At 42.7% G+C, this 144,179-nt stretch overlaps 4 protein-coding genes across 5 annotated transcripts in view; 2 read left to right on the top strand and 2 right to left on the bottom strand.

Moving 5' to 3' along the window:
• Positions 1 to 1,836: 1,836 nt before the first annotated feature.
• On the bottom strand, positions 1,837 to 12,431 carry LOC308307552 (ankyrin repeat and SOCS box protein 9-like; the record flags this gene model as incomplete). The annotated part of the gene is made up of 7 exons (XM_080752819.1): positions 1,837 to 1,976; positions 3,754 to 3,945; positions 7,162 to 7,296; positions 7,774 to 7,924; positions 11,367 to 11,474; positions 11,561 to 11,640; positions 12,350 to 12,431. The coding sequence occupies 7 exons, from the start codon at positions 12,429 to 12,431 to the stop codon at positions 1,837 to 1,839; spliced, it is 888 nt and encodes a 295-aa protein (XP_080608945.1).
• A 2,669-nt stretch (positions 12,432 to 15,100) lies between these two features.
• On the top strand, positions 15,101 to 26,625 carry gpr143 (G protein-coupled receptor 143; the record flags this gene model as incomplete). The annotated part of the gene is made up of 9 exons (XM_080753248.1): positions 15,101 to 15,359; positions 16,584 to 16,696; positions 17,739 to 17,833; positions 19,754 to 19,846; positions 20,809 to 20,918; positions 22,563 to 22,671; positions 23,024 to 23,141; positions 24,184 to 24,442; positions 26,497 to 26,625. The coding sequence occupies 9 exons, from the start codon at positions 15,101 to 15,103 to the stop codon at positions 26,598 to 26,600; spliced, it is 1,260 nt and encodes a 419-aa protein (XP_080609374.1). The 3' UTR covers positions 26,601 to 26,625.
• A 3,018-nt stretch (positions 26,626 to 29,643) lies between these two features.
• tbl1x (transducin beta like 1 X-linked) lies at positions 29,644 to 71,845 on the bottom strand. 2 transcript variants are annotated; one of them, XM_080753014.1, is made up of 15 exons: positions 71,697 to 71,845; positions 48,584 to 48,691; positions 45,828 to 45,973; positions 44,526 to 44,745; positions 42,527 to 42,659; positions 41,190 to 41,331; positions 39,969 to 40,032; positions 39,731 to 39,828; positions 38,400 to 38,460; positions 37,813 to 37,934; positions 35,623 to 35,697; positions 35,392 to 35,519; positions 33,006 to 33,171; positions 32,503 to 32,604; positions 29,644 to 32,149 (listed from the first exon to the last, which is right to left on the bottom strand). In XM_080753014.1, exons 2-15 carry the CDS (start codon positions 48,639 to 48,641, stop codon positions 32,123 to 32,125), a joined length of 1,542 nt encoding a protein of 513 aa, XP_080609140.1. In that variant the 5' UTR covers positions 48,642 to 48,691; positions 71,697 to 71,845; the 3' UTR covers positions 29,644 to 32,122. The 2 variants fall into 2 exon arrangements, with proteins under 2 accessions (XP_080609140.1, XP_080609141.1); XM_080753015.1 differs by lacking the exon at positions 71,697 to 71,845 and adding an exon at positions 61,866 to 61,938.
• Positions 71,846 to 95,824: 23,979 nt separating this feature from the next.
• The window catches only part of anos1 (anosmin 1), a gene marked incomplete at both ends in the record, with an annotated part of 66,662 nt that continues 18,307 nt past the window's right edge, over positions 95,825 to 144,179 (top strand). The window contains 6 exons of the mRNA XM_080753295.1: positions 95,825 to 96,022; positions 102,579 to 102,626; positions 129,535 to 129,597; positions 130,384 to 130,606; positions 140,126 to 140,313; positions 141,213 to 141,342. Of these exons, the coding sequence (XP_080609421.1) occupies positions 95,825 to 96,022; positions 102,579 to 102,626; positions 129,535 to 129,597; positions 130,384 to 130,606; positions 140,126 to 140,313; positions 141,213 to 141,342 (850 nt within the window). The remainder of the gene's footprint in view (positions 96,023 to 102,578; positions 102,627 to 129,534; positions 129,598 to 130,383; positions 130,607 to 140,125; positions 140,314 to 141,212; positions 141,343 to 144,179) is intronic.

The raw sequence follows: 144,179 nt of genomic DNA on the forward strand, positions 1-144,179 counted from the left end.
GGATGAGGTGTAATCAGCCAGAGTAACTGAAAACATCTGTATGAGTGTTCAGGGCCATTAAGTCTACAGTGTTCAATCGCCCAGGCTGGTCAAAGTGGCTTATTATTATGTAGTGTACAGGGACGTGCTGGCCACTGGGAAAAGCGGGACAACTCCCGAACGGCCGGTTCATTCCAGGCCAGTCCAGGCCGGCCATTATGAAAAAAATACAAATACATTTTCGGCCTTTGTTCCATTTTGGGGGCTGGGCGGCCAACAAAGTAAATTGTGTTTTTCGCAAAGCAAGGCCCTGCTTCATCATACAAGGCCGTTGAACAAAAGTAGTGAAAACAGCAGATCTACAAGCACACAACGCCTCACACCGCGAGGCGTTGTGTGCTTGTAGATCGGCCGTTTTCACTAGTTTAAATCATTTTTAAAATGATACATTCAAAACGAACGGTTTTGGACATACAAGGTTTCCACCCGACAACGACAAAATATAAGTCATGTAATTGCTAATTGGCCCACTGGCTTGTCACTTGTCATGATCTGAAATGGCAAATCTTTGAGTAGCAGCAGCGCTATAGAGAGAGATCTCTCTGTATAGCGCGCAATGAGGGCCTCTCCAACTCTTTTTCCCGGGCTGAATCAGGGGCCCAGCACGTCCCTGGTAGTGTATCAACGCAACTCATGGGAGATCCCAAGGGCAGCAGCAGCATCGTCACTGTCTTGATTAAACTAGTTTGAAGAATTAAATAAGGCATATTTTAATACAGAATTACTTCATGTGTCTGAGGCCGGCAATTACATTATTTTCAAATGCCATCAAATTCTTCTTTAAACTAATCATTGGTCAGTCATGGTGCATGACTGTACCATCCATCCATCCATCTTCAACTGCTTATCCGGAATACATAAAAAATGTAATATAATTTTCCAAAGGTTATTACAGTAAAAAGAAATTAAAAAGGAAACTAACATCTGCTACGCATTCCATGTCTATAATGTATTATAAACATATATTTGTATAATTCATTGTAATCTGCTTATAACACTGAATAATTATAGTTATAATAACGTCTCGCTTTGCGAGCCTTTGTGAGCTTGTAGATCTACTATTTTCACAATATTTGTCTGTGGCACTGAAAATGTAATGCCTCAACTCCTACATTCCAAGTGCTTGTCAGGGTGGAGGGGTCCCCTGTTCAAATATGATTATTTGAACACAGACTCACGGCCTGAAAAGGTTGAGAACCACGGATTTAACACATCCTGGAGCAGTGGGCACTACGGGGCCAGCGCTTCTGGGAGCAATCTGTTTGTTTGTTTTTTTACTTAAGAAAGAGTCTCAGTATACTGTAGTACTAGCAGATTCATATCGATGTGTTTTCAGATGTGTACCAGAAAATACAAATGTATCACTCACCAACCATCAACAACAGTGCATCATTTGGTGACATCCTCTCCTCTCAAGATGATGCAAGTATGCCCCCTATTGACCTGTTGTTGAAATAATCAAAATACTTTGAATGGAAAGTCTAACAGCTTTGCTTTGTAATGTAAACCAGTGGTTCTCAACCGGTGGGGGGAGTCTTCAGGTGACAGTGAAGTAACAATTTAATAAATAATTAATAATAATAATAATCAACATCATCATCATCAATAAGACCATTACTGCATCAATGTAATCAACACACTATACTATAAAAAAAACTGTGAAAATTGTGAAAAAACGTGTATATATAATATATATAACGTGTAGATCGGCTATTTTCACAATATTACACAATATCACATAGAAAAGGTTGAGAACCATTGCTGTTATAAGCGGCTGAGAAACACCAATGGATCAGTTCACCTCCTACATCTTGACTGGTAGAGAAGATACCGTCTCAGCTCTATGGGTATATCAAGGCCATGAACACCACCAAGTCTTTGTTTGCCTAAATGTTTCCTGATGTAGAGCCGGCACAACTGCATGAGACGGGCCACTCCTGATCAGGCATCGAAAGAAATAAGCAACATCACGTCAAAGGCACGTTTTCCTGATTAGCTAATGTTGACCCGTTTAGGCCTAGAATTATTGAATGCTTTAACCAGTGGAAAAATAGCAGATATACAAGCTCACAGCGCGGCACCGAGTGCCGCGCTGCGAGCTTGTAGATCTGCTATTTTTGAAAAAGTCGTGGAAAAAGTGTGCAAATCTTTGAATGTATGTATTTTTCAAAGCGAACGTGTGTAACTCAAACTTTGCTTCTGGGTGGTCCCTGGAACTAAATATTTTGGAGATACGGGTTCGTGGCCAAATACATATCATTCTAGGGGTCCTTCACATGAAAAGGTTTGAGAACCACTGACAGTAGTCATAGTAGTCTCTCAAGAACAGACTAACTGAGCTCCAGTTAAGTGAAAAGGACCTTTTCTTTGACGATGGCTGGCCAGATTGCTGACATAGAAACATAGGTTTTTCAAAAAATCTTAGAAGGATTCAAAAGATACATAGCCTATAGAATCGGGTCAAAATTCAAATTGTCACGATTTTTCAAAAATAGCAGATCTACAAGCTCGCAGCTTGTATATCTGCTGTTTTTTAATTTTTAAAGCATAACATATTGCGTAATAATTTGTTCAGGCTAATTAATGTGCTCTTTTCACAGTAGCCATTATGACAGGTAAACAGCTGAAGGGGGGAAAAAAACATTAAATGTGTGGCTTTCATTACAGTAGGTGTTTCTGTGTGTCGGCACGAAGTTAAAGGTGTAGTTGACCCAAAACATTACTTGATTGTTTTCCATCAGTTACACACCCAATGACGCCTTGAATTCATAGATAATTTTTTAAAGTTTTTGTGACATTCCTGAGCCAATAATTTGACGAAGGGTCATCATCGGTCAATAGGAGACTGAGTAGGAGATTCCGCAATTCTCCTACCGGAGGAATGTGTAAAAAACAAAGGAATCTGCATGAATTCAAGGCTTCATGGGGTGTGTAATTGGCGTGTTTCCTAAACCCACCAGGCTTGAGCTAAGACCCGCCTCACGGAAAGTCGGAAACGCCTCTCTCAATAATCTTAAGTATGAAAGTGCATATAGTGCTCTTAGTGCAAAGCAATACTATACCTACTACCTACTGATCCATTACAATAATACACACAGCATAATATGCCCAAAGCCATATCCAAACTATAACAATTTAACTGATAATCAGTAAGAGTTTTTATTTTGAGCACAGACTAGTAGTGACAAATAGCTTTCTTAGTATGTTTTTCTCTTGAGCAAAGTTACAAAGTTTTCCCTTTTTTAAGCACAGTACAAAGTAATTTTTTTTAGCACAGTTTATTTTGAGCACTGTAGTGACAAATTAATAGCTGTGCATTGTGCAAATGCAGGCTTTTCTCAGTACAAGATTGTCTTCATGCCTTTATTAGTTCTGACTTCATCCACCCTCCATGTGTCCGGCAAGGATTTCAGCCACTCCTGGAAGTTCTCGCGTTTCCGCGAGGCGGGTCTTAACTCAATCCTGGTGGGTTTAGGAAACACGCGTGTAAGCGATAGAAAATAAGTACTTTTTGGGGGGGTGAACAACTCCTTTAACTGCACAGGATCTGTCCCTGCATGGCACAGCAACATCTAAATGAAACACACCCACCGTTACACCTTACACGCTGTGTCTACCCGTCAAAATGTCTGCTGTGAAAAGAGTCTATTTTACACCAGCCTAATTTAAATGGGCGATGAAACATCTGGAGCCTGTTGTTCTAAGAATGAGTACCTCCTGTGTGCCGCAGCAGCCTCTCTGCCAGGCTGCTGGGAGGGGCAAGATCCACAGGCCGTTGGTGTCTGGAGTTCCTGAGGGAACAGTCTGCCCCGTGTTCCAACAGGAGGGACACCATCTCATGGTTTGACAGACTGGCAGCAATGTGCAGCGGGGAGTCGCCAGCCTCATTGTTATTCACACTGGCACCTGTAGGAAAGACAGATCGGCACAAAAAAGCACGTTAAAGTCCGGGTGCCATGATTTCCCCCCCCTCTAAAACATGATTATCAGGTATTATGATTATACTAGGAGGAAGATTTTTTCCAAAAAAGTGTACAGAAAAAGTTAAAATTATGTTTTTATGTGGCCACACCCCCAGTTCATTAAGCATGCGTGGTTGTCATGGTGGGTGGCGACCCAGCTGAAGTTAGCCACACCCACAGTGTTGGGTGAATGGTAATTAGGGGAGGAGTTGATTGTGTGATGTAATAAGTATGGGTGTTTTTGAAACGGCACATCTGACCCAGCAGGTGGCATCCTCCAGCTAAAAACCCAAATAAAAAGAGAATGCATAATCGCTCATAACAACCACACCAGGGGGTCTAATGAAGTACTGTCAACCTCCTAGACACATGAAAACCAGAAAAAGTACAAAACTATGGCACCACCTCTTTAGGCAAGATCAGGCCATTGCCTATTTGTAAAGGCAAAGGGTATCGTCACTGTCGGGTAGAAACCTCGTTTCTCCAAGTTTTTTGTAAAGTAAAGCCCTGCTTCATCATACAAGACTGTCGCACAAAACTAGTGAAAATAGCTGATCTACAAGCACACACACAGCTTGTAGATCAGCCATTTTCACTAGTTTCAAATCATTTTAAAATAATAAATACAAAACAAGGACAAGGTTTCCACCCGACAACAACGGTATGTACGTGTTTGATCAATCCCTTCATTTTCCCACACTATACAGGTTGGCTGGTTGTGGGCAATGTCAAAAAGTGTGGTGTGAGGTTCTACGTATAGTATGTCATCTTTGAAAAGGGGGGAATGCTCTATTCTCTGCTCCTTGTAGTCGACAATTCAGCTTTTTGGCCTGCTTGACATTGACGTCAACGTTGTTCTCATCACACCCACTGTGAGAGTGATCCATGTGATAATCCTCGTCCCTGTAGGCTGCCATGTCGTGGTTGATGATCATGCCCATCATCACAGTGGTGTTGTCAGTGTACTTGATGATGACTTTGGAGCTGTGCGTAGCCAGCTGCACATGGTCGGATGGATCCCTGAAGGCCCTCGCAATTGAGGTGAGGGCAACAGGTCTTAACAGTGGTGGAATGTAATGTAACTAAGTAAATTTACTTAAAGGGATATTTCACTTCATCATCTAATCAGGCTTTTATGAACACCCTGGACACATTTTAATTTGCTTGATTCAATATTTAGATATTTGATGTTAATGTTACCAGGCCCTCCTCCTCCAGGGTCCCCTCCCCATACACAGTACACACTCATTGTAACTTCAAACTCCATACTTAACCATGATAGATTCATTAAAAACACCCATTATTTCTGGTGACTCATACTACCCTCCTAATATGTGAGCTGGCCGTGTTTTTTTTTTTTTTCATTAACTTTTTTCATTTATTTGTAAAAACACGGCCAGCTCACGTATTAGGAGGGTACTTTAAGTCACCAGAGAAAATAATGGGCTGTTTGTTATTGCACTTTTTAATCTTCATGGTTGATTAAGTACATTTTATGCAGCAACAGCATGGGGAGAAAGGGAAAGGAAGATTTAATTCATACACATTCACCCAGCTTTCTACCGTTACAGTGGATTACAGTATATATTTTTTAAATGTCTAATCTGTTTATGTCTAAGCAACACACACACAAACACACACACACACACACACACACACACACACACACACACACACGTTAAATATATGCATGCATGTTTGCCTGCACAGAAACTGTACAACTTTCCCCAAGTGTACCTACAGTATTACTTCTACACACTCTGCAGTTGGAGAGACATCGTCATCCACCTCATCTACTACCTACCCAACAGTCTGTGGGAAGTGAGTCCAGCCAATTATACAATGCAGTAGCACTTTTCATTACCAAAATGTTGCACTGTATGTCTAGGCAGCACACACAACGGGTATATAACTACAGAACTATATGAGTTGAGTGAGTTCATAAGAAGAGCACTCTACAACAGTTTTCCAAACAGTGAGTCGCGACCCATACTGTAGGTGGGTCATGGAACAATTTTTATGTATCAAGACATACACATTTTCACTAGTTTGGGTCGCGGGCAAAGGTCTCATCTCTCTTTTGGGTCTTGACTGAGCTAAAAGATTTGGGAACCACTGCTTAACACTATCAGATAGAATCTGAATATTTCTTTTCCAAAATGAGAGGATGGGAGAAGTTGGAACCACCGTAACTTTAATAGGAAACTAATAAATGGGGGGAAATGAGAAGCTGGTGCATGTATTCAGAGAAGACCAATGTACTGCTTTAGCTGCAAGCTGTTCTCCCAGAAAGACTAATTAACAAACTAACGACTGGAAGAATTGCTACCAGTTAGCCTATTCAAAATGCACAAGAACTCTCAATATGCACTGACGGAATTACCATGGACTGAATTAGAATTTTGCTTAGAAAAGGGGAAAACAATTGATCAAATAGAAATGGCACTTACGGCGGCTGAAGTGACACACTGCACATAATCTTTTACATTTGCTTTTGTTTGTTAGCTAGTCATCTTCATCCTCCTCAATTTAGTCATTATGTCAATGAGTTCCCTGCACTGCACTGCTGGTTGTTGTACCCAGGTTGTACCCTACTGCTCACTTGCCAGTGACAAACATTCCCACCGACAGGTGCCGCCCCAGCTCACAGGAGTACATTCACAAATATCACCCTCTCCCGAACACAAGCCAATTGTGTTCGGAATTCGTATAGATGCTAAGTCAAGACAGATACACCATGGTGAATTCGAAGGTACTTTACCCCTAGCCTCGCATAGCCAGACTATATCACTGTATGGATATGAGTCTGGTACTTGTGGTACCTTGTATACCCATATATGGAGATTTCTGATGTCATCAATCCCAGGCCCTAACTGGCCCAAGAGCCTGCTTTACTCTGATTTACACCCTACCTTCCCCGAAAACGTTAATATTAAGTCCATATATGTATATGGATATATATTAATAAAGGATCAAATAAATAAAATGTCCATATACAGTATGGGCATTCCCAGATGATGCCCTGTTGTGTGTGGGAGAGAGACAAGGGAGAGAGACAGAGAGCGAGAGAGAGTGTGTGTGTGTGTGTGTGTGTGTGTGTGTGTGTGTGTGTGTGTGTGTGTGCGTGTGCGTGTGCGTGCGCGCAAAGGATAACATATACCTAGTTGAAGCAATGTCTTTGCAGTGAGCAGATGCTGACTGGAGCAGGCAACATGGAGAGGGGAGCCTGATAGGTGGAAATGCTGGTCCACATCTGCACGGTACTCAACAAGCGTCTCAATGCACTCTGCTTGACCTGGACGGACATGACCACAAACAACAGAAAGGGAAGAATATCCACAGAAACACGCATATTTTATTCATCTATAAAAAACACATCTGCTTTTTTTCTTTTTTACATTGTCTGCACTGTGTCTGTACATGGTTCCTTATAACCTGACAAGACTGGTTCAGCAAAGATTAGTGTGTAGGCTTAAGCAATGGTACTCAACATTTTCAGGCCCTGACCGCCCGAAATAATCATTATGTTGTGAACTGGGACACCCGACAAGCACTTGCAATGTAGGTGTTGAGGCATTACATTTAGTTTGACTCATTCATTTGGCCAATGTTTGACCAGTTTTTATAGTAGCTATAGATTGTTGATTACTTTTGATGCAGCAATGGTCTTTCTTTCTCTCTCTTTCTTTTTAAGGTATTGAAATCATTAGATTGTCAATTCACAGTCATCTGGGGACCCCCAAAATCATCTGGGAAGAATGTGACCTGTCACCTGTAGCTGCAGCTCTGTGGATGGGGGAATCGGCGCGACTGGTCCCCAGGGGGGTGGCTCCGTGCTGCAGGAGCAGAGATACGCTGGTCACGTGGCCGTGAGAGCAAGCCTCCGACAGGGGGGTCGTTCCGTCCACTGTTGGAGAGTTCACCTGGCATGTGGATCGGTCGGCAACCGTTGTAAGACACTTAAACTCTCAAATACCTGGAACGCGTGCCGCGTCGCATTAGATTTGAACCACTTTAACCATTATTTTTTGCTTTAACTATTGAAAAATAGCAGATATACAAGCTCACAGCGCGGCACCGAGTGCCGCGCTGCGAGCTTGTAGATCTGCTATTTTTTAAAGATCGTGAAAATGTGTGAATATCTTTGTCCCCATCTTTGACCCAACTTCTAAATCCTCCCTCTAAATCAGCTGTTCTCAAACTTGTTCAAGTCAAGGACCCCCAAAATTACATTTATTCGGCCGCAGACCCCTATCTCAAAATATGTTGTTCCAGGGACTCCCCAGAAGCAGAGATTTGAGTTACAAAAGTCTGCTTTGAAAAATATATATTGAAAAATGTGCACACATTTTCACGATTTTTCAAAAATAGCAGATCTACAAGCTTGCAGCGCGGCACTCGGTGCCGCGCTGTGAGCTTGTATATCTGCTATTTTTCAATAGTTAAAGCATTCAATAATTGTAGGCCTAAATGGGTTAAAGATATCCTCCATGAAATTACACAATTCAAATCTGAATCCATTTGGTGAGCCAATTCCAATGTAATAGCTCAGAGAACATACTGCTGCAGAGAAATGTTAATGCTTTACCCTGACACCTCGCGCAATCTTCAGCAAATTGCTACAGTCGTGGTTGGTTTAACAAAAGGAGTATTGGTGTTGGCAGATTTGTTAATGCGTTACTGAGCGCTCGTGCATGTCTGTTGACTTGTCTGTGCTTGCATATATGTGTCGTTGTTCGTCAAATAATTATGCACCCATACACCATTAAATCCAACAATAAATCATGTCTGCCTTGATTGGTCACCAGCACTTTCGCCTAAAACATATTCGCCTACACGCATTTGGTCCTTTCGCCTGGCATTTTCGCCTTGGAGGAGAGTCTTTTCACCTACCTGTCTGAGCCATTTCGCCTACCCTCAATTCTGCTGTCAGACTGTCCATGTTTGCATATTATCTCTTTGTCATTTAAATATTATAGTGACTGTGACAGTGGTGTCAAGTGAATCTAACAGTTTATTTGACATTTATTATTTACATCACATTTTATTCCTAAAAAATGGCAAAATAGTTTTTTATGCCTGTTGACAGGCAAGGTTGATTCTATAGGCTATTTAGGTGTAGCATATATCTTATATAGACCTATATAGGCTAATAGCCTACATATATATTTTGTATAGCCTAATGTTAAAACAATATAGGCCTACAACACTGTTCATTTTACAATACTGTTCAATACTGCGCCAAAGAATGTATAGTATCGGGACATGGATTAATTAATTATTTGGGCGCACCTGATTCCAATAGCTCTGTATTTATGTGATTACTATGGAGTGCATAGGATAGCCGTGTGTAGGTTTGACATGTAACGCCACTGTCACAGTCACTATCTATCTATAAATGCGAGAAGTCTCTGCGTGTATGTAATCCGCGTATCTCGAGAACCGTTCGTCCCACCGGCTTCAGATTCGGCACGCGCGTTCCCCGCCGCGGCACGGAGTGCAGTGCCGGGTCTCGACCCGACCCGACGCGCGGTTTTCCCGAACCGGCGCGAAACGTTCGGAATCTCCTTATGCGGGCTTGATTGTTGACAACGTTCGGAATCTCCTTATGCGGGGTTGATTGTTGACATCAGGCTGTTCCGGAGGAAATCGGCGAAAGCTCTGACTCATTGTGACATCACTTCATAAAAGGCTCTGACATCACGTACGCCACATGAGTCAACAAAAAATCTCTGTGAGTGTGTGTGTATGTATGTAATCCGCGTATCTCGAGAACCGTTCGTCCCACGGGCACGCGCGTTCTCCATATATGGGTGTTCGTCCCACAGGCACGCGCGTTCTCCATATATGGGCATAAAATGAATGCCCCCATATATGGGCATAAAATGGATTGCAGACAGACAGATATCTCCATATATGGACATAAATGGACAGAGGCAAACAGATGGTCAAAGATCTCCATATATGGGCATAGATGGACACAGGCAAACAGATGTTCAAAACGGGTCCTATGACAACAGGTATAATGAGGTTTGCATTAAAGGGGGAACCGGCACTGTGTCTGCAACACAGTTGGAGGCACAGACAGATACTCCATATATGGGCATAAAATGGACCCAGAACTATAACTGCAGTGATCTCCATATATGGACATAAAATGGACGCCGACAGACAGACAGACAGATACAGATATCTCCATATATGGGCATAAATGGACACAGGCAGACAGATGGTCAAAACGGGTCCTATGAAAACAGGTATAATGGGGTTTGCATTAAAGGGCGGGGCATTCATTCCCTATTTACATTGTTCCGAGTTGGCCAGGTCGCCGACTAGACGCTGGGCCGCCCGAATGAGGTTTGCATTAAAGGGGGAACCGGCACTGTGTCTGCAACACAGTTGGAGGCACAGACAGATACTCCATATATGGGCATAAAATGGACCCAGAACTATAACTGCAGTGATCTCCATATATGGACATAAAATGGACGCCGACAGACAGACAGACAGATACAGATATCTCCATATATGGGCATAAATGGACACAGGCAGACAGATGGTCAAAACGGGTCCTATGAAAACAGGTATAATGGGGTTTGCATTAAAGGGCGGGGCATTCATTCCCTATTTACATTGTTCCGAGTTGGCCAGGTCGCCGACTAGACGCTGGGCCGCCCGAGCAGCTTCTAGTAATTTTTAAATGACAAAGAGATAATATGAAAACATGGACAGTCTGACACCATAATTGAGGGTAGGCGAAATGGCTCAGACAGGTAGGTGAAAAGACTCTCCTCCAAGGCGAAAATGCCAGGCGAAAGGACCAAATGCGTGTAGGCGAATATGTTATAGGCGAATATGCCTGACACCCCTTGATTTTTTAATAAGATAAGATTAATGAGAAAACGTGAGTGTAGGGTGCTGTTTGCCTGATTTGGTTGGTGTTACCTGAAAATCTGTCATATTCAACAAAGGTCTAACCCAGTGTTTCTCAACCACTGTGCCTGGGGACCTTTGGTGTGCCCCTGAGAAGGGTCAAGTGTGCCCCTTGAAACTGCTTGAAAGCCAGTATTGTATTTATCATTTTAAAAATGATTTAAACTGCGGTGCGAGGCGTTGTGTGCTTGTAGATCTGCTGTTTTCACTACTGTTGTGCGACAGCCTTGTATGATGAAGCAGGGCTTTACTTTGCAAAGAAACGTACAAATTTGAAACTTGGGAGATACAAGGTTTCTTCCCGACAGTGACGATATTTACACCCCCATATTATGTCGGTGTGCCCATGGATTCTTGGGACATGAAAAGTGTGCCCATGCAGAAAAAAGGTTGAGAAACACTGGTCTAAACACACTATAATGGCTTACTGACATTGGCCCCATGTTCCAGCAGAAGTTGAGTGCACACTGCATTGCCTTGTATGCATGCTCCATGGAGCGGAGTGACCCGGTCCAGAGTAGCCAGATTCACACAAGATCCCTGTGAAGATTTCACAGTACACCCAGAATCATTTTTATTTTTCTCTTCTATTATATGAGCTCACACACACAAAAATAAATATTTACCTGAGCAATGAGATTCTGCAAAGCGATGACATGTCCATTAAAGGCAGCATCGTGGATTGGAGACCAATCTGATTCAAAATCTTGGTATAGACATTATAGACAAAGATAAATGTCAAAAAATGTAAAATACAACAGAAAATGTTTTAGACACAAGTGATTTACAATAGCAAGCTGAAATGTCAGTGCACAGTATAGTAATTGATACTACATCCATAGCCTAAACCAGGGGTTTTCAAAGTGGGTGACGGGGCACCCTGGGGTGCCGTGACGGCAGTCCAGGGGTGCCGCGAGATAATTTGATAATATTTGGAAGATATTTGGACACAATATATTTAGTATCATTTTAAACTTGAAGAACAAAGTTATTTTCAGTCAGTTCTAACCAAAATGGCTATTATCTCAACGTTTTCCTCGCAACATAATCACTAAACTATCGTCACTGTCGGGCAGAAACCGCGTATCTAATCTCCAAGTTTCAAATGTGTAAGTCTTTTGGTAAAGCAAAGCCCTGCTTCATCATACAAGACTGTCGCACAAAACTAGTGAAAACAACCGATCTACAAGCACAGTGTGCTTGTAGATCTGCTGTTTTCACTAGTACATTTTGGAGATGATAAATACAAAACGAATGGTTTTGGACATACAAGATATGTTATAAATATAAGGTGCTGGGAGTGACAATTATAATGTAGGGGTGCCTCGGATGAAAAAAATATTTATGGGGTGCCCTGAGACAAAAAAGGTTTGGAAACCCCTGGCCTAAACAACAACAAACCAGCTGTTACTTACCACTCATCAAAGAGTTAGAGAAAAACACAGGTCCAGTTTGGTGTGGATTGCCTCGCTGATTCTCTTTGTGCCCTGCAGACATCGTTTACAACAGAGGCCAAAATTACATGCTCTGTGGTCTGGGTGTCTGGCTGCATAGGTTATCTATCAACTGGACTGTGACCAGTGACCACTTTTGTCAAACTCATTTGAAGTCCACCTTGATTACATGAGGCAAGATACCGGTTGGTTCTCAGCCAGCGTAAGTGCAGTGAATGGGGATTGGGGAGGCCTGTCGAGCAGGTCTGTAATTTGACTCTGTGGTCACGGTACCGTTCACTTCACACCCATCCCCTCCAGCTAGAGAGAAATAGGCAGGTATGAGCTGCGGATGAGGCTGGCTCTAGAGAGAAGAGTAACAAACAATATAATGATAACTGCATAGAGAGGCATAGTTTAAAAGTTACAGTTCAGTGTGCAATTTCAAATATTTATGCACATGTGGGATCCATATTGTCAGGAATTATGACATGGAAAGTATGTTTCAAAATTAATTTATGTTTTATTTTTTTGTTTGACAGATTCCTGCACACCCCTACATGGCCACCCTAGAAGGCCCTAGTGGGAGCACCCTCCCCAGATCCTTTGCCTAACTTTAACCACACCAACTCCATGCACATTTGATCAATAACTGAAGTTAATTGCGGTAATTAAACCCATGCCTAATCTTAATCATTAACTGAATTTCATTATAGGCCTACCATAAATTAGGCTTTAGGCAGGCTTGTTGACAGAATACTGGAAGAGAGACATTACCACACCATTTCTGTTTCTAATACAATGTTGGTACAAGTACTCAAAGCGATCAATAGGCAAGTTAAATAATCACATTATCATTATGAATGCAGTGAGACTGTAGTGGCTGAGAAACTAGGATAGGCCTACCAGGTAAACCATGAACCTAGCATCTTTCTCTAAACAATATGATATCTAAACAACAATCTCAATCTGTACATATTGAAACTATATAATGCCACGTATTAAACAATGAACCTGCGAGGACCATGAACGCAAATAACATGCTATATAAATTACATTGTTACCATTTTGTGGATCAAGAAAAACAATACTGAACAGCCTTCTGCCCAGCTGTTGCAATCAAAGGTATTACTTTCATCCACAGGAAGACATCTTCAGGAGTCCAACAACCACCAGGTGGCGCCATGAGAGTGAGAGCAGAGCAGACAGGCGAGGACAGCAGTGGGGGGAATGGAGGTCATAATAGTTAGTTGTTGGCAGTGGTGGAAAAAGTACTCACATTCATAACTTGCGTAAAAGTTTGGAATTCAAAATGATCAAAAAGAAAAAAATGTACACAAGTAGGTCTATTTGTATCCTCAAAATATAATCAACAGTATCAAGTAGATCTAGCTACAAGCAATGTGAGCTTGTAGATTGTCTATTTTCTATTATGTAGTATATTATTATTGTGTAGTAATAATAATCAAAATCTATAAAGTAGATAGTAACTAAAGTTTTTGTCTTTGCCTAGAGGAGTAGAAGTAAAAGTAGGTTACTGAAAATTGGAAATAGGCTACTAAAGAAAGATACCTCAAAATTAAGTAGGCCTAGAGTACAGTAAGTAGCGTAGGCCTACAGAGCAGGGGCGTCAATTGGGTATGGCAGGGGTATGCAGCTACCATAGCTTGGCTACAGGGGGAAATAATAAAAAATGTACTTTTCATCGTGCCTGTTGCTAAGGTATGGCAACATGACTGGTGTCTTGCACGCGCGCGAGGGCGCTTTTTCTGAACTGACGCCGCTGCTACAGAGACAGAGTAAATGTACTTCGGTTACTTTACACCACTGCCTGTGCCACAGTGTGCCAGCGGCTACACGTTTACCATACATGACCTTGTGCCTTATTATTACGCACTGGAAAGAAATGAATGAGTTCTCTGTATGGAAGCCTTTGAAGCTCAAATCTGCTTCTATTGCTTGTAGCCTACATTTTCTAGATCTCAGTCCAAATATCTTAAAGTTATTGTTTATTTATTGCCATACAAACAACAAAGTTGATTGGGATTCTGTTTGTAGGCTACAACAGCTCAAGTTAAATAAACATAGCCTAGTTTGCATATTTTCTGACATGCGCGCTGGCTAACTGCATGTCAGGCTCAGGTAAAATTAGGCATTGATTGATTGATTGATTGATTGATTGATTGATTGATTTAAGTATTTTTTGAAGTTTGCATAGGAAAAGTTAGTCTCATGACAGTATAGCCTACAGTTCACCGGTACAAGGTCACCTAAATCCAATTTATGCACAATCGATGGTGCACTTAACCATTAGGTTGAATGAATTGAACTTTAAATCCTCTTTAGCAGACCTTGTTGTAGTGAACTTGTAGGCATGTTTGTTAGTTTTTTATTTCTGCAAGCTGCTAATAAAGAATCCAATCAATCAAAAGGGCAAAGGGCCAAAGGCCACACTCTTTCTTAAAAAATATAGCTTGGAGGATTGGACTATAATTAAATACCCTACTTTAAAGTAAACCTCATACCCCCATGCACACAAGAGGCTTTGTCGGCCCCTCGTAGTGAGTGAGGCATAGTTTTAGGCCGTGACTGCAAGGATTAAACGAAAGCACATGATGAGTCAACCCGTGATTTCTCTGTAGAGTTTAGGCCATGCACTCCACTTTTTTTTCCTTTCCTTTTCTTTCTCTTCTGTTCTGACACGGTAGCCTACTTCTGTCTGTCCTCCAGTCCATGATGGCATCCCCACGGCTGGAGACGTTCTGCTGCCCGAACCGAGACGCAGCGACAGACTTTGTCATCTCTTTTCAACCCGTCCTGTTCGGCGCGCTATGCATCGGCAGCGCGTGTCTGAGCTTAATATTCACCATAGTGCAGATCTTACCAAAACGCAAGGGTTACAGAAGACTAGGACACTACCCCCTGCCAAAGCCTGCGTCGTCGTCACGGATATTATTCATCATCAGTATATGTGATATATTGGGATGTACAGGTAATGTACACTCATTGGCATGCAGTTCCAAAGTCTGCGTTCATGCGTATTGATGGATTTGCGCACGAAATAGGCCTATCCACAGCAGGCACATTATAGGCTGCCATTCTTCCCATGATTGTTTTAAGATCGAAATAGCAAAAGTGTTATATTGAGTCTTGGGTTGTTTTGGCTAACCTTCCTGCGTGTCTAGACAAAAAAAATCAAAGGAAAAAGAAAATCCCTGTGTTTAGACCGTTTTTCACACGTTTTGTGTCAGACATAAACACTTTTGCCAGATGGTGTTTGTTGTAATATCATGTATAGACTAATTCATTTATTGACCGTTACATATTAGGATAGGCTTTTCCGTTGATGATGGACTTTATGTCACTGCTTTAAGGCTAAAACACAATGCATGTCAGTGTGTATCTAATCCCAATGATGCAAAGACCAGACAGACGGGGCCTTTGTAAAGTCATTAGCCTACTGCTGCTGTGTTGGAGCCTGCTTTGAATAAAACAGTCACATTTCATTATGATATATATCAAACAATTAGCATTATGAATTATGAACTGGAAATTGTTTTCAACAAGATTGTTTCCTTCTAATATGTAGGTATAGACCTGTTGACCTAACCATATATATAGCCTAAAATGACTTACTTTAGCATTTTTAAAGGAACCTGTATAGGCCATTTATTTCATGGTTTTCAAAAACAAGACCCACTTTTGTAGCTACCTGGAAGGAGATGCTGAATGAAGCAGTAACACTAAGACATGTTTTATAGTCCCTGCCCTATTTCCACTTGACACATTTTTACATTGAAATGCACAGCATGTAAACTACATCATGTGAAGTTCCTGAGACATCTCATACTTTCCCAAGTAGAAAGTGCAATGCAGCTGGAACTTGCATGGCGTAGGAAACAGGGGGAAGCATACCTCGGGGGGCTTCGCATTTCCATTACATCCAATATCAATTAAAAGGATTTCCATGACAGAGTCAAGTTAACCGAGCTCTTTATTAACACGGATGACCAAAAACTTTATGTGTTTCAGTGTTTTAATTGTTGCCAGACATGCCTTGGAATACACCCCATCCCCATCCCTCGCCTGCAGGAGTTTCCTCCTTTGTGTTTACATTCCTTCCATCTTTTATATTCACACTCTCGAGTTCGTTGACAAGTGAGTGATTTAAAGCAGAGATTTGTGTGTTTATTGCGTGCTTGTTTTTCCTCTCCAGGTATTATTTTGCGGTCGTCCATCTGGCTGGGTCTCCCGAGCGTCGTTGACAGCATCTCGATGGTCAACAGCACTGATGTGTTGTTCCCACAAGTCTTCTGCGTTGGGAGTTCAGTATGTATGATGAACTTTCACAATGCTTTTCAGGCACGTGCACACATAGACATGAAAGGGGGCTTGAGCCCCTGCCCTTTTATACATCTGTAAAAAAGTGACCTCTCCAGACCAGACCATGAATGCAGTTTTTACTGTGGTGAAAGAAACGCAGATGCCCTCTTTCCATGCCATACCTGAAGGCAGCGTTCAAGAGAATTGCCTTGTCCAAACTCTCCTGAACTTGAATGAATCATCTTATGTTGAAAGAATTGACCTCTCTGTGTAAAAATCCATGCTTTACGCCACATCTCCAGGAGTGCCCTCTTTTATGCTTAGTTCAGTGTGGTATCAACTACTGAAAATAGCAGACCTCCAAGCTCACAACACAAGTTGTGAGCTTGGAGGTCTGCTATTTTCAATATTTTCACCAAAAGGCCCTTTTAGACATTTCAGCCTCTGCCTCTCTAACATTCTCTGCACGTCCCTGATGTTTTTACACTAATGATGTGCAGTTCAACAGCAGCTCAACAACAATGGTGAAGTTTGTGTCTGTGTGATATGCAAATCCACAGTAGTTATTACTATTGCGCTATATATTTACCATATACTTCAATGAATAAAGCTGTCTATTGGTGTCTAATATAATGAATAACTATGTCCTGCTTTCCCTTGTACTGTCACTGTACACGGAAAGCAGGGCGTATTTACTTATTATATTACTTTTCTCCAGTCACGCAGACACCTCAAACATACTGTAAGTTTGACGTGTTTGCGGTATGTCCAAAAGAAGCACCTTTATCTTTGTGAATTCCTGAATCCATAAATAACACCCAACCGGGAGCATTTTAAGAAACTTTATTTATTTATTATGATGATTCATGTTTTACTGTTAAATGAAACAATACTGGCAGAAAAATACAGTACATTTATCAGGTATAACATAACATGAATCAGTTCGTATTACTCCATATAGTGTGTTCCTTCGTGGACTATATGGAGTAGTACAGTGTTGCACTTTAGGTTGACCGACTCTTATCTGACTCTGATCTATTTCGGGCAGATGTGGATCCAGCTGTTCTTCAGTGCGTCCTTCTGGTGGACCTTCTGCTATGCTGTGGATGTCTTCCTAGTGGTGAAAAGATCTGCAGGAATCAGGTGCCCGCCAACGTGTACCCACTTTTTCCACATTTCCCTACGACGACACCACCAGCATCACCAGGAGTGTCCCGGCAAAATCTGGGCCCTGGGTACAAGGATTCACTGCGGGGGCCCCTGTGCTTTAACTATTGAAAAATAGCAGATCTACAAGCTCACAGCGCGGCACCGAGTGCCGCGCTGCGAGCTTGTAGATCTGCTATTTTTGAAAAAATCATGAAAATCTTTGAATATTTCAAATCCTTCTGAGTTTTTTTTTGTAAAACCTATGTTTCTATGTCAGTGGAGCTCAAACCTTTTCATGTGAAGGACCCCCAAAATGGTATGTATTTGGCCACGGAACCCCATCTCAAAATATCGACTTCCTTCCAGGGACCCCCCAGAAGCAAAATTTGAGTTAGAAATGTTTGCTTAAAAAATACATATATTCAAAGATCTTCACACATTTTCACGACTTTTCAAAAATAGCAGATCTACAAGCTCGCAGCGCGGCACTCGGTGCCGCGCTGTGAGCTTGTATATCTGCTATTTTTCAATAGATATAGTTATTAGGGCCCCTCCACCTTGGGCCCCAGTAACTCAGTACTCTATGACCCCTTGTGACGCCCCTGAGCATTACTCCTGTCCTGTTATACGAAGGCACACGTTTGCTCTGATACTGTAGGCATTTAACAGATATTGGTATGAATTATTCATGTAGAGTTAACAACTCACAAAAGGCACCCTAGAGCATTACAGATATGTCTTTGTCTCTCACAAACCTTCTATCTCTCTCTAGACTAAATGTTTTTTTCCTTTCACTGCCCCATTTGCAGCTGCTCTGAAACCCATTTGGGTGTCGACCTTCGGAAAGCAATTTTAAAACCCATTTAGGCCTAGAATTGTTGAATGCTTTAGCTATTGAGAAATAGCAGATCTCCAAGCTCACAGCGCGGCACCGAGTGCCGCGCGGCGAGCTTGTAGATCTGCTATTTTTGAAAAAAGTCGTGGAAATGTGTGCAAATCTTTGAATATATGTATTTTCAAAGCGAATGTTTGTAACTAAAATTTTGCTTCTGGGTGTTCCCTGGAACAAAATATTTTGAGATGGGGTTTCGTGGCCAAATACATATCATTTTGGGGGTCCTTCACATGAAAAGGTTTGAGAACCACTGACATAGTAGTCTCTCAAGAACCACTCTAACCTAACGCGGACCAGTTTGTGTAGGCAGATGGGCGGGCGCGGCGAATCTCTCCACGAGTCTCTGGCCAATAGCATGTGTTCTCCTCCCCCCACCCCCCTCTGCTCCTCTGCTCAGCGCAGAGAACGCTGCTGCGTCATGACGTCAACAACACATTCGGTGTGACGTTCTCTGCACTCTGATTGGTTAGGGAAATTCTACACTTCCTCCAACAGTGATCATAACGCGATCGCCCAGGCTTCTTTTTCTTCCTATCGCCAAAAGAAGCCTGGGTTTCCGAGGCTACTCAAGAACAGACTAACTGAGCTCCATTTAAGTGAAAAACACCTTTTCTTTGACGATGGCTAGCCCGATTGCTGACATATAGAAACATAGGTTTTTCAAAAAATCTTAGAAGGATTCAAAAGACACTTATAGAATCGGGTCAAATTTATAATTTTCACGTTTAAAAAAAAATAGCAGATCTACAAGCTCGCGCTGCGAGCTTGTATATCTGCTATTTTTCAATAGTTAAAGCATTCAATAATGATACACAATAATGTGTACCCGTTCTAAATGGGTTAAATACGCATTATGTAGTTTGGACATGAAATAGGTTCATGATGCAAACTCAACCGTTCAGCGTTTCTTTTTTTGGGGGGGGATTTGTTTCTTTGCCAAGAGAACCAAGCCCTGTGCTTATATTAAGTGTTATAAGAGCTGAGGCAAGTCTCATGACCGGTTTTGTCTCCCCCATCAGCACCATCATCCTCTACCACATGATCACATGGGGTCTGGCCGTATTGCTGTGTGTGGAAGGTGTGGCCATGCTCTACTACCCATCTATCTCAGAGTAAGTGTTCAGCAGCCCGGAGGACTTGCCACTATCACCCATGTTCTCTTTCATAAATACACCACTCGTCTTTAGCCACGTGCAACACTTTGCTCCTTTACGCTGTAAATTCCTCAGCGTTACCATTTGTAACTCCAAGAGTGTACAAATGTAACATACACACAGTATATGCTATACTGTATACTGTATATATATTAATGAGCTCACGTACAGCCCTGAAAATAGCCTTACAATGACATGGAGCGTTGGCGTGGCACATCATGTCTGGCTATATGTATCACTGTGATTATGCAATGTCGGTCAGAAGACTAGAGCGCTTTATGATTAATGGGCTCTTATACAGTAGACCACACAGACATACAAGACTGTGTCCTGACTGTGATCTATGACCTTGTTAAGTCCATGGCGGGGGGTTACAAGTTACAAGAGAAGACATCAACATATTCAAAAATACAAATGAATACATCACATTCACATACAAGGGTACAAACAAACAAAGACCTACTCAGTTATCAATCACAGGAATGGGTTCACATCAGATGAACAGTGTTTGGTCTATTCTATTCCAATAGAGGCCATTGTTGCCCTTTCACAACATATGCAGAAAGGGGAGCGGAGCCCAGTCCATTAAACGGAGTACACACTTATCTATTGTATCCCGGAACATGTTGGACAGCCTCTGAAATGGAAAAAGGGAGCTTCTTTTTTATTACCGTATTATTATATTATCATTTACAGAATATTGTCAAATTGTATCATATTAGTACAATGCTGTGGAAAGGAATTTCCCCTTGAGAGAAAATAAAGTCTAAATATTCATCCAGCCCAGCATATAAAACGGAAAGGCCAGGGGCATATAGCCACATGATCATAGGCAAGAAGAATCGCTTCTATGTTTCTAAGTTCACATGCTAAAGAAATGATGTGTAACATCATCATCATCCACTGTTGCTCTGCTGTAGTTGTGAGAGCGGCCTCCAGCATGCCATCCCCCACTACGTCACCACCTACGGCCCCATGCTGCTGGTCCTCCTGGTCAACCCCGTGCTGTTTGCCCGGACTACCTCCGCAGGTCAGTACCCCACATGCATGAGTGGACCATTTGATTTGATTTGATTGATTTATTAGATCCCCATTAGCTTACTGCAGGGGTCTTCCATGTTTTCAGACCAAGGACCCCTTAGCTGAGAGAGAGATGAAGCAGGAACCCCCTCTACATGTTATATAAATCTGTGATGCAGATTTTCATCGACTTGTTTGACAGCACTGTCATCAGTCTATGTTGGATTCGTGTTAATGTATTTTTTCAGACATTTAGCCACTTCAATTGTCGATACTGTACTTAGTAAACTTGAGCTTTCACTTTGTACTTGGTCTGCTCTTTTTTTTTTTACCTCTACACCAAACCTATTTGGTGTAGAGGCGCTGCGAGGCGTTGAGAGCTTGTAGATAGGCTATTTTTGGCTAAAGTTCTACTCAGAATTGTTAATTTAAAAGAATTATCCTATCACACAAATATTTGGTGGCCCCCCTGTAGTAACTCTGAGGAACCCGTAGGGGTCCCGGACCCCCTGTTGAAGACCCCTGGCTTAATGTACTGTTAAAGCCGCTACTTGGTTCCATTTGTACACTCTCAGAGTTAAGGGGGTCCTTGCAGATAAAACAGTTGAGAACCACTAGTACTAGTTGGACTCCTAATATACCACAGTGTCCTAGTAAATGCAGTGTCATATACAGTACCTATTCTGAAGAAAACCTGGAGACTTGACATTCAGTAATTGGGTACATTATAATGTGCGTGTAAAAAAACACATTTGTCTGTGTACGGACATATCGATGACTCCAGCTCAGGTCGGTTAAGTAGCTCTCTGGAGAGAGCAGGGATCAGACCATAGTTGTACACATAAATAAGAGGGGAGTCTGAGTCGTAGGACAAGGTTGTAAATATCAGGCCTGCATGCCATGGCATCTTGATCCTATAATATTCACTCAGCACAACAGAACAACAAGACTGTAGGGCCTTGTACCTAATAGTGTATAGGTTGTGCCAAATGTAGTTCTAAGAGCGGCCATTTCTTGGGTAAACACAGCCTTACACAGGTGTTCTGATTAGACTATAGCATTAGTTCTATGCAATCAAACAATTGAAACACCTGTGTTTTGACCCAAGAAATGGCCGCTAAGGACTACAATGACGTAGCCGCTGATTAACAATTCCACAAATGTCTAACAACATTATGATAGCTAATTTTGATTTAGTTTTAGTCATAGTCTTTTGAATGAAATCCCATTTAGTTGTAGTCATATTTTAGTCATCTGAAATGTTTTACTTTTAGTCTAGTTTTAGTTGGCTAAATCTACAGTTCATTTAGTCGACTAAAGCTTATTTTCACTGGCTGTGATGATGTTGAAATGCCTGATTTATACTCAGCTGTGTGCTGAAATTAGCAGATCTACAAGCTCATTTAGATCGTCTATTTTCGGAGAGTGACACCTGTACACAGACACCACGCATAAAATTACTTGGCTTTTAGTTGTATTGGATCACTTCACTAGTCCCTCCATAACATTTTAGTCTAGTTTTTTTGATTTGTTGACGAAATATGTGGTATATTTATCATAGTTTTAGTCTGCGAAAATTAACACTGGTAGGCCTACACAAAAATAGCTAAGCATTCACAAGCACAAATAACCAGAACTCATCTTCTCCATTTAGTGACATCTTTGCTAAAAGGTCGGCAAGGAATCTACACAGAGAACGAGAGGCGTCTGGCCACAGAGATAAAGATACGCTTCTTTAAAATCATGCTGGTGTTTTCTATCTGGTAAGTCATGTTCCTTTTGCAGGTCATCATAGCATAAACCCTAATTCATACATTGTAAATAACTGCTCTTTTTTGGCGAGCCACACCGTCATGCAAAGGCATCATAAAATAGGCTTAGTGTAACTTGGTTGGCTCTTCCCTCAATTATTATCTTTAGTGTAGCTGTAGAAATAATAAAGATGTACTGAAATAGTCAATTCAAAGACAATAGTCTTTTTGAAAACTGCTATCACTGGCAATAAAGTGAATACAAAATTGTCAAACAAGAATCATTATCATTATTTCAAGTTTATTTCAGTTAAAGTGTCATTTGAGAAGGAAAAAAAACAACCTCTGAACTGATGTTTTTCAGCTGGGTGCCCAATATTATCAACGAGAGCCTGCTGTTCTTCCTGGAAATGCAGCCAGACATGACTGCCAACAGTCTGAGGAACATAAGGAATGCAGCCCTCATCACGTGGTTCATCATGGTAGGTCACAGCCTGAGCCCGACCCATATATCCGTCTGGTCATTATATCGGACATTATTTGACTTAAGTAATGACATCGGTGTCGGCTGATGGCCGCATAATTGCCTGATTTTATCATCTGGAAATAATTGTCCCGATCTTGAGACACTTTTAGCCTGGCATCGATATTTTGGGATAGGCAAAAATTTTCAAATGTTTTCAAAACATTTAAAAAATAGCAGATCTACAAACTCACAGCCCTGTGACATTACATCATTTTACCAGCCTGCTATGCTACGTCCTGAGGATTTATTTTGTCACTTTTGTCCGAACGTCACCGGTTACGTAGGCGACGTCGTTGCTGATTGGATGTTGTTCCAACGAATCAGAGTAGGGTTAGGGTAGCTAACTAAGTCATCAGCCAGCCAATACACACTGGTGTATTTGTCCCGCCCCGCACCACAGACCAATCGGAAGCCTCAAGTGTTTCCACTCGTTTTCTATGTCCCGCCTCCCTTGGAGATAGAAGCCTGGCCAGACTGAGAAGCGAAGTGACAAAACAAATCCACGGAACGTAGCGTAGCAGGCTGGTACCCAGGCTACGGTTTTATGGTCAGTATCATTGTTAGTCGTGGTCAGTATCATGGTCAGTATCATTGTTAGTCGTGGTCAGTATCATGGTCAGTATCATTGTTAGTCGTGGTCAGTATCATGGTCAGTATCATTGTTAGTCGTGGTCAGTATCATGGTCAGTATCATTGTTAGTCGTGGTCAGTATCATGGTCAGTATCATGTCAGTATCATGTCAGCTTCATGGTCAGTATCATGGCCAGTATCATGGTCAGACTCAGTATCAATTCGATATCATGGTGTGTATGTCAGTATCAGGGTTAGGGTTAGCATTCTGAAAATATTGGTCAAAACATCTGTCCTACACCACTGATCAGTAATCAGTGATGTAGGACTATAAAATCAGGATCAGCTTCAGGCACAAGATTCTTGTTGCTTATTGAATGTTCCACTCCTAGACTGAGGAAGCTTTTCTTGTACTTTGCCGCATCAGGGGATCCTGAACCCAATGCAAGGCTTCCTCAACACCCTGGCCTTCCACGGCTGGACAGGCTTCGACGTGGACTTCAGCCTGCAGAGGCGGAGGGAGCTGGCCTGGGACTCTGCCTCCACGTCGGTGCCCAACACGGGAGGTTACAACCCCGTGGTGGGTTCCACTCTGCTCTATCAGAGCCATGTTCAGGAGGCAAGCAAGAAGGACATGACCGCCAACGGGCAGCCACCCTCTGATGCCATCAGTGTGCTCTCAGAAGGTAATGGGCATGGCAGGGGCGGTGGTGACAGTGTCAGCTCCCCAGTGTATCAGGGCTGGTAAAAAGGTCCAGTCCTGACACACTGACCGGCATCACCATCATCATCGTCAGCATCATCAGCATCATAGTCGTCGCCATCATCATCTACGGCAGTGGTTCTCAAAGTGGGATCCGGGGACCCCCGGGGGTCCTTGAGGGGGTTGCATAGGGTCCCCGGCTAAAGTAGTTACTATAGCGTCACAATCATTTTAGCCACTATGTTTAAATATGTTGGCTATTAAAAAATATCAGATGTACAAGCTCAGCACGTCACTTCGTGCCGCACTGCGAGCTCATATAATCTGCTATTTTTTCATCTGCTATTTTAATTAAAATGTTTGGAAAATGTTGGATACTTTTGATAATTTTAACATAAATATTCTCTTCTGGGGGTCCCTGGCAAAAACCTGTCAGATGGGGGGGAGGGGGGTCTACAGACAAATACATATCAATTTAGGGCCCTTGACTTGAAACTGTTTGAGAACCACTGATCTACAGTACATGGTATCACCCAAAGCTGTTGCTAGATTGCCTCAAGTTATGTGTTTTCTTATAGATGAGACAATAAGGAACTATAATCCTCCAGTGGGAGCTCCAGCCATCTGAAGAAAGATTAGAAATGTTGATTCTTTACTCTGTTAAATTGTGATACTGTAGGTGTGATGGTAAAGATTAGGAGAGACTTAAGCCTCTATCAGAGTCCAGGGTGAAGAGCTATTCACTTCACCACGGTGTAGTTTTCTAGCTATCACCTAAAAATACATAACAAAGCCTAGGTGATGGCTAGGAAACTACAACAAGGTGAAGTGAATAGCTCTTCACCCTGGACTCTGTTAGAGCCTTTACAGTAAAGGAGTAGTTCGCCCCAAAATATATTTATTTTCTGTCAATTACACATCCCATCAATCTTTTTGTTTTTGTCGCAATCCTAAGACAATTATTGGGTCATTGGTCAATAGGAGTCTCCTACTGACTTTTGAGTTTCCTACCAGAGACTCCATCCGTCATAAAAATATTTGCTTAGGAATGCAAACAAAAACAAAAAATACCATGAATTCAAGGCTTCATGTGGTGTGTAATTAATAGAAAGTCGTTTTTAGGGTGAACTAATGCTTCAACCGTGGTACTGTATATTGTATGCAAAGTAATAGTGTAAGTATTAATTTGCTAATGTTATTTTAGTTGACCGAGATTTTGTATGATGCTGCTAAGCTAATATGCAGAGAGCCATGGATTGGGAAGGTTTTTACTTCCAATGTGAGATTCACTATCAGCATATTAATGTTTATACTCATCCTGGAGAAAGAGGGCAAACTATGAAATGTATTTTGGGATAACTTTGTATGGTTTTGTACCATTTCTGCCCTAGTGGTATTTGTCTGTTCCTTTGCACCGTGTACAAAAACAATTCAATGTTCTGTTTACAATATTCAGGTTTACACCTTGCATTGATAAATCACTCCGAAATAAAGAGCTTTTAAGGCATTTATGTTTCCTGTTTATCAATGTAGCCCTGAATATGTTTCTCATGAACTCAACTGAAATTGAGATCATATTATTTAGTGTGGTGGCAAAAAGAAAATCATTTAAACGAATTAGAATTCTTCTACTAAAAGAACAACTAACTGTATAGTCATTATGTGCTTTTCACAATGCAAATTCCCAAAATACATTTGGTTTGAATGTCAGCGAAGAAGAGTAGCCTAATGCCTCATTCACACTACAGATATATAGTTGAACGTTTTGCTTGGTAATTCAATGTAATCTCAATGGAAACCAGCTTTAAAGGCTGGATTCCAAGGACAGCCGACACGCCCAGCCTTTAAAGCTGGTTTCCATTGAGATTACATTAAATTACCAAGCAAAACGTTCAACTATATATCTGTAGTGTGAATGAGGCATAAGTCTTCAACAGTAGCAGTTAATCAAGCAAGGCGTTTCATATGACCACGAAGCGATAGAATCCGAGAGGCTTCAATCCAGTAATCTCCTCCCATTTTGTTTTGCTACTGTAGGTTCAGAGTCTAGTACAATTGAAATCCACATTTCCAGTGAGCTACGAGACTATGAAGATGTAGACGCAGATGGAGAATCCATGGAGAACTCTGTGAGACAATAGCGGGGACAAAATCTGCGTCAACTACCGGCCTCCAAATGTCTCTGTTGTATGTCCCGGATCTCTCACCCGATACACTGTTTTAGACCCGCTTAGCTGCTGCTAAATAATAATAGCCCGAAATCGTAGTCTACAAATCCCTGGGCCATTTTGTAAAGTAGCCTAGTTTTTCCGTTTTCCAGTTTTCGGGCAGTCAAATGGCTTTGATATCGCATTAGTCAACATTAAGCAATAAGATTGCTCAATGATTCCAAGTAGGCTTGCCCTTTTCACCGTTCTTTCCGATCCGATCTTTCTCTTGCAATTTTAATCAATACAAAACAGCAATCAACTGTACAGTAATTGAAAAGGCCCCAGGCTACAGTGTCTCATGTTGAAGTCAGGTAGTCGGTTGTAAAAATCGGACCTTTCCTCATTCACAAATAACTGTGATGTAATTAAAGGACTCTTTCAACCCAATGCATTCAATAAAATGAACATTGGTTTTCTGTTATACATTCAATAAAATTAACATTGGTTTTTGAGTTATGCCTTCAATACACTGTACACTGGGATTGTGTTGTGCCTTCAATAGTTTTGTTACGCCTTCAATACAATGCACATTGGTTTTGTTTTATGTATTCACAGTTAAGTAGTAGTCCTTCAGAATGCAACAGGGTCACAATGTTTAAATAATTTAGGGTTGAATTACAAATGTCCAGCTTTCTACCATGTATTTTTACTGCATAAATCTATTTTATATAATATTAAAAATAAAGAACATTTCTTTAAGAGTTTTGTTGGTGACGTTTTACCTTGATCCCTGCTTGGATTATGCTCTCAGAGGCCAAGATTGGATTTATAGCCAGGTTCATATGCATCAGTTTCCTCCTATGTACATTTGACACCTTACGGTTCATGATTACACTAATCATTACATGGTTGAATTATAATTCCCCATTAGGATACATTGATGTTCTCAGTTGTCATCATAATAATCCGCTGCTTAGCAATAATACACTCAAAGCTGTAATATAGCTGTCATATACTATGACAGCGCGGCACCAAGTGCCGGGCTGCGAGCTTGTAGATCTGCTATTTTTGAAAAAGTCATGAAAATGTGTGCAAATCTTTGAAAATATGTATTTTCAAAGCGAGCGTTTGTAACTCAAATTTTGCTTCTGGGGGGGTCCCTGGAACTAAATATTTTGAGATGGGGGTCCGTGGCCAAATAAAAACCATTTAGGGGTCCTTCACATAAAAAGGTTTGAGAACCACTGACATAGTAGTCTCTCAAGAACAGACTAACTGAGCTCCAGTTAAGTGAAAAGGACCTTTTATTTGACGATGGCTAAGCCAGATTGCTGACATAGGTTCCTTAGAAGGATTCAAAAGACACTTATAGAATCGGGTCAAAATTCTAATGTTCACGTTTTTTTCAAAAATAGCAGATCTACAAGCTCGCAGCGCGGCACTCGGTGCCGCGCTGTGAGCTTGTATATCTGCTATTTTTCAATAGTTAAAGCATAAAATAATTGTGTACCCGTTCTGAATGTTAAGGCACTGTGCCAACCACACTCACACAACACCAAAGCCACTCGTGTATCCTTTCATTGCTTAGCTATCCCAGCAAGCACGGTCAGGACCTGGACCAATCAGTGACATCTCGATTGGGGCCAGATCACAGCCCATATGGGGATGATCTTGACGTCATTACCAGGACGTCATATGGACTTTTTTTAGTTTGACAGGATTTATGTTGGTTGAAATCAGTTAGATATGTTCTAGAATATAACCTCATATGCTCATATTTCAACTAACATTACAAACAATAACAATAATCCTGTCAAACTAAAAAAGTCCATATGACGTCAAGATCATCCCCATATGGGCTGTGATCTGGCCCCAATCGAGATGTCACTGATTGGTCCTGACTTGCTTGCTTGCTGGGATGAGAAATAAGTAACAATAATACAAACACAAGACACAGTCATTTGTTTTCTAATATCAAAATAGAGTGATTTATTTCAGACATGGACTTCATTGTTTTTTCTTGGAAATAGGTGACCACACCCTAGACCAGGGCAGGAGAGAGACAGCAGTGCCGTCACAGCACTTATTCCACACTGGGCTTCTGAGCATGCCAAGATGGCTACCAACCACAGCCCAATTCTCAGTCTGACACAGACAATAATGGCTCTCAGCAAACAAAAGGAGTCAGACAATGGCAAGCATCCATCAACGTCCGATTATGACGTAAAAAAAAAGGAAACCAAAAACAAAACACAAGAATAAGCCTGGACTTTCAATTTTTAGCAAAATCTTATAAGCTGAACCCAACATATGAAAAAGTGCACTTCACATTTTTTTTTCTAAGACTTGACTGAAAGAGAAAGGCATATCAAAGTGGTGGCATGTTAGTTTTGAAGATGCTGCTTTTACATTAGACCCCGATAAGCACATGTACTGCACACTATTAAAGCTCAGCCCACAATATAGGCATTTTCAAATAGGAAATTAAAATCTGATCAACTGGCAGCATTAGGTCAGGTGGCACCCTGACCCTAACTAAACCAAACGTAGACTTTTTAAGAACAGCAGGACTATCTCTTTTTTTTTTTTTTTTGCTTGACCATCTCCTGGTCATAATGTGCGCTGGATTTTCAGTAGACTGATCCAGGGAGGGAGCCACAATGATAAATAAACATCCTTGTCAGGGTTGGGATCCGGAACCGAAGGAACCGGATCCAACCAGGGACATGCTGGGCCCCTGATTCAGCCCGGGAAAAAGAGTTGGAGAGGCCCTCATTGCGCGCTATAGAGAGAGATCTCTACTTTGCCATTTCAGATCATGACAAGTGACAAGCTAGGGGGCCAATTACATGAGTTATATTTCTGTCCAAAACCGTTTGTTTTGTATTTATCATTTTAAAAATGATTTAAACTAGTGAAAACAGCCGATCTACAAGCCCACAACGCCAAGCTCCGCGAGGCGTTGTGTGCTTGTAGATCGGCTGTTTTCACTACTTTTGTGCAACAGCCTTGTATGATGAAGCAGGGCTTTGCTTTGCGAAAAAAATGACACATTTGAAACTTGGAGGTTTCTGCCCGACAGTGACGATTTACTTTGTTGGCCACCCAGCCCCCAAAATGGAACGAAGGCCGACATTTTATTTAATCTTTTTTCCTAATGGCTGGCCTGGACCGGCCGGGAATGAACAGGCCGTTCGGGAGTTGTCCCGCTTTTCCCAATGGCCAGCACGTCCCTGTATCCAACATTGCGGAACCCGAATCGGTTCAATCACATTTGGAACCGTTTTTATCACACTGTCAGAGAGCTGGTGGGTGCACTTCACGTCTGCTATGCAATTACAATACCCAGTGGTTCTCAAGCGTTTTAATTTCAACGACCAGGGTCCATTTGGTTCCATTTGCACACTCTCAGCAGAACTGTAAGGGTCCATTTGGAACCCCCCTATAGCAAGCGTTAAAGGGAACCGTTAAGGAATAGGACCGTTAAAGAGGTTATCGCCAAGGAACCGGAATCGTTAAAAGCGGTGTGTTACCGTCATGTCGTTCAATCGTTTGCAGAATGAGGTCAACACTGTCAAGTTGGGACGCACAGCGGGTTCTACTTGCCTCTAGAGATGGGACGATATGAAAATGTCATATCATGATTATTGTGACAAAAGAAATCGCGATTAACGATATTATCGCGATAATCAAAATCCATTATCCTGGGGCGGAACATTTGCCAAAAAAATAGCAGATCTACAAGCTCACAACGCGTTGTGAGCTTGTAGATCGGCAATTTTTTGGCAAATACATTTGATAAGAGTGAAAAAAGGCTGTATCAAGTACGTATACTATAAGTACCTTTTACCAATTATAGAGGGTTTAAGTGGTACCGGATATGCAGCTCGGCAAATAAAAGGTGAATTGCTCCAGTGCATGACGGAGGACGATATCACGATAATTTAAATCTCCACGACACGATTATCATGAGTGTTTTTATCACGATAAACGATAATATCTCTTATCGTTCCATCCCTACTTTCCTCCTGCTCAGACATGTCCCACAGACCATCCTGCCTTGATTCCTTCACAGGTACACGGTATTCTTTTAACTCTGTTGTGTAAAAAACTGACTTCTCTGTGCGTGGTTTTAAAAGAACTGTGCCATCATCTTCAACAATACGTTGTAAAAATTAAAGCAATGGGCAAAAGCAGAAACCTGGGATGACTATTGATAATAATAATAATATTTAGCAAGTTCAGCAGGTAATTCCACAATATGCAGATATTAACAAGGCCCAGGTCTCCCCCATGGTGGTCGACGGAACTCTGATCGATGCAGAAAAAAACTAATGTACCTCATCTCTGTCACAACGCCAACCACCTGCAACTGATACAGGTGGTTGGATACTGATTTACGAAGTTTTAACATTATTGTGACAAATGATACCGCCCTGACATACACTTAATTATAAACGTTTTTTGTAATGGCATTATCAGCAAAGAAAAGAGTCGAGAGCTCTAGCCAGTATAGAGCCCCTACAGAATGACATAAAAGTGTAATGTATATAAACATATATACACAGTATATAAGTCTGTGTATTTATCTAATTTACATATCTTTACATTCATTAAATTTACATCCATAAAGGGAGAAATTTCTCTTATAAACCACACGTTTCACATCCGGCTGACATGTCAGCAACATGACCTTTTCTGCGTTACCGAGTGAATTTTACACTTTTAAGAAGCTAGTTCTTGGCAGTTTTTTCTCCCGCTGACCGTTGCCGTTTACAAATGTGAGCTAAGAACCACCTCATAGCAGCACAATATACTTTGACTTTCAAAAGTCCTTTTGTGAAAAACAAACAGAAATCGGCAAGAAGTACTCTTGAAACAAACTATTCTCCATTGAGAAGTTAAGCATCCCGTCAACAGATGCCAGTGTATCACTAATAAATGTTACTTTCATCATGTCTTTTTTTTTCCTTCCTTTTCAACATGAGGTAACATTTTCTCAGAGAAATTCTTAAAAAATGCAACCTTTCTTTAATATTGTGTAGCCTAAACATCACCAAACACTGCTGTGCTTCTCTCACACCTTAGATACACTTTGTGCCGGCAGCCAGGCAACAGCAGGACCGGCCAGTGGCGTGGAGGGATTGTGGGCACCTCCTAATTAGAAAACCTAAGAAAACCTGGCTGAGCCAAGGGAGTAGGACTTTTAGTCCGATCCTGTGGATATTCCGAGCCGATCTTGCTTACTGACCTCAAAACGGGAGTGTGCACAATATTAGACCACACATATACAAATGCTCATCGCCACTCGATGAACCAGCTGCCAAATAGCTGGTTTTGGTTTCTTGGGAGGCTGCTGCTGGCTTGTCATGTGGTTCCTGTCCTGTGAGGGTCATCTTACACCCCCCACGTTATTGCCCTCCTCGAGCAATGAAAAGTGTCTGCTGATGTCAAAAGGCAATTCTTTTGCTGCACATTCCAGAATTCGTGTTCCAAGGGTTCAATCATGTGTGCTATTTTCTGAGATCGAGAACACATACCTAGAGGGCAAAGATAACAGAATAAACAATTTAATTGACATAATATGGAATCAACGTATTCACTTTCAGTTCTGAATACACTTGTTGTACTTGACTGTCACAATCTATGAATATTCCTTCATGAGAAAAGAGCATAAGCACACTGATCAGATCTGTGCAGAAGCTGTTTAATACATGGAGGCTTTGGGAAAGACACCTTCAACAATTCATAATGCCTGCGGCGTCGGCCTGAAAGCTTTCATCACCTCAGCTGAGCCTCAAACTGAGTGAGTGATGTTTTTATTGTATTTCTTTTATTATCGTTTCATCACAGCAAATGAAATAAGCAGCATGTGAAAAGAGCCGTGACTTACAGAGCCATCTGAAGCACTAGCGCCGACTTTGTCCCCGGTGCTGTTCCAGCACACCTCGAAGATCCCACCGGTTCCCCTGTAGCTGTGCACCAACGCTCCAGTCTGAAACAACAGCACAATGCATTAACGCTGGTTCAAACACTGGGTCGGGACCCATTTTTGTAGGTCCCTTATTTTTTTGGGTTTCCTACATTTAGTTTTTTCATTATTATTGTTCAAAACATTTTCAAAAAACATTCCCAAAAAAGCTTTTTTTTTTCATGACAAAGCTATACTATGGAAGTTGCTCAACTACTGGTCAGTAGCGGTATTGCTTTTTTCGGCCACAACGTGCTCGTGAGCATGTAGATCGGCTATTTTCACAATAGAACCGTGTTATACAAAATGTACTTCCTCAACTCTTGGGTCCCCAGCTAAAATATGATTATTTTGGGGGTCACGGCCTGAACAGGTTGAGAACCACTGGGTTAAGGGACCCACAAAATCCCACTGGAGGCGCTCACCGTGGTGTTCCAGATGTGGACACACTTGTCGAAGGAGCCACTGGCCAGGTGCTTGCCGTCAGGACTGAAGGCCACGCTGTAGACGGGCTCCTGGTGCTTGGTGAGCGTGTGGATGCACACGCCCCGCTCCACGTCCCAGAGGCGGACGGTCGAGTCGAAAGAGGCGCTGTCCATTTAAGAAATACACGAGACAAGATATATTACTGTTGTCCTGGTTTAGTTTTATCACACACACACACACACACACACACACACACACACACACACACACACACACACACACACACACACACACACACACACACACACACACACACACACACACACACACACACACACACACACACACACACACACACACACACAAACAAACAAACAGAAATTAAGCATCCCGTCAACAGATGCCAGTGTATCACTAATAAATGTTACTTTCATCATGTTTTTTTTCCTTTTCAACATGAGGTAACATTTTCTCAGAGAAATTCTAAAAAATGCAACCTTTCTTTCATATTGTGTAGCCTAAACATGAGGTAACATTTTCTCAGAGAAATTCTTTCATATTGTGTGTAGCATCATAGCAAATGAAGGTTTTCGCGGGAGGGTTCCTAATTAAATGGTGATACATTTTAGAAGTCATTTTAGGGGCTACTGTTTTAATCTTTCTATAAAAAAAATCTAATAAAAATTTCCCCTTCACCTCCATTCTGAATCAAGCAAATCAACCCTGAACACAAAACCAAATCGTTAACCTTTGCCCAAGTCATTGGTTTCAGGACCCCTGGCCTCAACTGGTCTCTCTTCCTATAGTTCTGGGGAAACTTTATTGTGGGCTCGCCTGAAAGGCGAGAACACTATGTTATCCTCATTATTTATATAGTGAGTTCCGTCGCAGACAGTACAAAGGCAGGGCCCTTAGCCAATGAGGTGCAATTGAGGTGTGGAAAATTTGGGAGTGGTCTTAGCACAGTTAGCAGTGCACACTGCAGAATATAGTCACGAGCGATCCCACACTGTTTCGTAGGAACAGTATTTCTAGTTGACAAATACTATCACAACACAGACACACCATAAGCAGATGTTTATTTTTATTTTTTTTAATAAACATAAAATGATGAGTCTATATTTATAAAAGTAATTCTGTGTGCTCTGTATTTGTGCCTTCATTGGTTATTGTTGCCTCTGTTTTATATGCAGAGCGACTTCACTTATTTAACTGATAAGTGAACATCTGTCGCCATGAATACTGACACCGTTGAAAGCAGGTGATAATGAGAAGAGAAAAAAAAGAATAGTCAGAACTTGCCGCATTAACACATGTAACATTATCGCAAAGATATTAATAGACAAGTCGAAAGGTCTTGGAGATAATTAAAGGTTTATGGCTTATACTGGCATTTACTTAAGATTACCAAATGCCTTGCGAGTCGTGCCAATAATGGCAGTTTTAATATCCACAGTGATATGCATTGGCACATGCTGGGATGTCAGCGAGGGCTGGAAACTGGATATACATTTATACCCACGTGCACGCCCGGGTCAGAGGTTTATGGCTGTGGGCCACTGAGATTTACTAGCGCTGCGTAAGCTGCCTGGGACCTGACTTCCTTTGAATGTCGGGGCCCGGACAAGAATCTCTTTCAGCGATACACAAATGGGCTGCCGCGCACATACATACACACACACACACACACACACACACACACACTCGCTCTCGGGCGCACAAACCATAACACTGTCTCAAAGTTTTAAGACACTTGGGTGGGCCTTGTATGACTCTGAATGGGGGTGTAGAGCAGTGGTTCTCAACCTGGGGGTTGGGACCCTCAGGGGGGGGGGGGGCCACGTTGTTTGGGGGGGTCCCCAGATCATTAGCTTAATGTGCCAAGATTGTTTTCTCACTCAACGGTAAACAAACCAACATACAGTATAAGTGTATACAGCGTACCTGCACATTCCTAAAGTGACAATTTGGCAAAATAACGCAAGAAAGAGGCAAACAAATGGCGGGTCTACAAGCTCACAGCGCCTCGCATTGTGAGGCGTTGTGAGCTTGTAGTTCGGCTATTTTCGCAGTCTTTATATGTTGAGTCAAACTAAATGTAATGCCTACAATTCCAAGTGCTTGTCAGGATGGGGGGTCCCGATTCAAATATGATTATTTTGGGGGGTCGTTGGCGGAAAAGGTTGAGAACCACTAGCGTAGAGCAGTGTTTCTCAGGGGCTCTGTGGGTTCCTTTAGGGGGGGGGGGGGGGGTCTAAATTGACCCATACACGTCTGTAACTCTGGCAGTGTACAAATGGAACCAAATGAACCCGTGCCAGAGTTAAGGGTAGACCTTGAAATGTGAAAGGATGAGAAGCACTGGTGTAGAGTGATATATCCCACCTGGCGAGCATGATGTTGGCGTTGGGGTTGTTGGTTGAAGGGCCGGTAGGGCTCCACTTAATGGTGTAGATCTCTTTGCTGTGAGCTTGGAGGTCGTGGACACTGGAGTCCTGCTTCATACTCCAGATCTGTACAAAGACACCGAAGAGAGCAAAATAATGACATGAAAAAACGCAAATCATCACCTGCGTTGGTTGGTTGCCCATTGCTACTCAATCCGTTTGGTCTTACCTTTAAGGTCATGTCATCTGAGCAGGAGGCGAGTAGCATCCCCGATGGGTCCCACTTAATAGCATTGACCTCATTCTGCAAAACACAATTAACCCATTTAGAACGGGTACACATTATTGTGTATCATTATTTTATGCTTTAACTATTGAAAAATAGCAGATATACAAGCTCACAGCTTGTAGATCTGCTATTTTTGAAAAATCGTGAAAATTTGAATTTTGACCCGATTCTATAAGTGTCTTTTGAATCCTTCTAAGGTTTCTATGTCAGCAATCTGGCCAGCCATCATCAAAGAAAAGGTCCTTTTCACTTAACTGGAGCTCAGTTAGTCTGTTCTTGAGAGACTACTATGTCAGTGGTTCATGTGAAGGACCCCCAAAATTATATGTACTTGGCCACGGACCCGCATCTCAAAATATTTAGTTCCAGGGACCACCCAGAAGCAAAATTTGAGTTACAAATGTTCGCTTTGAAAAAACATATATTCAAAGATTTGCACACATTTTCACAACTTTTTCAAAAATAGCAGATCTATAAGCTTGCAGCGCGGCACTCGGTGCCGCGCTGTGAGCTTGTCTATCTGCTATCTTTCACTGATTAAAGCATTCAATAATTCTAGGCCTAAATTTAAATACCCTCGATTATCTGCTTTTCTTTTCATGGCACTTTAGGTTGGATGTAGCTAGAATCACTGATGATTCACTTGACTACCTAAGGTAGTTAAGTGGACCGTAACCCCCTTGGCACATATCCAGGGGGACAAAGCTCAGAGTCTACGATGCCTCTGTCATCTCCGTCCTCCTGGACAGCCCGGAAACATGGCCGCTGAATGACACTCTGGCTGGCCAGGCTCGATGGCTTTGACACCAGAGCCCTCAGGAGGATTGAAGGCATCACGTGGAGCCGGCATGTCACAAACGGGGCCTTAAGAGAGCAAACCCAACAGCTCCCAGCATCTCGTCTTGCAGCAACGCGGCGAGATGCGCGCCGCTGGTATGGCCACATTAATTCGCCTGGAACATCCAACAATCACCATCCTGGCCTTCAATGCCCAGCATTGTTTTTGGTGACTTTGTTGGAGTTGCTCTTTTAACTGGTGTTATATAAACATGGTATTTCTCTGTTCAAAACTCTGCCATTGTTTGGTTGTTTCCCAGAGACCGCTGTGCACGCTCCAATTGGTTCAACGTTTGATAGATTCTGAAACTTTTTTTACTTGCGATTGAACAAGTAGAGTCACCTCTGCGGCTGCGCCAACCTAGAACAGGGTTGCAGCAGGTAATTCAGACAACTGCAACAGTCTCTGCAAAGTCGTGCAACGGCTGTCGTTGTGTTACAAATGGTCTGGACCATTTAGACCTGGAACGCAACTGTGTCACTCTAGATTTTAACCACTTTAACCATTATTTCATGCTCTAACTATTAAAAAATAGCAGATATACACGGTCACAGCGTGGCACCGAGTGCTGCGAGCTTGTAGATTTGCTATTTTAGAAAAATCATGAAAATGTGTGAAAATCTTTGAACGTATGTATTTTTAAAGCAAACATTAACACAAATCTTTCATTTTCTTGGTCCATGAAACAAAGTATTTTGAGATGGGGGTCTGCAGTCACATACATATAATTCTAGGGGTCCTTGACATCAATAGGCCTAGAATTATTGAATTCTTTAACTGCTATTTTTGAAAAATTGTGAAAATTAGAATTTTGACCCGATTCTATAAGTGTCTTTTGAATCCTTCTAAGGTTTTTTGAAAACCCCAATGTTTCTATGTCAGCAATCTGGCCAGCCATCGTCAAAGAAAAGGTCCTTTTCACTTAAATGGAGCTCAGTTAGTCTGTTCTTGAGAGACTACTATGTCAGTGGTTCTCAAATCTTTTCATGTCAAGGACCCCCAAAATGATATTTATTAGGCCACGGTCCCCCATCTCAAAATATTTAGTTCCAGGGACCACCCAGAAGCAAAATTTGAGTTACAAACGTTCGCTTTGAAAATACATACGTTCAAAGATTTGCACACATTTTCACAACTTTTTCCAAAAATAGCAGATCTACAAGCTCGCAGCGCGGCACTCGGTGCCGCGCTGTGAGCTTGTATATCTGCTATTTTTCACTGGTTAAAGCATTCAATAATTCTAGGCCTAGATTTAAAGAACCACAGTTCAAGTGAGACGCGGTGCCGCTTACCGTGTGTCCCTGGAAAGTCTTGAGAGGCCGGTCGCTGCCCAGCCGACACACATGGATGCACATGTCTGTGCTGCACGAGGCAAAGGTAGTATTGTTCTGCCAGTCCACATCCAGTGCTGGGGCTGTGGATCATTTAATAATTCATTCATTCAAGCTTTGGTCAGTTCACGGCCACAGTTCACTGGACACTCCTCCCATGTTTAGCAGTATGATGATGGAAGAGAAATATGGCGGCCGCGTGTGAATGTGGGTCAATGAGGGTTACAAGGAAAAGTCAGGATTGTACTTGAATAAAAGTATTGGTATCAAAATGTACTTAAGGTACCAAAAGTACTCATTATGCAGAATGTCCCTTTTCAAGTTCTCAAATGGATACTAATCTTTTGAAAATAGCAGATCTACAAGCTCACTTGTAGATCGGCTATTTTCAAATGGTTGAAATGTATACACGGCTGAAGTGGTTAATGTATGTTTTATAATTATAATCAATCTACAAATTAAATAGTATTGGAAATTTGAAATACTCAAGTAAAGTAGAAATACCTCAAAAGTGTACTTAATTATGTCAATGAACATAGCAGTCTTACCTGAATGAAAGGGGAACTGCTGCTTGGCCTCTCCCGTGTGCGCATCCCAAATGATTGTCGTCTGAAAAATGTAAATGTTCATGATGAAGATGTGCACATATGGATGTACTGTATACCAGTGTTTCTCAAACACTGTGCCTGGGGACCTTTGGTGTGCCCCTGAGAAGGGTCAAGGGTGCCCCTTGAAACTGCTTGAAAGCCAGTATTGTATTTATCATTTTAAAAATGATTTAAACTAGTGAAAACAGCCGATCTACAAGCACACAACGCCTCGCGGTGCGAGGCGTTGTGTGCTTGTAGATCGGCTGTTTTCACTACTGCTGTGCGACGGCCTTGTATGATGAAGCAGGGCTTTACTTTGCGAAGAAACGTACAAATTTGAAACTTGGGAGATACAAGGTTTCTTCCCGACAGTGACGATATTTACACCCCCGTATTATGTTGGTGTGCCCATGGATTCTTGGGACATGAAAAGTGTGCCCATGCAGAAAAAAGGTTGAGAAACACTGCTGCACACACACACACACACACACACACACACACACACACACACACACACACACACACACACACACACACACACACACACACACACACACACACACACACACACACACACACACACACACACACACACACACACACACACACACACACACTATGAGCGTTCCACAAGGACATTGCTTTCCTTTTAAATTTAGAATGAGTTTACCTTTCATAGAATTTAGGTACTTTGCTGGGTGTTTTATTTGTGGTATATATTTATGCATTTTGTCTTGTCTTGAAGGTATGCATTGACCGGAGCAAAATTATTTTCCCTTGTGGATAATAAAGACACCTAATCTAATATGTTGTGGAGCAACCACAAAGTGCACTGCGAGGCGTTGTGATCTTGTAAATCAGCTATTTTCGGCAAAGAGGTTTGGTGTAGAGGGAAATGAGGGTTTAAGTGGTTAATCCGTCCCTGCTTCATCTCTCTCTCTCAGCTAGGGGGTCCCTGGCCTGAAAATCGTTCAAGACCCCTGATTTAAGTTATATATGTGCACACACATACACACAAATACATACTGTACAGTATATGATGTTGTATGTTTTATCTTTGCAGTCTTGTGTAGATTACTGTCTGGCTGCATCATGTTATGCAATGTCATGCTCTATTAATCAGTGTTTTTTTGTTTTTGTTTCCAGTCATGCATTAAGTGTCAGTTGTCTGATTTTAGATTGTCAATTCATCTCAAAACTCTTTTCCCCTTGAAAGCATATCAAAAGACTACAAAGTCACAAAAACACAAAGCTCATGTTCTACTGGAAAGCGTAAGGTTATGAAGTACCTTGTCTACACCGGCACTGAGAATAGAGTTCCCCTTCTTGTTCCACTTCAGTGCAAATATGGGCCCTTTGTGCTGCCCCAAGGTACTTGCCAGGTTCCCTGATGGTTAGGGAGATGGATACATTTAGCTTGGAGAGGAAACCATCAAGGAATTACCACAGAGGTGGCATTATTCACAACAACAACATAAAATGGTGATGACTCATGTAATGATACGCCACAGTAAAAGGAAAACATACCGTCTTTTGTCCATATTCTGGCAAATCCATCATACGAGCCTGTTGCTAAGAGAGTCCCATCGCTCTGTTGAATGGAAAGATAATATAACCGTTACATAACATCCCTCAATGATAGCACGACCTTTCTGCACGTGGTACACATTCAATCTGTTTTTCTACCAAGTCAATTCTGATCTTAATCAAATTTGTGTCTTTTGCAGCGTGGCCAAAAGCTAAGCCACCTAGAAAAGGGTTTGTCTACTCTGTGTGCATGTCTGTTAATTACAGTCTGTCTGTCTGTCCCCGCAAAAGTAGACCAATCACAGCTACATCCATGACGGTAGAGTTGAAAATCTATGCACGTAATTTTCTTTCTTTTTCAGTTAACCAGCATTGTTCTTGTGAAGCACCTTTTTACTCGTAGCTTAAAGGGCCATTTTCACCCGATCTTATTTTATTGCTGTTTGGGACACGATCAACACAATCCTGAGTTATTTTTTGTGTTCAATCTGTGTTTTGAGATATTTTAGTATTTCAGCATGTACTAGTGATGCGTTTTGCATGATGCAAAATGCAGGGTTGTCCCAGAGGTGAAATGGCCCTTTAAAGGGGAAGACCACCCATTTTCAATATTGAACTTTGTCATTAATATACCTTAGAGGAGTTGTGTGGAAATAAAAAAAAAGGTTCCCCCTCTTCTGTGTTGCCTAGAACTGGAGGATTGATTTTGGGGTTTGTATTGTAAAGTACAATGTGTGATGTCATCAAGTTGTGATTTGCAATACAAACCCCAAAATCAATCCTCCAGTTCTAGGCAACACAGAAGAGGAGGAACTTTTTTTTTAATTTCCACACAACTCCTCTAAGGTATATTAATTACATAGTTCAATATTGAAAATGGGTGGTCTTCCCCTTTAAGTATTTATAAAGATCACATTATAAAGATTTAAACCACGACCACACAAGCGGCCAGCATGGATAGTGTGGCTTCCCCACTGAACATCATATTGTGATTTATATGGCTTCGTTCACAAACTCTATACATACAGTATAGTAGCTTACTATCGATAATTCAAGATTGGACCGTCATTATTACTATTATACTCCATGTCTTGTACTGTACAGTATGTACAGTTCTTCTCATATCCAGTGTCAAACGACAAGCAGGAATTAACAATAGCTGATGTCAGATGTTCAGAGAAGGACAGAGGAGGAGGAAGGGATGGATGACTGGGAACCTACATTCCAGTCCAGTGAGGTGACATCTTTGTTGCTGGGGACGTCCTGGCCGCCTTCTCGGATACAGTGGCGCAGCACCAGCTGGGTGGAGCTGGAGTTGCTGTTCTCAGTCAGGTTCCAGATCCTGGCTGTGGAGTCCCCTGAGCTGAACACAGCACCAACACACCCAGAGAAAGGAGTCATTCATTGCCTCACTGGCCTATGAGTCAGTGTGTTAACCACTTAAAACGTTTAGGCCTAGAATTATTGAATGCTTTAGCTACATAGGTTTTTCAAAAAGTCTTAGAAGGATTCAAAAGACACTTATAGAATCGGGACAAAAAAACGATAAAAAAAAAAAATAGCAGATCTACAAGCTCGCAGCGCGGCACTCGGTGCCGCGCTGTGAGCTTGTATATCTGCGATTTTTCAATAGTTAAAGCATAAAATAATGATACACAATATGTGTATCCGTTCTAATAGGGTTAAACCCTATATACACTACATTAACTGGAGCCCATCAGGGCTCTACATTATGCCCCCCTCTTTCCCCTCTACGCCAAATATCTATGGCGACTGTTCGCCCCCAGGAGAATAGTATGGCTGTCACAATTATGACATAATCACCAAAGAGCAATTATTTGAGATAATCGCAATTACTTTAGCACAATCGTCATAATCGTTTCCATGTTGGGAGAGGTTCATGCATTTTTAAACATGGAAAAAAAAGTGGAAATAGCAGATCCCGAAGCTCACAACGTGCATCGTGAGCTTGTAGCTCAGCTATTTCCACATTTAGTAAAAAGAAAAAAAAAATGTTGACGGTAATACATTATTATTTATTTAGATTATTGGTATCGGCCATTGTCAGGGATTTCTTTTTTTTTTTTTTTTTTAAGATTTGTTTTTGGGCTTTTTATGCCTTTATTTGATAGGATAGTAGACTGACAGGAAATGGGGGGAGAGATGGGGAATGACATGTGGCAAAGGTCGTCCGGATCGGGAATCGAACCGGCGACGCCAGCAGGCATCATAGCCTAATATGTGGTATGCGCCTTGACCACTAGCCCAGCGGGCGCCCCATTGTCAGGGATTTCTTTGTGTATTTAAGTTTTTGTCATGTCTGCCTGTGCAACTTTCTTTTGCAAGGCCTAAAAGCCACACAATTAAATTGTTAATCGCACTTAATCGTCAAGTAAAATGTCATGATCACGACAGCCTTATAGGGTTTGTGTGGTTAAACAAGTGAATATTGCATGATTCAAGGAAACACATTTCACCTCCCATACAGTTCATACATTACATTTGGAGGTCTCTCTGAATAAAGGAGAGCCTTCCTGGAACCTGGCTGACAGACCTACCCTGAGGCTAGCAGGTCGCTGACAGGGTTCCAGGCGCAGATGAACACCTCAGACTCGTGGCCTCGGAGCACCGTGGCCTTGCTGGCGGGTATCTCCACGTCCACGTCCACATCCATGGACTCACTGTGGTTATCTGGCCAGTGTCCACACATGAGAAGGCAGGCACACACACACACACACACACAGAGAAAAGACATGCGCAAGAGAGCGATAGCAAGAGAGAGAGAGAGAGAGAGAGAGAGAGAGAGAGAGATGCACAAACAACCAAACACACAGACACACAGGTCAGAGCAGACAGAGAAAGGCAAATAATGCTAATTGCCAATTGTTAATTCCCGATTTATAGTTTGACGTACAGCGGTGTCATGCAAAGAAAACAGCCGATCTACTGTACCAGCTTGTGAGCTTGTAGATCTGCTCCTATATGAATGTGAGTGTGTATAATCCATTTCACTGAGAATGAGCGCAGACACATTTTTTCACTTAAGAGTACCGAAGTACTGTCGATATTGTCATGGAGGTGGGCTCTGTATCATTTATGATAGTCAGTCACTCATATTTCACACAGTCCGTTTCGGCAGTAACATTAGCGTTTTCTCACCATCAGTTGATTCTTCATATCCACTTCATAACTATTTTTTAGAACACAGTTCTCATTTGACGCAATGTAAAAAAAAAGAAAAAAAAAACAGGTCTATGGGAATTCAGAATGAGAGGAATAAATGCTTGGGACGAGTTGGAATATCAACCCACTCAGGTACTCCAAGGCAAACACAGCGTAGAACAAGGCTAGTCACTGTGGGGACTGGGCAGAATAACCAACTATCCTGGGTGGGTGGATAGGGCTGTCACAATTATTACATAATCGTCTAATCGCGATTATTTGAAATAATTGCGATTATTTGAAATAATTGCGATTATTTTTTGTAATCGTCATAATCGTTTCCATGTTGAAAAATGTTCATATATATATAAAAAAAAAAGTCAAACATAGTGGAAATAGCAGATCTACAAGCTCACAACGTGTTGCATCGCGACGCGTTGTGAGCTTGTAGATCGGCTATTTCCACTATCAATGTTCTTTTTTAAGTATAAAGTTGTAAAAAATGTCAGTAATTTCTTTGTATATTTAGGTTACGTGTCATATCTGCCATGTGCAACTTCAAAGCCTACAAGCCAAACAGAAATGTAAGTGTCAACGACAAAAACACAATTAAATCATTAATCGCAATTATTTGAGTGACAACTAATCGTCATGTGAAATGTCATAAACGTGACAGCCCTTGAAGTGGATGCATGCTCGGTCACTGAAGCAGAACTCGTACGGAGCGGATCCCGTTGCCACTGACACTTTCAAACTGACATGTGATCTGCTGACACAGACATCCGCTCGGTTTCCCCTGCTCGTCTAAGGGTTCACCTGATCCACACCTCTACGGTTTCAGCCATTGAACTTAAGAAGAAGAAGCTTAAGCGTTGCTAATGCCTTCGCATACGGTACTGTGAAAACCACACCGCCAGGGTGTATCGCAACCAACCTAACACCCAACTAGGGCTGTCAAAAAGCATTGCCTGTGATGCTTTTTAGATACCATGTTTTTTTAATGATACGATTATTTTAATCAATATCTATCCACCTGTTTCCGCGAGAATTTACTGTAGCGTTATCTTTGGGACACTTCCGGAGAACAGCAGACATACAAGCTCACGTCGCGTCGCAGATGCAACCGTTGTGAGCTTGTAGATCATTCTCGGCTGCGACGCCGGAAACTGCCGCACAACCTCTGCGCAATGCACGACGGGATGTGGGAAAGTTGTGTGGATAGTAGCGAAGCTGTTTAAAAGAAAACACACACACATCTTATCTACAATCAGATTGTCAACCCTAGGCTACACAGACGATTTTTTCAAAAAGAGATTTGGTGTGGATGGGAAAATGGAGCAGACCAAATATTGACCCCTGTAGTTCCCATGGTTTAAGAAGTATTATTGAACTTACTCATGTTATAAGTGCCATTCTCCTCCCCGTTGACAGTGGCTTCTCCATTCTTTGGTGTGTTGGGCTGGAGGCCGGAGGCAGACGATGCCATGGCACACGCAGCCTGTTGCTGTGCCAGCTTGTCGCGGAAGGCCTGCTGCCGCGTCTGCACCACGTCTGGCATCACCGCGTCGATGAGGGACAGCGACTCGATCGGCCGGCCATCAAACACCGTGCCGTCCTGTTGAGCAATCGATAAAGAACCATGAACTCTCTTCATTGCACTGCATGTGACTTTTAAATCAGCTGCTCGTCTGGAATCAAACTCCATTGATCTGGAGTCCATTCAAGCGAAGCCTCCCATGTGATTATTATTATTATATTCAACAATTTGCAAATCATTTACGCCTATTGATTGCAATCGGTGTGAATGCACTGTTTATTGGCAAGAGAGAGTGTGTGAGTGAGGAGAGTGTGTGTGTGTGTGTGTGTGTGTGTGTGTGTGTGTGTGTGTGTGTGTGCGCGCAAAGCCAAGAGGGTCTCAAGGGTCAGCTCAAAATCCTCTAACCTGGAAACAAAGACAATATTTGTGCATTTGAACTGTAGCCAACCTCTTTAAACGTGGAGGATGTTTTGAAATGAGAAATCAATAAGCCTTTCTTTCTTTAGCCTGAATTGGTTATTGTTAAAATGAGACTATCGATTCCCGTGTGGTACATGATGAGATGAGATGGGCGCCCGTGCTGTGTTTTGACAGCAGTTGCCTTCGTGCGCCCAGCAGGCTGCAGGCAACCACAGGGGCAGCATCAAGCACACTCTAGTAGCCAGAGGCTCTGCTCTCACCTCCAGGGGCGTCACAAGGGGGGGGAGTGGGACTGAGTTACTAGGGCCCAAGGATGGTGGAGGGGCCTAATTATTTTATACTTTAGCTATTGACAAATAGCAGATATACAAGCTCACAGCGCGGCACCGAGTGCCGCGCTGTGAGCTTGTGGATCTGCTATTTTTGAAACGTCGTGAAAATGTGTGCAAATCTTTGAATATATGTATTTTTTTAAGCAAACATTTTGCTTCTGGGTGGTCCCTGGAATTAAATATTTTGAGATGGGGGTCTGTGGCCAAATACATATCATTTTGGGGGTCCTTCATATTAAACAGTTTGAGCACCACTGACATAGAAACCTTAGAAGCATAATAGCAGATCTACAAGCTCGCAGCGCGGCACTCGGTGGCGTGCTGTGAGCTTGTATATCTGCTATTGTTAAAGTACCCAGGGCCCAGAATTCAATGTGCGACACCCCTGGCCAGAGGCTCTGCTCTCACCTCGTTGATGCTGATCTCTGCCTCCACATACTGAAGCCCTTTCTGCAGGATGGAGATGAGGGCAGCAGGGGGCACTAGTGTTCCATTGATGTTGGACTGGCTGATGTGGCTCTCGATGCCAAAGGTGAATGCTGAGTGAGAGAAACCTGGAAATCCCATTTGCATTCATTAGCCTGGAGATTGGGCCTGAACCGAGTGTAAACAAAGCACGAAACACAAAACATTCCAAACAGGAGCCTCGTCGACTTCTGATTCACAGAATTGTTCATGTTTGACTGCAAGCAAAAGACGGGAACGGAGGAGAACGTTTGAGCTTTCAATAAAACATGCCGATGTTGGCATCTCGGAGCTCGCTCGCTTTCTGTCAGCTGGTTTCAAAGGCAGTCACAACAAAGAGTAGTGAAATACAGCAGCTACGGTCTCAATAATTCATCTGCACCCTGGCAAATGGGTTAGTGTGAATGGCACGCTGTCACATACGCGGAAGGAAAGCAATATTCCGCGCGCCCACTAGAGATCCACAATGGTCTGTTCATTTCCACATGGCCATAGTATAATGCCTACTGTACATAAAAGCCAACTGTGTGTACAATAAAATGACAAAAGCATTTTTGTGGAGCTGCCTTGTTTTTATGGCCCTTTATTCCAGTGTGGGGGCTGGATCGCAAACGGCTCAGAATGGACATCTATGACCCCCGGATCCAATGCTATGAATGCAACTGTGGCATAATGGGAAGGACATCTGAATCCCACTGTGGCTGGAGACGACTAGAAATAAATACATTAAAACGAATAGAAGCGATATAGATAATATATAGATCAGGGGTCTTCAACAGGGGGGTCCAAATCTTCCAATCCTTTTTATATTAACAACTTGAACCCTAGCGTCCATATTCGGAGAACTTTCGCCGAAAATAGCTGATCTACAAGCTGAGCTTGTAGATCGGCTATTTTCTGCGAAAAGCTTTGATGTAGAGGGGAAAAAGAGCAGACTAAGTACAGAGTGAAAGTTCATTAAATATTGACGGTTCAAGTGGTTTACATGAATAAAATTACATGAATCCAAAATACACTGATGATCGTTACTGTCAAACCATGAAACTATATGGAATCTATGAACAGGTTGTGGGGGTCCCTGCTTCATCTCTCTCTCAACTAAGGGGTCCTCGGCCTGAAAACGTTTAAGACCCCTGATATAGATAATATATTCAAAGTGAGATGCAAAAATCACCAGAGCAGGGGTGTACCAAGGTCTTGACTAATGAACTATTGCCATGCCCTTCCCAATTATTATTAATTATTTGAATAGACCCAAACATGTTTTCACTGATGCCACCAGGAAGCTGATGAGTCACAAATGGAACATGCATGTGTAGGTTTCCCATACTTACTGGGAGAAATGCAACAATGTGTGAACACAGCAGCAAGATGTGTGAACTGTGATAAAAGAAGGCTAGAGAATGGAACACAACCACCCTAAGGACTACAAACCATGGATTGACATCTATACCTGCTGCACATACAGTATGAAACAGAGCTGCTACTTCTAAATGCATTTTACATCCGAGTCTTTATTTTTTTGTTATTCTATCTAAATTGTATTGAGGAAAGACAATGCTGCTATTTGTTTCAAAAGCTTTATACCCTGTAGGGCTATATCTATAAAATGACAATGCGACATAGCTCTGTTTACACAATGCTGTACCCCCTCCAACTGTATACATGTTCCCCCTTTTCAACAGTTTTATTTTATTTTTGACACTTGCTTTGGCAATGTAAACCGTATGTTTTCTCATGCCAATAAAGCCCCTTTGAATTGAAAAATGGAATTGTGTAGGACCTCTGATTTGTCACAAGATGGGGCACTTTCCTAACATTCCATGTGGTCGGGACAGGGGTTCCGCTGGGAACTGGCCCTTACATCGCACACAATGTTGTGTGCCTGATGCGCATTCTTGTCAGCTCGTCAAGCCAAACTAAGCTACCTTCGGCAGAGTTTTGAAACCATTTCAATATACCAATTCCAACCCTATTGTTTTGCAACCAGAATGGCACATGAGACCATCGGCGTGGGCACTCAACACTCCCAGCGGCTCGCTTCGGTGTGCCTCACGATCGAGCTCCAAGTCAACAAGGCGCCTGCATTGTCGTCAAGAGAAACTCACGCATTTCATATAGATCACTCAATCTTATGCTAACTAACATTAGCATAATGTAAACACTAGCCCACCAAGCAAGAGCACGCTTGCCTTGCTGTTTCGGAAGCACACACACTGCTGTGTCTTACAGAGTGTAACCAAAAGTGGCAAACAGATGCAGATAAAAGCATTAAGACCTGAAGTCGCTTCTACAAATGCCTTCTAAAATCAGTATCAAGAACACTGTCAAGATTTTTTTTAAATGTGTCGGGCTTTTAAGCCGTGACATCATTTTGTAGGCAGAGGAGAATCTGCCCCCAGAGCATTTTCTGTCCCTCGCTATTTCAAAAAACGACTAAAAAATAACGACTAAAGTATAATTCTAACACTTTCCTTTCAACAACAAAGAGAAGAAAAATGTGTAAATAGTAAAAATAGTAAAAAGATTCACGGAAACTGGGCGCAGAAATTCTCCTCTGCCTACAAAATGATGTCATACTTAACAGCCCCTATAACGCAAAAAATCTAAAATGACACAGACGCGTTCCCGGTTGTAATGGGTGGGTTGTTCCCGGGTGATTTAAGGCTTTAAAAACACTTTGGTAGTGCAACACATACCTGATTCTTGGAGATATCTGTACACCAGAAAGTTGACTTCATCACTGGTTATACTCATCTTAGCCCACCTAAAAGGAGGAGGTGGTCTGTAGGAAGGCTGGGCTCACTCTGGAGAAGACAGAAAAAAACAACAACATAGTAGGGAGTTTTAAATATCAGTATTCCCTACACGATGATGTCGCAATCACCTTATTCTTTTCCATCACGCACACACACACACACACACACACACACACACACACACACACACACACACACACACACACACACACACACACACACACACACACACACACACACACACACACACACACACACACACACACACACACACAGTTGAAATAATGACATGCTATAAGCCTACTCCAATTAAACAATAATACTTAACCACTTGTTTTACTGACGAATTAGGCAATACCACTATACAGTAGCTTCTTCTACAGTATGCGTTGATTCATGGTCACCATTCACTTGACACACAGGATCGTGCTGTCTCCATTAGTATATCTAACTAACTATTAAATCCCCAGATGATATAGACTGCCTTGACTCCATATTTGGGCATCCCTGACACAGAAAGGGACACAGACAGACGGTTACAACGGGTATTGCATAACTGGGTGGGGCATTCATTTCCCACTTCATTCCCAAGTAGGCCAGTGCCCAATGGGCACCGCTCTAGTCCTATGTTAAAATTGGCAGCTAAAGGTAGGACTTAATTCTGACTCAGCCATAGACAAACCACAGCCACCAACATAAACAAACCACAGCCACATCACTAGGACATAAACAAACCACGAGTCAGCTCCATATAGGGGCACAAAAGGTGTATGGGCATATAGTATACTGATTACATCAGGAATCTCCACAAAGGACTGACAGATGCAGATATCTCCATATATGGGTATAAAAGGGAGGTGACTAGCACCTGAGCAACTTGGATGACAACGCTCACCCCCACAGTGATAGGATCATCACAGAGTACCTCCAGAATTTGGGAGTGGAGAGGATGGAATGGCCAGAACTCAATCCAATCAATTGAACACTTGTGGGATCAGCTTTGGCGCGCCTGTGCCGTACGTACTAGAGCAGGGGTCTTCAGCGTTTTCCGGCCAAGGACCCCTTAGTTGAGAGAGAGAGATAAAGCAGGGACCCCCACAACCTTTTCATAGATTCCATATAGTTTCATTGTTTGGCAGCACAATCGTCAGTGTATTTTGGATTCATGTCAATTTGTGTTTTCAGATATTTAACCACTCGAACTGTCAATACTTAAAAAAGCTGACCTTTCACTATGTACTTAGTCTGCTCTTTTATCCCTCCCATCTACACCAAACCTCTTTGCCAAAACAGCCGATCTACAAGCTTACAACGCCATGCAGCGCGAGGTGTTGTGAGCTTGTAGATCTGCTATTTTTGACTAAAGTTCTCAGAATAAGGACACTAGGGTTCACGTACGTGGTTGATATAAAAAAGGAGAAAAGGGTTTCTATCACACAAAGATTTGCACGACCCCCTATGGTAACTCTGGGGACCCCCTCGGGGTCCCGGACCCCCTGTTGAAGACCCCTGACCAACAGAACCACGTTGGCTGATCTGCCACCAATCCAGGTTGGGAAAGGGGATGCCATCCCACCGCAAAGTGTGGCTGCTAGGTTGGTGACCAGCATGAGGAGGTGGTGCCACTGCCAAGATGTTGTGGCCGCGTATGGATCTAATATGTTTTTTTAATGCTTATTTATTGAAATGGTGAAAACACTCAAATTAGTGCTCTCTGGGGGGATAGCAGATCTACATGCTCACAACGTCTCGCGTTGTGAGCTCCACACACTTAAACTTTATGTTGGTTTGTTTACTGATGAGTGAGAAAACAATGTTGCACATTAAGGTAATTATCTGGGGACCCCCCAAAATAATTTGGGGTCCCGACCCACAGGTTGAGAACCACTGGGCTAAGCTACATACAGCACGTAACGTGGTGTGACGTTTCAAACTGTTTTCAGAGAGACCATGTGACTTATCATGCAAGAGATCATTTGATTTCGGGCCGTGTCATAGGGACTTTAAAGGCCTAGAATTATTGAATACTTTAACCAGTGAAAAATAGCAGATATACAAGCTCACAGTGCAGCACCGAGTGCCGCGCTGCGAGCTTGTAGATCTGCTATTTTTGAAAAAGTTGTGAAAATGTGTGCAAATCTTTGAATATATGTATTTTCAAAGCAAACGTTTGTAACTCAAATATTGCTTCTGGGTGGTCCCTGGAACTAAATATATTGAGATGGGGGTCCGTGGCCAAATACATATCATTTTGGGGGTCCTTCACATGAAAAAGTTTGAGAACCACTGACATAGTAGTCTCTCAAGAACAGACTAACTGAGCTCCAGTTAAGTGAAAAGGACCTTTTCTTTGACTATGGCTAGCTAGATTGCTGACATAGAAACATAGGGTTTTTCAAAAAACCTTAGAAGGATTCAAAAGACACTTATAGAATCGGGTCAAAATTCGAATTTTCATGATTTAAAAAAAATAGCAGATCTACAAGCTCACAGCGCGGCACTCGGTGCCGCGCTGTGAGCTTGTAGATCTGCTATTTTTCAATCGTTAAGGCATAAAATCATGATACACAATAATGTGTACCTATTCTAAATGGGTTAAGTAAAAAATGGGAGTATTTTTCCACCACTGAAGGTGACTAATCAGGCATTCCAAGTCCAACGATATGAAATGCAATAGTTTTTTTTCTTCTCCTTTTTTTAAGAGTTTAAATTGCTCACTCTTGTCCTGCCCATCGTTGCATGATTCCTTCCTCTGACGAGGTCAATGACGTGGTCACTACGTGTAACCAGAGAATCCATCTGTTGTGCTGCAGCCACGTACGCTATTTCTAATCTCCAGTGTTAATTTCGTAGACTAAAACTATGACAAAAAATGTTCGTCGACCACCTATTTTCCCTGACGAAAACGAAATAAAAACAAAGCTTTGATGACTAAAACTAAGACTAAATATATTGACAATTTCGTCAACAAAGGGGGGGACAAGTGAAGATGAAATCCAGTAGAACTAAGACCAGTGCATTTATGTTAGTTATGCGCTCGGGTGTTGGGATCTACTATCAAAAGCCCCGTTTTCATAGAGCAAAACTTCTGGAAGTTTTTTCCAAAATTACGGCAATTTTGAAATTCACGCCATGTGAAAACGGCCACCTATTTTGTGTGCCGGAAGTTTTGGTGCCCCAAACGTGACGTGAAAATACCTAGTAATTTTCGCTGAAAGTACCGTGACAATACACATTTCCCTCCAGTGAAAACGCATGCTGCGAATTTGCCGTTTTTTTTACAACCAGGTGCATGAAAGGAGCCAGTTAACAGTTTAAAACATTGTATCTGGGATTGAAAACGACCTGAATGTAAAGGAATATATAGAAATAAAGTAGGTCTACAGCTTCACCTTGTATAGGGGATTAATTATTTAGGCTAGAATCGCATTGACAAACACAGCAGAAGTCTCTTTCTTTCTCTGGTCATCCATCGTTTATGGTGACGCGTGAAGAAAAAAAAAACACAGCTAATAATCTACAAGCCCACAAGTGCAACACGTTGCATCATGCAGCGATCCTTTCTGAACCTTATGTGTTTTTGCATGAAGAATATGTCTTGTAGCAAGCTCCCCTTAGATTGCACCCCTTCCATGAGTTTATCTGTGATGGTAACAGAACAAGAGGTTTGGTTTCCACCCTCTATGGTTTTTTATTAGACTGTAGTTATGGGCCCCTATCTGTTGATACTGTTTGGAGGAATGATGTACCAAATTTGGACCCTGACTTTTGTTGGGACACAGTGTGGTCTAACATTAGGCTATCTTCTAGAAATCCAGACCATCAACAAATTCATTTAAATTTTGTTCATCGGACTTATTTAACTCCCCGCAGACTATGTGCTATGAGGATTTTGAATAATCCCAACTGCACTCTCTGCGCCTCAAATAGTATTGGTACCTTCCTTCACATGGTTTGGGAATGCCCAAATGTGTCGTCATTCTGGAATATGGTTGCCTCAAAACTTTCAACTATTTTTAGTATTAATATCATATCTTCTCCTTCTTTATTTTTATTAAATGACGTCTCACAGTTGCAACTAAACAATATACGCAAGCGCATCTTCTTTGCTGGATTAACGGCGGCGAAGAAGATGGTAGCTACGCGGTGGAAACCTCCTCATACGTTAACGTTTCGCCAGTGGGCCTTAACCTTTCTAGATATAGTATATTTAGAGCAGTCGATAGCAAGGTTACACGGAGCAAAAGAAGAAAACATTAATATGTGGTCGGACATTGCAGATAAGCTTAAGGCTATGATTCAAGAAATCACTATATAGTGGTAACAGCCTAGCACAGGCATGCACTATTGTACATTCCGTGTTGGTCCGGGGAAAAGGGGTGGGTGGGTTTTCTTTTCCTTTTCTTGTTTTGCTATTGTTTGTGTTTGTCTGTTAATTGCATTTTTCTTTTGATTAATGTTTTACTTTTTCTTGTTCTATTCATATGTATGTCTCTAATTTCATGTTATGGAAAATAAAAATAATTGATAACAAAAAAAAAAGAATATGTCTTGTAACTTGTTAAATCCATTTGAAGGGTTCAGGAACCGTTCAGGCCGGGTGAGAGAGAAAAAGAAAGACAGAAGCAAAGACTCGAAGCACCCGTTACGGCTGCTCAACAAGCAGTGAGACTGTATGGCGTGTTGCCATGCCTGCTACTTATAAGCGACTATGGGCTTGATTTCCGTAAAGTTGCTTATATATAATTTGATAGTTTCTGGTTGCGTTTTATTTGTTGTAAGCTTCTAGATCACTTTTCAAGTAGCTGATGCGGCGATGCGTTTAGTTTTAAAGTGCTCTTGTGGCCTAGATAATATCACTTTTTGGGCTTATTTTCGTACACCTGGTTGCTTATTTCTCTCGCAAAGTCTGGCAACACGGACTTATACCGTGACAATGGTTTTAGTGAAAACGATGTATTTTATGGCAATGCCTGCATTTTTGCTCATGTGGAAACACCCAAAAAACAAAACTCCCGGCAGGTTGAAAATTATTATGCTAATTATTTTGCAGGAAAAATTCCGGAACTGTAGTGAAAACATGCCTCTACTAAGCGTTTCACTGTGACATTGTGAGCTTGTAGATGGGTAATCTTCAGCATACAACCAAGTGTAAAATCTGGCAGGTTTTAAAGGTTTTCAAAAACCATCGCAAACAAGTTGGGCTCGCCCTCAAGTTGTCTGTTGCAATGAATCCAATATTAGAGAGGTCAGTATAAGGTTGAAAGCCCAAATAATTGATTGATTTTTCAATGGATTCTGTTATCATTATAATTGTAAATTGGCATGATTTTTGCATTGCTTATGAGCATACTGCCTGATATATCTATATGAGAGAGAGAAAGAAGAGAGATCATTTTTCAATCACAATGTCAATTAAAAGCTAGACTTACTCGACCCAAATAAATGGGCACATACTGTACCTCAACCACTGCCTGCCATACCTATGGATATTAATGGATGGACATTTTGTCCAGACTAGACAGAGAAAGGAGAAGGGGGGGTAGAAATGAAGAATGCATGCTTGTCTAACCTCCATTCCAAACACTTTCCGGGCCCACTCAAGTTCCCCTTTGGTAGCATAGCAACAAGCAGGATCCAGTGCAAAATAGACAGAGAACAGTGTTGTCCCAATTACCAGTTGGCACACTGCCAGAGGGGTTGAACATGTTACTCAACATGAATTATTCACTTCTTCACCTTGGGATATTCTTTCAGATGGACTCTAGCCTTACTGTACGCCAGACATGCTATGGGCTTGAAATGCCGAGTGTGGCGTGTGAAACGTCATCGTATAGGCCAGGGGTCTTCAACATTTTCAGGCCAAGGACCCCTTAGCTGAGAGGGAGATAACGCAGGGACCCCCATTACATATTGTATAACATTATTTGTGTTGCAGATTTTCAGTGACTTAGTTTGACAGCGCTGTCATCAGTATGTTGGATTCATGTTGATGTGTTTGTTTGTTTTTTCAGACATTTAACCACTTATTTTTTTTCACCTCTACACCAAACCAATTTGCCAAAAATAGTCAATCTACAAGCTCTCAACGCCTCGCAGAGCTTGTAGATCGGCTATTTTTGGCTAAAGTTCTCCTCAGAATAGGGATGTGAGGGTCCAAGTTGTTCATTTAAAAGAATGATCCTATCACACAAAGATTTGGCGGCCCCCCTGAAATAACTCTGAGGACCCCCTAGGGGTCCCGGACCCCCTGTAGAAGACCCCTGGTATAGTCTACGTTTTCCAACAGAAATAGACTTTAAATCAAGGTAGGTGGTAGGGTAGATATCACAAACTAAAAAATGCCTATGATTGATTCAATCTCCCAAGAAATACCATAAAAACGAAATAAAAATAAATAAATACGTGTTTTTTAGAGTTTCTTTCAATCAAAAGATCACTGGACACTATAGCAGCACATATCAGAAAGCATGCACTAAAAAAAACAAATAAAATAAACAACACCACACACTATAAACCAAAGGGCTATTTATTCCCAGAAGCCACTCTCGGCCCAGCCATGGCTAGTTGAGAGTGTTTCCCTCCGGAGCCGGTTGCTACCCTGCTCCTCTTCGGCTAATTAGATAACATGGAGGGGGCCTGGAAGGGCTATCTGCATCAAAGCCAGTAGCCGCTGCTCCAACGGCCGCCGCTACACAGACCAAAACAACTGGAAACATAATTAACAGGGCAGGCCTGGAGGGCTTTGAGGCTCGGCGGAGAAAAAGGCAGCATGCACTAATCCATGTATCAGATGGGCTCCGCGGTGCCACCATCCATTTACACCGCTCCCTGGGCACCCAGGGCTTCCCGTGACAAAACTAACGACTCTTCGGGGGGGGGATCAGACAGAAACGCTTTACATTGGCACTGGCTGTTGAGGCTTATCCACCGTGAGGTGATAAGTGGAGGTAGCAGAGTTTGAAGACACGATCCATTTCAAATGAGAATGAATGACTCCACACGGGCAAAACAGAAAACAAGGTATACTAGCAAGTGCTGCAGCACTCCTTCAACAACAGACAATCCACTAGGCCACTATCAAAATAAGAGAATATCACAAGAATGAGAGAAAATCACCTGTAAAACATAAAATGTGTTAAAATGGTGATATCCATTCATGATTAGATTTGTATCTATATTTGAAGAGGCAAACTTTCTTTGCGTCTAAAACTATAGTCTAAAACTATAGTCTACACATTATGAATGTAGACATGATTTATAACAACGAGACTAGACTTCTGTCTGGCGCAATGTCATTGCAATAATGAATTTTATCCAACGCAGTTGTTATTCTTACATCCAGTTGCCTAATCGCCAAATCGTGCGCCTATTTAGCTGGCTGGTATTAAAACTAAGTATGATCTGGAGCAAACAGGACATCGCATTTCATGGGTTTTTAAACAGACAAGATGCCAGTGCAGCGAGCAAAGAACTCCGAAAATGCACAATTTGCCGGTGACAGTGATATTATGCACACTGACAGTTGACATTTACCAATTCCAAGTGGGAAAAAATAAAACATTAAATCCTCCAAAATTGTCCGACCTGCGTCCCGGGGAGGATTTCTGTTTGCCTCAAGCCTTTTTGCCTGGTCTTGCATGCTGTAGACCCGTGGTGGAAAAAGTACTACTACTCACATGTTTTACTTAAAGTCAAAGTATCAATACTGCAATATAGAAATACTCTGTTAGGGTGCCCACACACCAAAATACCTAGAGTGGAATCCGCCAATGCATTTCAATGAGAATGGAGCGTTTTTTTTTTGTTTTTTTTTGCAGAAATCCTCTACTGGCAAAAAAACGCTCCATCCTTATTGAAATGCATTGGCGGATTCCACTCTAGGTATTTTGGTGTGAGGGCACCCTTACAAGTAAAAGTCTGGAATTCAAAATGTACTCGAGTAAAAGTACAAAAGTTTTGGCATCAAAATATACTTAAAGTACCAAAAGTAAAAGTACAAACTGTTTGAAAGCTGAGCTTGTAGATCGGCTATTTTCAAATAGCCTAGGTATAAAATAGGGCTAAAGTGGATTAATGTATCTTTTATAATATAATCATTTATATCTGCAAAGTAACTAGTAACTAAAGTTTTCAAATAATTGTAGTGGAGTAAAAGTACAACATGGATCCCAGATGTAGTGGAGTAGAAGTATAGGAAATTGGAAATACTCAAATAAAGTACAAATGCTTAAACATTGTACTTAAATACAGTACTTAAGTAAAAGTACTTAAGTTACTTTACACCAGTGGTTCTCAACCGTTTCAGGCCGCGACCCCCAAAATAATCATATTTTAACTGGGGACCCCCCACCCTGACGAGCAATAATACGGTTGGTTCTATTTTGCGAGGCGTTGTGAACATGTAGATCGGCTATTTTCACAATTTCTGCCTCTAATATTTGACAATTTGGCCAATGTTTAATTTTTCATTTTAGAGGTATTAAAAAGTCCTTAAATTGTCACTTTAGAAATGTGCATATACCCCATACACTTAAACTCTATGTTGGTTTATTAACTTGTTGAGTGAGAAAACAATGTTGCACATTAAGTTAATCATCTGGGGACCCCCCCAAATAATTTGGGCACCCCCCTGGGGGTCCCGACCCACAGGTTGAGAACCACTGCTTTACACCACCGCTGTAGACACCTCTCGTGTGAGCATTAGGTACTATAGCGGTATCTGTGCCAGTCATCTCATGTGGGAGCAGACACCATAGCATAGGGATTAGGAAACTTCTCCATAAAAATGGTCAATATGTGAGTGACTATAGTATCCACTGCCTTCGCTGGATGGTTTTTTATCCAGCAGTGTAATGGATTCCATGTGGGAAACAGGATAATCTGATGATCTTGTGTGTAAAACTGTCATTTTACACTGCAGATGGTACTAGGGTTAAGGTCATGAGGTCATTCAAATGGAAAGGCTTCATCCTTCAGGGAGCGTGAATGTGCTAAGCAATTTCCATGGCAATCTGCCCATTAGACTTTTGAGGTATTGTGCGTGCCGTGAAGTAGAAATTCTGGCTCAAGGGTGGGGACTGGTCACCAAATTCAGTAAATGTCATCATCCATGGAGCATTAAGGTACACTGCAAATACCACTATATTCCAGCCAGTAAGTTACTATGAAAAGCTCCACCGGCTGTCCCTCTGTCCGTCCGTCCGTCCGTCAGTCTGTCCGCCACGTCGCGCCACGTCACACTTTTGGCCCTACTCGTATCTCCGGAACCGTTGCCCCTATCGATGCCAAACTTTGCGCACACACTCCTTGGATGGCAACTCACAACCTCCAGCCTGATTTCTCACATGGCCCTCTTCTAGCGCCACCATGAGGCCGATTTTTGCATAACACATTTTTGGACACTGCTCCTACAGATTTTGGCCTTAAATCTCGCAAAGCGGTACACACTATCTCTAAAGTCATGTCATCAACATGGATTTGTCCCATTTCCCATATTCCCTCCTGATTGGCTACGATTGCCTTCTAAAGTTTGTTTATGCGACCTGATGGTCGCTTATCTCCTGATTAGGGAGTCTTACTGGTTTAATTCATTGAATTAGCCAGACTCAAGTCAGTCTATACTGAACATGATGTGCTCAACTAGACTAGAGACTAATGGTAATCTCGCAGCTTTCATTGCCAACTCTGAGTGGAAAATCAAAGTGTTGTCTAACGCCGTCGTTCTCAAACTTTTGGAGCTTCAGTACCCCCTTTTCCTTTTCTCTCAAGTACCCCCTGTTAGTACCTCTGCGTACCCCTAGGGGTAAACGTAACCCCATTCGAGAAACACTGATCTAACGTCTTTATGGCAGCCCATATTGGGGAAATGACAGGATTAGTTTCCAAAGCAGACGCATTGGTAGGTAGGTGGAGATCTCTGATCGTCTGGCAACACAAAGATAAGGAATCAGCCTACCCTTCACAGCCAATCGTCATCACAAATGTATGTGAAGCGGTTCAACGTAGGGATGGGACGATAAGCAATATTATCGTTTATCGTGATAAAAAACACTCAATGATTGTATCGTGGATATTTAATTTATCGTGATATCGTCCTCCGTCATGCACTGGGATCAACAATCACCTTTTATTTGCTGAGCTGCATATCCGGTACCATTTAAACCCTCCATAATTGGTAAAAGGTACTTAGACTATAATGTACATACTTGATACAGTCTTTTTTTTTCACTCATCAAATGTCTTTGCCAAAAAATAGCCGATCTACAAGCGCACAACGAGCTTGTAGATCTGCTATTTTTTGGCAAATGTTCCGCCCCAGGATAATGGATTTTGATTATCGCGATAATATATCGTAAATCGCAATTTCTTTTGTCACAATAATCGTGATATGACATTTTCATATCGTCTCATCCCTTAGTTCATCCCTAGTATGTGGTAGAAACAATGCAGGACACCCTGCTGTGCAATGATGGGCTTCCCTGCCGTGGAGCACAGGCTCATTAGGGTCATCTTTAGCGTGTTTACTACGTACTAACAGCAATTACTTAACAGTGTAAACTACACCACTAGCTTCACGGCCCTTCACCAGGCATTGCACCTGAGTGCAACATTGCCTGTTCACACTAGGGATGGGACGATATGCGATATCATCGTTTATCGCGATAAAAAAACACTCACAATAATCGTATCGTGGAGATTTTATTTATCGTGATATCGTCCTCCGTCATGCGCTGGGATCAATTCGCCGAATTTGCCGAGCTGCAAATCCGGTACCACTTAAACGCTCTATAATTGATAAAAGGTACTTACTATACGTACTCGATAGTCTTTTTTTCACTCTAACAAATGGGTGTCTTAGCCAAAAAATAGCCGATCTACAAGCTCACAACGCGTCGCAACGCATTGTAAGCTTGTAGATCGGCTATTTTTTGGGAAATATATTCCGTCCCAGGATAATGGATTTTGATTATCGCGATAATATCGCAAATCGTGATTTCTTTTGTCACAATAATCGCGATATGACATTTTCATATCGTCCCATCCCTAGTTCACGCTGGCCTTGTATTGTACAGGGACCTTGTGGAGCTGAGAGTACTATCTGAACTTATTCGCTCACACTAGATAGAAATTCTATCAAGGTCTTCTGACATTAAACTTGGCATGGCACCAGGCCTACCCATCATTTTGTATCCCATGTTGGTGCAAAAACTGATATCAACCCAATGTAATTCACAGGAGGACACCACAAGACATGCAGTGCTAATCACTGCATGTCTAATCACAAGTATGCCAAGACATCGACTATGGTAAGACAAAAATAATAACCAGTAAGACTCCCTATATCGGGAGATAAGCGACCACCAGGTCGCATACAGAAACTTTAGAAGGCAATCAGGAGGGGCTATGGGAAATGGGATCAGACAGGACAGATCCATTGATGACATGACTTTAGATATACTGGGTACCGCTTTGCATGATTTTAGGCCAAAATCTTAGGAGCAGTGTCCAAAAATGTCTTTTGCAAATATCTGCCTCATGGTGGCGCTAGAAGAGGGCCATGTCAGAAATCAGGGCTGGAGGTTGTGAGTTGCCATCCAAGGAGTGTGTGTGCAATGTTTGGCATCGATAGGGGCAACGGTTCCGGAGATAAAAGTAGGGCCAAAAGTGTGACGTGACGTGACGTGACGTGACGTGACGGACAGACGGAGGGACAGACAGACAGACAGCCGGTGTAGGTTTTCATAGTAACTGGCGGTCGCAATAATCACACCCAGTGTGAAGTGAGCGATGCCTTTGATGAGTCAATTTCATTAAGCTATATGAACTAGACTAGAGGAACAATGTTAAATCTATAAGTTACGAACATTACCCCGGTTTTGTAAATAGCGAACGAGTCGTTCACATATGCAACGAGAGAGCAATGCAACAAAACCCTGTCCCTGTCCATACACTTCAAGGCTGCTCAACCGCGCCACTTGAAGGCAGGTCACCCAGCGGTATTGCAGCTGTTGAGGCTGTGCTCATATTGACATACCGACATACATACAGACATACACACACATTCAGTCACTTGTTGGAGCGACTGGCACCACTCAAATATGTGCTTACATGATCTGTATTTTTTAGTTTGTTTCGCTTGTCACAGTCAGCACAGGAACTTTGATGTGAAAAAAAACATAATAAAAGATGAACCAAAATTACTCCCTTGCAACAATAAGCAACCCATCCAAATGCTACCCAGGGGCATAACAAAATAATGACAATAGCAGCTGATATGCTGAGGGGATCTTGTTCAAACAGGATACATACAGAAATGGTTCCAGCGAAACCTTCTTGTATTTAAGCTCATTAATCGTGGATAATCTACCCATAAGAGCATAGCATTCATTGACCAATTTAATATTTAATATCCTAATTAAAATAACCTATGTATTAGGGCTATGGTGGTTAGACACACCACTGCAAACCTTTGAACAAAGGCACCCAGCCTGCAGAAAAAGCAGGAAGGTCTCCTAAGCTTATTGTGTTCAGTTACAAATGTATGTAATAAGAGTAAATCTCCTCCACACCGATTGCTTTTTGCTGGCTTATCTGTCCTAATAATAGAACAGGAATTGTCATTTTAGTGTGGAATCTCAAGGACACAGCATTTGAAATGCCTATTATACACAAACTGCAAAAAAAATAAAAAAAAAAAAAAATAAAAAATATATATATATATATATATATATTATAGATCGAATAAAGAAAGCACAATCATTATCTAAGATGGTTTCAAACCAATTTAGTAATTAATGTCAAAAGTCCTTCTGGCCAAACTGAGGTCCTTGAGGGGGTTCCAGGGGGAACGACTTAAATCCTATATACATCAGCAATTTGAAAATAGCTGGTCTACAAAGCCAGGCTTGCAGCGCTACTACGCGTTGTGAGCAGGTGTTCTATTTTCAAAAAACAAACATGCATCTTTTATGGGGGTCCCTGGAACAAGATATTTTCAACTAGGGGTCTGTGGCCGAATACCACTGCTTGACTTGGGCATCTTGCCTCGTAGAGGGAAAGATACAATTTGGAATCCAAACATTCAACCACAAAAACAGTGCAACCGCAGTCTCCTGTATAGTAGGTTTTGAAAGAATGGTGAAGAAAAACAGGACACTTGGGGAGGGGGAAAAAAAAGAGTTGAGAAAGGAGAAGAAGGCAGAGCCACAGTCTATATTACCAGCATGCCGGGGACCCCATTTTCTCCTGAACAGTCACCTTCTGACAGATGTGCAAACAAGACCTGGAAACAGCAGCCATTTTCTCTTGAACTGCTCTGCTGAGTAAAACCCGCCTTTGAAGCTTTTGGTTGGGCAGGCTGCAGTATTTTTCTTTTTTTCCTTTCTCTCTTTTTTGGGGGGGTGGGGAGTGGGGGTGGCGGTGGCTGCGAGATGTTCAATAATGATCCCACACACACAGGTAGTCACAACAACTATCTGCGCATTATGCTTTGCCTTTTCATAATGAGTCACTTAGCGACAGACAATGTAGGTCGAGGGAAACGGCGGGGGGATGGTAGACCGGTCTCGGGGGAAACACTTCTCCCACGGCTGGCCCGGGGCAACAACACCTCAGCATTAGGCGTAGTCTACTGGCTCTTTCGACATTTTAAACAGTCAAAAGGGTCACCAAGGTTACAAATTCCACACCCCGGTGTAGAATAAAAGGTGGGTGGCGTATTTTGGCACTACTACAACCACTGATACCACAATCCTGCCCAGATCCTTTGATCCTGACAGGGATTACAATGAGCCAAATCCATGATGTACTGGCTGTGCATAAATCACACTTTGAAGTCATTGCATCATCTATAGTAGGCTTATGTGAATAATGGGTATTAATTTTTTTCTTTTTTTTCTAGGCCTAATCTAAAATTTCGACCCGTTATCGGGTAGAAACCTTGTATGTCCAAAACCGTCCCATTTATTATTGTTATAAATTGTTATAAGATAGTGAAAATAGTGGCGTTGTGTGGTTGTACATCTGGTATTTTCACTACTTTTGTGCGAAACTTTTGTATGATGAAGTAGGGCTTTAATTTACAAAAAAAAACATACAAATGTGAAGCTTTGAGATACAAGGTTTCTGCCTGACAGTGATATATATATATTGATAGATAGATGAATCTTTCCTCAAGGAATAATAATAGATATTCACATGCTCCACCTTGCCTGTGGTTTATTTTTCTCCCAAGTGAACGGGGGGATGGTGAGAGATACTAGGGGATCATGGAAACGATTTATCATGACAACTTTCATGAGGGGTATCAGGACCTATGATTCACCTTACATGCTGAAACCATTAGCATCTAATAAAAAAGAACAACTCCCATAATCATATCAACGTCACTTAAGAGTTCTTTATAACGACCGAGGGACATCCTGTCCACAGGCAACGCGTCCGGACACTTCACGTCCAGATGCAGACAAGCCCCAGGGGCAGTTCAATTTTACGTGTGTTGTGATTTATAAGTGTGCCCCCCTGTCACCCCAATATATCTACAGTAAGACGCAAGAGTTTAAGAAGAAATAACATCACTTTGTCTAAAAAGCTAAATACTCATCATGATCATCACCCCATTTCCCTTGTTTAGAATATGCCTCTCCACCACCTCACCGCAGTCATTTGTTGCCGCAATTGAAAACTATTAAAACATACAGTAAGTAGTGGTTTTATGAGTATTTTCAGAAAATGTTGCAGAAGTATTTCAGAAATGTCCCAATTTGTGATGTACCCAATAGTCTAGAATAGTGTTCTCAAACTTTTTTTTCTGCAGTACCCCCTTATACTGATTTCTGAAGCCAGGTGCCCCCTTCCCCTGAATACAGCATTTTGCTTAGGAAAAAGTCCATAAAAAGTCCAGTTCCCATGCCAATATGTTCAAAATAAAATGGCATAAAGGCAAATAAATATTGCTTTCTATTCAGAAAGGTATTGATGTAATTTGTTTAACAGTTTACAGATGAGCAGGTTCACACAAAGTCTGTCAATGTTTTATTATTAACTCATTGACTGCCAAGGCACGAGTTTCACGAGTTATTACAGTACTCCCAGGCTGCCACAGCCCGAGTTTCCCGAGTTGGAAGCCATTTTGAAAAAAAAAAAAAAAAAAAAAAATTTTTTTTTTTTCAAAATTTTTTTTTATAAAAAAATTTCTAAAAATGCCTCAAATGTATTAGGCATGATCGCAATTGCGAAATTGCATGTTTAGCCCCATAACAAACACATCTTTCAAAATGTCAAAAATGGCTGTTTTGTCTGACTTTGAAGGCTTGTATCTCATGAATGCCTGAACGGATTTCCAAGCGGATTTTTTTGTTTGAAAGCTGTTAAAAAGTACTACACATATGGTGCATGATCTAGGCATGGGCGTGCACGATCCGTGCACTAAAAATTGATCCGTGCACTAGAAATTTGGAAGGTGGCAGTGTTTGTTTTGTCTGACTTTGAAGGCTTCTATCTCATGAATGCCTGAACGGATTTCCAAGCGGATTTTTTTGTTTGAAAGCTGTTAAAAAGTACTACACATATGATGCATATATGGTGCATGGGCGTGCACGATCCGTGCACTAAAAATTGATCCGTGCACTAGAAATCTAGGATAGTGGCAGTCTGGTACTTGGGGGCCATCTTGAAATGGCATTCAATGAGTTAAACATAAATAAAATATATATATGAAATATTCCCATCTTTTTTTTTTCACGTACCCCCATTTGAGAAACACTGAAATACAATTGAGGTGTTAATGAAATGCTTTTTAATATATTATTTTATTCAGAACCATTACATAGAATCCAGTAGCTTGGTTGGCATCTTTGATCTCCCCTGGACATTAAATTCTATGGCCTCGGACACAAATAAAAAGCACGTTACCTATGCTTTACCTGGGGGGAGGCGGGTGGTAAAGTAGCATCCAATTCATTCCCTATGGAGGTCACGTGGTTTTGAATAAGCAACTTGCTTTACGGCTGCTTCATGGGGGAAGGGCAGCATAAAGCATAATGTAACGTGCTTTTTATGTGTGTCCGAGGCCTACTAGAATTGAAACCAGGACAACTGCAGCACAACCTCAAGAAACCTCAAGAGCAAGAGAGAGAGACAGGGGGTCATGTATAGGGATGGGACGATATGACATTTTTATATCACGATTATTGTGACAAAAGATTTACGATATTATCACGATAATCAAAATCCATTATCCTGGGGTGGAACATTTGCCAAAAAATAGCATATTTTTGGCAAAGACATTGATAGAGAATGAAAAAAAGACTGTATCAAGTACGTATATTTTAAGTACCTTTTACCAATTATAGAGGGTTTAAGTGGTACCGGATATGCAGCTCGGAAAATAAAAGGTGAATTGATCCCAGAGCATGACGGAGGACGATATCACCATAAATTAAATCTCCACGATACGATTATCGTGTTTTTTATCACGATAAACGATAATATCACGTATTGTCCCATCCCTAGTCATGTATATGTAACTATATTCCGTGGTGCAGTAGGGACTGTTTGTGTAGAAGAAGTAGTCATCATATTTCTCAATCTGAGAACAGTAACACTTAATGTAACATAATTACTAAGCCCAGCCCTTCCACGTTGCCTAATGCACTCTATAGTGAAACATGGCAGGGAAGCTCCCCTCAATAAGTATCCTGCTAGACAGTAGCTTCCCTCTAGTCGAAGGCATTAGCAAATAACAAACCCGATAATTGTTAATATGGCTGTACATTTGTGTGACCAAATAATATAGATCATCATATCGAATAAAGATCTGTCCACCTACACCTATTAGGCTACCTCCTTTTGACTCACCAAGGCCACTGAACGAACAAATGAAACAATGTTCCTTTAAATAGCCTAATGAATTTGTCATTGCACAGGACACATTTGTTAAATTAATAAAGTGGTCGTAAAAATAAACCAGGCCATCACAAAAAGACTAAAGTCACAGGCTATAACATTCTATGCCATTAAATAGTACAGTATGATACAATGAGCTACAGAAGAGCCCGACTATGGTGCTAGAAGTAATTAGTGTTTCAATTCACACTGAGTATTCTTAATATGTTGTCAGTGTTTACACTGTTGACAACAACATATTATAATAATACTTCTTCTTTGTCTTTTGACTGGTGTGGTGACAGTGACATTAGCATGCTCGAATTAAGATCTTGACAAGCATGAGCAAGGAAGATACACACAGAGACAGTTAAGTTGAAACATGAATCTGAAACATTTGAGGACTCATTTTCCTTAATTATAATTGCACTATAATTTCCCATTTGGCACAGCAAAACGGTAGCCTATCTCTTATCTATGTTAGTGGGGAAGAACTGTCCTTGAGTATGTATTTGTCAACAAGCGCTTTAGCCAGACATTTGTTTTCAGTAAGCTGCCTGGCTTATTGAGGACTGCACAAATAAGCTGTAAACACTGTGATACACCAGCGACGTGGGCAATAAAAGTGTTGCTATGGTGACCAGAAGATTCCCGCTTCTCAGTCAACAGCTGCCCATGCCATCCCTTAACTCGTTTCTTTCTCTCTTTTTTGCAAGGCACATACACAGTAACATGACACTAGTACTACACACAAAAGATTGCTGTTCGATGCACGAACGCGCGTGTGTGTGCGTCCATCCATCCATCCGTGCGTGTGTGCATGGAATAGTGCTCAAGCAGCTGACTGAATGCAGGGAGTGTGTGTGTGTGTACCTCAGTCAGGACTATGGCAATGCTCTAGTGTAGGCCAACACATTCTCAAGGATAAGGTATTGACCCGTACGTACTAGCAGTTTTAAACTGACCATTTCAAAATGTCACACTGCACACAAGCCTAATTCATGCTTCATCATCGTCACTCAACGGAGATAAACTGATTTCTGTGAAGCAGCGCGCTCCTGCAGAAAGTATAATATTAGCTGGAAGCACTTAAGCCCTACTTTATATAAAAAAATGTTGTTTCTGAAATTGTGAGAATAGCTGACCTACAAGCGCAGAATGCTTACACACCCCTACACACATACACACCGTGTATGTAATATATATATTTTTTCCCTAGAAATGAATTGTCTGGCTTAAAGGGGCTATACACCATGAATTTGACTTTTTTCTACTTTTTCCTTCTTTTTTTACCCCCCCTGAAAATGTTTTTCTTAACACTCAGTCTTTACTTGCACCAGCAGAGTGCGCAAGTACTGAGTTCAGTCTCGTAGCTGTCGAGTATGTGTTTGCGTTTGCCCCATAGCCAATCAGAGACCAGCATTCCTGGTGACGTCACCAACAACAGCCAATGAGGGACCAGCATTCTTGGTGACGTCACCATCAACAAGTGCGACCTGATATAAATAACAAGGCACACTATGCTGGTGCACAAGTAGGCCATACATGGCCACGAGTGCGCAAGGCACAAATTGGCACCTCAACAGAGTGCAGTCTAGTTCATCTTCATTTCAGGGGTTTTCTGAATGGGCGTGTCTGAACGGGCCTGTTCACAGCGGGATAGTCCCTCCCCCTTTTTCAGTCTCCACCTGAGGAGGATTGACAGGTTTGACAGACAAACTCCCTCAATAGCACTCCTTTGCCAACAAAGGGCATTTTGGTATTGCAGCTGAAAAGGCTTGGAATGACAGACCGACAGAACATGAACATTCAATATCTGAGACTTAAACCTGTATAAAAACTTAATATGGGCTAATATTGATATCAAATATATGTTTATAATAAATTATGTAGCCCCTTTAAGCTATAGGCCTAATGCCTATCATTTTCAAAAGCTAAACATTTTTGTTTAAATGCATTCATCCAGAAATCTATTCACTTTGTACCAATAGCCAATGGTTAACTATCTTTTCCTTTAATGATTTACAACTATACATGCAATTGTGCTACACCTCCTCTAGAGTATTTGATTTGGGTAGCTCACAATCTCACATAGTACTATAGTGTACTAGCAGTGAATTTCATTACGTGTATATATGAGCAAATATCAACCATCAGTAGAGCAAAACAGTTATTACAATGGCAATTTAAAACTACAAAGAATAGAAGAGAGCAAACTAGGCTGTTGCAAACATGAAACGTTCACTTGGCATGGTAATTCTACAGATGGTTGTTTAATATGTGAAGCAGTGTGCTCAAAGCCACGATTCAGGGTTTTCCTCTAGAAACAAGATAACCTAACCATGGACTGCCCACGTCCAAGGTTGCAGACAGATGACCTAAATGAATATACCGCCAAGAACAGAAAAGAAAACCCTTTACTACAGCATGTTTAAATATTAAACCCCATCTCAATGGAAGTGTTTTTAAGCTAGTGAATAGGTGGATGATCACTCTGCTTTTCACATTTTTCTATTTGTAGCGTATGTGTATTATTTAAATACTGTACTACAATAAAGCAATATATGCAGATAATAGAAATGTGTGGGTGGCCGTTATATGAGACCATGAGAGCCATGATAGTAATAGGTACAGTAATGTTGATGGTAGTGCCCTCAGTTAGCCATTTATTCTAACATTTCTCATTATAACCTTAATCGATATTAAGAAGTGCATACTTTCTTTGTCTCTTCCTCTCCTTTACTATAATTCACAGAAAAGATGGGATAGATAATCGAAGTAGCTTGTGTGCGAGTATCAGGCTGATAACATTGCCTTTAATAACATGCTCATCTTTCAAGATCCTTTGATAATTTTGTCAACCCAGCCATAATGGATTTTTACCAGTGACAAATACATTGCTTTGAATTTGAAAGCCCAGTCTAAAAATTGAATTTCTGATTAATAATTTGAACTACATGGATCTTCATGTTGTTGTGTTCCTTGTAATAATCTTCAAGTAGTACGTTTGGGAGTTGCAATTAAAGCTGTGTGTCTGGTAGTGTTAAGTATTGGTTCTGCCCTACAAAACCTAATGCTCTAACTACGTTTTTGGGGTTTGTGTCTCCAAAAGGTCAAATTATCCTTTGTGATTTGGAGGGGATAAACAATTACTTCAAGGACAGGTATACAATTAGTGTAATATCACTTATATGCCGATATCTCATTTGGCTGACCAGTTGCACTACTTTTAAACCGATTTATCAGTGATTTTTCTTTTCTTTTGTAGTTATTGCACTTTGGCTTTGTAGGACTGCTCATGATGTCATACAAAATGTGCAGGCCTGCAGGGTCAACAAAATAGAACTAGAATAGAAATGTAACTTTCATGCAAGGGGAGTAAGAACAATTGTTGCATTTAGTGGAAGCCAGACAAATCAGCTGCTAGACACAAAGAGGAGTTGAACATTTAAATGTAGTACGCCTACATTATTGTGGAGTGATCCAAGTGACTCTTACTTCAACACACACAATCTAAAGCCTGATATACTCTATGTACCACAGTGACAGTGTCACTCGCTTTTCAACAACAGAAATGTTATTTTGGTGCGAGAAACACTGCCGCACAACAAAGCACAAATCAGGCTTAGTGACAACTGACAACAGACAATCAAGATACAGCAGAGAACGAGGAGAGCTACCCACAACTTCAAAATGAGTTCAGACAAAAAACTATAGCCTTGATCTAGTATACATATACAGTAGGGTGTTATTTCAGAGTAGCTGCTGGTTTGCCAACTGGCTGGTAGCCCATGTGGCATGTGCACCGCAAGTGTCTTGTGGAGGGGGGAGAACGGATGCCCCCCACCCCCCTCTTTTTCTATGATAAATAAATACTGCTATGCTGCAGACAGTTTGCACAGTCGGATACTGAGCTTTACAGCAATTCTGACAAGACTTTCTCTCTGGGAGTCTGGGACTCTCTTGCCTTTGACTTTTGAATACAGAATTCAATCTCTGTTGAGAATACACAAGACAAGAGTTACTAAAAGAGACAACATATACTGTACATTTACTGTTGTCTGCTCCGTGCCTCTACCAAGCCAGGTCTACAATAGCCGACTTGCACAAGTTATCAAAAATACATTCTGAGCAAAATGAAAGGAGTGACAACAGGCCACGTGAGGGGATGAATCATCAATCCACACGTATTGTCTGTCAGCTCATTTACGACCTGAGTGCAGTCTCTGCTTAAACCAAAAGGCAAGAATTGGAATTTCAAACGTTATCAGAATAGGACCTAGACATACATTAACCAATAACCACTAAGGCAACATTTAACTATTTATGTCCTTTTGAGAATAGGAATTCAGAAATAAACGATGGGGGGCGGAGGAGATGTGTTCCATAAAAACCCTTACCCCATAGAAAAACATTTTCACTATGGGTGATTCAAATCAAGTCTATATAATATTGCAGCTGCTGAAACAGTAGCTCAAAACGCATCACAGCCCATTGCGAGCTTGTAGAGCAGCTTTTTCCCCTGAATGTGCATCTTTTTTCTCCGAATGTTTGCTTATTTTGACATGCCCAGAACAGGGACGCTAGGGTTCCAGACAAGTGGTTAACACGAGAAAGAAAAGAACACTTCTACAGTATCCATCAAGATTCCATTGAGATACAAAATGTGTGATGTAGGCCTCACAATGAGAAGTACAAATTGCTTGTAACATCATGACACACTAATAGCATTTGGAGCTCCAGAAATGAGGGGACATAATCAGGGCAAATCAAGGACACAATAAAATGTCATTGTTCTTTTAATAGATAGTCAGTAAAACAGTTTTTCTAACCATAATAAAAAGGTTTCACAACAAATCACCAAGTGTAGTAACAGTGACCTGGCAGAGAGTTTGTATATATCCAATATTATAGCCTACATAGAGTATGATCCATGAGTGTTATGAGTGTTACCAGAGCTGTAACATAAATACGCATTGTCAAGCTTTACAACCAGAAGTTCACTGTTCCAATAAATCTGTGAAAAAAGGTTTTTAAAAAAGGGGAGATGACAGCAACAGCCCAAAATATTACCTGAACATCTCCTGAGTGAGTAGCCATCGCCCACTAAAGTTAGCTTCAATATCATACTTACAGTACTAGGTAGATACAATGCATTGACTGGTTCTGTGTTCAATGGACCTTGGGCGAGCGAGACTTTAAAATCACCATGGCACCATTATTAACATACACCATTTTGGTTCGTTCCTAAAATGATTAAATAATAGGGGTGGATTGGGGTACAACTTGGGAGTAGTGAGCAAAAGTACTGTAATGGTATGTAACTATTAGGTTTTGTGTACACTGTGCTGTCAGTTGGATATGGTCTGTTGTGTGTTCTTTTAACATACACATCACTTTCCCAAGACTGCAAATCTCAAACTGAGCGCCTGCTGTTTCCCATGTATCATGTTATGATATATATTAGTCAGTAGAAATATGGGGGGGGGGGGGGGGGGGGGGTGCAATCCATACAGTGGCCTGTGTGTACAGGTGAGGTGCCCTTTAGCTATACTGAGCAGAAAGGGTTGCCTTGGTGTGTTTCAGACAATGGCTTTACACAGTTGACTCATACTGCCCTACTGTAGCTTAGAACAGTCACTTAGAAACTGGTGGCAATAGTACAGTTGCATGTGCTCCCCTCCCCCACTCGTGGTGCGCTTCTGAAGTCTGCATGGCACAATAAATAGCTATCATTCATACATTAATTTAAAAGATAATGCTCGAAACTGCTTACGACGTTGCAGTCCAACATCAAACAAACCCACCCAAACAACAAAGTGACCTCTGCCGTATAAAATACGGTGTATAATGATCAGCTAAACTGTACACTAACATGGGGCAACCTCCATCCAGCAAAAGTTATGGCAATTTGCTTAAGGAGCTTAACAACCCATATTTAACACGAACATGGACTATTTTCAGTGAGAACTGCGCGAATGTTTGGATCACACAGGTTTATATGCGACTCTTGGGCACTCATTTCAACAACACGTGTGCTGGAGAGACTGAGTGAGCCCGGGGTTATATCATAATCAACGCCATATTCGCCCCCCTCCCTCCAAGAGAGAAACTTGATTACAACGGAGGCTAAAACCATAACATTCCAACTAGTTTGATTGCTTACCTTTATGTCAGAGTGAGCTCGTGGTGGCCGCCACCTCTATCCACAAGGAGACCGTCCTCCAACTTCAGAGAGCAAGCGACGACTTTCCTCCCATTTCGCTTATGATCATAATTCAAGTTCCGACCACAGTATTATATATATATCTCTCTTTATCTCGTGCGCTACAGTGCGTATACTATTTACAAACACACACGCGACTGGCCAAACATACATATGCACCGTAAAGTTGGAATATAACCGGGGACTTTGTGTGTGAGAATAGAGTGAGACAGTGCAGCCACTCTCTGAAAGGGGGACTTTGAATGTTCTGAGAATGGAACGTCAAGAGACAGCAGCGGGCAATGATCGGCAGAGAGAGAGAGAGAGAGAGAGAGAGAGAGAGAGAGAGAGAGAGAGAGAGACGCCATAAACCTGATTATTTTTCAATGAATGAAATTCTTCCCTGTATTCCTCCAAGTCCAAGTCAATTGCCCAAACAGCATACAGGTTGGTTAGTTAGTTAGTTATAGTTAGTTAGTTAGTTAGTTAGTTAGTTAGTTAGTTAGTTAATTGAACAATGGGACAAACTTCAACCAGGAAAGGAGACTGCATTGGTATGGTATATGAAATGAAAATGACTAAAATTCAAAACAGATTTCTTTTTTTTTGTAATGTTATTGATGCCTATGTTATGAGAATCAGATACGCTACATACATACAAATGTCAACATAGGCTATGTGTGTAGCCTCTAGGCTATATAATATACATGTATTTACTCTGCATTATTTGGTTGAATTGGTTCAGATGTGTTAATTAAAGGAAAAAGACAAAACACAATCCAACACTATTAATGCAATATGTCAGTGACATCATTGCAATTATTATGAAATTATTATAATTATGAAAGTATTATGATACCAGCTAACCTACATAATTATTCTTTACATTGTTTCATTTCATAATCATAACATGACCGACCAGAGTCAGACCACTGTGCTGAGTGTAAGCCGAGGCAAAATGCATCTGGCCTCTGACTGAGCCAGTTCCCCTCCCCCACATCCCCTGTATTTTTCGCTTGCCCGGTCACATAGTGGTTGATTAATTCTCCTTTCGCCTTGCTCAGTCATTCAGATTTGGAAAGTAAATAACAAGTTGACATCATTACGGCTCTACATTGGTGTGACACATTCCTTTGGTTACCGTACAAACAGAAATATTTGCGCATTGACACCCCACACTAAAAAGCCTATTATGTTATGCAATGGAGCTATAATGTGTATGGTGGAATGTGTCACGACTCACGAGTTCAGTGTCTCTACTAAAGCCATTATGGTATGGAATATAATGTAATATCCAAAAGAGGGAAAAACGTTTTATTTTTCAAAATGCAGCTATAAAGTGGAAACTGGCAACAGTGTAGTAAGTCTACCCCATAACAGGAATGATACATTGACATTAAATGTCAAATAATTAAAATACATAACCAGTTAATGTGCATGAAGGCTATTATAGGTAACTGGTAGACAACAAATTATAATTTTGTTGATGATGATGATGATGATGAGGAGGAGGAGGAGGAGGAGGAGGAGGAGGAGGAGGATGATGATGATGATGATGATGATGATGATGATGATTATATAATTTGATCTATCATTATGAGCTGATCTAGGGAGAGAGAGAATCATCCCTATGTTCCCCAGGTTCTATGTTCCCCGGGTTCTCTGGGTTCTCTGTGCTTACTAGTCCGAGCGTTTCGGACAAAAATCGTGCACTTTATGAAAGAAGCATGAAATTTGGCACACAGTTAGAACATGCCCTATGGAACATTTTTGGCTATAGGGACATCGCAGATTTGTCTTGGGAAACTTGTGGGAGCCAATCAAAGTTGGCTCCAACAAAGACTTTACTACTACAGTAAAATAATACAAAAAATAAATATGTGTTAAGTAGCATGTGAGGGGTGAAACTAGGTGTTTTTCCGGATTCTGAATCCAATGCAAGCATTTGTTTTGCACAAAAAACATTCCTTTCCGAGAAACGGCCCCCACAAAACTGTGAAAAGTGATGACTAAAGTTTTATGGGGGCCGTTTTTAGCCCAAGGAATGTTTTTCGTGCAAAACAAATGATTGCATTGGATTCAGAATCCCGAAAAACACCTAGTTTCACCCCTCACATGCTACTTAAAGCATATTTATTTTTTGTATTATTTTACTGTATCGTAAAGTCTATGAGAGCCCAACTTTGAAGACAAATCTGCGATGTCCTTATAGCCAAAAATGTTCCATAGGGCATGTTCTAACTGTGTGCCAAATGTCATGCTTCTTTCATAAAGTGCACGATTCCATCAAAATACTGCCCGGAACGACCAGACTATACCAAGGGGATTAGAGTTAGTGTTGCAAACGGGGAACATAGAACCCAGAGAAAATGATCTCCTCCATCCAGATTTCATTTGTATTGAAGGGAAAAGCCACTCATTTTCGAGGGGGTCCCATAAAAACATGAACAACAGACGTAGATACATGCAATTCAAGTATTCAGATACATTCATACACAGATAGCTTGCTCACCCTCTCCCAGTCTCCCACCCACCCCAGACCCCACCAACCACCAAACCATCAGCTGTTATCCCAGATTATTGGCATCCTTAATTTATGGCATCCACTTAAGCAATGGGCAACAGCCTTTGCTCAAAGCCAGGACAGTTCTTCCTAGTCTCCACAAACAAAGCCTGGTCTTCGTTTACTAAACAGGTAGTTTGATCCGGTCTAGACCGGATGATACCCTACGTCATTCTGTAGTAAAAACGGACTACACTTTGGCAGGAAACACCAAACCGGAAACAGTTTCAACACAGTTAGCGCATGCGCAAGTAGTTAGCGTTTCCGGTTTGGTTTCCTGCCAAAGTGTAGTCCATTTTGACTACAGAATGACGTAGGATATCATCCGCTCCCGACCGGATCAAAAGCCCGAAATGGAAGCCAGCCCAGGCTAAGTGTCCACTGATGATGACCCACATGCAGTTTAAACTCTCCTCCTACACAGTAGCCTACAATGGGGAAATCTCGCTTTTGCGAACGACCATCATTTCGACCGGAGGATTAGCGACTCACTCCACGGAGGTTAAGGTTAGGGTGAGGGTTAGAGTCGGGTGTCGAAAATATGACATGTAGTAACAGCGACACGCTCCCGCCTACAATAAGCAAATACATCTACATGTGATGTCACTGCCCGTAACAATACCCAATCCATTCCCATAATGTCTTCGGACAATGATATTCAGCATGTCTAGTTTTTTTTTATAGAACATTTATATTTGTGTTAGCTCTTTTAGCTATCCTTTTAGCTCATACATTATGGATGAGTGCGACAGTGGAGAAACAAGAACATTCCGCATGAGCAAAGCTACACTGTCCCCCCCCCCCCCCCCCCCCCCAGAGAGCTCCAATAAGTGGCTGAGGTTCTACGTAGTGGAGAGGGCACTGACACTCATGTTCCAATCTGGATTCAGAAAATCCCATTCCACTGACACATGCCTTCTCTATTTGACTGACCAAATCAAACGCGAAGCGGATCAGGGCAAGTATAGTGGCATGGTCATGATGGACCTCCAGAAGGCATTTGACACCGTGGATCATGCTATTCTGATTGAGAAACTAAAAGCCATCGGTCTTGACAGCGCAGCAGTGAGCTGGATGCAATCTTACCTGGTGGGGAGGGAACAGGTGGTGGAGATTAACGGTACCCTGTCCCCCCCCCTCCCAGTAAGCTGTGGAGTTCCCCAAGGTAGCATACTGGGACCTCTGTTGTTCCTAATATACGTGAACGACATGGCATCTGCTTGCGACTGCAACCTGTTCCTGTTCGCGGATGACTCGGCTCTCCTAGTCTCGGGCAAGGACCACTTGCAGGTTGAAAAGACACTTAACTCTGAACTGAGTAAGATCTGCACATGGCTTAACGACAACAAATTATCAATTCACCTGGGCAAAACCGAGTCCATCCTCTTTGGATCAAATCATAACCTCAAAAAGGTAGAGAACTTCACAATCAAAGTGGGTGACAAGGTCATAACACGAAAAAACGAAATCTCCTACTTAGGATGTATCCTTGAAGCTAATCTTTCCAGCGAAAAGATGACTTCAAAAGTAATACAAAAAATCAACCAACGAACTCGTTTCCTACAGAGGATCGCCCCAATGGTAAACTTCAACACACTGAAGACCATAGCTGGTGCAATAATCCAGCCCCTCTTTGACTATGGAGTCCACGTATGGTATCGTGACGCCCCACAAGCCCTAAAAACTAAAATCCAAACAGCCCAGAATAAACTAATTAGGGTCCTGCTTAACCTTCCCAATCAGACTCACCTCACCGCTACTCACCAGTTAAGAGTGGGGTGGCTCAGAGTAGATGACAGAGTACAGCAACTTGCAATGGGCCTGGTGTACAAGATACACTACACCACTATGATACCCAAGTACCTGTCAAAATACTTTATAAACGTTAAGGATGTCCATAATTACAACACCAGAGGCAGTGCCACAGATCACGTTCAACCCAGAGTCAACTCAAAGAAAGGGTCGAACTCGTTCTTCTGCTACACCACAAAAATGTGGAATGCCTTACCGAAGGCCATAAAGGAGTGTGGATCACTAGCATCCTTTAAAATTGCCCTAAAAAACCACTTACAGGCAGCAGCCGTTCACAACTGGTAAAAACCTAGCCCAACCCTACCCTCCCTGCCCCTTCCTTGTATATACTGTACATACTGATTGTTTAGACTTACTGTTACCTGCCCCTTCCTTGTATATATTGTATATACTGTACTTACTGATTGTATAGACCTACTGTTTTCTTTTTTTCTTTACATATCTACTGCATAGTACTGTGTTCTATTTGTCTGTCATTCAATGTTATATGAGATACTTTAATGGTTTCCTGTTGAAATAAGCTTAGTCTTTTCATGGATCTCCTTTTAGTAGACCTTGTACCAGTGAACTGTACCGTCATGAATCTGTACATTTTCCTATGCAAACTTCTAATAAAGCCTTCAATCAATCAAAATCATGTCCTCCAGAGTGATCCCTGTCTTGCTTAGATCAAATAAATGCAGAGGCATGAAGAGGGCAAATGAGATGAGTTCAGCTCTCTGGACTGCCAGCCAGTCCACAGTTCCAGAACTCTCCTTCCTCGACAGATGGATGGCCCCTAGTGGGATGTAAAAGAACCAACTGATTGCAGTGGCATGGCTTTAGGGGGCTTTGTTTCTGTTCAAACTGGAAATCAGAATCTTTTGTCTGGTGTTAGGGTTTCCTCTGATTCTAGTTCCCAATCAACACACCTGCTGCATACATCCCATGGCTTCTTTTCCCTCTGAGAAGCTATATCACACATTGTTTCTCAATGCATCTTAATGAATAGGCCTACTGTAGAAGTGTTATTTTCTTTTGTAGCGTTAATCACTTACCCTAGTGTCGTATTCATAATAAGCAAACATCCTCATAAAAAAGATGAACAGTGGGAAAAGCAGATCTACAAGCTCACAATGGGCTGTGATGCGCTTTGAGCTTGTAGATTGGCTATTTGTGGCAAAGAGATTTACAGCTATATTTTAGTCTGTGCCTTACCCCATATCCCTAAACCTTTCGCCCTTTTTTACTATATTGAAACACATTTAAAATACTTCAAATAGCAAATCTATAGACACATTGTGAGCTTGAAGATCAGCTATTTAAAATATGAAAAAAAAAATGTTTTTCAAAATAGTAAAACATGGCAAATAGGTTTAGGGATAAGGGATAAGGTATGGCATGGATGAAAACAGAGCCCCTGTGTGAAAGGGGAAAGGAGAGGGCCAAGGATAGAGCCTGCTGGGGGACCCCGATGAACAAATATAGGGTTTTAAGTGGTTTTCTCTTTGTTGAATTGCAAGATTGTGACATTTCCAACAGTGCTAATTCCAACATTTTCTCATAATGACTATTCTGCACATGTGCACAGAGGTGCGCAGGGCGCAGAGGCTGAAGGCTGCAAGATCACTTCTTCAGAATGTGGAGTTTGAATAGGAAAAGGTACAGTTTAATGACGGTACAGTTCACTGGTACAAGGTCAACTAAAAGGAGATCCTAGAAAAGCACTTGGCTTATTTCCACAGGAAACCATTGAAGTATCTCATATAACATTGAATGACAGATGGTTAGAACACAGTACTATGCAGTAGATATGGTCAGAAAAAAAGAAAAATAAACAGTGCAAAAGAAAATATATACAGTAGGAAAATACAAAGAAGGGTCAGAGGAGGTTAAGGCTAGACAATATCAATAGGAAAGCAATAGGAAAGCCCAGCCTAAAATAAAACATTATCTTGATGGATGGATGCAGATTCAAGTCAATTACCTTGACTATCAGCCTTGTATGTGCACATGATAGAAATAGTACAAACCAATTTGTGTCTGAAAACACCTTTATACTTGCAAGAGGCTGCAACCATTGTCTCCTGTTCTAGATGAGTCATAGCTCTAACCATCATAAATAAATGGGTGTTCTTCTTGAGACAGAAACAGAATTTCAATAAATGACAGAAAAACAGGAACAGCCAGGCCTTCATAACACCTTATTGAGAAATGGGCATAACAACACGTGTTCCTCAATGGAACACATGTATCCATAATCCTTCGCATTATGGATACAGTGCAGATAGAATAACAGCATGAATAGGGATCAATCAGAATCTGTCAGTCATAAAGTAGGCCTACGTATGGAAATGATATTTTCTCTCAACTTTGCATTTAGCCTTGCCTTTCATTTAGTCATGAAAAGCATTGCTTGAAAGTGGGTCGATGAAAGTGGGTGGATGTGGGTGAAAGTGGCTGGAGGTGGGTGAGAGTGTGAGTGATTTCGGAATAGCGGTGTTCCGGAATGGCGAAATCTCTGCTGTTTCGAATCCCCAGTACTCCGGTTAGGGTTAGGGTAACTTAAAGAGGTACGTGGTGCCATAGTTTTGTACTTTTTTTTTTTTCATGTTTCTAGGAGGTTGAAAGTACATCATTGGACCCCCTGGTGTAGTTTTTATGAGCAATTATGTATTCTCTTATTTGTTTGTTTTCTCTTGGATGCTGCCACCTTTTGGTCAAAAGTGTCAGTTAAAAAACACAGATACTTTTACATCACAGAATCAACTCCTCCCCTAATTACCATTCACCCAACACTGTGGGGTGTGGCTAACTTCAGCTGAGTCACCACCCACCATGACATCCATGCATACTTAATGAACTGGGGGTGTGGCCACATAAAAACACAATTTTAACTCTTTCTGTATACTTTTTTGGAAAGAATCTTCCTCAGTATAATCATAAAGGCCCATTCCCACTGGGCCAGATAACAGATATCTGGAGATATTTCTCCAGATATTTTTCCATGCAAAGTGGATGGTAGATACAGATAAAAAAAATATTTGCCACAGATAAAAGTATCTGTGGCAAATATCTGTGGTAGACTTTTTTTTTATCTGTATCTACCATCCACTTTGCATGGAAAAATATCTGGAGAAATATCTCCAGATATCTGTTATCTGGCCCAGTGGGAATGGGCCTTAATACCTGATAATCATGTTTTAGAGGGGGGGGGGGGGGAATCATGGCACCCCATCTTTAAGGGTTAGGTTTAGGGTTAAGGTTTAGACGTATTCACCAGGTTAGCATTCACCTGCGTCGGCAGGTTAGCATTCACCAGCCTCGGTAGGTTAGCGTTCACCTGCGGCGGCAGGTTAGGTTCACCTGCTATTCAGACTACTGGCCGCTCGAAACAACGGCACATTGAAACATCACTAGGCGGCCTTTCGGAATGGCAGGGTTTTTGGAATGGCAGTGCAGGGTTTCTGGCCTGGTGGAGACCTGCACTCTGAGGAACGCATTTTTCTAGTTTTCTAAAAAGAATTGTGGCAATTTTACATAATGTAACTATGTTAATCTTTAAATGTTTTGTGTGTGATCTCTTCTTTGCACACTGATATGTCTGTCCTGTAGAGACTATCCACACGCTTCCATGTCACAATGCCTGGCTTTATGTGGATTGTCCATTTGTTTTTCTTCTAGATATCACATTATTAGTTTATTATTATAAAGGCTTTCAGTTGCAGACACCAGCCTAGCTGTTCCACAAGCTGCCTACGCACTCCTCAAAGAGACGCATCCCCTTCTTCTCTACTGCGGTGGATCTGCAGCCAATGCCGGCTGCCCTTCTATTAGAGGGTGCACGGTAGGCGCTCTGACCTCCTAACAAAGAACAGGTTCAATCTGCCGCCCCTCCCCCAACCCGGGAAGCTGATGAGGGTCACATGACCTTTGTAGACGGCACTGGAGGAGAGAGAGAGACGGTAATATGGAGCGGTGGGGGAAGGGTGCCGTGAGTCACACGACTCTTGTTGTGTGCTGTTATTAGCCATGGGAAGCGTGGGGAAAGCTCAGCCCTCCCTGTAGCAGGGGGGTATCCAGTTGTTTCCAGTTGGGTCGCTTGTGCTCATTGTATTACAGTGTGTCCATCGACATATTGGATTCAGCTCTCTGCACAGTCCTGCTTTATAATAGAGAATTGGGCGTGTGTGTGTGTCTGTGTCTGTGTGTGTGTGTGTGTGTGTGTGTGTGTGTGCGTGTGTGTGTTTGTGAGTGTGTCTGGCAGAGCAAGGACAGCCCTTCAATGTGTGTGTGTGTGTGTGTGTGTGTGTGTGTGCGCGCGCGCGCGTGCGTGTGTGTGTGTGGTTGAAAGAGAGAGTGCTTTGTGTACTCAGTAACACTGTACCCACCCCTCCCCCACCCACTTCCTCCCCTCCCCCTCTCTGCTACTATAACTACACAGGCATGAAGACATGCATAAGGGCTTCCATGGTACACTGTTATGTCACACAGACCCATTTTCCAGACAAAGCAACAGAGAGACACACGAGAAATGTATCTATTTTTTTCAGCCACATATCCCAGCATTTCACATAATTCCCAGGGGGCAAAGGAAGGTGTGCTGCATTTGCCCCGACATACAAAGTTGTCCACCAGAAATATTATCTATGACCTAGTAGGATCACAACCTATATGGACAACCCGGTCAATTTGTACAACAAAGTCCCAATATGGCCGCCTCAATATTACCCCCTATTAGTTTTAATGGGGGGTGAATAGCGCAAAATTTTAAACTGAGGGATATTTCCACGAAACTTCACAGGTTGATCAATGGTATACATATGAACATTTTTTTGTATTGAAAGTTTCCATGAAATCCAATATGGCCGCCACAATATGGCCGCCATAATGTAAGGACCCAGAAAATAGGTTTTGCCTCTAACTTCTGAACCAGATGAGCTAGAAACGCAAACTTGGTGTCTATTTCATGGTGTCTGACCATGGGAGACTCAATGGGATAGCTAATTTTATTATTGGGTGTGTCTGGACCTTTATTGTGCATATTTGCAAGATGGTGGACTCCCAAAATAGAGCTTTAACATAATTTCTACCATGATTGTTGACTGCTTTTGCAAATACAAGCAATATGAATCCATTTGCTAAGATTTATGGCACAGAAGGGACTTATACCTGTATTATTCTTGAGTTTGCATGTTGTCAAAATGGCTGTAAACGAGATATTATATTTCCTGTCCGATTCTACTGTATGTAGTTGTAGCTATGACTTCAGATAAAATCAGAGACCAAAACAATGTATCTTAGAAATTATTTTTTAATTAAAAAAAAAAGAAAAAAAGAGAGATTATCTCAATGAAATGAATGCAACTACCTTTTTGGGTCTTTCACACATAGACATACACATGCTTTCCAACAACTTCAGCTTCAGGGAAATTATAATGAACACATGATTAAAACAGGCTGCATTATAATGCAAATAATTGCTAGTCACTATCACTGTCATGTGTACCTATCCTGCTGCATCTTGTCTCCAGTCCTTGGCAACGACACCCCAAGTAGCATGCAATTCCCTTCTTCGCACATGAACAGTTTTTCTGGCAGCCTTTGATACAGCTACATGATATTGCCTTGTCCATTGATATAGGCCAGGCTGGCTCTGTAGATGGACAGGGGACTGCCTTCCCATCACTGAGAGACCATCCATATTCAGTCAAGCAAGGGATGTCTGGCTTCGCGATGTGTGCAGTTTTATCTATTATGGCTGCTAGAGCAGCTCTTTTCAGGTGCAGGCCAAAGGCATTAGCGAGTTTAAGCTCGCTACGGCAACGGCAGATGACAACGGTAATCGGAAATGATCCGCGCTCGATAGATCAACCTGCCGTTGCCGCGGCCGTCTCTACTACGGCAGAAGGTCCCTTCCCACGTAGCGCCTACTCCGTCTGCTGCATGTACGCGTCGCCATGGGAACCAAAGCGTTCAGTGAAAGGGGTGGGAACCCGTCACCGCCAAGGCTTTGCTTAACCATTTTGATCGCTACGGCGATTAAGTCATAGCAGCCGTAGTCCGCCTGGCGTTGCCATATTGAAAACAATCTAGCTTAAACTCGCTATTTTCTGTAGGTGGCAGCAGCTTCAACAGGGTTGATCGGTTATTTAGGAACTTGTACACTCTCAGCTTTGCCAGGTCAAAGTCCTCCGAATGGTCAGCTTTTGATGCATATACAGCTATTGTGAGGTCTCTAGCCTGATTCTTGACATCCTCTGAGAGGGAATAAGATGAATTTTCACCAAACTTCTGAAGTGCAGGGAGATCTAGACCCATGCTGGTCTTGAACCATGCCTTCTTTCCAGTGAAAAAGGGATAGCTGGTGGTATCTCTGCCACTCAGGCTGTGAATAAAGGGCAGGCCAGAGTTTTTTGCTGTCTCTGAAAACAAAGCAAACCTTCTAAGATTCCTCTGTGAAGAATGGTGTCAAAATGAGACACTTAAGTCTGCTCTTGGTACAACCCATCTTTACCTGAGTGGAGGATTTAAAGAAGAGACAAGGAGTGTGGTGATCAAGGAGGGGTGTGTTGTTGATGTCCCTGCACTAGAGTCAACACAACAGGAGGCCGACACAAGGGTAATTCTACACACCATCTACAGTGTCCAGGCTCACAAAGTTGACAGAGTTGTCATCCATGCTAATGACACAGACATCATCATCATGTGCCTATATCATGCTGCCACCCACCTCCTAGACCTTCCAGAGCTGTGGGTGAGAACAGAGCAGGATGCATATCTTCCTATCCATCACATGGTCTCAGCCCTTGGACTCGCACAGTGTCGTGCCCTGCCCTTTATTCACAGCCTGAGTGGCAGAGATACCACCAGCTATCCCCTTTTCACTGGAAAGAAGGCATGGTTCAAGACCAGCATGGGTCTAGATCTCCCTGCACTTCAGGAGTTTGGTGAAAATTCCTCTTATTCCCTCTCAGAGGATGTCAAGAATCAGGCTAGAGACCTCACAATAGCTCTATATGCATCAAAAGCTGACCATTCAGAGGACTTTGACCTGGCAAAGCTGAGAGTGTACAAGTTCCTAAATAACCGATCAACCCTGTTGAAGCTGCTGCCACCTACAGAAAATGCCTTTGGCCTACACCTGAAAAGAGCTGCTCTAGCAGCCATAATAGATAAAACTGCACACATCGCGAAGCCAGACATCCCTTGCTTCACTGAATATAGATGGTCTCTCAGTGATGGGAAGGCAGTCCCCTGTCCATCTACAGAGCCAGCCTGGCCTATATCAATGGACAAGGCAATATCATGTAGCTGTATCAAAGGCTGCCAGAAAAATTGTTCATGTGCGAAGAAGGGAATTGCATGCTACTTGGGGTGTCGTTGCCAAGGACTGGAGACAAGATGCAGCAGGATAGGTACACATGACAGTGATAGTGACTAGCAATTATTTGCATTATAATGCAGCCTGTTTTAATCATGTGTTCATTATAATTTCCCTGAAGCTGAAGTTGTTGGAAAGCATGTGCATGTCTATGTGTGAAAGACCCAAAAAGGCAGTTGCATTCATTTCATTGAGATAATCTCTCTGTTTTGGTCTCTGATTTTATCTGAAGTCATTGCTACAACTACATACAGTAGAATCGGACAGGAAATATAATATCTCGTTTACAGCCATTTTGACAACATGCAAACTCAAGAATAATACAGGTATAAGTCCCTTCTGTGCCATAAATCTTAGCAAATGGATTCATATTGCTTGTATTTGCAAAAGCAGTCAACAATCATGGTAAAAAATTATGTTAAAGCTCTATTTTGGGAGTCCACCATCTTGCAAATATGCACAATATAGGTCCAGACACACCCAATAATAAAATTAGCTATTCCATTGAGTCTCCCATGGTCAGACACCATGAAATAGACACCAAGTTTGCGTTTCTAGCTCATCTGGTTCAGAAGTTAGAGGCAAAACCTATTTTCTGGGTCCTTACATTATGGCGGCCATATTGTGGCGGCCATATTGGATTTCATGGAAACTTTCAATACAAAAAATGTTCATATGTATACCATTGATCAACCTGTGAAGTTTCGTGGAAATATCCCTCAGTTTAAAATTTTGCCCTATTCACCCCCCATTAAAACTAGGGGCCAATATTGAGGCGGCCATATTGGGACTTTGTTGTACAAATTGACCGGGTTGTCCATATAGGTTGTGATCCTACTGGGTCATAGATAATATTTCTGGTGGACAACTTTGTATGTCGGGGCAAATGCAGGTTTCCTAAAAAAAGGCTGGTTTGCCCCCTGGGTGACGGTGGATAAAGACAAGGAGATGTGGTCTCAAAAATGTAAGATCATGTTCTATAGTGCACTGCCTGACACGCACTGTCTATATATATATTTTTTTGTAGGTCAAGTCATGATGTTTTGGCACGATGCATTCACTTTTCAGGAATTATTGTGAATGTTGAGGAACGTTTAGAAACATTCCCTCCCCAGCCAAATTCCTGTGACAGACCGGAGCAGTGTTGCCAGATTTTGTAAGCAACCAACCAGGTCTATGAAAACAAGCTCCAAAAAGTGACTACTAGGCACTTTAAACCTATAAAGGCCTACTGTGTGTGTGTGTGTGTGTGTGTGTGTGTGTGTGTGTGTGTGTGTGTGTGTGTGTGCGTGTGTGTGTGTGTGTGTGTGTGTGTGTGTGTGTGTGTGTGTGTGTGTGTGTATACTGTATATATGCTAGTCCTTACCCATTTGAACATATATGCTCCGAATTAGAGGTTTGCGCCTACTTCACCCGTTTTATAGTACGATATTATGTCACATGAAACTTGACCAATCATGGAGACCTAGAGATCGCCTATTTAAGGCCTGTCCATTGTATCTCCGAAATGTTTGGTGAGTTGCGATTTCCGAAATTTCCAAACTCTCATTCGGTGTAATGCTTTTCAGAATCGCGACTTGCGAGTGACGTAATTTTGTAGTCGAACCGGACCTTTTGACCGAAAAGTTCGGTTTCGGTCAAAGTATGGCCAGGCCTTTAGAGAATGGTTGGCCAGAATGTCATGTGAAACTCACCAATCCACCAATCCTCAAGCTTTGTCGGACAAATGCCCATCTGATTGGCTACCCGTCACCTGCGTAGAAGATTATTCCTGGACAGACATTCGGTTATACTAGTCCTTACTCGTCCATACCCGTGCAGCCTTACCCATATGTTTATAGTCTGGATGGCCAAAATGTCATGTGAAGCTCAGTAATCCTCAAGCTATGTCGGACATGTGCCCGTTTATGCCCTTGGTTACCCGTCATCCATGTAGAGCATTATTTCCGGACAGACATTCGGTCCATTAATAGTTAGAAGACGTGTGTGTGTGTGTATGTATATATATATATATATATATATATATATATATATATATATATATATATATATATATACTAGTCCTGTGCCCGGGGGGTGTGGTGCGATGAGGGATTGAGAACCCAGACCGGTGCCCGTTGGGCAGAACAGTCACCATCCATGTCCAGTTGTGCAATACCCGTTGTATCTGTCTATCTGGCTGGCACTCTTTTATGCCCATATGTGGTGTTCCGTGTCCAGGCCAGTCTGTGATGTCACCCCCCCAAACCCGCAACTACCAATATTTACAAGCAACAAAACCAAAGTTACTTAGTTACTTATAATAAGCAGACATGGCATGACTGTTTGGAGGGGGTGATAAAGGGCGGGAAAAAGCAGACAGATGTCAGAGATTCAAGGGGCCGAGGACATAGGTCAAGGGTTGATGACCTGTAGACCCAACAGACCTCCCCTCCCCCCTCGACCTGGCAGTAAAATGCCTCTCAATGACTTTACAATACTTATTACTGCTATGTTTACATCTCTTTGTTACAACGAGCAATCAACTCCCACTCTGGGGCTGTTGATTGCGCCCATTTATCATTTGGGCTCTCGTTCTTAACTCTGCGGTTTTTGTTCTTCAAAAGTTAAAAGTTTTGTAGCCTTATAAGGATCCTTGTAGTTTTAAAGATTGGTAATGACTAATAAAAGGACGCTTCCGATGGAAAATCGAGGAAACATAACGATGGTGTTTAGTTAAAGCAGGGGTCTTCAACAGGGGCTCCGGGACCCCTGGGGGTCCTCAGAGTTAATACAGGGGGTCCTCCAAATCTTCCAATCCTTTCCAACCACTTGAACCCTAGTGTCCATATTCTGAGAAATGTAGCCAAAAATAGCAGATCTACAAGCTCACAACGCCTCGCTTCCAATCCTTTCCAACCACTTGAACCCTAGTGTCCATATTCTGAGAAATGTAGCCAAAAATAGCAGATCTACAAGCTCACAACGCCTCGCTCGAGGCGTTGTGAGCTTGTAGATCTGCTATTTTCGGCAAAAAGGTTTGGTGTATTGGGTAAAAAGAGCACACTAAGTACAGAGTAAAAGGTCAAGTTTATTAAGTATTGACAGTTCAAGTGGTTAAATATCTGAAAACAAATTGACATGAATCTAAAATACACTGATGATTTTGTTGTCAAACAATGAAACTGTATGGAATCTATGAGAAGGTTGTGGGGGTCCCTCCCTGCTTCATCTCTCTCTCAACTAAGGGGTCCTTGGCCTGAAAACATTGAAGACCCCTTATTTAAGGTCACAGAATAATTTGTATGCTTCCAGGAAGTACACTCCAATGCGTTTAAAGCAAATTGCTTTAATGGTAGGCCACAGATGAAATGTCAGTTTCCATGGAGATACCGGTTGGCATTGAATCCAGTGTGCAATCTTGATATCCAAAAACATAGACTTGAACAGTGCAGAGTATTCCTATTTGGCGGTGTTTTATTTCATCGTATATTTGCACATACCGTGAAATTTGTCCTCTGCATATTTTTATCATTGTACTGTATATAGATCTATTCAGACAGTATGTATTTACGGTAGTTATTATCATAGCTGGGTTTGTGCCACTAGTAAATACTATAGCCAGTTCAATTGGGGAACATTTATTTTGTTATATAATGTTTTACTGTCTTGATAATTCTTTTCCACTTTTCTCACATGACAGTTGTGTCATCTCATTTCTCATTTCCAGTATCTCAGGCTCAGCAGTCATGTCTCTTAGTCTTGCTATGTCAATATTTAGATTTGGAACACAAATGTCAACTATTATTTGTTCATATCATGAACAAATGTCATTCTGTGAAAATGCCATCACATTATCATTGTGATTAGGCTACATCCTTGTTAAACATACTGGGGCCTAGCAGAACACATGCTAGTGAGACACACTTTAATATTGGGGTAGGGATAGTCTCGCGTGGCCAGACTGTTGACTCCGCGATTTGGGAAATGCTCCCGTCAACAGTCTGGGGCACAGAAATAGATACGATGAGTGCGAGATAAAGCGCAGGGGTTGACACTAAGGTCTCAGAGGCACTTGCCCATCGGGCAAGTACAGGTAATGTTCTACTTGCCCGAAGGTAATGCCCACTTGCCCGAAAAGTAAATCGTCCCATTATAAAATGATAGGTAAGATTTTAATTACCGCTCAATGTAACACTTATTTCTTTACTTTCTGGGGCTGTGCGATAAAATGTCATACCTCAATACCTCCAAATCCAAATACCAAATACTTTAGCTATGATTGAATATGTCTACGGTTTCACACTTGTTATTTTATATTTTTAAATGTAGCAACAGTAAAAACAGCACATTATAGGTAAATAGAGCTCTTATTTTACATTCCACAGACCAGAAGACACAGCGCACTGGCCACGTTCAGGTGTTTAGACAGATATCTTGTGTTGTGTTTATAGACATTTGTGTCCCCTCTCAAATGAGCACTTGCCCTGTCGGGCAACCTGAAAGCCAACTTCACCTGCCCTGACATTTTATTTATCTGCCGGGGGCAGGTGGGCAAGCCTTAGTGTCAATGCCTGAAGCGGATGTGACGCAACCGCTCCCTTGGTGCAGTAGCAATAACATGTCCTACTGGAAGCGTTAAGTCTCCTTTCAATATTTCTGGGGGCGTTATTTCGTCTTTCTCTGGTGTTATTGGTGTTACCTCCATGATGTTTTCAGACGTTTTCTTAAACTATACACCCATAACAAGAATAGGTCGCTCGAATGACTTTGTCTGAGCTATTGTGTCTCTGTTATGTTTCCAATGGGACTACAGTTCAGTGCAGCACCGGCTACTTCCGATACTCGCCGTTCGGGAGCTGCCGTTCCAGACTCTATATAGCATTCGGAGATTGTGGAATAGTTGTCTGGCTACGCGAGACTAGGGTAGGGATGACCTGGCATTCAGCTTAAAGGGCAACTTAGTTTTTTTACTACAAGGGTTCATATTTTAGATAGTCATTAGAGAAAAGAGAAGATGAGGGTTAAAAGGCTTTCATTTACTTCTTTCTATCATTTTAGTGATTTTAACAATTTTGATTTGTATGCATGCCCCCAGCATACAAGTGGCTAAATATGTATTTGTAGACACAATAAGCCCATTCCCAAGATGCACCACAATCTTTCATGGGCAGATGTGACTTTTGGGGGCTGGTGTAAATAGTAACAAAGATATTGCTGGCTTATTGTGCCTAAAAATACATATTTAGCCACTTGTGTACGCATGCCCCCACTCACTGAAATCAAAATACTAAAAGTGCTAAAATAATATAAAGCAGTAAATGAAAACATTGTAACACTCATCTTTTCTTTTCATTAAATACAATCTAAAATATGAACCCTTGTTGTAAAAAAATCAAAGTTGTCCTTTAAATGCAGATGTAATGCGAGCATACTGTGTGATTTCTACCCAGGGAAAGCTCTCCCTGTGACATTAAATTGGTTGCTTAGTAGGTGGGGGATAGGCAATGTCTGCTTTAGTTACTGCTGTGTAGGGAGGGGATCAGTGGCCAGCCTACTGCTTTGTCATAGCAGCATAATGCTGCGTAATGGGCTTCCACTCTGCCAGGGACAACAGTAATATAGCATGGTGACACAGACAGGTCACCGGTCACCTGTCCATGAAATAATCAGTTTCATTGTATTCTTCTTAGATTACTATTTCTATGATGTATCGATGTTGATGTATTGATGTATTACCTTGCCTAAATTGTAAACAATTATTGTTGATGATGACATCATGTGCAAGGAAAGGCCAGTGAGATTTTGAAGTTGCATTTAGCCAGAAAGGATTTTTCTTTGAATTCTTCATGAAATCATTGAATTGAATTTTGATTTGGGGGGAGGGGGGGATGTTTTTTGAAAATATTTGGAATAATAATAATTAAAAAACAAAATGTAGGAAACAAAAAATTAAGGGACCCATACAAATCTGGGTCCCGACCCTGGGTTGTGAACCAGTGGTGTAGCCCATAGCCTGATTTATACTTTGCAAACAAACAGATATATTGTATATTATGTGTGTGTGTGTGTGTGTGTGTGTGTGTGTGTGTGTGTGTGTGTGTGTGTGTGTGTGTGTGTGTGTGTGTGTGTGTGTGTGTGTGTGTGAGAGAGAGAGAGAGAGAGAGAGAGAGAGAGAGAGAGAGAGAGAGAGACACACACACAGAGAGAGAGAGAGAGAGAGAGAGAGAGAGAGAGAGAGAGAGAGAGAGAGAGAGGAGAGAGAGAGAGAGAGAGAGAGGAACATTATATGACATTTCTAAATGTGTTCTCTTTTCCATCATATCTGATAATTGTTTGCCTCAGACGAGGGAACAAAATCCCCCTGGCAAATCCACCATTGTTGGGTATTAATGCTGGATCATCTCCTGGAAAATATTCTGTCACACAGAGAGAGAGAGAGAGAGAGAGAGAGAGAGAGAGAGAGAGAGAGAGAGAGAGAGAGAGAGAGAGAGAGAGAGAGAGGGGTGCAAAATGCTGGGAGGCAGCTGGTGCCTAAAACGTATGCATGGCAACATTGCCATCTAGTGGTATACAAGAGAGATGTGGCTTAATTGATGGCTCCCCTTCCCAGATAAGATGCCATATCTTAACTGTCATCTATATAGTGTGATTGCATGGGCATTTAAGTTAAACTGCATAATAGGGTTTCACACAATGCTGTCCTCTTATCCTCTAGATGCGGCATCTGATCAATGTGTACAATTTGAAAAATACACATCAGGCCACCCAAAGACTAGTCTATACATCACTGTCTACTTTGATTACTACCACCAAGGGACATTCAGGGATTAATCAACCATGGCAAAACTCCACTGAGAACAAAATATAACTATTCAGGACTGAATCGGGAGCTGTATAAGGAGAACTACTACAACTTATAATTGGTTTCCATTCCTCCAATATGCATGACACAGTGCTGAATTGTTTTAGGAGGTGGTGAAAGGAGGAACATATTCCACGGCCATCTATTTAAAGCTCTACCACACAAAAGTGATTTATTTTTCCACCCGCATAACATACAGTATAGGATAAATATTTTCTCAGCACATGTTGGAAACCCTGGAGAACACGCGAGAAGTTGAAATGTAATCAAGAATAGCCTAAACAAAAGAATGACTGTATGGCTGAGAATTCATATCAGATAGAACGTGACTATTTAGAAAGTTCAGAAAGAAATATCTCACACATACTTATATAGCCTACTAATTTATTTAAGTCGTAATCAGTGATAAATGTAAATGTGAAATAGCAATTATAGGCGTAGCCGTAGACTGAACAAACTGGGTATGGATCAGACACTTAAAATGCAGATCGTGAATAATAGACCCAAATAAAGAGTGATATCAATTCCCTTTTCATGTGTAAGAATTCCTCACAGCCAAAGTGAGTTTGGAGGAAACAACATGTTCTTACAGACCATCCCCCCTGGTGGTAGACAGACTGTAATGCTGCCATTTCACTGATCATGATAGCTTTGTCTGGGCTCAGTAAATGATGCAACAACTTTCTGCTTTTAATTTGCAGTCATGTCAGTGTTTATCAAAGGTACTGTTTCATCGTTGCCTGCTTCGTCTTGATAGATCAATATCTGTTGTGATGATGTCAGCACAGGTGCTTGATCTTAGAGACAGATAGAATGTTTGTTGTTGTTTTTGCTACGGTTTTGTTTCAAGTAGCTATCTTCAGGGGTGTAACAAGGGGAGGGTGGGGGGTTGGGGGGGAGCAGGACTGAGTTACTAGGGCCCAAGGTGGAGGGGCCTTTATTATTTTATACTTTAGCTATTGAAAATCAAACCTCGGTTCGAAGTGGAGCGGTGAATTTGAGCAGCTGTACCCTATGTGAGTGAGTGAGTGAGTGTAAACTGTGCCTGTGAGTGAGTGGTGAGTGTGCCTGGCCTGCACAAAACAGCGCCCCTCCTTTAACTAGTGTGTTGTGTGTGGCCACTCAAGGTATTGCCCAGGCTACGGACAGGGCCAGCCAGCCACCCAGCCAGCCAGCCAGCCAGCCAGCCACATACCCACGGATATACCTGTTCATTGGGAGCGCTTTCACCGCTCCAAAAATAGTAGATACACAAGCTCACAGCACGGTACAAAGTGCCGAGCTGCGAGCTTGTATCTGCTATTTTTGAAAAGTTGTGAAAACGTGTGCAAATCTTCGAATATATGTATTTTTTAAGCGAACATTTGTTTTGCTTCTGGGGGGTCCCTGGAACGAAATATTTTGAGATGGGGGTCCGTGGCTAAATACATATCATTTTGGGGGTCCTTCACGTGAAAAGGTTTGAGCAGCACTGACATAGAAACATGGGTTTAAAAAAAAAAACATGTTTAGAAAAATATTTAGAAGACATTTATAGAATCGGGTCAAAAGAATTCAAAGATTGCACACATTTTCACGATTTAAAAAAAATATCAGATCTACAAGCTCGCAGCGCAGCACTCGGTGCTGCGCTGTGAGCTTGTATATCTGCTATTTTTCAATAGTTAAAGCATTAAATAACGCGAAACAATGTGTTCCCAATCTAAATGGGGGGCCCACAGTGAATCCTTGTACCCAGGGCCCAGAATTTGGCGCGACACCCCTGTTTATGGGCACCTTGCATATAGCCTACCTTAGATCAAGCAGTGAGAATTTCAGTTGAAATGGAAGCCATGAATGCAAGTTCATTCATGCACTTCACCAGTGTGACAGGTCTTGTTTTACAGGTTTAAGTTAAGGGCCATATAACATTTTGACAGTTTGTATTGTGTTGATAATGATATCCAAATACATAAAATGCACACACATCTACAGTATGTGTGTGCACATAAAGGAGTAATGTGCTCATTATCTGAACCACAGCATAGCCTTTAAACATTTATATTCCTTTTTGAGCGGTGGTCACACCGTCTCCATAGCGTGGCCGTGTGTGTATCCGTGTGTGTTTATGTATGTATGTATGTGGGTGGGTGCGTCCGTAGCCTGAGGTATTTAGCCTGCAATACCTTTTCTGACCACACATGTTAAGGGAGGGGCGCTGTTGTTCAGGCCAGGCACACTCACATTTACACACACATGCACGCATGCACGCACGCACGCGCGCGCACACACACACACACGCAGCCTCCACCGCTCAGTTCACACGAGTGTGATTTTTCTATTCTCCAGAGATAATCTATAATTCTTGTAAGCTTTCTAGTTCAAAGATCAGCATCGTCAATAAAACTGTTGTCAATAACTAAACAAATCCAACAAGCCTCGCTACACCAATAGCCCTGGATTCAATGTTTAATTTATGATACAGTTATAGTGGTGCTTGGAAACAGATGCAGGTCACAATTTATGCAGACATGGTCTGGTGTATATGTTATTATCACACTATGCCAAGTTATAATTGCTTACAGCTATTGGGGCATGGGATTTGTGCCATAATACTTTTGCCATCTTTTGTTTTGTTAACCAGCACTCATAACAAAGCTGATTGTCTCCTCTGATCCATGTGGCCTCTCATCACAGGAGCGAACAACAATGAGTCCACCTGCGCTTTTAAGGATCAAAGATACCAGGTTGTTTGATTGCCATGTATCTGCTTTCTAAACTGCACGTTGTCTGAAAACTGATGCCGGCGTGTTATCTTTTTAGGCTCCTGTGTCGTATCGTCTGACACAAGCCCACATTTTAGTAACCTCGGGACTGCAGTGGGTGCCTTTGCCACTGCGACATGCATAGCCTTATCAACTGATCCTAGAGGAGGTACTATTTAAAGAAAGAGCTTATAGACTTGCAGTGTAACAAAGGAGTTTGCACACAAACTCAGCCGTCATGAATAATCAGCAATCATATGGACATTCAATCCAAGTGTATAATAATCCAAGTATATATTAAAACTCCAACATCAACATATGACAGAATAAGTAACTTAGGTCAATCTTTGCCTCTCACATCACATAAATAACATTGGTGTTATTTATGTGGCCCTTCTACAACAGGGTCAGAATGAGGTCGATGGAAGCGGTTGGAGAATCAGAGAAAGGTTTGGGCTGTTAGGGCTGCCGGGGTCAGAGGGCATACTGAGGTGATGGGGGATTAGGAGAGATTCTAAAAGGAAGCTTTGGAGTCTCACAGCCCTCAAAGTAACATGATGGGGATTCCAAATCGCCTTTGGAACAATACCACGGTGCAGTATAAACTCAACAGAACATAACATCAATGGTAATTGTGTGGATCAGAATGCTGGTCTATTTATTAAGGTATCCACATAAAAATAGCTGTGTGGGGAGAAAAGATTCCCAATTGGTCAGAGCATAAAATAGAAGAAGTGTAATGAACAAAACAAGGAATTTCATTGCTGCGTGTGGTGGAAGTGAGCTGAGTTCGGAAAACTTGTTGGCACTACTGTAGTGAATAACATTCACCTTGCTTTGTGCATTATATGGTTTCCCACCAATTCTGATCTTTATTATGAACGCTATTTATGGAGATAAACAAGAAGTAATGGATGATAGTGGTAATCTTTGGTATGAATCAATGGCAATGACATAGGTTTCAGCAGAAACGAAGTCCCTCCTCTGCCCAGACAAATAGCTCCTCTCAATCCTGCTTTATAGCCTGAGTTCACTATTGGCAGAGGCTTTTCCCAGTCAATGAAAGCATGGCGTCGTAGGGATGTGTGTCCCACAGGCTGCAGGAGACATTAGGACCGCACACAGGCAGTGTGTTTCCTTCACCACACACCATAAAATCCCCTACCACACATGGCTGTAATAAGCCAACAAATTAAGCCATTACACCGTTTTTAAGGTACACAGACATCCGCGTTTAAATATTTTAAGAGTGGCAAGGGATCTCTCACCGCAAGTTACACTGTGTGTCTCAGACCACCAGGGAAATGGACACCGGATCCACCCTGCCATCGCACCTCCATGGGGACGGCTTTCGTGGTGACTCTCCCTGCAGAAACCCTCTGTTCTGACCAGCTAGAATGTTGAGTTTCTATAAAGTCTACGCACAGCAATGGAAACTGATGGAAATAGACGTTTTGTGAGGTGATCCCCGCCTCTATCCAGGATGTACTTGTACGGGCACAATAACATTTCATTATTAGAGGCGAGGGCTAAATCATTTGGCACACAGTGCATCATTGCCCACCCCCCTCCCCCGGGCAAGGTGGCAACTTGAGCCAAATCTAATGATGTTTTGTAAAGAGTCTCCGTTTCTGTCCCATTCTGTATACAGTTTAAGAGCAACAGCCATAAAAGTTCATTAAGCTGCTGCTGTAATGGTGTGCAGGGAAGTACTCCATAAGCTGAGAAAGGCAGAGCAAGACGCTCTTGTAAACCCTCTAGGGAACTTTCCAATTAAATACTCACTCTTTTACTCTAATAAATGGCAGAGAACTGGAGCTTTTCCTACATGTCATATTTTCTCCATACCTCGGGCTACGAGATGGTTGCCAAAAGTTGGGAGTCCATCGTGAGGAATTTAGTTTAGGATGGTTTTAATTGTTTTCCATGTACAATAGTTTTTCCAAGCTACTGTTAAAACGGAAAGGGCTTCCCTGGGATGTTGGCATGCTTCACCGGGGCCATATGTGAGGGCCTCATACAGACAACCTGACTGGTTTACATCTTTTTGATGAGTTCTTCTGAGTTGTAGACCTACCATCAGTAGATGGCAGTAGGTCTGACTACCACAGCCACTAGAGATGATCAATATTGACATGTGTGCACTGTAGGTGATGAAATGTATCTATTTAACTATTTATTGTAACAAACAAAGCTGACAGTTTTCCTTGAGAAAACCCACTTGTACACATTTTCAATCACTGACAGCAAGGTTAGGCTGTCATTTGGTAATGTCACCCTTAAGTTGCAAACAGTGCCTGTTTGTTGATTGTCGTCACAACATTATTTATGTATTTTTTATCTTGAACTAAACACTGGGAAAACACTCATCACTAATAGGCTTTCTGAATTTCAGTAACATCAATTTAATAATTGTTAACTTAACATAAATGTGAAATAATAGGACAGGCTATCTAATCTAATATGCATGAAATAGTTTTCTTGGGTCATCATCATCATCATCACCACAACACAAGTCTACACATTGAATAACCTGTTCGGGTCTTTGATTGGCCCGCACTCTGGTATACCTGCTAAGACACCCACCGTGCACGTCAATCACCGGGAGATCCTCCAATGGCGGAGCGCATCAGCCCCTAGACTCCTCCCTGGTGTATAATTGAAGTTTCTTTAGTTTCTCCAGCCAGCGGAGTCCACACAGCACACAGCAGTGTAGTCCGATCTGTGGAGAGGGATTAAACACACAAACTGGCCGGGACCATGATGTTTTCCAGGAACGTAAACGTGCAGTGTGCGAGCCTGTGTCTGTGGATTATAGTGCTGGTAGCCCCGGGAAGCGTGGTGCACGCGAGGAAGCAGGACGACACTTTCTTCACTGCCAGTATTTACCGAGCAAGATGCGCTTCGAGATGCCTCAGCCTGCACATCACTCGCATCTCGGCTTTTTTCAAGCACTCTCAGGTAGGAGCATGTGGACTGGTCACAGATACACCAATCTGATCTGGATTCTATTTAACAGGCTACACGAAATACATCACGTAGCCTATTGTTGTATGATGATCTCGTCAGTGAATGATTCTTAAATTCAGACAAACCTCATTAAAAACTGCTCCCCGAGTCCACACTTGACTGTGATATATGAGCACTGAGCAGCAGGTCACTATTGGTTGCTGACACACTTTTTTCCCTACAGTTTTGTTGCCTCTCTGTGATATAATATTATTACTGTCAGGAAAATGATGGATCTTTCCCAATGGAAAGTGTCCTATGCTGGCCCCAGATCTCCGCACAGGTAGCCTATGCTATATGATGACAATGAAGTTTACTTATAAGTACAAGGCACAGTAGCACAGATGTCACTATACAAATGAGATATAATTGATAAACAACATAGGCAAATGCAGTATTATTTATTTGGACACCGGTGTATGCTTTATACATTGCTTCAATGGAGCCAATTCCGTATGTTTAACGACCTAACATGTAACATTCATTATTGTAGCCTATATGCATGTAAATGTGGGGGACTTCACTTAAGACGTCATATTGGTGGGCTCTGCTGTAACCAATTTATTTTATGGGTAACTTAACTTGCCCTCACGCAAGTGCAGAGCTACTGCCTTTCGAATTAATGACGACCTTTTAAGACCATGCATTCCCACAGAGCTGTTGTGATTCAGTTTATGTTTGAAGTTATTTGCTGAGGAATTAGCTTTGTCCTCCTGGGTGAATTGGTATGTGGTGTCAGAAGCTGTTTTTCATCCTCCACTGGACACACTGTTCTCCGCCAGGACTCCAGAACAAGGACTTGGCCAATGATCCTTTCCACCCTCTGCTCCTTTTCACCATCTATCTCTGTCCGCCGCCTGTCTGTTTTTACTTGCCTCATTTGCATTTGCAAGGCTTTTCCTTCTCTATATAACCACTAGGTGCATTAATGGACCTCTAATTGTCAGGAGGATGCATTGTAAAGTGATGTTAAACTGTAATTAGGTGCGATGAATCAACCCTCAGTGCATTGTCTCCCTCTCTCAAGTGATGTGTTATCTTGATGTTTGAGGGCATTCATTACTAGGAATTTCCTAGCCTTGGATCAAGACTATCTTATACCTGTACGTATTTTATCGATTTTGACATTTGCATAGATACAAAAGTTAAAGTCAGACTATTAAATATATCTATGATATTCTTGATCCAAGGCTAAGGATTTCCTATGGAACAACTGGGCAAGAATTCTGGTAGGCTATTGTTCTTCTAGGGGTTTGCATTGCTATGGGGACTGCATAATGTGTCACTGTCGAGGCATGAAATCAGCCACCAGCCCACTGAGAAGTCAAAGGAGATTGAAAAGTAATTGATGAGGTTCCACCTCTAAATGAAGAGCTAATAGTCTTGATAATTGACTGCAGAGCTTCGGTCTCCTGTGTGGCTATAACCTCAGGTGTATTCACTGAGGGAGAAAATGAGAAGGAAATAGTTGGCTGAAGAGTAGTTTTTGGGGAGTTGATAATGGTGTCTGCATGAGCGACTTTGCGGGTCTAAGAATAGACGGCAATTGTTGCTGATACTCAGTGAGGACTCTGTTTTATGTACTGTGTTCTTCTCAACAGGCCTTTCGTGTGTCTGTGTGTGTGTGTGTGTGTGTGTGTGTGTGTGTGTGTGTGTGTGTGTGTGTGTGTGTGTGTGTGTGTGCGACTGTGCGTGTGTGTGTGTGTGTGTGGGGGGGGGGGCATTGGGGGGGTGTCTAGTCAGCTGCGAAAACACATGGTTCTCCTCCCCTCCCCCGGCCCATGGCCCTGTCACCAAATGCCAGGCAGCATCACACCTCGTAGGCTTGTGTGGAGGATACACACTGAGCTTCTGAAATCTGATGTAAACATGACGTCGCTGCACACCAAAAATAGCTGATCTACAAGCTCACAGCACGTCACATCCGCAACATGGCGCGTGAGCTTGAGCTATGCAGATCATCTATTTTCGGGGCGCGACACCGCCGTGCGGCGGGGCACATATTAGGTATGATGCTGCTCCGTTGAGGTCACCTTCCTGCTAAATGCAGGGGCCCACTTGGGCTAAATGTGATAAGCTTCCCATGTAGCGTTGCCTCCACGCCGGCGCATGCTCAGTCAGCACAACCTACAGGTGGATCTGCTTCCTCTGGCAGATCTTATTACAGCAATGGGGCCGACGGGGCGCTTCGGTGCTCCACTCAAATGATTGAGACGGCAGACCCCCTTAATTCAACTCGGAAAGCATTCATCCTTTAGGGGTCATTTAATACTCGATAAGGAAACCGAGACACACAATGCTTTCTGTTCTAATGGAAATGAATTGTTTCAGCAGTGTGTCAAAGAGGGCCACGTATTAGCCCACTGTTGGTGATTTACTTTTAATATTTTTCACAAGTATAACTCTACTCTGGAGGGATTGCGTCTCGTTTGGATTTGGACTCATTTAGATGGTACAAGGGCCAATTTGTTCCAACACGTTTTTACAGCTGGAATTTAGAAAATCTGTTTTTCATATTAGCTTTTCTAATCAATTTGTACACTCTCCGAATACTGGTGTGAAGCTGACAAAAGAATTTAGCGCTTGCAGCTGCCGTGGACTCGTACCCAAGTCTGTCCTTTTTATATGGCTGAATCGGGGTGCAAAATCAGATGCCGTTTTAATTGTCACAAATTATGAATTAGTGAAGTGGAAACAGACCATGGCGTTACAGACTTGGGAAACTCATGCGTAGGTCATTGGTTGTCAGATTTATAGCTTCGATAGATTTATTAATGTCATACTGTTTCCAAATACAGATGTATTTATTGACATTTTACTCCACTTATGGGGAACATGTCACCCCAGTACAATAGACAGAGGGGAACACCCAGCCATAAATATTAGCCTTGGACACTTTAAAATATTAAGAGCGAACTGGGGCCTCTGTTCACTAATGCATTCTGAAAGCATCGGGCCTGTAGTGGATTATTTATGTGAGGACCTGTAAAGCCAAAAACAAGGTGTGTCTATAAGGTCTTGTTATTACATTCAACGTCATAAAAGTAGAACATCTTAAATTCGGCGATTCATTTCCAACGTGCCGCGTAGTGAAGTTTAAGTGTCGCACTTGTGTGAGATTTGTGTTTTTTAAGCGCAGGGGAAGAAAAAACATTGGAAAGTAGTTTTTCCGTGTCCCCTTGTTTTTGCCTTTGATATTAAATAGCTCGTGGTGGAATAAAACCACGGCCAGAGCTCCTCTCATGTGTGGAGTTTTTCATTAGCGAAGACAGCGGATGAATAGGGGTCTATGTAGCTTGGCCTCACCTCACTGTAAATGCTTTTAAAGCATGACAGTCCTGTCTGTAAATCTACCTCCCCCTCCCCATCCCCATTGCAGCGCTACACCCTTCTAGTTACCTCCTCTGACAAACAGCCCGCATTCCTGACTGGAGACAACTTCAGACCATCATTAGTTGAAATTGATCACCCATGCTTCCTTATTAACCTTGGATGTGGACAGAGCGCACATTAGCTCACTTTCACAACCCCTATCAAATAATTCATACAAAGTGAATAATTTATGAATGAACGCACACGCACGTGCACGCACGCACACACACACACACACACACACACACACACACACACACACACACACACACACACTCTCTCTCTCTCTCTCCCTCTAAATCTTCTTGGGATCTTTTTATTTTTGCTCTCAACATGTGCCCTGAAGGGTTAGCTATTTGGGTGTCAGCTGAGAACCCCTGGGCTGTTGAAGGACACTCGGGGACACTAGTCTGTGCTCTTTGGTCCCGTCTCAAAACCTGTCCAGAATAGTTCAAGGAGCCATCCATAGTCACTTAGAATGGATCTATGTTACTCATTCACTGGCGCTCGAGAGGCATGTGGCCCGAGCGGGACAGATTGGTTTACTCCAAATCAAAGAGGCCGATAAGAAACAAAAGATTTCCACTTTCAAAAGGAGGAATGCTGACCTCAAAGGTAAAGCGAGTTTTTTGTCCATGTTCCTCTCAGATGTCTAGACAATACAGCGATCCCCCTGGCCACCTGCTCCGTCTTCTCAGCTGACACGAGCCGTATCTCGGGGATGAATTCCCCGTGTACATGACTTCCGACAGCGCCGAAAAAGGCCCGCGAGCTCACCTCAGCCACACACATAGAACAAGCTGAAGCCTTCTGGGGGCTTGTGTCTTACAGATACCATCATATTAGTAGCTTTGAGGAGGATATCTGCAGAACATGTCATCCTTTTTGAGGGAGTCCTTGACAGGCGTCAAGACTGCATAATGTTCAGACTGAGGAATGCCATGGGTGAGTCACAGGGATGAAGCCCTGACCTATAATTATTCCCCATTGGTCCCTGACATGGTGGGGTCAGACCCAGACAGCTGGGGCAACATCCCACTGAGCTCCTATGCAACGAGGGGATGGTGTCACACTGCAAAATTAGCTGCTCCATGGATCTAGACCTGTCGTCACTGACGGATGGGCAAAGAGGAGGTGTCAGAAACAGGACCGGTGATTTAGGACGCGGTCTAGAGTTGTGACAACTTGTATAAATTATCCTGAGGGATCGGCTGCCAGTGTAAATGTCAAGGTTTTATTTACTGGGTGTCACCAGTGGGGAATTTGGCCAACATTGATGGATCACTTTTCTTACATTTCTACACTCAACAAGGATTTCAATCATCATATGTACAGTTCTATATTTCCTTGAATATATACACTATTATTGTGATCCACATTCTGTATTCTGTGAACACCTACGGTATCTTTCTTGTTTAAAAGTTTCAGTCACGTTGTTGCACACGTGCAAAATATAGAAACCAGTCTCTTGATTTGCCAACGTGCTAAGCTTTCAGACTTTCTGTTTTTCTTCTTCTGTTTTGTATCATTATCGGCACCTTTGGTGGAATAAATGTGCTGTTCTGGATTTGACCAAACAATCATGAATTCCTTTGAAGCTCCCTGACCGTTATCCTTGACACCAAAAGCACAGCACTTACTGGTACTGGTTAGCAAATTAAACCCTTTAATGATAAGTTCTCTCCTGAGGTCTCATGGGAAATTTCCTCTGGATTACATTGTTGAAGAAGGCTTTGAACTTGACATTGAACTTAAGCAGACTTTTTGCCTGCAGACCTTTAAAGTTAGGCTCTGTCTGTCCTACCTACCTCAGTGCCATATTATAGCCGTGCAGTGCCCGCTCATTGCTTATTTATACGTGTATTAATGGGAGCTCTAACACCATACCTTTTCTAAGAATGTGCCATTTCATTTTGTGCATAAGCTTTCCGCTTGTTCATTGATGATAAAGAGAAATGGCATAATCAATGAGTCAATAAGACATAAAGCCGACAAGTTAACACACAAGCTTTCTACCCTGAAGACAAAGCTCTCCACCACAAATGCTTAAACCGCTTGTTGCCTCTAGCTGCCTTTTTATATTAAATCAAAATAAGTTAACCACATACTTTGTCATATCATGGTGTCATGTGGAAAATATAGCCAATCTACAAGCTCACAACGAGTCCGCAATACGTGCTGCAAACACATTGTAAGCTTGTAGATCAACTATTTCGCTTTTTTATAGGTTTTTTATGGCAGGAAATACTTGCATATAAGGACAAAAATGGGGACACCAGATTGAAATTAAATTGCATAACATATTTTTCATTGGAATTCAGAAAATAGCCACATGGCATAAGTGATCTACTCGCTCTCCCAAGGACGCCTATGATTCTCTCAGAGAGAGGTATCAGGAGGACTCGGCACAATTAGGCCAAATGTTTGTCTTGTTGGAAAGGCAGAAAATGGCACTTCCACAGCAATTATTGGGGGGGGTGGCAGTGGTGGGGGGGTCTGGTCAGAGGTATCTGCTGTCTACACAGGAGTGCTGACATCAGTTCCTGCCCGCAAACGACCCCAGGGATGTCTGTTGAGAGATCAAACGGCGCTCTTTTAGAAGAGCTCAGGTCACCGCGCTTCACTGAAACTGACCAGAGGTCCTCCCTGCTGGCACCGACGCCGTGACCCCACTTCCCTGCTTATGTTTCCCCATACAGCCACAGTCAGCAGCATACAAGGCATACCTAAAGTCACGGTGCAAAGTGTGTGTGTGTGTGTGTGTGTGTGTGTGTGTGTGTGTGTGTGTGTGTGTGTGTGTGTGTGTGTGTGTGTGTGTGTGTGTGTGTGTGTGTGTGTGTGTGTGTGTGTGTGTGTGTGTGTGTGTGTGTGTGTGTGTGTGTGTGTGTGTGTGTGTGTGTGTGTGTGTGTGTGTGTGTGTGTGTTCGTGTGTGGCATCTGGTATTAAAAACTGGTAATTACATGTACGGTGATGGAAGAGATTTGGATTTCACAATACTTTCATTGGATGAATTGATGACTGTAATTGTGTTTTCAACAGAGCTCAAAATAATGACTCATGCCCCCCCTCCCCTCCTCTGTCCCCTCTCTCTATCTCTCTCTCTCCCTCTCTCTCTCTCTTCTTCTTCTCTTACAGAATAATGGATCTTTGGTGTGGTGCCAGAATCACAAACAGTGCTCGAAGGTAATGAATCCAACAATTGTATTGTTTTTAGATACAGCAGAGCGATATTCAGTTTATCATCATAGCTCCAAGTTCAACCGCAGAGGGCCGGGGGAGAGTCCCCCTGCGAGGATACGCTTGATTTATAGGTGCTTCCTAGATTGCTTTTTTTTTTCTTTCTCCTCTTCCATTGCTATCCGTTTGCACTTTTAAGTAAGACTTAATGAGAGAAAACATGAACTGCGCCTCCCACCTATTGATTTATGAAGTTAACGTATGATTATTTCCGCTGTTGTTAATTTTCGGTAGGCCGCGTGCCACGGAGCGCTTTCCCGAAACTGCTTGTTTGTGTTTTCGTGGCACTGCTGCACCGACAAAGGTTGATACAAAGCAGGCGTTGACGGCTCCTCTGAGAAGATGCTGCTGACATGTTCTCTCTGCTCCTCGTAGAGCTGTTGACAGGCAGTGGCTGTAAAGTAACGTAAAGTACATTTACTTAAGTGCTGCACTTACGCGGCTCCAGCGCATACCTTTTCAGCCATCTTCTTGACTTAATTGCACTGTATGTTGAACTGCTGTTTAAAAAAAGAAGAAAACTTGACCGAAATAAAACTATCTATCTGTCTGTCTGTCTGTCTGTCTGTCTGTCTGTCTGTCTGTCTGTCTGTCTGTCTGTCTGTCTGTCTGTCTGTCTGTCTATCTATCTATCTATCTTGTAAGTGTGCACTTTTTGGTGTGTGATACCGCTGCACAGCTACATATATATTGAGCCGTAGGCACAAAACGGCATAGTGAAGGCACACAGCTAGAGCGGCTCACGTGCCAGCGTCGTTGGCCAACAAGATTGAACCAGCTTTAACAACATGTTGCATCGCAAATCACATCCGGTGGGCGAGCAACACCGTCATACTACAGAGTATAAATGAGCTTTCGGACAGAACGAAGACGATGCACTCGGTTCCTTTCGTTGAGACTCTCAGTGCCGTCGGCTAATGAGGAATGATAATACCAATCTGGAGTGTTCCTTTAACTCTCAGAATCAAATGAACAGTGTAGGGAAGGATGTAATCAATACTTATGCACGTAAGTTGACCGTTCATGGCCAGCGTGTCTTTGTTTGCCGTTCATCTCTCCCCTGTTTCCTTTGCATTAGGAGAACATGTCTGAATATCACAGAGCAGTTTATCAAACGTTTAAATTTCAAGGTCTCCCCTTAACTCTGACAGTGTACAAATGGAACCAAATGGGCCCGTTAGGGTCCATTTGGTTCCATTTGTATACTGTCAGAGTTACAGACCTCTATGGGTCAATTTGGACCCCTCTAAAGGAACCCGTCCCTGGAATCCACTTTGAGAACCCCTGTCATAGAGGAACAGGAAGTGTGCTCTTTGGTGCACACCCTAACTTGCTTAGTATATGACGGATTCATTTTGCATCGGGCACAGTTATTATGAAAACAAATGGACTCTCATGGAAATGTTTGTGTTTTTATTGACGACCATAGCATAAATCATGCTCCAATGCATGGTCTCATGGTCTTAGGGGTTTGTGTGCTGAACATTTTGGCCAATCAAGGGATTACAAATGATGATTCATTGGAAACACAGGGAGAGTGGACTGACTTTATTCATTATGCTGACTTAACATGGCCCAGTTTTTGTTGTGATTAATCACAATCAATGTCTTATATTCACATCTGTTTGATGTCAAAATATTCCTACATTGTGTAGAAATTCAACGCACTTCCACCATGACAACTTGAATTAGTTGACAATGTTAAGAACAATCTTGTTATCGTGCACTGTCCTTGCTTTTAATAAAATAGCCGTATTTTGAATGCTAGAGGTTTGGGCAGCGAGGCGTCTCTCACATCTACGTCGCACTGCCGATCCGATCAATATTGCCATCTATGGAAATCTCTGTATCTGTCAGTCCTTATCCCTTTTATGCCCATAATTGGAGATCGCTGATTTCATCAGTATATGCCCATATATTGGCATGCCCCCTTTTGTGCCCATATATGGAGCTGACTGATTTGTTGGTGCCTGATGACATGACGATGCATTGAGTTTAGACACACTCCATATTTGGTCACAGCTGAAGTTGTTAACTCCTTATTTATTGTTTTATTCCACATGTCATAATGCATGTAATGTAAGTGGTTAATACACAGTTATATCCAGAACCGGGAAATCGCGATTGCCAAGAACAAGGATTTTGGTCCGGTGACATCATCGTGTCTAGGTGACCTTCCTGTTACCCTGGAAGTAATCGTTGACCCATAAGCGAACGGCACCATCCAGGGTCAAAAAAGGAACTCGTCAAACTCGTGAACATTGGCTATAACTCGTCAAACTCGTCACGTGGCAGTAAATGTGTTTCCTTTTTGTCCGGCACTGAACACAAAAAATCGCACACATTTTTGACATTATAAGACATTGCGTGGTATGTTAGCCTACACAGGTATATGGACTCTGTAGGCTAGGTCATTCATCTGACATTTTATTTGAACAATACAAATAATACAAATCTTTGCATATAATATTTACAAGGGATACTGTTGTCAGTGAATTTATCATGATCTTTACCCAAAGGCCGTGCTTACAAAATGAACCATTCAGTTAGCTACTTTTTTTCAAAGGATTGCTAATAGCATCTGGTAATCTTCAAACCCATAGGCAAAACATAATGAAAGAAATGCCTGCTCAATGACTCAAAAATAAATCTGAGGTTCATTTGTCATCGAGTTTAACTCTGGTGTTTTAAAGTAGAGGTGTAGCTCCTCTAGAAGGCAACCCTTTGTTTTCAGCATAATGCAGTGAAGCTTGTTTCTCTCCTTTCCACAGTGATAGCCAACATTGGTTCTTGGCACCAGGCATTCCCCAGTCATTCATCAGAATTTTTATGTTTGAAAAGGCTTTCGCTGGCTGCAAGTCCAAGCACAGCACACTGTTTTCATAATCATCCAACATTGCTGAAACTCTGCAAATGTCAGAGATTCTTTAATGGACTTCTTGTTCTCTCTCCTCTAACAAGCATGTCACTTTGCGCTTCTTTTACCCTACTTGGAGGCCGATAATTTATCGGCAGCTGGATTTGATGAAACATCTTAAAATCCAATAATGCACATGGTATTACAGTGCTCTGCTATTCGGCTATTCCATAAAGTTGGAAAAGGGTCCCCCAAGATTTCTATTCCTGTTTCATATCCAAGGAAATATATATATATATATATTTCCTTGGTTCAGTTTTTGGTTCAGTTATTCCTGATCCATCCAACCAACTAGGTCATGACAATATACCGCTGTTTAATTTGGGTCCACGTCTCGGGGCTCCAGGAGCGCACAGACTGTAGCCACACTTCACATCTCCATCTTTGTAATTGATGGTGTGTGTGTGCGTGTGTGTGTGCGTGCGTGCGCGCGCGTGCCTGTGCGTGTGAAAACACCGAGCTATAGTGGGAGCTCTTAACAATCGCACCAAATGGGGCACATGCTGTACAGTGGGCTCCCAGTGAATAGCTCTACACCCTCTGATTAGCCTCTCCACTTCATGAACAGCTCGCAGTCAAACAGAGAGACAAAGGCAGCGGCTCTCAGGGAGTGCGGCGAGGGCAACAGGCCTGTCCACCCTGGGCTCTGTTTAAAGAGCCGACGGGGAGCTCCCCGCCGCCGGAGATAATGTGTGGAAGGGGCTGCTTAATTATTTAGACAAAGATGTTGTGACCCCGTCCATCTGTCTGCGTCTCAGGAAATCAAAGCCTCCCGTCGTCCATTTGAGAAGGGGAAAGCCATCTCGGGCCATCTCAGATGCGGTGTCCAGAGTTGGGCCCCCGTCTCCCAGTGTCCCCATTGTCATGATAATTAACCTGCTTGCCCTTTCTCTGGGGGCAGAGAGAGGTGGCGTTTGGAGGCCTGGGGAGTCATTATCATGCCATAACACTGGTCCAGCAGAGCAGCTCCATTCAGCGGAGAGACGCCAGGGGGACGGGCAGCAGACATTTCTATGAGCTATTGTCGTTTTATCTTTCTACTGTTAAGGCATCCCCCTCTCGAGGAGTCTCGATGTGCTCCCTGAAAAGTTTAAAGGCTCTAGGGTGTTCTCGGTTTCTGGTGGGGCAAAGGGAATTAAAGTTTCTGCAAGTGTATGAGAGAGAGTGCGCAGAAGTGGCCAAGAAGCTTTCCACATTCAGAGCATGGCTGATATTAACAGGGTTGCTTTCCCCCAAGGGTGCTATCCAGACTCCAAATCAAATGCTAGGATTGACTTTAGGCAGCTAAAAGCCAGCCTGCAAATAAGCAACGCAATTCATTACCTGGGCCTGGAAAAGGAATCTGTGTATTATGCCTGCATGATTTGGCTTGTGAAGCCATTAGGACATGGTAATTATTTACAAGTCCTCAAAAAAGAAAAAAAAAACACATACTGTATTTCTAATGAACAGAATCAAAATTGTTGAATTGTTTGTTCTTCGTTGCACACTTCTTCAACAGTGACACAGAGAAGGGTGATCACCAAAGCTGAAACAAATTAAATCACAAATCTTTGCTATTGTGGTAATAGCTTTGCTATTGTGGTATAGCTTATGACAGCTTCTCCAGGAGAAAAGCTTTAAACCCTATATACTGTCTGTATGTCATTATCCGGATTGATTGATTGAATACTTTTAAACAGTACAGGTAGTAAAGTCAAAGGTTATGCTAAAAGGATAACACAAAAAGCCCCAGGGGTCTATCAAGGCCCCCTCTTTTCTTTCTAATTGCCAATCTGTTGTGACGTGTTGTGAACTTGTAGATCAGCTATTTTCACCTAAAGGCCACTTTTAACCAAACAGATTCGTGGCCGAATCGGCGGCGGATAGCGGCGGAAGGCGGCAGATAGCGTCGGTTGCCGAACGGGAGCTCATCGTCAGGTTTTCGGCAGCGGGTCGGGAACGTTATCGACCGAAAACTGGAAAACTGGACTTGCTCAGTTTTGTTCAGTCGCCCCTGGCCGTCGGTAAGATTGAGGGAGTTGTAGAATAGTTTGCTACTGTTGCAAAACCAAGCCAAAATAAGCCAGAGACATTTTCCCGTCGCATATTTTTACTAAATACCATATTCTCAATCTCAACTCTCAGTTCCTATTCCAATCTGATCCAAAGCAAAGCTAGTAAATAGTGCAGCAGCTCCCCGTGTTGTTGTTGTTCTTTTTTTCCCTTCTCCTCTGCACGGAGAACACACAGTGCCTCCGGGTATGGTTGCCAGATTCTGTGAGTGAAATAAGCGACCAGGTCTATGAAAATAAGCCCAAAAGCAGCGACCAGTTTCACCTCTGAGCTCTATTACATTAGTTATTTTATAAAATAATGTTGAAAGCAAGGCCAAATAAGCAACTACACTTCAGAAACAAGCCCAAACAAAAGCAACCCACAACTAGCAACATTATAGGAAAACAGGATCAACGTTGCTTATAACGAGCAGACCTGGCACCACTGCCATACAGTAACTACAGTCGGCGTCGTCTGAAAAAATAAAAGTGCTTAGTTTTTTGCAGTTCTTTGCAGTTCTTTGCAGTCTGTGTACAGTCAGAAGTAGTCTCCTGTAGGCTGTTTGGTGTGGAGACACCTTAATGTTCACCCTCAGCCAGATGCAGGGGGTTCAACAAGTGGTTAAACCCAATGTCACGCTGCTACACGTTAAACGTATTCGTGTTGAAAACCCACTACTTTGGCTGGGCAACACAGACATACAACACAGTATAAATGAGCCCTCAGGAAAGGCAACATTGTCTGGAGAGTGAGACACGCTATTTATTTGCAGTGAGTCGTGCATGTTTTTCATATAACTCACTCAAATTCCCAGGTGCCTCTTTTCATTCCGCTCTTTTTGTCCCGACCCATCACACCCTAGTTATACACACCAGGGTAAGAATAAAGGAGTGTTTACACTTTTGGATTACATGTGTCTTAGTTTTGCATTCAGGAAGCCTTTGGAGCGGGGTTTGCTTGAATGACAATCGCTGGAATGCTACTATGTCTTTCATTCAAAAGTGTCTTTCAAAAGAACGGCTGTCAAGCCCTGCTCCCAACCCCCACATTTTCTCACGGCGAAAATGAACCGGTCCAAGTTCTCCAAGCGGTAGTGTTTTTCTAGGTCAATCAGTCCAATAAAATTAAATTGGTAGCACTGGCTCTGGTCTGAATATGCATTAATCTTTATTAAGAAGAAAAATAACAGCATATGCAGGGGGAAAATATCACATTCCTCGCTGGCTACAAACTTGAAGAGTGTGTCATGGCAATTTACTCAGGACTTTTCGTGTGGCCTTCTTTTCTTTGGCGGTGGGCAGTATATTTTGGGGGTGGCGCAGTGAAAAGATCTGATAAAGTAGGTGGCGGTTGTTGGAGGTTTATGGTGGGGGCATGGCTGGGATTGTTGCGCGCTCGGATAGACTTCAAAGCCCCCTTTTGGTCATGTTGGGGCCAGACGTCCGTCGTCTCAACACCCGGCCTCGTCCTCGCAGATGACAGACCACACCACCAGCACCAACACCTCAAAGCACGCTGTGGTGGTGGAAATGGCTGTCGAGTTGGCACTAGTCTGGATTCTCTGTCACTTTTTACAGCTAAATCATAGTAAGTGTAAAGAGTGAGAGGCTGCACACATCAGCCAGTTTGACATGAAATGCGTACACAAAATAATAAATATGCCTAGTATAACAACTAAAAGATTGCTTGGGAGGAGGGTGGGGACTGGGGAGGGGGGTATTTCAGTACGGGAGAGTGTTTTCTGCTGGTGATTCAGTCCGAGTGTATCAAAGGGTGCGTTCGTAAATGCGCCCCGTTTGTGGTTAGGTTTAGGCATAGTTTTACTGAGGTTAAGGTTAGGGTTAGGGTTAGGCATAGTTTTACTGAGGTTAGAGTTAGGATTAGGGTTAGGTTTAGGCACTCACTACACTAAGCACACACCCGGTGCGCATTTCCGAACGCACCCTTTGATACACTCGGACTGAAACACCAGAGGAAAACACCATCCCATTTCAGTACAGATCAACAAAAGACATCACTAATATAGGTTCAACAAAGGTTGTCTTTTGGGTTTTTTTGAGGCAGTGTGTGTGTGTGTGTGTGTGTGTGTGTGTGTGTGTGTGTGTGTGCGCGTGTGCGCGTGTGTGTGTGTGTGTGTGTGTGTGTGTGTGTGTGTGTGTGTGAGAGAATGTGTGGGTGGCAGAGGAGAATGAAAGTTGCTCTGGTCAGTCCCAGCAGGAAGGACCTGATCTGGACATGGCTGTTAAGTTTCATTGGCTGAGGAGGGGGTTGCTTCGTTGGCTGCTATCTGTGGAGCTCATTATTCACATGGTGGGTGGCAGAGGGTGAAACCCCCCCCCACCCAGTCCCACTGCAGGACCAAAGACCCAGGCAGAGGAGAGAAGCAGCCTGAAAGGCCATGGAACTAAACCTGACTCTATCAGTGGTGGAAAAAGTACTCACATATCGTCGTTGTCGGGTGGAAACCTTGTATGTCCAAAACTCTTCGTTTTGCATTTATCATTTTAAAAATGATTTAAACTAGTGAAAACAGCTGATCTACAAGCACACAACGCCTCACGGTGCGAGGCGTTGTGTGCTTGTAGATCGGCTGTTTTCACTACCTTTGTGCGACGGCCTTGTATGATGAAGCAGGGCTTTACTTTGCGAAAGAACGTAGAAATGTGAAACTTGGAGATACAAGGTTTCTGCCCGACAGTGACAATGTTTTACTTAAGTAAAAGTATCAATACTGCATGAGAAATACTCTCTTACAAGTGAAAGTCTGGAATTCAAAATGTACTTGAGTAAAAGTATGAAAGTGTTGGCATCAAAATGTACTTAAAGAACCAAAAGTAAAAGTACAAAAAACACGTTGACACGTTGTGAGCTTGTAGATCGGCTATTTTCAAATAAGCCATGGTATAAAATAGGGCCAAAGTGACTTTATGTATGTCTTATAACATTATAATTTATATCTGCAAAGTAACTAGTACGTTTTCAAATAAATGTAGTGGAGTAAAAAGTACAAAATGTGGATCCGAGATGTAGTGGAGTAGAAGTAAAAGTGTTGGAAATTGGAAATACTCAAGTAAAGTACAAACACCTCAAAATTGTACTTAAGTACAGTACTTAAGTAAATCGACTTAGTTACTTTACACCACTGCTCTCTATGGTGGTGGTAGTTCATATCTAGCTAACACAGCTCTCTCTCCTCTGCGCAGCACTGTCACGAAGCAATATCATTATTTATCATAGAGCTGATCTGATATTTTCATTTCGCCGCAGGACATTTACCACATAACCAAGAACGAAGTTGATGTTTCATTGATCGCACATAGTACGTGAAGAGTGCCCGCGCAGTTTTCTTAGATAATCAAAGCTTCACACCCTCTCCTTGTCTGATGGAATTTAATTCCACACGGTTCCTCTTGAAGGATTATTGTAATCAAAGCGGCTGTAAAATCCTCTCACCAGTAATGTCCAGGCAGTCACGCACAGTCTGTTCTCCTCTCAAGTGTTTGTTCTCATTCTGGGGCTGTACTGGCAGAATGTGTTGGCACGCTTTAGCGGATAGCTTAAGAAGTCATCTGTTGATACTGTCATCCCCACCTAACCCAATTCTCACGTGTCTCCTCTCCGTGCCACACTAGAAAACATTATGTATTGAAATGTTGTTTGTCTGGTTTGTTGTTGTTTTTTTGTTGTTGTTGCAGAAGTGATCTTGCTAGCAGTCATGTTGGAGAAGGAAAGATTAGAAAGAATGACCAAAAGCCACTGAAAAATCCTCAATGTTAATTCATCTCTTTGTAACCGTGTACATTTAACTCTCAATTTAAATGTACACTTACAATTTAAATGTATATTTAACTCTCAGAGTTAAATACTAACATTCAAGATTTTACATTGTTTACTGTCATGATGGCTTCTCAAGCCATGGGTCCGAACCATTGGATATAGAACTCCCGTATCACCAATCTGTGTTAGACTGTTTAACATTTCTTCTCCTGGAATTGTCTGCCACACGGCTTTGTTATTCATTCAGATTGCATTAAAAGCTGCTGCGTTGTCCAGTTAAATCCCATGGCTTGCCTCAGTGTGACAGCGTCGGAGGGATGGATCACATGAATGTGTGTCAGACAGACACTCAGTGATACTCAACTCTCCCCATCCTTTTGACCTGGAGATCAGTATTTCAGCGCAGTCAGTTTACAGTCAGGAGGATTACCAGCTTAATACACATCTATCTGCAATGGAAAAATACACTAACTAGGGCTGTCACAATTATTACATAATCGTCTAATCGCAATTATTTGACATAATCGCGATTATTTTTCATAATCGTCATAATCGTTTCCATGTTCAAAAATGTGCATATTGTTTTTTTAAAGTAAAAAAAATAGTGGAAATAGCAGATCTAACCTTTATTTATTTGTTTGGTCTTTAACTGTTTGGATCTCCTTTAGATCACAGTGGTGTAATACAAAGCACTTAGCCCTTGATGAACCCATATGACCCCTTTTATAGAGCTGACTTTTGTGATCTGCAGATTTGTTTTAACTGCGTGGCTCTAGCAGGATCTAGATCATTTAGAAGAGCGTCTATCTGCTTGTGTGTCCGGAGCTAATCGTGCGAAACCTAGACCGAACAGCACCAAATTTCTCGGGCACGCCAATAATTTCTTTCACACATGTTTTTGGGAATATTTCAGTTAACTTTTATTGTGGAAGTCAGTGGGGCTGGGAGGATCATACATTATGTCATAGATGACTGACATCATCATAGATGACTGACATCACAGGCATGGTCACATTCGGTTCCCCATGGATCTCGAGATCCACACGAGTCAAATGTTATTTTTCCCATTATGTTCCTTATTATATCAAAACCCGGCCTGTGGGGGCCTTGACAAATTGAGGAGGACACGGTAGTAGTGCAAAAAGTAACAATAATTTATTAACAACTAAATAATGCTTACAAAAAGGTATGAGATTTGCAATTCAGCAAGATCAGTGTCAGCAATATATCGTCGTTGTCGGGTGGAAACCTCGTATCTCCAAGTTTCAAATTTGTACGCTCTTTCGCAAAGTAAAGCCCTGCTTCATCATACAAGGCCGTCGCACAAAAGTAGTGAAAACAGCAGATCTACAAGCACACAACGCCTCGCACCGCGAGGCGTTGTGTGCTTGTAGATCGGCTGTTTTCACTAGTTTAAACCATTTTTTAAAATGATAAATGCAAAACCAACGGTTTTGGACATACAAGGTTTTCACCCGACAACGACGATATGGATGTGTGATCAATGGCGTTGCAGAGTGTGTTAACTAAACCTTTGCGGGAGGAGGTGTGTTGCAGTTCAAATGTCGCCCCAAAATGACCTTTGCTGTAAAGGGTTGCAGTTAGTGGGAGCTGGCACGAGTGAGTGGGATTAGTGGATTTGAAGTGTTTTCTCAACCTCATATAAACAAGGGGGGAGAGATAGATAGTGGCGGAATGCGACTGCAGCACTAGGATTAGGTCAGCCTGCCCTCAAAGACTTGTCACGTTCCACATGTTTTGACCTACATGGTGACTGAATCGGGTTTCGAATCACAACCCGTCTCAATTTAGACGACACACGATGCTTGTGAGTGGTCGCAGCGGGAGGGCGCCCAGCGGAGCCCTCAAAACCTTTCAGCCCTTGTTTACTGTGCGCCCCGACGACGCTCAAGGGAGGACGTTCCCATAACAAATATGCTATTTCTCGTCTTCACCGCGGAAAATGTGAGCCGATTATCATAGCTCTAAATCTACTGTGTCGGAAGTTTAAATAAATGGCTTCTTCTTCTGCTGGGAAAGCGTGTTTTATCGTGTGATCCCGCGTTTTCCAGCTCTGCTTTTCATGCATCTGTCACGATGACATTGTGGCGGCTAATGTCATGGCTGTGATGGTGAGAGAGCCCATGGAGGCGAATACAGTAAATCATCTGAGATGTTTAGCAGAGTAACATGGGACCGAGGGGGGGAGAGGGATTAGCTTTCCCAGGACATGTCATAGTGAAAACAGGACTACTAGTGGCCTCTTTATCACCAATCTGACCCCACATGACGGAGACATCCTGTTGAGTCTAATTGTCATGAAATGTAAACTGAGCCAAGGGGAAGGTGATAACTGAGGCTCTCGTTACAGCCACTGTAATTTCGGGACCTTGTCATCGCATAATGTACCAACACAAAATGAGGGGGGGGCCTTTTAACTACTTTCAACCTGGCATCCATAACCTGGACTAAAATAGAAGATCTACAAGCTGCCATTGTGTTGCGTTGCAATGTGAGCATGATCTACGGCAGGGGTTCCCAAACTTTTTTTGTCTCAGGGCACCCCATAAATATTTGTTTTAATCCGAGGCGCCCCTACATTATAATTTTCACTCCCAGCACCTTGTATTTATAGCATATCGTTGTTGTCAGGTGGAAACATAGTATGTCCAAAACCGTTCGTTTTGTATTTATCGTCAATAAAATGTACTAAACTAATGAAAACAGCAGATCTACAAGCACACAACGCCTCGCATTGCGAGGCGTTGTGTGCTTGTAGATCGGCTGTTTTCACTAGTTTTGTGCGACGGTCTTGTATGATGAAGCAGGGCAAAATACGTACATTTGAAACTTGGAGATACAAGGTTTCTGCCCGACAGTGACGATATTTTAGTGATTATGTTGCAAGGAAAACATTGAGATAATAGCCATTTTGGTTAGAACTGACTGAAAATAACTTTGTACTTTTTTATTTATATTTTTCCAAGTGTCCAAATAAATTCCAAATATTATCAAATGATCTTGCGGCACCCCTGGTGATATATAGCCTATAGTTGATAGAGGGTATGCGCGTGACATCATCATCATACCCGGAAGTTATGCGGGAACGCCTACTGACTGAGTGGCAAAAAAACTACTTTCTGGCCTTGACAGCCCATACATCCAAACAGAAAAGTCCTATCTGATTGCATTAAAGTACGTTAAACGACGTTAAACTCACTTTGCCACTCCATTTGCCATTCACTTTATGCATGCACACATACCCTCTATTCACTGGCTCACAAAATGTGTTGTGTAGTTCACGTATCCCGAGAACCGTCGGACCGATCGACTTCAAACTCGGTGCGCGTCGCTGATGACCCGAAGGAGTGCAGAGAGGATAGACGGTTTTGTTGCATCAGTCTGTCAAGATGATGGACTCGTTTGGGGACAGAGACCGGGCGTTGGTGTGTGTGGGCGTCTGGAGGAAACTTCAGAGTCATTAAGTATTAAGTGACGGCTATTGCATTCCACACAGCAGACAAAGACTATAGCCCAATTCTGGCTAAGCTGTGTGTGTGTGTGTGTGTGTGTGTGTGTGTGTGTGTGTGTGTGTGTGTGTGTGTGTGTGTGTGTGTGTGTGTGTGTGTGTGTGTGTGTGTGTGTGTGTGTGTGTGTGTGTGTGTGTGTGTGTGTGTGTGTGTGTGTGTGTGTGTGTGTGTGTGTGTGTGTGTGTGTGTGTGTGTGTGTGTGTGTGTGTGTGTGTGTGTGTGTGTGTGTGTGTGTGTGTGTGCGTGCGCTTATAAATAAGGCAGGCACCTCTGATTGTGGGGTATATGTATAATTCATGCCCCCCGCCGAACCGCCCCTTCTCTCTCTCTCTCTCTCTCTCTCTCTCTCCTTTTTTTGCCAAGTGATTCCTCGTGGTCTCTTTGTTGTCTGCGCCCTCAACTGCATTTAAATTAATAATTAAAGCGATACTTTAAAGAATGTGTGTGATAGCAACCTGCTAAGTTGCTCACCGCATTTGAGGAGCTAAATAGAAGTCTTTAACACATTTCACGCCGCTAAAGCACCCTGTCAAGAATATAAAGTGCTTGGAATTTCTTTGGAAGATATTTCCCTGTTTGGGAAGTGGGAACTTAAATAAACGTTGGTGGGCAATGTAGTTATGCTATGGCTGTGACTGTATATTAAAGGGATCCAGGGCTAATATGACAAATATGCCTTAATACATTATAATTGTCCTCTATAACTACCATGTAAAATTAAAAACACCTCGGTTATTTTATTTCTTCTAGAAATAGCTAATCTTTCACTCAATAGGGGAAATGCCCGTCGCAAGTTGATGATGTCATAAATGTAAAGTGTGATCTATCCCTATGGAATTTATGGCATGCATGTGCAAATAAAAACAAACGTAATACTTCCTATGGTTAATGAGCATCAAATCAATATTTCAAATGTATTTTTTTTGCACATGCATGCCATAAATTCCATAGGGATAGACCACACATGACATTTATGACATCATCAACTTGCGACAGGCATTTCCCCTATTGACTGAAAGATTAGCTATTTCTAGAAGAAATAAAATAATGAAGGTGTTTTTAATTTTACATTGTAGTTATAGAGAACAATTATAATGTATTAAGGCATATTTGTCGTATTAACCAGGGATCCTTTTAAGAGAGCTTATCGGAATGTGAAAACTTCCGCGTACATTTTAGTTTTGTTCTTTTCTTTTGCCTTGTACTGTATTGTACTTTTAATTTTTCTTACTTTTCTTACCTGTAACCTTAACTGCTCTGCCGCCTCCGGGCGAAGGATCTATTTAACCACTTAAACCCTATATACTGTTGACCAGGGTCCCCCAGGGGCCAGGGGGAGATTACTTGGTCCTCTCTACATCAAATCATCTCACCAAAAATAACCTACAAGCTCACCGCATGTGGCGAGTTTGTAGCTCTACTATTTTCGCAGAATGTTTGCCGATGATGATAAGCCCATAATAGGGGTGCTAGGTTTCATATGGTTAAAGTTCTCTTGCATATTTTTACTAGGCAATTAATAGGCAACAGAGTCTTATGCACACCCGATAAGCTTCAGAGATGGGTGCGTAGGCAGGGATCAACATATTTTAAAACACGCACAAAATGTACATATGACCCGCACAGGCGCACACCATCTTACACTTGCCAAAAAATATATATATTTTATCAAATATGCAACGTTTCGGTCAACAACTTTCTTTAGGCATCACATTTTGTGCATGTTTTAAAATAATTTGTAATAATAGATTGTATATACTACTAGTAAGATGCCCTAAGGGCGAGAAGCGACTTTGCCCTAAAGAGCGAGGTCGTGCACACATGGGTGGCGGCAGACTGCTGGGGAGCGCTGGCGCTTTGGCATAGGATCAACTTTGACCGAAGAAATTCACAGATCTGGTTGGTTGTTTAAGTTGGACAAACTGTGGCCAATATGTGTCCATATCTTCTTAAATATGGAGATGTCTGACATCATAGATGTCTGACGTCACACAGAATTAACCGTGAAAAGTGTCTTTTGAATCCTTCTAAGACTTTTTGAAATGTCAGCAATCTGGCCAGCCATCGTCAAAGAAAAGGTCCTTTTCACTTAAATGGAGCTCAGTTAGTCTGTTCTTGAGAGACTACTATGTCAGTGGTTCTCAAACCTTTTCATGTGAAGGACCCCCAAAATTATATTTATTTGGCCACGGACCCGCATCTCAAAATATTTAGTTCCAGGGACCACCCAGAAGCAATATTTGAGTTACAAACATTCGCTTTAAAATTACATATAATTCAAAGATTTGCACACATTTTCACGACTTTTCCAAAAATAGCAGATCTACAAGCTCGCAGCGCGGCACTCGGTGCCGCGCTGTGAGCTTGTATATCTGCTATTTTTCAATAGTTAAAGCATTCAATAATTCTTTGCATGTATGGAGATGACTGACTTCTGACATCATAGATGTCTGACATCATAGATGTCTGACATCAGAGACCACATGAGGCTTAATGTTGATGACATCAGGGATCAACATATATGGGCATAAAAGGTCAGTCTCATGTGGTCTATGATGTCAGACGTCAATTTGCAAGTGTCTTGGACATATATTGAGCATGAGGTGTGACAGACAGACAGACAGACAGACAGACAGACATGAGCTGCAAGTTTTCATACTAAATAGCGACTTACGGTCACGAAAAATGGTGCAGCAGTGCGTGGCTCAGTGGGCAGGGTGGTCATTCAATCCCCAGCTCCTGCAGGCATTGCGTCAAAGTGTCCTTGAGCAAGAAGACGACTGAACCCTATAACTGCTCCCTGTGAGCAGGTTGGTGCCTTGCATGGCTGCCTCTGCCGACAACGCATCAACGCGTGAATGTCAGGCGTACATTCTGAAGTGCCTTGAGCCGAGCGCTTAAAAGCAAGAAAATCAACCAATACATGATGGCTTTTCTTTTCATTGTTCTCATTACTCCCAGTCCCACGTGTAATGTTTTAGATAAACAAGATTTCACCTTAATGTTCAGTCGGAGCGACGCGCTCGCACACGCGCGTGTGTGAGTGAGTGAGAATTTCAAGCGTTCAGATCGTTGTTAATCCACGTTTTTGATGTGCCTAATCCTGTGTTTGCACATGCACACCTGTGTTGGTTTGGTTTATGGAAGTCAAGAAACAGAAAAACAAACACGATATCAGATGGACACACCCTAGAAGTACTTGAAACAGTCACAGGTAGCATAAAGCTGAGAAAACAGTGTCTAGACTGTTAGTAGCCCTGGACAGGATATCTTCTTGATTTACTTGGTAGAGATTTTTACAGTCCACATGACAGCTAATGGCAAGTCAGAGACATACTGGAACGGATTAATGGCATATGATTTTATACTCATTCACATCATAGCCCTGACACCTAATGAAATATGTTCCTACTCTTGATACTGTGGATTCAATCTGCTATGATAGTCCCTGTGTGCTTCGGTGGAAAGGCAATTCCTGATCAGATATGTCTTTTAATTTCAGCCATGTCACGCAATTCCGTTCCTTTTTTTCCTCGTAAGGTTTTAAGGACATGGGTGAAATAGAGGGCTTCACTTAAATATGGAATTTGGGAGGGGAAATGGAGCCGACTTTGAGAGTTCTCTAATGCAGTTTGAAGTGTGGCCTGTGCCATGAATGTGAATGAGGGAGAACGCACGGAAGACAGGAAAACTATCGTGACTAATGGTGCTCATAGTGGCTTCCTTTGAGAGCAATGGGATAGAGAGGGAGAGAGAAAGAGGGGGATAGACTGAGGTAGTAGCAAAATAAGACAGGGAGATGAACGTTAGGTAGAGAGAGAGACAAACAAGAAGTAAATACAGGAGACAGATGGAATAAGAGCAAGTCGCGAGCAAGGGGTGGGGGGAAAGCAGGGAAAGAAGCAGGTGACCAGCCAGTGGCGTCAGTTCTGCAAAAGCTAGGGTATGGCAAAGATGGGAGTCCTCATGGAAAATAGGCATTACATTTAGGATAACATGGTTCTATTGTGAAAATAGCCGATCTACATGCTCACAACGCCTCGCAGCGCAATGTCTGAAAAAACAAAACAAAAAAAAAACGACTTTTGTCAGTTTTTTACACAGGTTTATACTTTTTCTTGGGCTGGATATGGCAGCCTGGAACGGTTGTTCAAGTGCAGCTAAACTTAACATGTTAGTAAACGTGCCACAATTAACAATAATGCATTGCACCTGTGCAGCTGACCTGCGGAACCTGGGAATATACCATTTTGTCAAGAAGGGGAGAATACAAGTGTGAGGAATATAATTATAATACCTTATTAAAGTGACCATTATGTAAAATTTTGCATTTGTAGTTATTTTACTGTAATTTAACAACACAATAACCAGAACAGACATTCCTGGATTTATATTTAAAAGTAACTTTTATTTCCCCCCCCTGGACCCAGGGTATGGCAGCTGCATAGTACCCCTGCCATACCCAATTGACGCACCCTGTGACCAGCGCTTCGATTGGGTCGATAAATATGAGAAGCGGGCAGAGGGCTGCTGGAGTAATTGAGTCTGGTGGTTCGGGAGCGCGAAAACCACCGGGGCCAGCAGAAAATAGCCATAACTCAAAAGAGATATGGGTGTGAGATTTACTGTGTGTGATCAACAGCACAGATTCCACCTCCGCCGCCGCCGGTATCCGACTCTCCCGGTCGGAGCAGGGTGCCCTGGCTCCTTCCCAGGGGACACAGAATGCGTCTCATAAATATCCCCCTGGCACCGACCAGCGCCTGACACTGAACTCCAGGGCCAGGGATCGATAGGTTCAGCTCCCAGGGCTCATCTCTTATTTTATGGGATGATAGAAAAAAAGAGAGAAGAAAAAACATGTACTATGCAGGGTGGGGGGGGGGGGGGGGGAATGCAGCACTCCTCATGTAGGTGACCTCTGAGAAGAAGGATTTGTTGACACGGGAGAAGAAGAAAAAAATAGCTCGAGCATAGGCAGTAGTGGTGGCATATGTTTTTTGTATTATATTTACAACAAATGTTAACGGTTAGAAACGACGTAATTGCTCCGCTAACACTGCACCTACGTCTCCCCCCCACCATTATACGAAAACAGTCAAGGCTAGCATGGGAGAATATCGTGCCCATTTAGCACGAATTATGTTCCATCTTTTATTATGTCTGCACTGTGTATTGTTAAGCCTGCGGCGGGCCTTGACTGGTAGCCGTTCACGGTTCATTAACCGAGGTAAAACACGTCCGTGACATTTTACATAATACAACTTTCTCTTTTCTTTCTCTCGCATCGTTTGTGTTGTTCTAGCTAGCTGCTCCCTTGGGGGAAGGCAGTTTCCTTTTTTCTCTCGATGGGACAGCGATAACCATGGTGCCCCCTGCCAGGGAGCAGAAGAGACCATGAGTCCTCCATCCATCCTGTTCTCCCCCCCCTCCCCATCTGGTCCGTCATCCCCTCACCACCCACCGCCCCTCTGCTCTCCAGCGTTGCCAGATTTAGCGAGAGAAACAAGCAATCAGGTCTAGGGAAAACGAGCCCAAAAGAAGCGACTAGGTCACTTTAAACCTATAGTAGCCTATGCATCGGCTGTTTGAAAATAGCCGATCTACAAGCGTGTTGTGAGCTTGTAGATCTGCTGTTTTCTGCAACACAACTCTGGTACAGAGGCTCCCTGGCGCAGAACATTTCCATGATAATATTTGAGAACCACTGGTTTTAAATGATAATTTAAAAATCCCACCCAGTGGGAGTGAGCGGTGCCGTAGGCCGCTCAACAGCGCCACTTGAAGGTAGGTCACCCAGCGGTATTGCAGCTACTGAGGCCGTACTACATACATACAATACAATAAAATACATACGAACAGACATAGAGACAGACAGACATACACACTCTGTCAAATGTTGGAGCGGTTGGCAACATTATTTGAAGCAAGCCTAAATAAGTGTGGTGGAATTCAGATCAATCAATAATCATGAGAAAATGAGGAGACAAGACAATTATATTAGGTGGTGGTGTGGTCAAGTTTATGTAACATGATATCATGGACAGAAGTACAATTAACACTCTGGGCAGTGGTAAGGTAGTTCTGCCAAGAGGAATGGTCAGACTTATACATGTGGCTTCAAGGCCTCTGGAACGAGGCGTACCATAACAAGATAGGCTTTACCAAAACAATAGTTACTGAGGCCTACTGAAGGCCTCTCTACTCCTAACTATTAAGTATTAGTATCATCATACAGACCTAGATATTAATATAATCAATGAATACATGATCTACTCTATAACGTCACACATAATCAATCATGATAACCTCTAATCTACGACATAAGCAACCACACTTTAGAAGAAAAAAAAAACAACCCGCAACTACTAATATTTATAAGCAACTTCTGCTACGCAACTCTGGTACAGAGGCTCCCTGGCGCAGCAAGTTTCCATGAAAATATTTGCGAACCAAAAAGAGAAAGTCCAAAGTCGCTTATAACAAGCGGACGTGGCAACGCTTGCTGCTCTCCCCTTCGGCTGTGACAAAGTGGAGACGGGCTGTGGCATTGGCTGCCATTCAGCTCCCGAGGAGTCTCTCATCGGCCCCCACAGAATGCCTTTTCAAGGTCTCCCAGTGTTGCGACTGCTGCGTTTTATTACAGCGTGAAATGTGGGGGGAATGAAAGACCCCTATGGAGGGTCCCTACTTAACCATGCAGAATGTGTCACTTTTGGAGAGAAAGATAAGGTCACAAAGGGAAAAGAAATCAGCCGCACAAACGCCTCTGTTCCACAAGGCAACCCAAACAGCTCAGGTCCATACAAGTATAGCCCCTTGCTGTTGTTTAATTTTAGGCCTAGAATTATTGAATGCTTTAACCAGTGAAAAACAGAAGATATACAAGCTCACAGCGCGGCACCGAGTGCCGCGCTGCGAGCTTGTAGATCTGCTATTTTTTTGAAAAAGTCATGAAAATGTGTGCAAATCTTTGAATATATGTATTTTTTTAAAGCTAACGTTTGTAACTCAAATTTTGTTTCTGGGGGGTCCCTGGAACTAAATATTTTGAGATGGGGGGTCCGTGGCCAAATACATATCCTTTTGGGGGTCCTTCACATGAAAAGGTTTGAGCACCACTGACATAGTAGTCTCTCAAGAACAGACTAACTGAGCTCCAGTTAAGTGAAAAGGACCTTTTCTTTGACGATGGCTGGCCAGATTGCTGACATAGAAACATAGTTTTTTTCAAAAAACCTTTGAAGGATTCAAAAGACACTTATAGAATCGGGTAAAAAATCTAATTTTCACGATTTTTCTAAAATAGCAGATCTACAAGCTCGCAGCGCGGCACTCGGTGCCGCGCTGTGAGCTTGTATATCTGCTATTTTTCAATAGTTAAAGCAGTCAATAATCCTAGGCCTAAACTGAGAGCAAGGGCTTTTGACATTCTTTTATTTTTTTTGTTGTTGTTGCGTGTGCTGTGGAAATTGTCGTACGGAAATATGTTAACGGCTCACACAGCATAATGACATGCATCGCGCTTGTTATTCAAACAGATGGCAGCGTGGTTGCCAGCCTCAGAGGTTTTAGCTTGAAGGAGAACCATACGCTGGCACCTCGGAACTAAACAGATGCACCGTGTCCAGCCCAATTATGCTCTATACCTCAGCGTCATGTGGTCTTTCCTCAGCTGATGATGTCCCCTTGATCAGATCAGGGCCGCATGGTTTAGGACTGAGGACACGGCGGCAACAGCTGATATCCTTCTGTCTGGTTCGGCGGGCAGAAAACTTAGTAAATAAGAATCGGGGCCTTTTGATTGATGAGAGCACCTTTGTAATTATATACAGCCGTTCCTATTTGCTTTGGCAAGACATCTGTCGTCAGCCCTCCCCTTTCCTGCTTAAATGTCGGGTTGTGGGCGTGGCCAGCGAGAATCGCTGACAGATCGTCAGCTATCAGCAAGCACACCTGCAGAGAGCTCTATTATCGCTGTGACTCAAATGCTTATCTTTTTTTATGATTAGTTTTTTTTACGACGATGTTCATTCCTTCACAAAAAAAAAGCCTTCACACATTAAACATTCCTTAAGTTATCATCAATCTCTCTATCAGCATTTATTGCGTGTATTCTTAGTACATGAAAACATTCAAGAAAAAGAAAGGAAAAAAAAAATACTTCGTGCCAAAAGAGATGCAAACATTGATTGAGTTGAATAGACATCCCCTAAACCCACAGTACACATTGTGATCTGTGTTGCATTGAAGTCTCCATAGTCCATGGGTGTGCTGTCTTAACAAATGCCGTTTGGCATGCGAGCTTTAACCATCTCAAGGTAACCGTCGTTCCTATTTTCACTCGCTGCATAGCTGTGACTGTGGTGAACCAGAAAAGAAGCTATCTTAAAAGAAAAGCCTATTTTGTTAACCGATGGAATGCATTCACCCTCTGCACACAGGATCTTTCAATTGGGAAAAATGGGCTTGATCCCCGTGGCTTATGAGTGCATGTTCGGTGATTTGTAGAAGGGATTTGGGGGGCTTTAGCATGTGCGTCGGCTGGCTGAATTTCCTTGCAGACACTCCGGTGGAGCACAAGTCACTGCCTCAACACCTTATTGTTCCTAGCTAGCACGCGGGTTCCTGCGTGAGGCCGGAGCTGCTGCTGCAGCTGCCTAGCGACCGCCTCGGGGCTGTTAGCCCCGGCGGACTTAACCAAGGCCAGAGATAAGGATATCATGGGGTCAACGTTATTGCTCTCGACAGGCCGAGCGTCATTGCAAGAAAACTACCCCATGGAGTGTGTGTGAGGCACTTTATGGACCTAACGGTTTTTCCTCATATGTCATCTTAAACTTTTCTTGAAACTATTACAGTGGTTTCACCTGATCTCTGCCGTAGATCTCACTTGTAGTTTCTCTTGGAACGCTCTGGCCTGTCATAATTCAGTGGCTTTTCCTGCGAGGTGTCCAATGTTCACTCTGGCACTCCGCTTCGTATCAACGGAGAGATATATATCCCCATGAAGTAATTAACCCATTTAGAACGGGTACACATTATTTTATGCTTTAACTATTGAAAAATAGCAGATATACAAGCTCACAGCACGGCACCGAGTGCCGCGCTGCGAGCTTGTAGATCTGCTATTTTTGGAAAATCGTGAAAATTTGAATTTTGACCCGATTCTATAAGTGTCTTTTGAATCCTTCTAAGGTTTTTTGAAAAACCCTATGTTTCTATGTCAGCAATCTGGCCAGCCATCGTCAAAAAAAGGTCCTTTTCACTTCAACTGGAGCTCAGTTGGTCTGTTCTCGAGAGACTACTATGTCAGTGGTTCTCAAACCTTTTCATGTGAAGGACCCCCAAACTGATATTTATTTGGCCACGGACCCCCATCTCAACATATTTAGTTCCAGGGACCACCCAGAAGCAAAATTTGAGTTACAAACCTTCGCTTTGAAAATACACATATTCAAAGATTTGCACACATTTTCACGACTTTTTCCAAAAATAGCAGATCTACAAGCTCGAGTGCCGCGCTGTGAGCTTGTATATCTGCTATTTTTCACCGGTTAAAGCAGTCAATAATTCTAGGCCTAAAACAAATAGCTCTCCTACTGCAGCCCCACCGCCTACTCTTAACCGTAGAGCCTGCTGTTTAACACTTAAGCGCCCAGACAGCGCTCCTTCAGGAGCCCCAGACGTAGACCAGGCGAGCGTCGATGGCTAATGGAGAGACGGGGGCAACAGTTTGTAATTGGGAACTGGCAGGCAAAAGCGCCAAGTCCTGATTGCTGTACTCCGCTCCTCCAGAAGCCAGGGTTTACGCTTCGTCATGTGGCCCTCCTCCGCACTCCATAAAAAGCAAATAAACTTTTTCACTGTCAATGGCAAAATAACGACAGAGCGGCACTAATGACCTAATTAAGGAGCCATAAACGCAGACTTGGCTCCGCGGCCGCGATGTGTCATTTCTTACATCAACGTAGCATTTAATACATTTCTATTACATGCCTGGCGCTCACTCCGCTCTCCCGAGATACGGGTACATACTGTACCCTGTGCGGTCAGGGTACCTTACATAACGTTACATTGCTGTTCTGATATCCAGTTTTCAGAAGATGGGGCTCAGGGGCGTCAATTGGGTATGGCAGGGGTATGCAGCTGCCATACCCTGGGTTCAGGGGGGAAAATAAAAGTTACTTTTAAATATAAATCCATGAATGTCTCTTTGTCTATCTGCGCTGGTTATTGCGACCGTCAGGGAGCAGTTTACTATGAAAACCTCCACCGTCCGTCCGTCCGTCCGTCCGTCCGTCCGTCTGTCCGTCCGTCACACCTTTGTGACCATCAACAAACGTCACACCTTTGTTGATGTTTAAATCGAAGAGTCTTGGTCAAATACTTCTGTTGGTTTCTGCACTGATCATTTATACAATTCAGCTGTGTTTGCTCGTGTCATCATGATGAGGTCATAAATCAGCCATGCCCAAATATAGATTTTACGGGTTTACATGCTTACTCAGTTATTCGTTATGTGAAAGTCCTATGACGTCTATGATATCTGACATCATCATACATACATTCCCTTTTATGCCCATAAATGGAGATCCCCTCTGTAGAACCAGCCACTGACATCACTGTAATGTCAGGGGAACCAAATCCCTTTTATGCCCATATATGGAGATCCCTGTGATGCCAGGGGAACCAAATCCCTTTTATGCCCATATATGGAGATATGGAGATCCCCGTGTTGCCAGGGTAACCAAATCCATTTTATGCCCATATATGGAGATCCCTGTGATGCCAGGGGAACCAAATCCCTTTTACGCCCATATATGGAGATCCCTTATGTCATCAATATTAAGCCATATCTGTGAATATCTTTGGGTACCAGATGTCTCCATATATGGTTAAATGGTCCGATATACATCACTGGCCAGAAGACCAAGAAATGGTGCAACCTCGCCCTTTGCTTTTCTCCCTATAGGCATCTTACTGGTAGGTAGTTTAATGAGGAATGCAGTATGGTGGTAGGTAGGTAGTTATGGCCTTTGATGTAAGATTTTCACTTTCTAGGATAACTATATTTGCTATTCCCAGATGATGCCCTTTTAGGGTACCCCTCATGCCCATATATGGAGATCCCCAGGCTTTACTAATTAACATAAGTTTTATGCCCATATATGGAGATCATTGTCCCAATGTCATCAGATATATGGGCATAAATGGACACAGGCAAACTAGATGGGCTGTATGGATATCCAGATGTGTGATGTAAGTGTTTTATTCCAAATGTGGCACCCCACAGACATATTTCCAGAAACAAAATCCCTTTCATGCCCATATATGGAGATTTCTAATGTCATCAATCCCAGGCCCTGTAAAAAACATGGTTGCTATGGTATGAGCAACTTATGTCTCCATATATGGAGATTCAACTTCAATGAGTAACCATGGCAAACTGTCAACTGCCCGTATGTCTTGAAATTGGTAAAACAAACTTTTGGCCTATTTGTGGAGATAAGCGACCAACGGTCGCTTATCTCCCGATTAGGGAGTCTTACTGGTTATGTTGTTAAATTACAGTAAAATAACTACAAATGCCAAGTGTAACAAAATGGTCACTTTAACAAGGTATTATGATTATATTCTCCAGACTTGTATTCTTCCCAGCTTGACAAAATGGTATATTCCCAGGTTCCGCAGGTCAGCTGCACAGGTGCAATGCATTATTGTTAATTGTGGCACGTTTACTAACATGCTAAGTTTAGCTGCACTTGAACAACCATTCCAGGCTGCCATATCCAGCCCAAGAAACCGTAGAAACCTGTGTAAAAAACTGAAAAAAATAGTTTTTTTCAGACATTGTGAAAATAGCAGATCTACATGCTCACAACGCCTCGCGTTATACAAAATGTAATGCCTCTTTTCCATGAGGACTCCCATCTTTGCCATACCCTAGCTTTTGCCGAACTGACGCCACTGATGGGGCTGCCTTTAATTTGAAACGAGGCGCTTGCAGAAGGATTTTCGCGGCCAAAAGCTCACCTCAGAAAACCCTCAACTCCTCGTAGCGCCGCATATCTACCACTCCGTCAACGACAGAAGCCCTCCCACCACCACCACCCCCCTCCGGTCGCTGACCGACTTATTGGACTTTCCCAGACGGGGAGGAGGAGGAGAAGGAACGCGGTGGAATTTGTTTGAAAGTTAGCTAGCTGCTGAGTCTACTTACTTGCCTTCTCTCTACTGTATCTGGTGGTGCAAAGGGGTCTAAATTGAATGGGGTTGAATGAGTGACTTTGGCAGGTTTCTGGTTAGTGTGGTTTGGGCCGGTCCCAGTTCTACACAGAAGCAGCCCAGCGGTGGTTTTTCAGTGTGGAAGCTCCCTCCTCTCTTAGTGTGCACCGGCTCTCTCTCTCTCTCTCTCTCACATGCTGTCAGGGGTGTCGCACCACATTCTGGGCCCTGGGTGGGTACAAGGATTCCCTTCAGTTATTTTGTGCTTTAACTCTTGAAAAAAAGCAGATATACAAGCTGATATACAAGGCTGCGAGCTTGTAGATCTGCTATTTTTGAAAAGTCGTGAAAACTTGCCCAAGTCTTTGAATATTTCAAATCCTTCTAAGGTTAAAAAAAAAAAAAAAAAAAAAAAAAAACGATGTAATTGGTGCTCAAACCTTTTTATGTGAAGGACCCCCAAAATGATATGTATTTGACCACGGAACCCCCATCTCAAAATATTTCGTTCCAGGGACCCCCCCCCCCCCCCAGAAGCAAAATTTGAGTTACAAATGTTCGCTTAAAAATATATATATACTCAAAGATTTGTACACATTTTCACGACTTTTCAAAAATAGCAGATCTACAAGCTCGCAGTGAGCTTGTATATCTGCTATGTTTCAATAGTTAAAGTATCCACCTGTTTCCGCGAGAATTTACTGTAGCATTATTTTCAGGACACTTCCGGTTAACAGCAGACATACAAGTTCACATCGCGTTGCAGATGCAACCGGTGTGAGCTTGTAGATCACACTCGGCTGCGGCGCCGGAAGCTGCCTGCACATTCTGCGCAATGCACGATGGGATGTTAGAAAGTTGTGAATGCAAATAATTAAGGCCCCTCCACCATGGGCCCTTGTAACTCAGTCCCACTATCCCCCCCCTTTGCGACGCCCCTGCGGCCAGCAGTGGGAGCAGGCCAGGCAGGCAGCGCTCGAGCCCCACGGGCCTCTCAATCCCATGCGAACATGCCCTTAACCATGGTGGGCATTCGCCTGATTCTTTTGGACATGCATGAACTTTCATGTTAAATTCCATTTAGTTGTACCCGAATTCGATTTAGCCGAGGGTGAGGCTGTTGTTGTGTTTTGCACAGCGAGTAGGAATTTGACCGTGTTGGTGTATTTTCATTTTTCTGTCTTTCAATTTTCTCATCCGTTAGCTTCGGCTAAACGACTTTGAGCTATTACAACCAACCACGGCGAGGGGATTTTTTCTCCTTTCATCCTGTGCCTGTGCCAAACATCCAGTAAATACGTTCCACGTGTTTCAAAAAAGGGAATCCCAAGAAGAACACTAAAGTGGGTGTATCATCTATTAAGCATTCTCTATTCAACATGGTACTACAGAGATGGGGGGGGGGGGGGGGGGGGCTGTATCAAGTCCAGACATGCGGAGGGGGGCATGGGGGTGGGTGGGGGGGGGGGGGGGGGGTTACAAGGGGGTAAGTAGTGTTGAGGCATTTGAAGGAAGAATTCGTCAAGGCCGGGGCCAGACAAAACCCCGGCATCAAACCGGCGCTTCCAGAGGAGTCGAGCGGGACGGTTTGCGTTCCTCCGCACATAAGGAACACAACCCCCTTTGGCCCGCGCCCCGCTTTTGTTGAGGCGATTGTTTATGTTCCTTTTAACCCTCAAATACCTGGAACGCGCCCGAGTCGCGTTAGATCTTATACCACTTTAACCATTATTTTATGCTTCAACTATTGAAAAATAGCAGATATACAAGCTCACACTGCTATTTTTTTTTTTAAACGTGAAAATGTTTGCACATTTTTCAATATATATTTTTCAAAGCAAACTTTTGTAACTCAAATCTCTGCTTCTGGGGGGTCCCTGGAACAACATATTTTGAGATGGAGGTCTGCGGCCGAATAAATGTAATTTTGGGGGTCCTTGACATGAAAAAGTTTGAGAACCGCTGGTTTAGAGGAAGGATTTAGAAGTTCCGGTCAAACATCGGGTCAAAGATATTCAAAGATATCAAGATATTCAAAAATAGCAGATCTACAAGCTCGCAGCGTGGCACTCGGTGCCACGCTGTGAGCTTGTAGATCTGCTATTTTTCCAATAGCTAAAGCATGAAATAATGGTTGAAGTGGTTAAAGATCGAACGCGACTCGTGGCGCGTTCCCGGTATTTGAGGGTTAAGGCATGCGGGGCATCTGTAACAAAGAGGTGCGACGGGTTATTGTGGTGGAGGTGCAGGGGAAGTGCCTTCTGAGTGAGCGGGCCTGTCAGGCAGGCAACCATCTCTAGACAGCAGCGGCCCTTTGATGTGGTGGCTGCTCTTTGAAGAACTGACACCCTTCTCCTTTTCACAGTGCCTGGAGCCCTGCAAGGAATCCTGGGACCTGAAGGAAAATCAGTGCCAGGATTTATGCGAGGTATGTCACAAACCGCCTCCCCCACCCCATCCCAATGCCATGGCTTACCCTCAGACTCAAGTGTTTTAAAGGCTCACAACTAGGGATGGGACGATATGAAAATGTCATATCACGATTCACGATTATTGTGACAAAAGAAATCGCGATTTACGATACTCGGATATATCGTAAAATAGCTAATCAAAATCCATTATCCTGGGGTGGAACATTTGCCAAAAAATAGCAGATCTACACACTGCGACGCGTTGTGAGCTTGTAGATCAGCTATTTTTTTGGCAAAGAGATTTGTTACAGAGCAAAAAAAAAGACTGTATCAAGTACGTATATTATAAGTACCTTTTACCAATTATAGAGGGTTTAAGTGGTACCGGATATTCAGCTCGGCAAATAAAAGGTGAATTGATCCCAGACTTCCCAGTGCATGACAGAGGATAATTGAAATCTCCACGATATGTTTTTTTATCGCGATAAACGATAATATCGTGTTATCGTCCCATCCCTACTCTCAAGTAAGAAAAGAAGTTTGAGAAACTTTGAAAGGAGTGTGAAACGGGCCTTTTTTCCCCCTCCTCTGTACAATAATGGCACTGTGTAAAGCTTCAATTAAATCTGTGTAACTTACTCAGCACGCCAATGAGTCACAAGCTGAAATGTAAACAGGGCAATCCCTGTTAGCTCACACAGACCAGCCTTCCTGAGGCCCAGGCAGTCTGGATGTTAAAAGTAATCTGACATAGATTTTTCCTCCTGCTGTGCTCCTCCTCCTCCTCGCTTGCCCTCCGTCAGCCGCTGTTTCCCAAGAAGCACTACGAGTGTCTGACGAGCTGCGAGTTCCTGAAGTCGGTGGAGGGGGTGAAGCAGGGCGACTGCCCCGCCCCGGAGAAGGCCAGCGGCTTTGCGGCGGCCTGCGTGGAGAGCTGCGAGGAGGACGCCGAGTGCTCGGCTGTCAAGAAGTGCTGCTCCAACGGCTGCGGTCACACCTGCCAGCTGCCTAAGAACCTCTACAAAGGTAACGCTGAAGCCTAGTCGGGTTTAGCTAATGAAGGCCTGCTGGATTGATAGAAATGGATCGTGAAATGACAATGACGTTTTTGTTAATGTGAATTATTTGCAGATACAATACAATGTCACTTTTTAACTAAAGTTACACATTTAGTCTCGTGGCCAGTTACAGATGTTGTTTTTTGTTGATTGATTGAAGACTTTATTAGAGGTTTGCATAGGAAAAGGTACAGTTTCATGACGGTACAGTTCACTGGTACAAGGTCTACTAAAAGGAGATCCTAGAAAAGACTACGCTTATTTCCACAGGAAATTTTGTGTGTCTATATGAATGCAAATTATTATTAGATTCAGAATCATCTTTATTGTCACATCACAGGATTACAGAACTATAAAAGTGTGTGAAATTCGTTTTCGTGTGCATAGTTCCCATCCTATCGTTATTTCCATTGGAAAAAATAAGAAAGGAAGAATAATCGCTCATCTTTTACTTCAACTCACATCCATGCTTCACCCTCACTCCCAACGAGCCGTCAGCTCTGCTGTGTCTGCTGTAAATTATCATACATCCATGGTGTCATGTTATGCTGGATAAGCTCGGGGGTTTCACCGTCACAGATGTACCCGGCAACCTCTCGCTGTTGTAAAACGTTTTAATAGCACTGCCCAAGGCGGCCCGAATCTGTTCTGAGGGAGAGACGCCGAGCCATTGAGCGAGAGAGGACTTATAGCTTCTGCACTTGGAGTTGGAAGTCAAGAGCTTTTGCCGTATATAATACCGCCGCACAATTGACTGCTAGCCTTGGGCCATAACAAAGCCGAGGGAAGAAGTGGAACCCTGCGTCTGGTGGAAGACGGAGAGTCTGAATCCCAGCGTTGAAATGTTGCAGTGACGTTCCACCGTGTGTGAAAAGGTCCTTTTCACTTAACTGGAGCTCAGTTAGTCTGTTCTTGAGACACTAGTATGTCAGTGGTTCTCGAACCTTTTCATGTGGCCAAGGACCCCATCTCAAAATATCTAGTTCTAGCAAAATTTGAGTTACAAACGTTTGCTTTAAAAATGCATATATTCAAAGATATGCACGCATTTTCACGACTTTCTTTCAAAAATAGCAGATCTACAAGCTCGCAGCGCGGCACTCGGTGCCGCGCTGTGAGCTTGTATATCTGCTATTTTTCACTGGTTAAAGTATTCAATAATTCGACAGAGCGTCTGAATCCAGCGTCGAAATGCCGCAGTGACGTTCCACTGTGTGTGTGTTTGTTGTGTGCACGACGTCCACTTTGCACGGTGCACACGTGCGCATGTTTGCGTGTGAGAGTGTATGAGTGCCCCCCCCACCCCACCACCCCCAGAGAGTGCATTAGTATTTATATTATGCTTTTGGAATGAAATACGGAGGAGGCCGTCCTCCTGTATCGACGTCACGCTCGGAAGATGAGCGGCGTATTATTGACGGAGGAAGATGAAAGGCTGCGTTTGCCTTGAGAAGTTCAATACGGAGATCTAGTCAATTGAAAACCGGTCACCTCTCTTGAGGGACCTTCAGATCAAACGGTTTAAACCACCGAGTCAGTCCTCCGAACTCTTTTGAGTCGATGATTGATCGCTGTTGGTGCTAGATTTACACGTAATTCCATTTTAGCGGGTCCAGCGCGAGTCGGTCCTAGTCCTCTAGTGTTAAAGGTCTAATTACGTGCTCACGGTTTGGAGAGTGTAATTGTTTCTGTGTGTGCAAGTGTGTATTTAGTCTTCAGGACGGTGATCCATAATGCTGGAAGCCATTAGTCAACACGAGTGGGGCGAAATGGAGCGTTTCCCCTGCCGAGATCACTCTCAGATGTGTGTGCGCGCGTGCGCACGCACGCACACACACACACACGCACACACACACACACACACACACACACACACACGCACACACACACACACACATTCTGGGTACTTTAACTTTAACTATTGAAAAATAGCAGATCTACAAGCTCACAGCGCGGCACCGAGTGCCACGCTGCGACCTTGTAGATCTGCTATTTTTGAAAAATTGTGAACATTTCTTTGAATATTTCAAATCCTTCTAAGGTTTAAAAAAAAAAAAACCTATGTTTCTATGTCAGTGGTGCTCAAACCTTTTCATGTGAAGGACCCCCCAAAATGATATGTATTTGGCCACGGAAAATATCTATATCTCAAAATATCTAGTTCCAGGGACCCCCCAGAAGTAAAGTTTGAGTTACAAATGTTCGCTTAAAGAAATACATATATTTAACGAGTTAAACACATTTTCACAACGTTTCAAAGAAATAGCAGATCTACAAGCTCGCAGCGTGGCACTCTGTGTCGCGCTGTGAGCTTGTTGCGACCGTAGGTCGCATTTACTACCAAAACCTCCCCGGGCTGTCTGTCTGTCTGTCTGTCAGTGAGTGAGTGAGTCCGTCACACTTTTGCCCTGCTCATATCTCCACAACCGTTGGCCCCATCCATGCCAAATTTTGCACACACACTCCTTGACTGCCAAACTACAACCTCCAAGGACCCCCGGAGCCCCAGGGGGACCCCCAGATGTAAAAAATGACCAAATGTGCTCACACGTCACACGTCACACTTTTTCCCTGCTTATATCTCCGCACCCGTTGACCCGATCCATGCCAGATTTTACACACACACTCCTTGCCTGCCAAACTACAACCTCCAAGGACCCCCGGACCCCCAGGACCCCCAGGTCCCTGGGGGACCCCCAGATGTAAAAAATGACCAAATGTGCAAAAATGACCAAATGACCACCCCAACGGGGCTGCTCACGGGGAATTCCCGGGGACCACCGACTCCTGGTGCTCCAGAACGGATGCAAAAGTGGTCGCGCCCCCAGTGGAGGACCCCCTGCCACTGCAGCGCACATAAAATGCCCTAACTCGGCCTAGGAGCGTCCGGGAGAGCCGAGGCCGGTACCTATTCGTCCGCCAAGGCAACGCGGAGACCCCACCCCTCATTTCTCACATGGCCCTATTCTAGCGCCACCTTCAGGCCGATTTTTAAAACACATTTTTGGACACTGCTCCTACAGTTTTTGCCCTAAAATCACGAATATCACTACACAGCATGTCTACACTCATGTCATCAACATGGATCAGGAAGATTTTGGAAAAACAATTTTTTGCCCTATTTGTGGAGATAAGCCACCTATGGTCGCTTATCTCCCGATTAGGGAGTCTTACTGGTATATCTGCTATGTTTCAATAGCTAAAGTATAAAATAATGAAGGCCCCTCCACCTTGGGCCTTAGTAACTCAGTCCTACCCCCCCCCCCCCCCCTCGTTGTGACGCCCCTGCACACACACACACACACACACACACACACACACACACACACACATGCCTGCGCGCATGTGTGTATCTGTGCGTGTGTGTGTATTTGTATTTGTATTTGTATGCGCGTATGGAAGGCAGTGCATATTCATGCGTGCAGGTGAAAGTCCCCAGCGTGCGTGCATGTCCCCTGTACAGGAATAGCAGCGCCGAGCTGGGCTCTTCCACGTTCCCGATGTTTTTTTGATCCCAGGGAGATGAAGAGAAGTCCCCGCCTCCCCCCACCCACTGGGCTTTTATTCCATACGCACCCAAGATCTTCTTCTTAATACATCAATAGAGCCAAGTGCCATTACACCAGTACAACCAATCACTATTCCGTAACTTCTTTTCAAAGATGCGTCAGCTGCAATGTGCCTGGAATAAAGTATGCTACTAGCACATACATCAAAGATGGTTGTATCACAAGTGGTGAACTAATTGACGAGAGACCTTTCTGGGGTTTGCAGAATAGAATGTCTGTTTATTTTCAAGAGTCGGTTTACGGTATGTTTGGTAGAATTGACGAGAGACTTTCTATAAGTTTTGCAGGAATGTAATATCTATTTATTTTCAGGAGTCGGTTCATAGCGTGTTTGGCGAAAGAGAGACCCTCATGAATAACACCTCCGTTCTCGTCCTTTGCGTATATGTCTCCTCCCTTTTAGGGATGGGACGATACATGATATTATCGTTTATCGTGATAAAAAACACTTGCAATAATCGTATCGTGGAGATTTAATTTATCAATTCACCTTTTATTTGCCGAGCTGCATATCCGGTACCACTTAAACACTCTATAATTGGTAAAAGGTACTTCTAATAAACGTACTTGATACAGCCTTTTTTTCCCACTCTATCAAATGTCTTTGCCAAAAAATAGCAGATCTACAAGCTCAAAACTCGTCGCGACGCGTTGTGAGCTTGTAGATCTGCTATTTTTTGGCAAATGTTCTGCCCCAGGATGATGGATTTTGATTATCGCGATAATATCGTAAACCGCGATTTCTTTGGTCACAAAAATGGTGATATGACATGTTCATATCATCCCATCCCTACTCCCTTTCGTTATTGGTCTCGCTCCCGTGTTTTGCATGTGCATAACGGTCATATAACCTCCATCCCTCTCAGAGGACGTAACACTGAGCTGTGTGATGGATCCCCCTCTTGCAATGCCTGCTCTGTAATCAAAAGCCCTGTGCAAAGCGCCACGCTGTGCAGTGGAGACAGACAGGAAGGTCTGGGGGTTTTGTATGTCGGTGGGTTCGGGGTGTGGGGGTGTTAGATGTGTGGATGATGGCGGGATGAAACAAATGTGCTGTCGGTTACAGTTCGAGATCTTCACGTTGTCAGAACAAGTCTGTCAGTTAGTTAGTCTGTCAGCCAATCGCTGGTTTATGGCTGTGGTTCTCAATATGTTGGTCAGGGACCCCCCAGGGGGGTCCCCACATGATTGGGGGGGGGGGGGGTGTCCTCAGAATAGATGACAGCCAAGTGACAATTTAATACCTCAAAAAGAAAAAAAAGGCCATTACTGTATCATGTGTTTTGAAACTTGCTTTGGCAATGTAAACATAATATGTGTTCTCATGCCAATAAAGTTCCTTTGAATTGAATTGTATCAAAAATAAAACTTGTCAAACTTTGGCCAATTTGTCAAATCTAAAATGAAAGAAAAAAAGGAAGTAGCCAATCTACAAGCTTACAATAGGCTGTGAGGTGTTGTGCGCTTGTAGATCTGCAATTTTCTGAGTCAAACTAAATGTGATGCCTCAACTCCTACAATTTCAAGTGCTTGTCAGGATGGATGGAGGGGGGGGGGGGGGGAGCAAATATATGATTATTTTGAGGGGTCCACCAGTTCAAATATGATTATTTTGGGGGGTTGTGGCCTATTTGTCAAAAGAAAGAGGCAGAATTAAAACAATTGAATAGCCGATCTACAAGCTCACAAGATGTGAGGTGTTGTTGTGGATCTGCTATTTTATGAGTCAAACAAAATGTAATGCCTCCCAAATGGTCCCAAATGTATGATTATGTTGAGGGGTCCACCAGTTCAAATATGATAATTTTGGGGGGCCGTGGCCTAAAAAGGTTGAGAACCACTGGTTTACAGGAAGCTGTTGCGCTCCATTCATCCCTTGAGAGAGAGCGGTGTTGGGAAATCGTCCTCCTAACATTGATTAGAGAGTGTTTTCCCCCTAAACCCCCTGTAATTAGGGGCCGTCATTACAATAGTATGTTGCGTGAGTATTGAGAATTATAATCTCAGAGTCTAATTGTCGGGGTGAGTAGTACGACATGAATGGACGCTGCTGCTGCTGCTGCTCGCTTGATCATAATTCAGCCGGAGTTACATCAGGGCTTGGAGAGAGCACGGAGCGAGCATGTGGGCCAGTGAAGGAAAAAAAAAAACAACGCCGTATGATTCTTGGAGGGAACCTGGGCTAATAGTTGTCTTTGGAAAGAACCGCCAGACAGAGGACCTGTGGGGTTACCCTCAGTCACGCACACACACACACACACACACACACACACACGCAGGTTGTTGGATGAAAGGAGGGAGCGTGCACGTGTGTGGTATAGTGTTTGTGTGCTTTGCAGGGGTGCTTGGGTGTCTTTTTGTGGGAAGATGAGTAAAGCCAGAGGGAGTATATTGGAATGCTGCGGTGCTGTTAGCATTCCACATTGCACAGGAGATGTGTCACACACACTCTCTCTCTCTCTGTAAAAACTCTCTCTTTCTCTGTCTTTCGCAGTCGCAGTCACACGTGTGCTTGCTTGCACGCTCGCTCCAGTGGCGTCAGTCCAGAAAATGGCTATGGTATGGCAACATGACTGGTGTTTTCGCGCGCGTGCAGACAGACACCAGTCATGTTGCCATACCTTAGCAACAGGCATGATACATTTATTTTACGTACATTTTATTTTTTCCCCCCGTTTCTTGGGCTGGATATGGCAGCTTTGAACGGTTGTTCAAGTGCAGCTAAACTTGGCATGTTAGTAAACGTGCCACAATTAACAATAATGCATTGCACCTGTGCAGCTGACCTGTGGAACCTGGGAATATACCATTTTGTCAAGATGGGGAGAATAAAAGTGTGGAGAATATACCTTGTTAAAATGACAATTTTTTGTTAAATTTAGCATTTGTAGTTATTCTACTGTAATTTAACAACATACTGTAATAACCAGCACAGATCGACAAAGAGACATTCATGAATTTATATTTAAAAGTAACTTTTATTTTCCCCCCTGGACCCAGGGTATGGCAGCTGCATACCCCTGCCATACCCAATTGACGCCCCTGGCTCGCTCGCTCGCTCGCACACACAAACACACGCACGCACGCACGCACGCACGCACACACAGACACACACACACACACACACACACACACACACACACACACACACACACACACATGCACACACGCACACTACACACACGCGAAGTGGAGCTGTGAAAACCACAGCACAACGACCCCCAGCTGTTGGATGTGCACAGAGCCGTTATCTGTGGGGACAAAACAGAATACTGACTCCATATGCGTGTGGCAAACGGGCGCCTCTTCCTCCTCCCATGTCTTCTTCCAGGAGTTTTATGAGCTTCAATCAATCATTCACTTGTACATTAGCGCACGTACAAAGCGGGGGGAATTGAGATATAACCACCAGATCAAACCCCCACGCATACAAAACACACTTCTGATTATGCCGCGCCGCTGACACGCGAGAGGTAGCCCTTGATCCTGTGTTTGCGCTGTTTGTGAATGCAGACGGCATTTGGCCCGCTCCGATGCTGACAGAGGTCCCGCATAGGGATGGGATGATATGAGAATGTCATATCACGATTATTGTGACCAAAGAAATCGCGATTTACGATATTATCACGATAATCAAAATCCATTGTCGTGGTGCGGAACACTTGCCAAAAAATAGCAGATCTACAAGCTCACAGCACGTCACAACGCGACGTTGTAGATCGGCTATTTTTTGGCAAAGAGTGATAGAGAGTGAAAAAATCACACTCGTGTGAACTGAGCGGTGGAGGCTGTGTGTGTGTGTGTGTGTGTGTGTGTGTGTGTGTGTGTGTGTGTGTGTGTGTGTGTGTGTGTGTGTGTGTGTGTGTGTGTGTGTGTGTGTGTGTGTGTGTGTGTGTGTGTGTGTGTGTGTGTGTGTGTGTGTGTGTGCGCGGGCGGGCGGGCGGGCGTGAATGTGAATGTGTGTGAGTGTGCCTGGCCTCAGTGGCCTGAACAACAGCGCCCCTCCCTTAACATGTGTGGTCAAAAAAGGTACTTCAGGCTACAGACAGACAGACAGACAGACAGACAGATAGACACACACGGATACACACACGGCCACGCTATGGAGACGGTGTGACCACCGCTCAAAAAAAGTGTCAAGTATGTATATTGTAAGTACCAATTATAGAGGGGTTAAAGCTCGGGCTAATAAAAGGTGAATTGATCCCATTGCATGACGGAGGACGATATCACGATACATTAAATCTCCACAATACGATTATCGTGAGAGTTTTTTATCGCGATAAACGATAATATCGCGCATCGTCCCATCCCTAGCCTCAAGTGCGAGGTGATTTATTGAGAAGTGAAGGGATTTATTTGGCCTTCTCCTGTACTTCTGAAGTCGCGTTTTCCAATCTCCATCTCATTATCACTGTGCCCACCGCTCAATCAACAACTCACTACGGCCTCCACTGTAATAAATCCAGCAGAGAGACTTAATCTGCCCTGGCTGCACACTTGGTTCATTCCTGCACTTAATAAATCTCTAATTTATTGCACATGGCTTTCATAGAGGGGAGCTTGAACTGGGTTGAGTTGTTGCGAGGATTGGAACAATGATGCAAATGAAATGTGCGTGCGTACGCCCGTGCACATGCACATGTGCTTTTTGGATGTTTGTGTGCATGTGGGAGGAAGTAAATAGAGAGAAAGAGAGAGAGAGAGAGAGAGAGAACAGAAGAACGGCTTTGTGTTCCATAGGGATGGGACGATATGAACATTTCATATCACGATTATTGTGACAAAAGAAATCGCGATTTACGATATTATCGCGATAATCAAAATCCATTATCCTGGAGCGGAACATTGCGACGCGTTGTGAGCTTGTAGATCGGCTATAAGACATTTGATAGAGAGTGAAAAAAAGACTGTATCAAGTACGTATATTATAAGTACCTTTTACCAATTGCAGAGGGTTTAAGTGGTTGATCCCAGTGCATGGCGGTGTCGGTGGACGATATCACGATAAATTAAATCTCCACGATACGATTATCTTGAGTGTTTTTTCTATCACGATAAACGATAATATCGCGTATCGTCCCATCCCTAGTGTTCCATCTGTCATACCTAGATGCTAACTGTCTATATCATCGCTAGGAAACACAGCTGCTAAAACAGCATGTCCGTAGCCAGAGAACATCTCAATCTGTCACAGCAGAAAGACCACGCTACTGACCCACAACATGTAGTGATGTCATGTCTCATTGTTCACGTCTGTGGGTCGCCGTATTATTTATCTCCCGAGTCCGCTTGGCCGGGGTGGGGGGGGGGGGGGGGTGGGGGGGGGAGAAAGTCAAGGAGCTGGCGTATTCAAATGTTCCCACCCGGTGGTGATGTCAAATCTCTCAAACACATGTCACATCATTCTAGGGGTGGGCGATATAGAAAAATACAATATCACGATATTTCCCCAGCTGTATCACGATACACGATTTTATCACGATTCTTTTTCATGTTGGTTTTTATGGTTATTTTTCAAGTTACTCAAAACTAGACTCTCTGGGTTCCTTTTGGGAGGTCTAAATTGAACTTTACAAGTATCTAACTCTGACAGTATACAAATGAAACCAAATAGGGTCCATTTGGTTTACCAAATAGGGTCCATTTGGTTTAATTTGTATACTGTCAGAGTTAAGTGGAGACCTTGACATTTTAAAGTTTGAGAACTGATGATTTTGACCAAAATGCAGGTTTAAATGGAATTCTGCAATGAATCTCTGTATTTACAAGGCTCCCTCAATTGTATCACGATATATACGATACCTCCGAAAAGGCATATCGTGGAGACACTGTATCGTCTCAACGATAATTATCACCATATATCGCCCACCCCTACCCTAATCCCTATACCTGTCTGCCTGCCTGTCCGTCTCTAGGTGTCCCTCTGAAGCCCAGGAAGGATCTGATCTTTTCGGAGCAGCCCTCCTCGGGGCAGCTGGAGATCCGCTGGTCCTCCAAGTTCAACATCTCCGTGGAGCCCGTCCTCTACGTGGTGCAGCGCCGCTGGAACTACGGCATCCACCCCAGCGAGGACGACGCCACCGAGTGGCAGAATGTGGCACAGGTATAAGTGCACTGCACACACACACACACACACACGCACGCACGCACGCACGCACACACACACACACACATACATATCGTCACTGTCGGGCAGAAACCTTGTATCTCCAAGTTTCAAATTTGTACGTTTTTTCGCAAAGTAAAGCCCTGCTTCATCGTACAAGGCCGTCGCACAAAGGTAGTGAAAACAGCTGATCTACAAGCACACAACGCCTTGCGGTGCGAGGCGTTGTGTGCTTGTAGATCGGCTGTTTTCACTAGTTTAAATCATTTTTAAAATGACAAAATGCAAAACTAACGGTTTTGGACATACAAGGTTTTCACCCGACAACGACGATATTATGTCGTCATTGTTACATTGGGAAATCTGCGTTTGCTGTGTTGTTTTGTGCACTCTCAGAGTTAATCACTTGCCATATAACAAATAGTGAAAATATCATAAATTATAACATAACATAATGTAGAGCTGCAATTTTCAGTATTTGTAAAATTTGGGTCATTTTCGGCTATAAAGACATGCCCAAAATAGACAGATTAAAAGTGGTCAAAGTAACTCTCAAGATCTTTACTGTGTACGATCTCAGAATGTGTTTTGACCAGACATTCAGGTCTTAGTTTTGGGCTTGCCTCTGTCATCGTCGGAAACCTTTTGGCTCCCACGTGCGACAGCATGCCACATGCCGGCAGCTGCCAAGAGCGCTGCGCGGCGGCGATGACAGATTGTTGCACACGGTTGCACATTCCTCACAGTCGCGCAATGTCTTTGAAAGTTTTTTGGCCAAGAGAAACGCGCGGATGACTGATGTGGCGGCAAAAAAAAATCGCATGGGGGGCTGCCTGCGACCCCACGTCAACCCTGACCCCCAGCGGCCTGCTCTTTCTCCCCCATCTGTCCCTCAGACCGCAGAGGAACGCGTCCAACTGGCCGACATCAGGGCCAGCAGATGGTACCAGTTCAGAGTGGCTGCCGTCAACGTGCACGGAACCCGAGGCTTCACCGCCCCCAGCAAACACTTCCGCTCCTCCAGAGGTCTGTTCCTGTGTTGTGCATGTGTGCATTTGTCTACGTGTGTGTGTGTGTGTGTGTGTGTGTGTGTGTGTGTGTGTGTGTGTGTGTGTGTGTGTGTGTGTGTGTGTGTGTGTGTGTGTGTGTGTGTGTGTGTGTGTGTGTGTGTGTGTGTGTGTGTGTGTGTGTGTGTGTGTGTGTGGCCTTGCGTTGAGTGTAAGTTCCTGTTTAACACCCAATGCCCTCCATTTGTTACGGTTAAGAGCTCGGAGAACAGGTGGAGCATTTGGTTACTCAGCAATGGCTGATTTATTCTGTTTCAACTGTGCTGCGCATGTCTGTTGGGCCTCATTCATGAATCTCTTAGCACAGGGGTCTTCAACGTTTTCAGGCCGAGGACCCCTTAGTTGAGAGAGAGATGAAGCAGGGACCCCCACAACCTTTTCATAGATTCCACTTAGTTTCATCGTTTGGCAGCATAATCGTCAGTGTATTTTGGATTCATGTCAATTTGTGTTTTCAGATATTTAACCACTTGAACCGCATAATAAACTTGACCTTTCATTATGTACTTAGTCTGCTCTTTTTCCCCCTCTACACCAAACCTCTTTAGCCGGAAATAGCCGATCTACTGCGAGGCGTTGTGAGCTTGTAGATCGGCTATTTTCGGTTAAGTTCTCAGAATATGGGAATATGGGTTCAAGTGGTTAATATAAAAAAGGAGAAAAGGGTTTCTATCATACAAAGGTTTGGAGGACCCCCTGTAGTAACTCTGGGGACCCCCTAGAGGTCCCGGACCCCCTGTTGAAGTAAATGTACTTCTGTATTCAGTGTGGTTGCAACCCCACTATAGTACTTACTACTTTATTCTTTCCATCCGTCAGATAAACTATTTTGCCGTGCCTCCCACAGTTTTGGTAGCACGCACTTGGGCCGTGTGTCAAATCAACCGGCTTCTAAGAGATACGCCATATAGTTCAATTTATTTGTGAATACATTTTCTCCATTGACTTGAATGGGAAAATGCAAAAAAAAAAACTTTTCCCAAATATGGAGGTGATTGACGTCAGACAACATAGATGTCTGACGTCATAGACCCCACATGAGAGACAATATGTCCATATATGGTACCAGGGGTTCCCAAACTTTTGTGTCTCAGGGCACCCCATAAATATTTCTTTAATCCGAGGCACCACTACATTATAATTCTCACTCCCAGCACCCTATTATTTATGGCATATCGTCGTTGTCGGGTGGAAACCTTGTATGTCCAAAACAGTTCATTTTGTATTTATCATCTATAAAATGTACTAAACTAGTGAAAACAGCAGATCTACAAGCACACAACGCCTCGCATCGCGAGGCGATGTGTGCTTGTAGATCGGCTGTTTTCACTAGTTTTGTGGGACAGTCTTGTATGATGAAGCAGGCCTTTGCTTTACCAAAAGACGTACACATTTGAAACTTGGAGATAATGAGGTTTCTACCCGAGAGTGACGATATTTTAGTGATTATGTTGCGAGGAAAACGTTGAGATAATAGCCATTTTGGTTATTACTGACTGAAAATAACTTTGTAAGTTTAAAATGATACTAAATATTTTTTCAAGTGTCCAAATAAATTCCAAATATTATCAAATTATCTCGCGGCACCCCTGGACTGCCGTCACGGCACCCCAGGGTGCCCCGTCACCCACTTTGAAAACCCCTGCCATATACTGTATGGGCATTCCCAGATATGGGCTTAATATTGATGACATCAGGGATCTCCATATATGGGCATAAAAGTGGACAAGGATTGACCCAGAGATCTCATATATGGCCATTAATGTATTAGTGAATACATTTTTCCCCATTGACTTGATTGGGGAAAATTCAAAATGGTAAGACAGAATTAATTTGCAAGTGTGACTCGCCTCACTGCACCCACAATTTCCTTTCTAGTTTAGTGTAGATCTTAGTGTATTTCTTTTCTAAGTACAGACCGACGTGCAATTCACGAAAGTTTTTGTAAAGCCTTGATTTGTGAGGATCACAGAGATGAATCCCACCTGTTCATTATTTGAAATGCGCGTTCATGTACATTGTACAGTTTGTCCCGTCCATTCCCAACATGAAAAAAACGTCACCTCACTGAGCGCAAGGGGAAAGAAAATCAAACGGTAAAAGAAAAAACATGTCAAGGAGAGGCAAATAAATCAAAATATCTATATACGCATAGCATAGACCAGCAGGTATAGTATGTAGATGATGTTAGACATGAGGTGCGGGGTGGCGACACTTTAGTATGTCCACATTAGCAGCAGGTATGTGAAATGAGGAAGGCCTCCGGACCGAAACGTCCGTTTGATCTGCCGCTGGCAGGGCTGCTGCAATCCATTTTGGTGCCCGACCCACAACTGGCTGTTGGAGCTGTCTCACATTAGTAAGGGAAAGTTAGCCGAGTGCTGGACCAATCTGGGAACTAAATCATTACCAATAGCTTTCTTCACAAATGTGTTCATAAAGGTGTCTACTATCACCTCTGAACTTTTTCAATCACTCCCTTGACAAACTTTGTGGGAGTCAAACAAAGTTGGCGGTATCCCGAGGGCCTGGGCTAACTTTCCCTTACTAAATGCATGAGATTAGACCTTAAGGTGCAAGAAAGGAGTATCAAGGCATTGCCAGGTTCATGTACTGTAGGATGGTAGACCACATAGGGCGATAACTTTCACAGGTTAAAAATCCACATGGTAGTGACACAAGGAAAAGCTAACAGTCCATGGCCAGTCTGATGCCAGGCGGTTTTCAGTCTTTGTTCAACAGTCTGATGCAAGCTGTTCAGAAACCTTTTGGTCTTGCCCATGATACTATGGTAGG

This window comes from Nannobrachium achirus (assembly GCF_963921795.1).
Source record: "Nannobrachium achirus genome assembly, chromosome: 22".
Classification (NCBI taxonomy): domain Eukaryota; kingdom Metazoa; phylum Chordata; class Actinopteri; order Myctophiformes; family Myctophidae; genus Nannobrachium; species Nannobrachium achirus.

Bases quoted from the DNA above. Each gene is read 5' to 3' on its own strand.
- tbl1x (XM_080753014.1), bottom strand. From the start codon at position 48,641: ATGAGTATAACCAGTGATGAAGTCAACTTTCTGGTGTACAGATATCTC. The intron at 37,935-38,399 runs GTAAGACTGCTA...AATGATCCACAG, and splicing joins GCAGTTCCCCTTTCATTCAG to CCCCAGCACTGGATGTGGAC. The intron at 35,520-35,622 runs GTAAGACCAAAC...GTCTTTGTACAG, and splicing joins CAGATGACATGACCTTAAAG to ATCTGGAGTATGAAGCAGGA.